Source organism: Arachis hypogaea, chromosome 9 (genome assembly GCF_003086295.3).
Source record: "Arachis hypogaea cultivar Tifrunner chromosome 9, arahy.Tifrunner.gnm2.J5K5, whole genome shotgun sequence".
NCBI classification, from domain to species: Eukaryota; Viridiplantae; Streptophyta; class Magnoliopsida; order Fabales; family Fabaceae; genus Arachis; species Arachis hypogaea.
In genome coordinates this window covers 40,491,154-40,635,332 of record NC_092044.1, presented here as the reverse complement: position 1 = coordinate 40,635,332, position 144,179 = coordinate 40,491,154, and the positions used below count along the sequence as shown (strand labels likewise).

The window sequence follows — 144,179 nt, the reverse complement described above, 5'->3', positions numbered from 1 at the left end:
TTCAACCACCTCTTAGCTTGATCTTTTACAGCAAATGGAAACAGTAATAGTCTGTAGACATCCTAATCCACCTCTTTATCACGTACTGTGTCAGCAATTTGTAAGAACTGTGCCAGAAACTCAGTAGGCTCTTCCTGAGGAAGACCGGAATACTGGCAATTTTGCTGCACTATGATAATGAGTTGAGGGTTTAGCTCAAAGCTGCTTGCTTTGATGGGAGGTGTACAGATACTACTCCCATATGCAGCTGTAATGGGGTTAGCATATGACCCCAGAGTCCTTCTGGACTGATCAATCCCACTTAGGTCCATAATGGATAAAGGGAAATGATATGGATTGCAAATAGATAAAAATATATATATATTTTTTTGAATTAACCGAAAAATAAAATAAAAACAAAAGGAAAATAAAATAAAAATTCGAAAATTAAAAGAAAATAAGATCAAAGCAAATTGAAAACTGAATCAATTAGTTAATTTGAGATTAGCAATTAGAAAGATATGATTGAAAAAAATTTTATGAAAAAGATTTGATTTTTGAAATGAGGAAAGAGAAAAACAACAAAATGACACCAAACTCAAAATTTTTAGAAAATCAAACACAAATTTTCGAAAATTTTAAAGGAAAAACACAAAGAGGACACCAAACTTAGAATTTTTACGGATCAAAAAGGGACTAAAGACATGCAAATTCGAAAATTAGAAGAAAAACAAAAGCATGAAATTGACACCAAACTTAAAATATAAAACTAGACTCAACTAAAAGACTCTAAACCGACGAAAACAAAACAGTCCTAATCTAAGCAACAAGATAAGCCGTCAGTTGTCCAAACTCGAACAATCCCCGGCAACGGCGCCAAAAACTTGGTGCACGAAATTGCAATCACACTTTGCAATCCCGCACAACTAACCAGCAAGTGCACTGGGTCGTCCAAGTAATACCTTACGTGAGTAAGGGTCGATCCCACGGAGATTGTCGGCTTGAAGCAAACTATGGTTATCTTGTAAATCTTAGTCAGGATATCAATAATTATCAAGGTTGATTGTGAAAAGTAAAAGAACATAAAATAAGTACTTGTTCTGCAGTAATGGGGAACAGGTTGAGGTTTTGGAGATGCTCTATCTTCTGAATCTATGCTTTCCTACTGTCTTCTTCTTCAAGCACGCAAGACTCCTTCCATGGCAAGCTGTATGCAAGGGTTTCACCGTTGTCAGTGGCTACCTCCCATCCTCTCAGTGGAAATATTCAACGCACCCTGTCACGGCACGGCTATCCATCTGTCGGTTCTCAATCAGGCCGGAATAGAATCTAGTGATTCTTTTGCGTCTGTCACTAATGCCCCGCCCTCAGGAGTTTGAAGCTCATCACAGTCATTCAATCATTGAATCCTACTCAGAATACCACAGACAAGGTTTAGACCTTCCGGATTCTCTTGAATGCCGCCATCAGTTCTAGCTTATACCACGAAGATTCTGATTAAAGAATCCAAGAGATATCTACTTAATCTAAGGTAGAACGGAGGTGGTTGTCAGGCACACGTTCATAGTTGAGAATGATGATGAGTGTCACGGATCATCACATTCATCCAGTTTAAGAACAAGTAATATCTTAGAATGGAAGCAAGCATAATTGAATGAAAAAACAGTAGTAATTGCATTAATCCATCAAGACATAGCAGAGCTCCTCACCCCCAACCATGGGGTTTAGAGACTCATGCCGTAGGAAGTACACAAAGAAACGTGTAAAGTGTCATGAGGTACAGATACAATGTCAAAAGATCCTATTAATAGTGAACTAGTAACCTAGGGTATACAGAAATGAGTAAATGACATAAAAATCCACTTCTGGGTCCACTTAGTGTGTGCTTGGGCTGAGCATTGAAGCTTTCATTTGTAGAGACTTTTTCTGGAGTTAAACGCCAGCTTTCATGCCAGTTTGGGCGTTTAACTCCAAGTTTTATGCCAGTTCCAGCGTTAAACGCTGGAAATTCTGAGGCTGATTTGCCACGCCGGTTTGGGCCATCAAATCTCGGGCAAAGTATGGACTATTATACATTGCTGGAAAGCCCAGGATGTCTACTTTCCAACACCGTTGAGAGCGCGCCAATTGGGCTTCTGTAGCTTCAAAAAAGCCACTTCGAGTGCAGGGAGGTCAGAATCCAACAGCATCTGCAGTCCTTTTCAGTCTCTGAATCAGATTTTTGCTCAAGACCCTCAATTTCAGCCAGAAAATACCTGAAATCACAGAAAAACACACAAACTCATAGTAAAGTCCAGAAAAATAAATTTTAACTAAAATCTAATAAAAATATACTAAAAACTAACTAAAATATACTAAAAACATACTAAAAACAATGCCAAAAAGCGTATAAATTATCCGCTCATCATCCGCCCTCAAGGAGGGCAGGGGAGTGAAGCCTTGAATGCTTGGTTCATTGTTGTGCTCCCTTGGAGGGCAGTGTGCTCTTGTGGAGGGCAGTGTGGCTTTCTCCCTTCCATGCGCTACACTCTTTTCTTCCTTGGGCCACGCTTTCTTAAGCCACGCTTCATTCTTTTCTTCTTTTCTTCACCTACAATTAATCAAAACAACCAATCAAAGTATCACTAAATTCACAAGGTTTATAAATCAATTAAAATTCAATTAAATTTAGCTTAAACCTCATGATTTAGCATCAATTAAATGGTGGTTGTTTGATTCAAATAAAACATGCAATTCCACTCTAAATTGCTTACTTATGGTGCAAGAAAGTGCATAAAAACTAGTGAAACAAGTGAAATTAGCTTGAGAAATGGGTATATGATGACTTGTCATCACAACACCAAACTTAAATCTTGCTTGTCCCCAAGCAAGCATCAAAATTAAGAGGAAATGAAATGAAAAAAGAAAAGCATACATATCCTTATTAGGCATATAGTAGAACTTGATTTATGGAGTTTTTATGCAGACAATGATAACTCAGTTATTGTTTGCTGTTACATAATATACACTTTTCCTCAAAGGCTTACTAAACTTGTTGTTGTAAGGTTTACTTTTTACTTGCTCCCTTGCTAACTTTTCTTTTCTTATTTTGCTTAACAAGCTTATTATTCTTTGAAGGCTTGGTGTCAAATGTTGCAGTAGCCTTTGGCTTTATTTTTTTCTCAACATTTCTTCACCACAGACACATGGCTCACTATTTCCTCCTAAGATCATTGATGCCCAGCACCTCTTTGGATAATTAAATGTTCTGTAGCTAGGTTGCTCTTTATTGTGGACTTTCAATTGGCCATCCCAAATCAGTTGATCTAAGTGGCCAGGTTTTGAAATACCCCTTAGAATTTACTTGTCCAAGCATATCCTAGTACAAGAACACCACAGGCATGTGTCCTAGGGTCCAAGCTATTGGTGCCCAGCCTTTCTTCTTTGTTTTTCTTGCCACATTGGCTTTTTCTTCTTCCTTTTCTTTCTGTTTTATTTTTGTTCTCAAGGGAATTTTTTTTACTGATAGGAACCTTTATGACAGCAAGCTAGCTCACACTTCATTGAATATGACATTATGCAACAATTATTTCATGAGTTATGCATTTAATCAAACACATATACCACCATTAACTTCCATTCCAACTTATGCAACATTGGATATTTACTTTCTAATTCAAACATTTCTCTTTTATTCAAGCATATGGGAAACAAAACAAAATTTAAAGCTAAGTGATGAATGACAAGCATTATGCGGATAAGCATTCTTAACCAAACAACTTCACTTGCAACTAGATGAACACTTTAGCAAGACATACAAGAATTCCTGAATTAAAACTTTTCACAACAAGGATCAAGTGTAAATACAACCTTTTAAGTTGCAGCTTTTCATTCTTCCTCCTATTGCCTCCCTTTTGAGTCATAATGCAAATTGTCTTCAAATGTTGGCTAGTTTTTTGCATAATTCTCAAAATTTGCTTGCATCTCAAGCCCTTAAGTGAATGGTTAGTATGCATGAGTTCAGTATGTCTTTTGGATTTATTTTGGTGTGGGAATACCAAACTTAATTCCTTACCACTGCCCCTGATGCAACAAGTTAACCATATGTGAAACCTTGTGTCCTTGCTAAAGGTTATGGAATTAAAACTAGAAAGCAGTTAAGTAGTTGAATAATTTGTCTGATTGCTTGGAGCTAGCCTTATGCAGGAAGTGAGAATGTTCTTTTAAATGAGATTTTGGTGGAACACCAAACTTAGAATCCTTCATTCTCCCTTAAATTGTTTTGGTGTGCAACACCAAACTTAGTTATTCAACATTTTTATTGAAAAAGCTATGAAAAGAAAACTACCTCAGGTTGGGTTGCCTCCCAACAAGCGCTCTTTTAATGTCACTAGCTTGACATCTTTCATTTTTACTTCAAGAAGGCTGTAGGTTCTGAACCTCTTTTTCCTTGTCCCATTGTCCTCCTAGGTACAGCTTTGCTCTGTGACCATTTGCTGTGAATTGACTCTTTGTTGCTTCGTCTAGTAATTCAATACTCCCATAAGGAAAAACCTTAGTTACCAAATATGGACCAGTCCACTTAGATTTAAGCTTGCCAGGGAACATCTTGAGTCGTGAGTTGTACAAGAGTACTTGTTGCCCAAGTTTGAATTCTTTCTTCAAGATCTTCCTGTCATGCCACTCTTGGCTTTTTCCTTGTATATCTTGGCATTTTCATAGGCTTCTAGCCTAAATTCATCCAGCTCATTTAGCTGCAACAACCTTTTCTCCCCTACTGCTTCAAAGTCAAGGTTTAGGAGTTTAGTAGCCCAAAAAGCTTTATGTTCGAGCTCTACAGGGAGGTGACAAGATTTGCCATATAATAGCTGAAAGGGGGACTTCCCAATGGGAGTTTTGAAAGCTGTCCTGTATGCCCAGAGTGCATCTTCCAACTTCCTAGCCCAATCCTTTCTTGTGCTTCCTACTGTCTTCTCTAGGATCTTCTTCAATTCTCTGTTTGCTAATTCAGCTTGCGCATTAGTCTGAGGGTGGTATGGTGTGGCTACTTTATGAATAACTCCATATTTATGAAGGAGTTTCTCCATTTGTTTGTTACAAAAATGACCACCACCATCACTAATAAGACCTTTGGGTACTCCATATCTAGTGAAAATGTGCTTCTTGAGGAATTGAAGGACAATTTGCACATCACAGGTAGTTGTGGCTATGGCTTCCACCCACTTTGAGACATACTCTATTGCTACCAAGATATATCTAAAAGAATAGGAAGGGGGAAAGGGTCCCATGAAGTCAATGCCCCATAGATCAAATAATTCTAATTCCAAAATGAAATTCTGCGGCATCTCATTCCTTCTTGTCAATCCTCCTGCTCTCTGGCATTCATTACATTGGAGAACAAACTCTCTGACATCTTTGAAGATAGTTGGCCAATAGAAGCCACTCTGCAGTATCTTTGCAGCTGTTCTTTCTGGACCAAAGTGTCCACCATAAGCTGAGCCATGGCAATGCCACAATATATCCCTTATTTCACTCTCAGGGACACACCTTCTAATCACTCCATCAGAACATCTCTTGAACAAGAAGGGTTCATCCCATAAGAATTTCCTTGCTTCATTAATTAACTTCTTCACTTGTTGCTTAGAGAAATCGTGAGGTATCTTCCTCCCCACTTTGTAGTTTGCTATGTCAGCAAGGTGCTTGCTGGATCTGCAAGAGGTGTTCATCTGGAAAGCTTTCATTCACGGGTTGGGAGGTTTTTTTAATTGTTTCTTGTGGTAGCCTCGACAAATGATCAACAACTCGGTTTTCAGTGCCCTTCCTGTCCTTTACTTCAATGTCAAACTCTTGTAGGAGCAATATCCACCTGATAAGTCTTGGTTTAGCATCCTGCTTTAACATCAAATACTTAAGGGCAGCATGGTCAGTATAAACCACAATTTTGGATCCTATCAAGTATGATCTAAACTTATCAAATGCATAAACTACAGCTAATAATTCCTTCTCTGTTGTGGTGTAATTTTTTTGAGCCTCATTCAGCACCTTACTTGCATAATATATGACATGATGCAAGTTCCCCTTCTTTTGTCCAAGCACAACACCAATTGCAATATCACTTGCATCACACATGAGTTCAAAAGGTAGTTCCCAATCCGGGGGTGTGATGATTGGTGCTGTTGTGAGTTTATTTTTTAAAGTTTCAAAGGCATGCTGGCAGTTTTCATCAAAAATAAAAGGATTATCAATCATTAACAGATTACTCAAAGGTTTGGCTATTTTAGAAAAATCCTTGATAAACCTTCTATAAAATCCTGCATGCCCCAAGAAACTTCTAACAGATTTCACATTAGTTGGTGGAGGGAGCTTCTCTATGATCTCCACCTTTGCCTTGTCAACCTCTATCCCTTTTCTTGAAACTTTGTGACCAAGAACAATCCCCTCGGGTACCATGAAATGGCACTTCTCCCAGTTCAAAACCAAATTAGTTTCTTGGCACCATTTCAAGACAAGAGTTAGATGTTTCAGGCAAGCATTGAAATTGTCACCAAAAACAGAAAAGTCGTCCATGAAAACCTCTAAAAACTTTTCGATCATATCTGAAAAAATGGAGAGCATACACCTTTGAAAGGTGGCTGGGGCATTGCATAGCCCAAACGGCATCCTTCTATAGGCAAAAACTCCAAATGGACATGTCAATGAAGTCTTTTCTTGGTCCTTTGGATCTACGACTATCTGATTATACCCAAAATAGCCGTCTAGGAAGCAATAGTAAGCATGGCCGGCCAATCTTTCAAGCATCTGGTCAATGAAGGGAAGTGGGAAATGATCTTTGCGTGTGGCATCATTCAGCCTCCTATAGTCAATACACATCCTCCATCTTGTCACAGTTCTTGTGGGAATGAGTTTATTTTTCTCAATAACAATGACTGTCATCCCACCCTTCTTTGGTACCACTTAAACTGGGCTTATCCATGAGCTATCAGAGATAGGATAAATTATCTCTGCATTCCACAACTTCATTACTTCCTTCTGGACAACTTCCTTCATTGTGGGATTTAGCCTTCTCTGAGGTTGAACCACTGGTTTGGAATTGTCCTCCAAGAGGATTTTATGCATACACACTGCAAGGCTGATGCCTTTCAGGTCATCAATGGTCCATCCTAAAGCATCCTTGTGAGCTCTGAGTACATCAAGAAGTTCTTCTTCTTCTTTTTTTGTCAGGGATGAATTGATGATTACTGGGAAACTTTCTGATGTGCCAAAGAATGCATATTTGAGATGGGTGGGTAATGGCTTCAGTTCTTGTTTTTGTACTTCTTCCTTCTTGCTTGGTTTCACCTCCTTGTTAATAGAGATTTCAGCTGCTTGTTCCTCTATTGTCTCCTGGTTATTTTCCTCTTCTTGCTCATGATGATTAGTGTCTAACATTTCTTCCACCAGGCTTTCTATCATGTCCACTCTCAGGTAATCCTCTTGCTCAGGAGGGTGTTGCATTGACTTGAAAAAATTTATGACCATTTGCTCATTGTGTACTCTGAAGATCATCTCTCCCTTTTCCACATCGATAATAGCTCTTGCAGTTGCTAGAAATGGTCTTCCCAGGATGATTGAATTATTTTCTTCCTCTTCAGTGTCCAAGATCACAAAATCCGTAGGGAAGATAAACTCCCCAACCTTTACTAACAGATTCTCCACAATTCCATTAGGTGTCTTGATTGATCTATCAGCCATGACTAGTGACATCCTAGTGGGTTTGAGTTCTTCTATCGCAAGCTTCCTCATCATGGACAGGGGCATTAAGTTGATACTAGCTCCAAGATCACAAAGAGCCTTGTCTAATGTTATTTTGCCTATGGTGCAAGCAACTACAAAACTCCCTGGATCTTTAAGCTTTGGTGGGATTCCCTTTTGAAGCACAGCGCTACATTCTTCAGTGAGCAGCACGGTCTCCTTCTCCAGCCAACTTCTTTTCTTGTTGATGAGCTCCTTTAAGAACTTGGCATACAGAGGCATTTGCTCCAATGCCTCGGCCAAGGGAATGTTGATCTCTAGCTTCTTGAAAGTCTCAAGGAATTTATGGAAATGTTGATCCTTTGTTTCTTTGTGAAATCTTTGTGGATAAGGTAGTGGAGGTGTAAGGCTCTTCTCTACTTGCTGCTGTCTTGGATTTGGTTCTTCCATGATCTGCTTTCCCTTCTTCAAATTCTGTGGTTGGTTGTTCTCTTCTATGAGCTTTTCTGAGACATTCTTGCTTGTTATGTCCTTGTTGTTAGCTCCATCTTCCTCTGTTGGTTCTCTGTCACTCTCCATGAGCTTCTTGGTTGCCCCTTTGTTGCTATCTACCAATGTCTTTCCACTCCTTAATTGCACAGCTTTGCACTCTTCTTTTATATTAGGAATGGTGTCACTTGGTAGTGAGCTTGAAGGTCTCTCAATAGAAATCTGCTTGGAGATTTGTCCAATTTGCCTTTCTAGGCTCTTCATGGAAGCTTCTTGGTTCTTTGTTGTCATTTCTTGGTTTTTCACCATCTTTTCCATGAGCATCTCCAGATTAGTAATCCTCTGAGAGTCTTGTGAAATTGGTTGATTTTGGGGTATTGATGGATGATGGTAAGTGTTTTGGTTAGTTGGTTGGGTATTGGATGGATAATGGTTGGAGTTGGGGTAATTGTTTTGGGATTTTCTGTAAAGAATTTGGTTAGTTGGCTGCTGCTTGTGATTTTGGTTGTTTCTTGGATTGTTTTGAGCTGAATTCCTTTGCCATGGTTGTTGGTTTTGATTATGATTGTCTCCCCACCTAAGGTTTGGGTGGTTCTTCCAAGATGGATTGTAGGTGTCACCATACATCTCATTTGATCCAGAATTTTGGTTGTGCATATAGTGCACTTGCTCTTGTTGCTGTTCTTCTTGGTTCTCTTCATTCTGCCCCCAAGGAGTTGATGGTTGGCTTGTAGCACTCACTGATGCAACCTGTAGGCTATCAATTCTCTTGGCTATTTGCTCAAATTGTTGCTGAATCTGCTGCTGCATCACTTTGTGTTGAGCCAAAATTGTATCCACTCCTTCCAATTCTAGCACTCCCTTCCTCTATGATGGTTGGCATTGCCTTTGGTGAGCAAAGAAATATTGGTTGTTGGCCACCATATCAATGAGGTTTTGAGATTCCTCTGTAGTTTTCATCAATTGCAATGACCCTCTAGCTGAGTGATCAAGTGCTTCTTGAGCCTTCAGAGTAAGTCCTTCATAGAAGTTCTGCAGCTTGTCCCACTCAGTGAACATCTCTGGTAGACATTTCCTCAGCAGAGCTTATATCTTTCCCACGCCTCATATAGATTTTTAGCATCCATTTGAGTGAATGTCTGCACCTCAGTCTTCAATCTTATGATCCTTTGAGGGGGGTAAAATTTAGCAAGAAACTTGCTCACCAAATCATCCCAAGTGTTAATGCTCTCCTTTGGAAATGTTTCTAGCCATTGAGTGGCTTTGTCCCTGAGAGAGAATGGAAATAACAGCAGCTTGTATATGTCAAGGTGCACTCCATTGCTTTTAACTGTGTCACAGATTCTCAAGAAAGTGGATAGATGTTGGTTCGGGTCCTCCAATGGCCCTCCTCCAAAAGAGCAGTTGTTTTGGACCAATGTGATAAGTTGTGGCTTTAGTTCAAAGTTGTTTGCATTGACATTAGGGGTAAGAATGCTACTCCCACAATGTCTAGCATTTGCAAATGTATAGGAGACTAGTACTCTCCTCTGTTGTGAGTTATTGTTGGCCCCTCCTTCTTGATGATCTCCTTCCATCTCTTGAAATTCTTCCTCTTCTTCTGACTCCTCTTCTCCAACAACAGCTTTCCCTCTAGCTTCTCTTCTCAACCTTCGAAGAGTTCTTTGGTCAATTTCAGAGAAAATAGGAGTAGCTCTCCCTGTACCTGACATACAAACACAACACAAGAAACACACAGAACCATAAAACCAGTGAAACTTCAATCTATTGCTAGAATGAAGTTTTGGTTAACTTAGGAAAATAGTCAAACAGTTGATATGTTAGTTAAGAACAAAAGAAAAAAAATGCTTAATCTAGATCTCCACTTCACTTAATCATTGTCAATCTATTTCAATCCCCGGCAACGGTGCCAAAAACTTGATGTGTGGAAAACAATCCAACACAAAACTCACCGGCAAGTATACCGGGTCGCATCAAGTAATAAAACTCACGGGAGTGAGGTCGATCCCACAGTAGGAAAATCAAAGAGATCTTAAATGGAGATTGAAACAGAAGTTCCTCAATTCTTCACACTAAAGACTCAAACAAAACCCAGTAAAGAAAATAAAATAATCAGAGGAAGAAGAAGTGAATTCTCTCCTCCAATTCTCAAGCCAATTTTGCAAAAAACAGAAAAATGGGAAGTGAGCTCTCAAGTTGACTAAGGATGAAAATTAAAATGAAAGTAAGCTCTCCCTTTCTAAACCTAACTAACACCTATTTATACACTTTCTATTTTGGATTTCAAAATTTTGAGTGGGCTTTTTGATTTGGTGAAGAAGTGAATTAAGTTGGATTTTTGAGTGAAATTCAGCCCATGTTGCTCCCAGGAGGTTGCTCTGCTCTTGTGGAAGCAGAGCAGGGAAGCCTTGCATGTGGATCCAACTAGCGTACCAAATTTGGGAGGGGCGTCAGGATGCTGCCCTGCCCTTGTGGAGAGCAGGGCAGTGTTGTCATGGTGCGTCCAAGCTGCGCGCCCAAGCTCCCTTGCTGTGCGTCAATGTGTGTGCTGGCCGTGCCAAATTATGCACCATGCACCAAGGAATGTTGCTCTGTCCTCCACAAGGGCAGGGCAGCGCAAGCTTTCCGTTTTCTTGGGTGAGGTCCCAAGATCGAAACCAGGCTGAAGGCATGCTGAGCTTTTTCTTCTTGGCACATGAGTCACGCTTAAGGCTTGGCTTCCTAGAGATCTTGTGTTCGAAACTTGGTGGTAGCCTTTTAGCCAAGTGTGGCTCATTTTCCTTTATTGTTGCGCCACTCCCTTTCCTTCATGTGCTTGGGTTCGAAACCCGTGGGTGGCACTTGGAGAAGAATTTCCTTGAATTTTTCCTTGAGGAGCCCGAAATTGCTCTTGAGGAGGGCAGGGCAGAATTTTTCCTTCCCTTGTTTCTTGGCCTAGAATTGTGCTCCGCCCTCAAGGAGGGCAGGGCAGTGAAGCCTTGAATGCTTGGTTCATTGTTGTGCTCCCTTGGAGGGCAATGTGCTCTTGTGGAAGGCAGTGTGGCTTTCTCCCTTCCATGCGCTACACTCTTTTCTTCCTTGTGCCACGCTTTCTTTAGCCACGCTTCATTCTTTTCTTCTTTTCTTCACCTACAATTAATCAAAACAACCAATCAAAGTATCACTAAATTTACAAGGTTTATAAATCAATTAAAATTCAATTAAATTTAGCTTAAACCTCATAATTTAGCATCAATTAAATGGTGGTTGTTTGATTCAAATAAAACATATAATTCCACTCTAAATTGCTTACTTATGGTGCAAGAAAGTGCATAAAAACTAGTGAAACAAGTGAAATTAGCTTGAGAAATGGGTATATGATGACTTGTCATCAAAGGGTCCTAGACCGGTTCCCTTTTCCAAAGGTTGTGTGTAGCGAGATCTAACCGAGTGGTTGGATTGGGGTGTCTCCAAGTCCAAATAAGCTGTCCGGATATGCTCTGAGCTCTTTTTCTTCTAGACCGAGTTTGTTGAAGGCTGTCTTGAATAAAATGTCGGCCGAGCTTCCTTGGTCCACCAGTGTTCGGTGTAGATTGGCATTGACCAACATGATAGTGATGACCATAGGATCGAAATGTCCTATGATGACGCCAGCTGCGTCCTCTTTAGTAAAGGTGATAGCAGGGAGGTCGGGTGCCTCTTCTCCTCCAACGTGGTACACTTCTTTGAGGTGTGTTTCGCGAGATGATTTGGAGATTTCTCCTCCCGCGAATCCCCAATGTATCATGTGAACATGCCTCTCCAGGGTACGAGGTGGTCATTCTGAGCGGCCAATCTCTTCGTCTCTTCTTCTTTTTCTGGGATCATCTGTCTTATTGGCTAGGTACCGATCTAGTCTCTCCTCCCTTACCAATTTCTCTATGACATTTTTCAAGTCGAAGCACTCATTGGTGGGATGTCAATAGATTCAATGGTATTCGCAATATTCCGTCCAGTTTTCTCCTCCCTTTTTGCTTTTGAGTGGACGGGGTGGTGGAATATTCTTCGTGTGGCATACTTCTCTGTAAACTTCCACAAGAGACACCCGGAGATGGGTGTAATTGTGGAATTTCTTAATCTTCTCTCCATGCGAATCATCTTTTTTCTCGGGATCTTTGTCTTTATCTCGGGAGGAGTTGGAGAATCCAGATTTTAGGGTTTCTCCTAGTCGAGAGTTTTTCTCCATGTTGATGTATTTTTCTACTCGTTCTTGTACTTCATTCAGACATGTGGGATGTTTCTTTGATATGAATTGAGTAAAATGTCCCTCTCGTAGGCCATTGATGAGACCCATAATGGCTGCTTCGGTTGGCAGACTCTGAATGTCCAGACATGCTTTGTTGAATCTTTCCATGTAGCTACGAAGACTTTTCCGATCTCCTTGCTTGATCCCTAGTAGATTTGGGGTGTGTTTAGTTTTGTCCTTCTAGATGGAAAATTTGGCTAGAAACTTTTTGGCTAAGTCGTCAAATCTTGAGATGGACCTGGGAGGCAGATTGTTGAACCATTTAATTGCTGCTTTTGTTAAGGTGGTCGGGAAAGCTTTGCACCGAGTGGCGTGTGAGGCGTCGGTGAGATACATTCTGCTTCAGAAATTTCTGAGATGATGGCCGGGATCTGATGTGCCATCATATAAAGTCATATCGGGAGGTTTAATTTTTTTTGGGATTTTGGCCTTCATGATCTCTTTGGTGAATGGGTCTTGGTCCTTGCGGGAATTATCCTCGTGGCTTGATCGGGTAGTTTTAGTTTTAAGACCGGCTTCGATCTTTAGGAGCTTGTCCTCTAATTCGCGGCGTCGCCTAGCTTCTCTTCGTAAGTATCTCTCATCTAGTGTAACCTCCCCATTCTTGTGTGGCGTTCGGTTTTCTAAATCAGAGTTGTGGTCGCTGTCAAGGTTGTCCGCCATGATGATGGGATGACTTCCAGGTTCCCTGGCAACGGTGCCAATGTTCTGAGGGTTACCTGAAACTGTAGGTCTATCTTGGACGAGATCTTCTGTACTGATCGGAGATGACGGGTCCGGCTTGTGCGTGGCGGCCGGAGCTGTCGTGTCTGACTTGTTGGACTGGCAATGCTGCTGATCTTTTTGTCACCGGAGGGTGGTGGTACCTGCAAGGGACTCCGATGCTTAAGTTAGCAAGGGTATTAAGCAGGTTTTTAGTAGAATCAGAGTATGAGTTATACCTGGGTGCTCCAGTGTATTTATAATGTTGTAGAGTGATCTTTTCGGAGATAAGATAGTTATCTTATCTTTATCTTTGAGTGGAGTTATCCTATCTTCAAGGGAACCACCCCTGTCCTTCTAGGCTTTGGGCTGCCTTGGGATTTGGGTCGTGTTCCTCTGTTTGGGCCCTTTTTGGGCTTTCCTGGTTATCTGGCCGAACTCTTTGAGAAGAGGTCGGGTAGTTCTGACCTGAAGAGGTCAGTCGACTTGTCGCCAAACAACCCGGGTCGGATAGCTCGACCCAGGGTATGAACAATAGCCGAAATTTAAAGGTGGCCAAAGCCTAGAAAGATAAGGTGGTTTCCCTAAAAAAATAAGATGCCTTCACTCAAAGATAAGATAAGATAACTATCTTATCCCAAGAAAGGTCATTCCATACTACTATAAATACACTAGAGCACCTAGGTATAACTTATACTCTGATTGCACTAAAAACTTGCCTAAAGCACGTGCTAACTTAAGCATCGGAGTCTCTTGTAGGTACCACCACCCTTTGGTGACGAAGGATCAGCTGCACCACCATGTCCAACAAGTCGGATACGACAGCACCGATCATCCCCACCGATCTTGTCTGAGATTGACCTACAGTTTCAGGTAACCCCCGGAACATTGGCACTGTTGCTAGGAAACCTGGAAGTCATCCAATCACCATAGCAGACAACCATGGCAACAACCACGATTCCGAACTGGAGAACAGAACGCCGAACAAAAATGCGGACAACACACCAAAAGATACATCTCAACCAAATAAAGATAAGAACTCGCCGAACACAGAAATCATGGAGGCACTACAAACTCAACAAGATTGACTAAAACAGCTCGAGAATGAGGCCGAGCATCAATAGGAAGCCAAGAAGGACCTTCGAAGAGAAACCTGGCGACGCCGAGAGCTAGAGGACAAACTTTTAAAACTCGAGGCTGATCTCAAAACTAAAACCATTCAGTCCGGCCACAACGATAGCTCCCATAGAGATCAAGATTCCTTCACCAAAGAAATAATGAAAGCTAAAGTTCTGAAGGATTTTAAAGCTTTTGACATGACCCCTACGATGGTACCTCCGATCCAAGTCATCATCTCAGCAATTTTAGAAGCAGAATGTATCTCACCGACGCCTCAGATGCTATTCGATGCAAAGCCTTCCCGACTACCCTAACAAAGAGTGCAATCAAGTGGTTCGACAGTTTGCCTCCTAGATCCATCACAAGTTTTGACGACCTGGCTAAAAAATTTCTTGCCAGATTCTCCATTCAAAAGGATAAAGCCAAACACGCCCCAAGTCTATTAGGAATCAAGCAAGGAGATCGAAAGAGTCTTCGCAACTATATGAAAAGATTTAACAAAGCATGCCTGGATATACAGAGCTTGCCAAGAGAAGCAACCATCTTGGGTCTCATCAATGGCCTACGTGAAGGACCCTTCAGCCACTCCAAATCCAAAAAGCATCCTACATCTTTAAACGAGGTACAGGAACGAGCAGAAAAATACATCAACATGGAAAAAAACTCTCGACTAGGGGAAACCTCAAAACCTGGATTCTCCTACCCAACTCAAGAAAAGGATAAAGAGTCCAAGAAAAAAGAAGACCAACACGGAGTGAAGTCTAAAAAATACCGCAATTATACCCCATCTTCAGGTATCTCTTGTGGATGTTTACCAAAAAATATGCCATATTGAGAAGATCCCGCCACCTCGGCCAATCAAAAGTAAAAAAGGAGGAGGAAATCGGACAGAATACTGCGAGTACCACCGAATCTACGGACATCCTACCAACGAGTGTTTTGACTTAAAGAACATCATAGAAAAATTGGCAAGAGAGGGATAACTAGATCGATACTTGGCCAAAGTAGATGAACCTACAAAAAGAAGAAGAGACGAAGAGGTCGGGCGGACTGAGCGACACCCTCGCACCCCGGAGAGACATGTTCATATGATAAATGAAGGATTTACAGGAGGAGGGATCTCTAAATCATCTCGCAAATGACACCTTAAAGAAATATATCATGTTGGGGAAGAGGAAAAGTCCCCCGACCTCCCCACTATCACCTTTACCCAAGAGGATGCAGCAGGCATCACCCCGGGACATGACGATCCCATGGTCATCAATATCATATTGGCCAACGCTAACCTTCACCGAACACTGGTAGATCAAGAAAGCTCCATGGATATCTCGTTTAAATCCTCCTTTGACAAACTCGGTCTACAAGATAAAGAGCTCAGAGCATATCCAAATAGCCTGTTTGGACTGGGAGACACTCTAATTCAGCCACTTGGATTTATCTCACTACACACAACCTTTGGAAAGGGGACCCGGTCAAGGACACTTAATATAGATTACATCGTAGTCGACGTGAGCTTGGCTTACAATGCCTTAATAGGTCAGACAACGCTAAACCAGCTCGCCGCAGTAGTCTCGACACCACATCTATGTATGAAGTTCCCGACTCCAGAAGGGAACGCCACGATAAAAGGAGACTAGAAAATTGCGCGACGATGTTACAACAAAAATCTGAACCTTAAAGGAAAAGGAGAAGAAATCAACACTATCGAACTTGGGGGAGTTCAGGGTCGCGAAGAGTTTTGTCCACAACCTGAAGGCAAGATCGAAGAAGTCCAGATCGGAGAAGTCCCAAATAAAACAACAAATATTGGGGCAATCTTAAAGGGAGACATAAGGGAGTCCCTGATACAGTTCCTAAGGAATAATGCTGACCTCTTTACCGCAGATATGCCAGTCATAGACCCCAAACTAATGTGCCACAAACTCAAAGTATACCCAGGATCTTGGCCAGTACAGCAGAGATGTAGGAAGCTCAGACCAGAAAGATCTCAAGCTGTAGAAGAACAGGTACAAGCATTACTAGAGGCAGGATTCATAAGGGAGGTCAAGTACCCACTATGGCTAGCCAACGTTGTCTTGGTGAAAAAATTGAATGGGAAGTGGCGGATGTGTACTAACTACACCAATCTCAACAAAGCCTGCCCAAAAGATCACTATCCACTCCCAAGCATAGACGCTCTAGTGGATGCCTCCTCCGGGTACAAATACCTCTCCTTCATGGATGCTTACTCAGGATATAATCAAATCCCGATGTATCCACCCGATCAAGAAAAGACCTCATTCTTAACCCCTAAAGCAAATTACTGTTATATCGTCATGCCATTTAGACTCAAAAACGCAGGAGCTACCTACCAAAGATTGATGAACAAAGTATTTACAGACCACATTTGGAAACTACTGGAGTTGTATGTAGACGACATGTTGGTAAAAACACAAAGTGAGGAATCATTACTGTCCGACCCCTCCAAAGTGTTCGACACCATAAGAAAGCATCGAATGTAACTTAATCCTGCAAAATGCACCTTTGTAGTAGAGGCGGGCAAATTCTTAGGCTTCATGCTCACACAAAGAGGAATTGAGGCAAATTCAGAAAAGTGTCAGGCTATACTTAACATGAGAAGCCCGACCTGCGTCAAGGAAGTCCAACAACTCAACGGAAGACTAGCCGCCCTGTCCATGTTTCTAGCTGGATTGGCCATAAGATCTCTCCCCTTCTACACCACGTTAAGGAAGGAGAAGAGGTTTGAATGGACCACAGAATGCGGACAAGCCTTTCAAGATCTCAAAAAATTCTTGGGGCAACCACCTATCCTTATCCGACCTCGGGAAGGAGAAACACTCATATTATACCTTGCAGTGGGAAGTCGGGCAATAGCTTCGGCACTAGTCAGAGAGGATGAGCAAGGGCAAAAACCCATCTACTTCATCAGCAAGGCTCTACACGAGGCCGAACTAAACTATCAAAAAATAGAAAAGTTTGCTTATGCCCTCATTTTAACTTCTCGACGCCTCCACCCATACTTCCAGGCTCACACCATCAAGATTCAGACGAACCAGCCCATTAAAGGTATTCTACAGAAAACCGACTTAGCTGGAAGAATCCTACAGTAGGCAGTCGAGTTATCCGAGTTTGATCTGCAATATGAAGCTCGGACAGCCATCAAGTCACAGTATCTGGCTAACTTCATTGCCGAGTATACTGACACCCTGAGAACTCGTACGAAATGGAATCTCTACATAGACAGCTCTTCAAACAAGACCGGGGGTGGCACAGGGGTAATAATAGAAAGTGACCAGGGAACCCAAATCGAACTCTCCTTAAAATTCAAATTCCCTGCTTTAAATAACCAGGATGAATATGAGGCATTACTAGCTAGTTTGAGGCTGGCTAAGGAGGTGGAAGTTCAAAAGCTTATCATCTTCAGTGATTCACAAATAGTCACCTCACAAATAGGAGGGAGCTACCAAGCTAAGGATCCTACCATGAAAAAGTACATGGACAAGACCAGAGAACAGCTTGGACAACTCGGGGAATACGAGGTCCACCATATATCTCAGGAACAGAATGCTCGAGCTAATGCACTTTCAAAACTAGCCAGCACCAAACCAAGGGGCAATAATAGAAGTGTCATCCAGAAAATACTGCAAAGCCCATCAACTGCGGGGGAAGAAAAGATTCTGGCCATATCAAGACAGGATCAAGGGTGGATGATCCCCATAATCAACTACCTCCAGTCAGAGACGCTCCCCACAAACAAAAAAGAGGCAAAGAGGCTAAAGCGAGAAGCGCAATACAACACCATAGTGGGCGATACCTTATATAGGAGAGAGATCTCAACTCCCCTCCTAAAATGTATACCAACTTCTAATACAAGGGAAGTCCTAGAAGAAGTATACAGTGGCATATGTGGGAACCACTTGGGGGCACGAGCTCTCTCCAAAAAAGTACTCCGAGTTGGATTATTCTGGCCAACACTACAAAAAGAAATGGCAGAATTCGTTAAGACATGCTTACCATGTCAAAAGCATGCTAACTTCCACATTGCTCCACCCGAATACCTCATTGGTATAACGTTACTCTGGCCATTTGCAGAATAGGGGCTCGACCTTCTCGGACCCTTCCCCCAAGGATCAAGACAAGTCAAATTCCTCATGTAGAAGTAGACTATTTCACAAAATAGATTGAAGCAGAGCCCCTAGCCAATGCCACTTCCAAAAGAAGTCAGAAATTTTTATACAAAAACATCATTACGAGGTTTGGGATCCCTCACTCCATCACTACAGACAATGGAACTCAATTCACCGACACAGGTTTCAGAAAGTTGGTAGCTGACTTGAAAATAAAGCACCAATTCACATCCATAGAACACCCACAAGCCAATGGACAAGCAGAAGCCGCCAACAAAGTCATATTAGCTGGGTTAAAACGGAGACTACAAGATGCAAAGGGAGCTTGGGCTGAAGAGATCCCGCAAGTCCTATGGGCATATCGGACAACTCCACATTCCACTACAGGAGAATCACCTTTCTGATTAGCTTACGGAATGGAGACAATGATCCCGGTAGAGATTAAAGAAGGATCTCCTAGAATGATCCTCTACAATGAAGAGGCTAACCCCTGATGAGCGGATAATTTATACGCTTTTTGGCATTGTTTTTACATAGTTTTTAGTATGATTTAGTTAGTTTTTAGTATATTTTTATTAGTTTTTAAGCAAAATTCACATTTCTAGACTTTACTATGAGTTTTTGTATTTTTCTATGATTTTAGGTATTTTCTGGCTGAAATTGAAGGACCTGAGCAAAAATCTGATTCAGATGCTGAAAAAGGACTGCTTATGCTGTTGGATTCTGACCTCCCTGCCCTCGAAATGGATTATTTGGAGCTATAGAAGTCCAAATAGCGCGCTCTCAATTGCGTTGGAGAGTAGACATCCAGGGCTTTCCAGAAATATATAATAGTTCATACTTTGTCTGTGTTTAGATGATGCAAACTAGCGTTCAACACCAGCTTTCTGCCCTATTCTGGCGTTAAACATCAGAAACAAGTTGCAAGCTAGAGTCAAACGCCAGAAACAAGTTACAAACTGGTATTTAACTCCAAAGAAGGTCTCTACACGTGAAAGCTTCAATGCTCAGCCCAAGCACACACCAAGTGGGCCCGGAAGTAGATTTCTGCATCATTTACTTATTTCTGTAACCTTAGTAACTAGTTTAGTATAAATAGAACTTTTTACTATGGTACTCATATCTTTGAGCTTTTGGAACATCTTTGAACCATTGTTCACATTTTGGGAGGCTGGCCATTCGGCCATGCCTACCCTATTTTCACTTATGTATTTTCAACAGTGGAGTTTCTACACACCATAGATTAAGGTGTGGAGCTCTGCTGTTCCTTGAGTATTAATGCAAAGTACTATTGTTCTTCTATTCAATTCATGCTTATTCTTATTCTAAGATATCCATTCGCACACAAGAACATGATGAATGTGATGATTATGTGACACTTATCACCATTCTCACTTATGAATGCGTGATTGACAACCATTTCCGTTCTACATGAAAACAAGCTTGGATGTATATCTCTTGGGTTTCTAATCAACGATTCACATCAACTCCCTTCTGAAAATGGGGCATCTGAATCCGAGATTAGAATCTTCTTGGTATAGGCTAGAATCCATTGGCAGCATTCTTGATATCCGGAAAGTCTAAACCTTGTTTGTGGTATTCCGAGTAGGATGTGGAATGGGATGATTGTGACGAGCTTCAAACTTGCGACTATAGGGCGTGGTGACAGACGCAAAAGGATAGTAAATCCTATTCCTACACGATCGAGAACCAACAGCTGATTAGCTATACGATATCTGTGCATGGTATTTTTCATCCGAGACGAGAAATCTGACAGTTGATTAGCCGTACAGAAATCGTAGAGGACCATTTTCACTGAGAGGACGGGAAGTAGCCATTGACAACAGTGACACCCAACATACAACTTGCCATAGAAAGGTGTATGATGGATTGGATGAAGGCAGTAGGAAAGCAGAGATTCAGAAGGAACAACGCATCTCCATACGCTTATCTGAAATTCCCACCAATGAATTACATAAGTATCTCTATCTTTATTTTATGTTTATTTATATTTTAATTATCAAAACTTCATAACCATTTGAATCCGCCTGACTGAGATTTACAAGATGACCATAGCTTGCTTCAAGCCAACAATCTCCGTGGGATCGACCCTTACTCACGTAAGGTTTATTACTTGGACGACCCAGTGCACTTGCTGGTTAGTTGTGCGAAGTTGTGAAAAAAGAGTGATATTACAATTGTGCGTACCAAATTGTTGGCACCATTGAGATAATAGTTTTGTGCACCAAGCCCCAAAATCAACGGGAAGAACTCGACCTACTTCCGGAAATTCGAGAAAGAGCTCAATTAGAGAAGAAGCCTTAAAATGATGAATGGCATCAAGATACAATCAGAAAGTAATCCAGCGAAGTTTTGCCAACAATGATCTCATCTTAATCCAAAATGACATCGGAAGAGGTCGATCAGGAGAAGGAAAGCTAGCAGTTAACTAGAAAGGGCCTTACCGAGTTATAGAGGTATTGGGAAAAGGCTACTATAAGGTGTCCGACCTCGAGGAGCGAGAGCTACCAAGGTCATGGCACGTCTGCAACCTAAGGAGGTACTATAGTTAGGAGGTACTAAAGATCTTAGGTCAAGGCACACTCTTTTTCCTGAAAAGGTTTTTTAATGAGGAACCAAGCCAGGATCTACAGAAATACCCGCATGTACATATTCTTGTTTATATTCCTATTTTTTATTTAAATAAAGTCTTTTAGATTCTCTATAAAGCTTTTTCTTTTTACCAAGACGCATTAATCTGAGCTAAAAAACTCATCGTCTGATTACAAAGATACATGTCGGCAAAGATGAGAAACAAACTCATCGCCTGATCATGACAAGGTCGGCAAGATGAAAACCAAATTCATCACCCGATCACGACAAAGTCGGCAAGATGAAAGTGACAAAATAGATTAATGTAAGAAGTTATAAAAAGTAATCCATAGAAAGAGGCCTGACGAGGTCTGAATAAAAATGGATTGCTAAAAATAACTTAGGAAGGACCGACCAGAAGAAGTAGGACCAATCCAATCAAAGCAACAAAAGTTATGAAAAGTAATCCATAGAAAGAGGCCTGATGAGGTCTAAATAAAAATGGATTGCTAGGAATAACTTAAGAAAGACCAACCAGAAGAAGTCAGACCAAACCAAATAAGGCAACAAAGTCATAAAAAGTAAATCCATAGAAAGAGGCCCAACAAGGTCTGCTTAAAAATGGATCACTAAAATGACTTGAGAAGAACTGACAAAAGAAGTTAGATCAACGGACCGACAAGCGAAGTCGGATCAACAAAAAGCGTGCGTTAGAAGGGATACAGCTTCTCCCAAAAAGCCACGACTCCACGACAAGGCTATCAACATTGTTCAAGATCAACTAAAAAGGTTCTATGAGGATACTAAAAAAGTTGTCGGACAAATTAGCCCCAAAGATCACCTCAACCAAGCAGAAAGCAGATGAAATAATGAGCGATCAAGAAAAGGTCAACACTCTCCACAGTTTAGCAGAAATTGCAAAGGAACAGTCAAACATATCAAAACACAGATATAATCTAAAAGACTCAAAAAGGCCACCCAAGTGACAGCTTAAGAGTTTAAGGATACTTTTGTTTTTCAAAATCAAGTTGCACAAAACAACTAAAATGTCAATGAAGAGCCAGCAGCATAAAAATTACAAAAAACAACCAGAGTTCAAAAGCCCACAAATTGGGCTATACAAATACATCAGAAGTCACGAAGTGTCTGTAACATCCTTAGGGACAACATCCTGAGTCAAGGAGGGAGGAACAATCTTCAAGGGGGTCGCATCAACGGTCCCGTCTTCCCGATTTAGAATTTGGACGTCCGAGTCAGAACCAGGGTGGCCGACCTCCGCTGCATGGGTTGAAGAACTGGAGGAGGACCTTCCTCTTCGTCATCATCTGGGGCAGGAACAATCTTTCCATGCTCAACAATGTTGTCTAGACTGAAGAGAGTAAGGTCGAGCTCGGGTGCAAGAACCCGGACCTGGGCCTTCAAGTTTTCATAGGCATCAGTGACACTACCCAGATGATGGCCCTGGAGCTCAGCATAGTCAGTATGAGCAGATGCTAGCCTCTCTCTGGTCTCCAGTAGCTCGCTATAAGTTCGAACATAGCTCTCTTTATGCTTCTTCACCATCTCCTCAGCAAGGTTCGTAGTGGCCTCAGCAGTAGTAGCTCGGGCCTTCTCATTTTCCACGTCCAGCTCCAATTTAGCCGCCTTTCATTCAAGCTCATTCTTTAGCCCTGAAATTCTGTCAAACTCCAACTTAGCCTCCTCCATAAAGGTCTTCGTCGCATGAATGGGAGAATCTTGGATTGTTCTAAACATCTCCGCACTCATATGGGCCATCCGAACACTATTACTGGTAATAAAATCCAGGTGGCGAAGGATGGACACATCGTCCATAGGAAGTCGGCCATAAGGGGCAATTTGGTTATCAACAAAACTCACAACATCAAAATCAGGAGCATTCAGGTCATAGGGTTCAACAGTCTTCTGCCTCTTCAGAGGAGAACCGACAGTAAGGGAAGTGGCAGCGCCAGAAGTCGGCCGGAGAGGATTGGAGGAAACCACATGAACTTGGGGAGTATGGATAGTCTTCCTCAGCCCAGTAGTGCCAGAGGTACGACTTCTTTGGAGGGACCTGAGAGGATCCTTCCCCCAAAGCCTTCGCCGAGATATTGTGGGCGACTGTTGCTTTCCTAGACTGCTTAAAGGCCTTCATGGAATCAGAGGACTTCACCATCTCTGAAAAAGAAAACATCAAGATCAAAACGGGATTGACAAACAAAGAAATAAACAACAAGAAGCTAAAAAGAAGTCGGCAACTACTCAATTCAGCTCGAAGAAGGGAGGGATTCCCCAAAAACCTCTTCATATTAAGGTGAGGAGGTTCCCGCCAATTTTCCTCCAACACATGCATAAAGGCCTGCTCGACCTCATCCAAACTTTCCCAAGAATACCTAGTCACTACCACATCCTTTGCCAGCACAAAAGAAAAATCGGGTTTGTCGTTTTCATCCAAGAAGAAAGGCCGAGCTCCCTCAATAGCTCGGACCTTGAAATAATAGTTCTTAAAATCCCTAAACAATTCATCATATATTGAAAACACTTTCTTTCCTTGGGAAGCCCGAAAAGAAATCCAAGAAGCTTTCTTCTTAGCTACCCCAGGTTTTGTCAAAACAAAGAGATAAAGGAAGATGGCTTGAGAAGGTCGAACATCTAGTTCTTGACACAATAATTGGAAAATCTTTATGAAATCCAATGAGTTCGAATGGAGTTGAGAAGGAGCTACATTACAAGCCTACAACAGCCCGGACTCAAAAGGAGTAAAGGGAATGGTGATGTTCAGTTGGCTGAAGAAGTAATCATAAGCATAGAAAAAGGGCCGTTCTCCTTTTGTCATAGAAGGAAAACTAACCCTCTCCTCGGGGTCGGGGGATACCAGCTCATAATTTTTCTCTTGATCCCTATCACTACAAATCCTATGATGCCTTCTAAGTCACACACAATATTCAGAATCAACTATAGAGACACACATCAAAACAATAGAATCTAGCCAGTCAGACATGCCATCCGGGACCTTAGTAGACATCTCAACAATGTTCTTTTGGAAGGACATGAGTCAACTACTCCTACAGAAAGAAAGAAGAAAAATGGGTTACTAACCAGGCAGCTCGGGCAAGTATGGAAACAACTCGACATGTCAACACTATCGAATACAGCAGCAAAAAGGGAAACCCCAAGACTCACAAGCAAGGTCCAGGGCACCCTTTAGAGGTAGTAACAAGACGAGAAATCAGGGAATCAACGGTTGAAAACTTAAATATCTCTCCACAAGAAGACATAAAGAAATCAATTCTTCTTCGACTAAATGACATCCAACACAAAACAACAAAGAAAGCCACTATCATCAGACAAATCACAAAGAAATCATCAAAAGATACAACTTTTTTCAGAGATGCAGTTTATCATTTCAAGGCTATAAAAAAAAGCTCAAAGGAAAAGATCCACGCATAAAATAGCCATGCAAAAGGAACAGAGACAAGCGACCAACCGAAAAACCCTAAAACAGCATCAAGACGCACATTACAGCAACCATCAGGCACAACGACGCAGAAACATTCAAACTTTCCAAAAACAAAATTCAAACAAGATCAAAACTTTTTATACACAACAAAAAGCACGCAGAAAGTGCGGTGTGGAAAGTAGAAAGAGAGGAAGAAAAACCAACCTGCAGAGGAAGAGGGGAGGATAACTGCCCAGGAGACCGAAGGGACAACTTCTTCAAGTAAAGAAAAGGGGAAGCACGAAAATGGAAAGATTTGAGAGAGAAAGAACGAAGAACCAGTAAAGAGTTAAAGAGAAAAGTGAAGAAGAATCTGAAGCAAACCTTTGAAAATTCAAAATGAGATACGAAGAGGGAAGCAAAGGAAATGGAAAAAAGGGGGTTAATGAGTTTTTAAATCTTTGCACGTTTTCAAGAAAGGCGCAGCGCACGTTGCAATTAAAAAGGAAACGCTCCACATTTAAGTACTAATAAGAGTGCGACAAACAATCGACAAAAGATGCTCAAGCCCGGCTTCCCAAAAAAGGGGTCGAAATCTGAAAAACATGACCTCAATAGAAAGACCGAGATCGAGCAGGGACACTGTTCATACCCCGGGTCAAGCTACCCGACCCGGGCTGGTTGAAGACAAGTAAACCGACCTCTTCAAGTTGGGTCGCCACCGACCTCTCCTCAAAGAGATCGGACAAATTGCTAGAGAAGCCCAAATAAGGCCCAAACAAAGGAACACGGCCTAATCTAAAGGCAGCCAAAGCTTAGAAAGATAAGGTGGTTCTGATGAGCGGATAATTTATACGTTTTTTGGCATTGTTTTTAGGTATCTTTTAATAGGTTTTAGTTACTTTTTAGAATATTATTATTAGTTTTTATGCAAAAATTATATTTCTAGGCTATACTATGAGTTTGTGTATTTTTCTGTAATTTCAGATATTTTCTGGCTAAAATTGAGGGACCTGAGCAAAAATCTGATTCAGAGGCTGAGAACAGACTGCAGATGCTGTTGGATTCTGACCCTCCTACACTCGAAGTGGATTTTCTGGAGCTACAGAAGTCCAATTGGTGCGCTCTCAAATGCGTTAGAAAGTAGACATCTTGGGCTTTCCATCAATTTATAATAGTCTATACTTTGCCCAAGATTTGATGGCCCAAACTGGCGTCCAAACGCCAGTCAGAGATTCTTTTCTGGCGTAAAACGTCAGAACTGGCACCAAAACTGGAGTTAAACGCCCAAACTGGCACCAAAGCTACCGTTTAACTCCAAGAATGGCCTATGCACGTGGAAGCTTTAATGCCCAGCCCAAGCACACACCAAGTGGGCCCCAGAAGTGGATTTCTGCACTATCTGCACTTAGTTACTTATTTTCTGTAAACCTAGGTTTCTAGTTAAGTATAAAAACTACTTTTAGAGATTCATTTTGTACCTCATGACATTTTTCATTTGAATTTGTACCTTCTACGGCATGAGTCTCTAAACCCCATGTTTGGGGGTGAGGAGCTCTTCTGTGTCTTGATAGATTAATGCAATTATTTCTGTTTTCTATTCAATCACACTTGTTTCTATTCTATGATATTCATTCGCACTTCAACATGATGAATGTGACGATTTATGACACTTATCACCATTCTCAACTTATGAACGTGTGCCTGACAATCACTTCTGTTCTACCTTAGACTGAATGTGTATCTCTTGGTTTCCTGGTTCACGAGTTTAATTGCCTCTCCTGACAACAGAGTGTTCAAATCTGTGAAACCAGAGTCTTCGTGGTATAAGCTAGAATCAATTAGCAGCACTCTTAAGATCCGTAAAGTCTAAACCTTATCTGTGGTATTCCGAGTAGGATCTGAGAAGGAGTGACTGTGACGAGCTTCAAACTCACAAATGTTGGGCGCAGTGACAGTGAGCAAAAGGATCAATGGATCCTATTCCAGCACGAGTGAGGACCATTTTCACTAAGAGGACGGATGGTAGCCATTGACAACGGTGATCTACCAACATACAGCTTGCCATGGAAGGAGCCTTGCATGCGTGAAGAAGACAACAATAGGAAAGCAGAGATTCAGAAGACAGAGCATCTCCAAAACCCCAAATCTATTCTCCATTACTGCATAACAAGTATTATTCATTTCATGTTCTTTTACTTTTTACAAACAAAACTCTTTTCATTATTAATCTCATGACTAAGGTTTATAAGATAACCATAGATTGCTTCAAGCCAACAATCTCCGTGGGATCGACCCTTACTCACATAAGGTATTACTTGGACGACCCAGTGCCCTTGCTGGTTAGTGGCACCGGAGCTGTGAAAAGTGTGAATCACAATTCTGTGCACCAAGTTTTTGGCGCCGTTGCCGGGGATTGTTCGAGTTTGGACAACTGACGGTTCATCTTGTTACTTAGATTAGGAAAAATTTGTCTTTTTGGTTTAGAGTCTTTTATTTTCTTTTCAAAAAAATATTTTTTTTCAAAAATATCATTTTTATTTATTAATCTTTAATTTTCTTTGAGTTTAGTTTCATGTTTTAAGTTTGGTGTCAATTGCATGTGGTTATTTTCTTCCAATTTTTCGAGTTGTTCTTGTTTATTTTCCTTGTTTGATCTTTGAATTTTCTTGTTTGGTGTCTTTCCTTGTTTTTCCTGTGTATTCTCAAATTATTAGTGTCTAGAGTATAAAAATTTTTAAGTTTGGTGTTTCTTGTGTTGTTATTACCTTAAAAATTTTTCAAAAAGTGTTCTTGGTGTTCTTTTTATGTTCTTGTTGTTCTTGTGAGTCTTCAAAGTGTTCTTGAGTCTTTTTTTTTGTGGTTTGATCTTAAAATTTTTAAGTTTGGTGTTCCTTGGTGTTTTTCCTTCAGATTTTCGAAAATAAGGAGCATTAAATCTAAAAATTTTAAGTCTTGTGTCTTTTTATTATTTTTCTCTTTCCTCATTAAATCCAAAAAAATTAAAAAAATATCTTTTCCTTTATTCACTCATAATTTTCAAATTCCTTGAGTTGATTTAGTCAAAATTTTTAAAATTTGGTAGTTTCTTATTAGTCAAGTCAAAATTTCAATTTTTAAAATTATCTTCTTAAACCTTTTTCAAAACAAACTCTTTTTCAATTTTCTCTTTTTTATCTTTTTTTTTTCGAAAATCCTTCATAAAATTTTTCAAAATCTTTTCTTCTTTTTACATACAATTTTTGAATCTCTTGTCTTGGTTCACTAAGTTGATTGAAAAATAAGTTTGGTGTTTTCTTGTTAAGAAAGTTTCAATCTTTAAAATTTTAAGATCATATCTTTTTCAAAACTTCCTAACCACTTTCTCTCTCTTTATTTTTCGAAAATCCTCACCTAAAATTTTTCATTTATTTTATTTTATTTTATTTTATCTTCTTTTATTTTCGGTTTTCAAAAAAAATAAATAATAAATATAATATTTCTATCTCCAATCCACATCATCTCACTTTCTCTATCATGGACCTAAGTGGAAATGAACAGTCCAGAAGGACTCTGGGGTCATATGCTAACCCCACTACTGCTTCATATGGCAGTAGTATCTGTATACCCCCCATAAGAGCTAACACTTTTGAGTTAAATCCTCAGCTCATTATCATGGTGCAGCAAAATTGCCAGTATTCCGGTCTTCTACAAGAAGAACCTACTGAGTTTCTGGCACAGTTCTTACAAATTGCTGACACAGTACGTGATAAGGAAGTGGATCAGAATGTCTACAGATTATTGCTGTTTCCATTTGATGTAAAAGACCAAGCTAAGAGGTGGTTAAATAACCAACTCAAAGCCAGCATAAGAACATGGAAACAGTTGTCAGACAAATTCTTGAATCAATATTTTCCTCTAAAAAGGATGACACAGCTAAGGTTGGACATCCAAGGCTTTAAACAAGAGGATCATGAATCTCTTTATGATGCCTGGGAGAGGTACAGAGAGATGCTAAGGAAATGCCCCTCTGAAATTTTTTCAGAGTGGGTGCAATTAGACATCTTCTACTATGGGCTTACAGAAAAAGCCTAGATATCTCTATACCACTCAGCTGGTGGATCTATACACATGAGAAAAATAATTGAAGAAGCTCAAGAGCTCATAGATACAGTTGCTAGAAATTAGCATCTGTACTTAAGTAGTGAGTCCTCCATGAAAGAAGAAGCTAAGCCAGTATCCACTGAAGTTAGTCCTCCAGAACAAGTTGCTAAACTCAATCAGCAATTACTTGCTCTTACAAAACAGTTAGCAGAATTTAAAGAAATGCTACAAGACACTCAAAATGCTAACAAGAATATGGAAGCACAATTGGATCAGACAAGACAGCAATTATCTTAACAAATAACAGAAGAGTGTCAAGCTGTTCATTTGTGGAGTGGAAAGACATTAAATACCTCAACTCAAAGTAGCAGGAAGCAAAAAAGGGACAACTGACAGAAGATGACCAAGCCACTGCCCAAAATCCCTCTGAGGACTGTAAGAGCCCAGAGAGAAATGCTTTTGGCGTTCAAATGCCAGAAAAGGGTGCAAAATTGGCATTAAACGCCCAGTAGATGCCCAATTCTGGCGTCCAAACACTAGAAAAGGGTGGAAAATTGGCGTTAAACGCCTATCCAGCCCCCAATCCTGGCGTTCAAACGCTAATGAGGGGTCAGACACCTGCAAGTGCTGATAACAACCCCCTTAAGCAGGCTTCTCTAACCACCTCTGTAGGGAATAAACCTGCAGCAACTAAGGTTGAAGAATATAAAGCCAAGATGCCTTATCCGTAAAAACTCCGCCAAGCGGAACAGGATAAACAATTTGCCCGCTTTGCAAATTATCTCAGGACTCTTGAAATAAAGATCCCATTTACAGAGGCACTTGAGCAAATACCCTCTTATGCTAAGTTCATGAAAAAGATCTTAAGTCATAAGAAGGATTGGAGAGAAACTGAAAAAGTTTTCCTCACTGAAGAATGCAGTGCAGTCATTCTAAAGAGCTTACTAGAGAAGCTTAAAGATCCCGGAAGCTTTATGATACCATGCAAATTAGAGGATGCTTGTACCAAAACAACTCTATGTGATCTTGGGGCAAGTATCAACCTGATACCTGCATCCACTATCAGAAAGCTTGGTTTGACTGAAGAAGTCAAACTAACTCGGAAATGCCTCCAACTTGCTGATGGCTCCACTAAAATTCCATCAAGCGTAATTGAGGACATGATTGTCAAGGTTGGGACGTTTGTCTTTCCCACTGACATTGTGGTGCTGGAAATGGAGGAGCACAAGAGTGCAACTCTCATTCTAGGAAGACCTTTCCTAGCAATTGGACGAACCATCATTGATGTCCAAAAAGGGGAGGTGACCTTTAGAGTCAATGAGGATGAGTTTAAGTTGAATGTTGTCAAAGCTATGCAGCACCCAGACACCCCAGACGACTGCATGAGCGTTGATATTATTGACTCTCTGGTGGAAGAAGTTAATATGATTGAGAGTCTCGAATCAGAGCTAGAGAACATTTTTAAAGATGTTCAGCCTGATCTGGAGGAACCAGAAAAAACAAAAGAACCTCTGAAAACTCCTCAGGAAGAGAAGAAGCCTCCTAAACCCGAGCTCAAACCATTACCACCATCCCTGAAATATGAATTTCTAGGAGAGGATGACACTTTTCCCGTGATCATAAGCTCTGCTTTAGAGCCACAGGAAGAGAAAGCACTAATTCAAGTGCTAAGGACACACAAGACAGCTCTTGGGTGGTCCATAAGTGATCTTAAGGGCATTAGCCCAGCCAGATGCATGCACAAGATCCTATTGGAGGATGATGCTAAGCTAGTGGTTCAACCACAGAGGCGGCTAAATCAAGCCATGAAGGAAGTGGTGCAGAAAGATGTTACTAAATTACTAGAGGCTGGGACTATTTATCCTATTTCTGATAGCCCCTGGGTGAGCCCTGTCCAAGTCATCCCAAAGAAGGGAGGCATGACAGTGGTTCATAATAAAAAGAATGAACTGATTCCTACAAGAACAGTTACAGGGTGGCGTATCTGTATTGACTACAGAAGGCTCAATACAGCCACCAGAAAGGATCATTTTTCTTTACCATTCATAGACCAGATGCTAGAGAGACTAGTTGGTGATGATTACTATTGCTTTTTGGATGGCTATTCAGGTTATAACCAAATTGCAGTAGATCCACAGGACCAAGAGATAATAGCATTCACATGTCTAATTTTCCTACAGACGGATGCCTTTTGGTCTGTGCAATGCACCTACAACCTTTCAGAGGTGCATGCTCTCCATCTTCTCTGATATGGTAGAGAAATTTCTGGAAGTCTTCATGGATGACTTCTCAGTATTTAGAGACTCATTCAGCTCTTGTCTTGACCATCTAGCACTTGTTCTGAAAAGGTGCCAAGAGACTAACTTGGTTTTAAACTGGGAGAAATGTCACTTCATGGTGAGTGAAGGAATCGTCCTTGGGCACAAAATTCGAACAAGGGAATAGAGGTGGATCGAGCTAAGGTAGAGGTAATTGAAAAATTACCACCACCTGCCAATGTTAAGGCAATTCAGAAAGCTCCATAGTTTGCAAACATTGCAAACTATAAAGCTCAGTAATGTTAAGCTATTGACAGTAAAGAAGTGCTTATTGGGAGGCAACCCAATCTTATTTATCTATGTTAATTACTTTTTCATTTTTATTTTCTAGTGTTAGTCTATGTTTTCTATAGGTTTATGATCATGTGAAGTCATAAAAATAACTAAAAATTAAAGCAGAATGAAAAACAACATCAAAAATAGCACACCTTGGATGACAGGCTTACTGGCATTTGAACGCCAGTAAGGATAGCATAATGGGCATTTGAACGCCCAGTCTGGCAGCATTCTGGGCATTAAACGCCAGAATTGGCAGCCATACTGGCGTTTAACACCAGAAAGGGGCACCAGCCTGGCGTTTAACGCCCGAAAAGGTAGCAGAATTGGCATTTAACGCCAAATTTGGCACACAGTTGGCGTTTAAACGCCAGAAAGGTGCAGGGATGAGAAATCCTTGACACTTCAGGATCTTTGGACCCCACAGGATCCCCACCTACCCCACCTCACTCTCTTTCCTCTTCCCCATAACCCATTTGCTATACACCTCCATCTCCTCATTTTCTTCTTCTTGTACTCCTTTCTTTCTTCCTTTGCTCGAGGACGAGCAAACCTTTTAAGTTTGGTGTTGGAAAAAGCTTTGCTTTTTGTTTTCATTAATGGCACCTAAGACCGGAGAAACCTCTAGAAAGAGAAAAGGGAAGGCAATTGCTTCCAACTCCGAGTCATGGGAGATGGAGAGATTCATCTCAAAAGCCCATCACTAGAAAGAGGATGGAGCAAACAAGAGAGACCACTCATGGACCTCAACAAGAGCATGAGAAAGTCCCTCATCAAAAAAATCCATGAGATGCCTCTAGGGATGCACTTCCCTCCACACAACTATTGGGAGTAACTAAGGATAGGAGCACCAAAAGCATTAAGGATGGAGCACCAAAAGCACTCCATTATCCTCCATGAAATCAGAGAGGACCAAAAGGCCATGAGAAAGGAGCAACAAAGGCAAGGAATAGACATAGAGGAGCTCAAACACTCCAAAGGATCTTCAAGAGGAAGAACTAGCCACCATCATTAAGGTGGACCCGTTCTTTAATCTTCTTGTTTATTTTATTTTCTATTTTTCGATTTTTAGGGTAATAGATTTAGGAATTTAGTAAAATTAGGATTTTATTTGGTAATTCTAGAGTTAAGGTAAGATATATACAAATAATATAATAATTATATAAAATATTTGAAATAGAATGATAATTTAGGGTTTAAATATAATATTGTAAAAATTAATTTCGGAACACATAATTTTATTAATTTATCAATGAGTTTAAATAATTATTTTTAATTTAAATCATAAAATGAATATTTTAGTCATTTTATAAAACACAGGTTAAACCTAAAATATTTATTGCCTAAATTAAATTATATGACATTTTATTATTTTTCTATTACCAAAATTTTAATTTTTTTGTATAAAATAATTAATTATAATAAAAATTGTACATAACTCTTAATTGTTTTAAACTTAAAGTATTTATAAAAGTGTGATCTCTCATTTTAAATAACTTTTTAGATATATTCTCTTTTATTTCTATCTATAAAATAAATAATGTCTAAAATAAAATTCAAAATTTAAAAAATTAAAATCTATTTTGTTAATCTTAAAAATCTGATTATTAATAAAATTATATATTAATTTTTTAAAAGAATATAAGATAATATTTACCATTTTTAAAAATTAATGAATAAAAACAATATGTAAAAAATTTTATTTTTTGAAACAATAAAATTATTTTGAAAAAAATATATACACAATTTTTTATTCTTAAAGTGTTTAACATTTTGAAAAAAAATGTTATAAAATATATTTATATTTTATAACAAACAATTAACTTGTTATAAATAATATTGAATTTTGTGATAAATTAATTTTTTGTTACAAAACAATTGGAGTTTTTGATACAAAAAGATATTTTGTTACAAAGCATTTGGAGTTTTTGAAACAAATAATATTTTGTTACAAAATATTTCAAATTTTTGCAACTTCTTTTTTTTTTGTTACAAAATATTATAATAGTTTGTAACAAAACACCATCTCGTTATAAAAACTAACGTAATTTGTAACAAAAAAATCAGGTTGTTACAAAATATTATTCTTTTGTAACAATTACCAATTATTATTACAAAAAATAATTTTTTTGTAACAATTTTAAATTTGATACAAAATTTTTGTTACAAATGTTTCATTTTCTTGTAGTGTTACATGATCATTAGTGTCTGGTATCTATGTCTTAAAACTATGAATAATTCCATGAATCCTTCACCTTTCTTAAATAAAAAATGCTTTTAATTACAAAAGAACAAGAAGAGCATAATTTCGAAATTTATCTTGAAAATTAGTTTAATTATTTTGATGTGGTGACAATACTTTTTACTTTTTGAATGAATGCTTGAACAGTGCATATTTTTTATAGTGAAGTTTATGAATGTTAAAATTGTTGGCTTGTGAAAGAATAATAAAAAAAGAGAAATGTTATTGATAATCTGAAAAATCATAAAATTGATTCTTGAAGCAAGAAAAATCAGTGAAAAATAAAGCTTGCAAAAAAAAAAGAAGAAAATGGCAAAAAAGAAAAAGCAAGCAGAAAAAGCCAATAGCCCTTTAAACTAAAAGGCAAGGGTAAAAAGGATCCAAGGCTTTGAGCATTAATGGATAGGAGGGCCCAAAGGAATAAAATCCTGGCCTAAGCGGCTAAATCAAGCTGTCCCTAACCATGTGCTTGTGTCATGAAGGTTCAAGTGAAAAGCTTGAGACTGAGCGATTAAAGTCGTGATCCAAAGCAAAAAGAGTATGCTTAAGAACTCTGGACACCTCTAACTGGGGACTTTAGCAAAGATGAGTCACAATCTGAAAAGGTTCACCCAGTTATGTGTCTGTGGCATTTATGTATCCGGTGGTAATACTGGAAAATAAGATGCTTAGGGTCACGGCCAAGACTCATAAAGTAACTGTGTTCAAGAATCAACATACTGAACTAGGAGAATCAATAACACTATCTTAATTCGGAGTTCCTATAGATGCCAATCATTCTGATCTTCAAAGGATAAAGTGAGATGCCAAAATTGTTCAGAAGCAAAAATCTACTAGTCCCGCTCATCTAATTGGAGCTAAGCTTCATTGATATTTTGGAATTTATTGTATATTCTCTTCTTTTTATTCTATTTTATTTTCAGTTGCTTGGGGACAAGAAACAATTTAAGTTTAGTATTGTGATGAGCGAATAATTTATACGCTTTTTGGCATTATTTTTAGGTAGCTTTTAATAGGTTTTAGTTACTTTTTAGTATATTATTATTAGTTTTTATGCAAAAATCACATTTCTAGATTTCACTATGAGTTTGTGTGTTTTTCTGTAATTTCAGGTATTTTCTGGCTGAAATTGAAGGACCTGAGCAAAAATCTTATTCAGAGGCTGAGAACGGACTGCAGATGCTGTTGGATTCTGACCCTCCTACATTTGAAGTGGATTTTCTGGAGCTACAGAAGCCCAATTGGCACAATCTCAATTGCGTTGGAAAGAAGACATCTTGGGCTTTCCATCAATGGTTAATAGTCCATACTTTGCCCGAGATTAATGGCCCAAACTGGCGTCCAAACGTCGGTCAGAGACCCTTTTCTGGTGTAAAACGCCAGAACTGGCACCAAAACTGGAGTTAAACGCCCAAACTGGCACCAAAGCTGGCGTTTAACTCCAAGAATGGCCTATGCACGTGGAAGCTTCAGTGCTCATCACAAGCACATGCCAATTGGGCCTCGAAAGTGGATTTATGCACTATCTGCACTTAGTTACTTATTTTCTGTAAACCTAGGTTGCTAGTTGAGTATAAAAACTACTTTTAGAGATTCATTTTGTACCTCATGACATTTTACATCTGAATTTGTATCTTCTATGGCATGAGTATCTAAACCCCATGGTTGGGGGTGAGGAGCTCTGCTGTGTCTCGATGGATTAATGCAATTATTTCTGTTTTCTATTCAATCACGCTTGTTTCTATTCTAAGATATGCATTCGCACTTCAACATGATAAATGTGATGATCCGTGATACTCATCACCATTCTCAACTTATGAACGCGTGCCTGACAATCACTTTCGTTCTACCTTAGACTGAACGTGTATCTCTTGGGTTCCTGGTTCACGAGTTTGATTGCCTCTCCTGACAACAGAGTGTTCAAATCCGTGAAACCAGAGTCTTCGTGGTATAAGCTAGAATCAATTGGCAGCACTCTTAAGATCCAAAAAGTATAAACTTTGTCTGTGGTATTCCGAGTAGGATCTGGGAAGGGGTGACTGTGACGAGCTTCAAACTCACAAATGTTGGGCGCAGTGACAGTGTGCAAAAGGATCAATGGATCCTATTCCATCACGAGTGAGAACCGACAGATGATTAGCCCTACGGAACCCGTAGTTGGACCATTTTCACTGAGAGGACGGATGGTAGCCATTGATAACGGTGATCCACCAACATATAGCTTGCCATGGAAGGAGCCTTGCGTGCATGAAGAAGACAACAGTAGGAAAGCAGAGATTCAGAAGACAGAGCATCTCCAAAACCCCAACCCATTCTCCATTACTGCATAACAAGTATTATTCATTTCATTTTCTTTTACTTTTTACAAACAAAACTCATTTCATTATTAATCTCCTGACTAAGGTTTACAAGATAACCATAAATTGCTTCAAGCCGACAATCTCCATGGGATTGACCCTTACTCACGTAAGGTATTACTTGGACGACCCAGTGCACTTGCTGGTTAGTGGCACTGAAGCTGTGAAAAGTGTGAATCACAATTCCGTGTACCAGGTTCCCCTAAAAAGATAAGATGACTTCACTCAAAGATAAGATAAGATAACTATCTTATCCTCGGAAAGGTCATTCGACACTACTATAAATACACTGGAGCACCCAGGTATAACTCATGCTCTGATTCCACTAAAAACATACCTAAAGCACGTGCTAACTTAAGCATTGGAGTCTCTTCCAGGTACCACCACCCTCTGGTGACGAAGGATCAGCTGCACCACCAAGTCCAACACGTCGAATACGACAGTATCGATCACCCCCACTGATCTCGTCCGAGATCGACCTACAGTTTCTGGTAACCCCCGGAACAGTACCCAATCATTATCGTACATTGGACATGAACGTGATGCAGGAGAAAAATCCATTTTTTAACATAGGTAAGGACGATTACAACTTAAACGGTGGTCTGGAGTTCAGGGTTGGCCACAGATTCAAAACATGGTAATTGTTAAGAGTTCATCCCACTTCCTTCCTATGCATCACAAATGGACTGAATTAGGTCAAAAATGAACTCCAAATTGCAAGTCACAGACCTTTGTTTAACGAGGCACGAAATAATTATAATGCATATCATGTATAATGCGTATGCATCTCGTGCATATACAAACATGATGTATATGTGATGAGCGGATAATTTATACGCTTTTTGGCGTTGTTTTTAGGTAGTTTTTAGTAGGATCTAGCTACTTTTAGGGATGTTTTTATTGGTTTTTATGCAAAATTCATATTTTTGGACTTTACTATGAGTTTGTGTGTTTTTCTGTGATTTCAGGTATTTTCTGGCTGAAATTGAGGGACCTGAGCAAAAATCTGATTCAGGCTGAAAAAGGACTGCTAATGTTGTGGATTCTGACCTTCCTGCACTCGAAATGGATTTCCTGGAGCTACAGAACTCCAAATGGCGCTCCCTCAACTGCGTTGGAAAGTAGACATCCAGGGCTTTCTAGCAATATATAATAGTCCCTACTTTATTCGAGTTTAGATGACGCAAACTGGCATTCAACGTCAGTTCCATGCTGCATTCTGGAGTAAAACGCCAGAAACACGTCACAAACCAGAGTTAAACGCCAAACAGATGTTACAACTTGGCGTTTAACTCCAAGAGAAGCCTCTGCACGTGTAAAACTCAAGCTCAGCCCAAGCACACACCAAAGTGGGCCCTGGAAGTGGATTTCTGTACTTAGACTTATTTCTGTAAACCCTAGTAGCTAGTTTAGTATAAATAGAACTTTTTACTATTGTACAAGGGGTCCTTTTCCCTATTTTCGAATTCATATCACATTTTGAGGGCTGGCCATTTGGCCATGCCTGGACCATCACTTATGTATTTTCAACGGTGGAGTTTTTACACACTATAGATTAAGGTGTGCAGCTCTGTTGTACCTCGAGAATTAATGCAATTACTATTATTCTTCTATTCAATTCAAGCTTATTCTTATTCTAAGATATCATTCGTACTTCAACCTGATGGATGTGATGATCCGTGACACTCATCATCATCTGTCATTATGAACGTGTGCCTGACAACCACCTCTGTTCAACCTAAGATTGAATGAATATCTCTTGGATTCCTTAATCAGAATCTTCGTGGTATAAGCTAGAACCCATTGGCGGCCATTCCTGAGAATCCGAAAAGTCTAAACCTTGTCTGTGGTATTCCGAGTAGGATTCAAGGATTAAATGACTGTGACAAGCTTCAAACTCGCGATTGTTGGGCGTGGTGACAAACGCAAAAAAATCAATGGATTCTATTATGACATGATCGATAACCGACAGATGATTAGTCGTGCTATGACAAGAGCATTTGGACCATTTTCACTGAGAGGATGGGAAGTAGCCATTGACAACGGTGATGCCCTACATACAGCTTGCCATGGAAAGGAGTAAGAAGGATTGGATGAAAGCAGTAGGAAAGTAGAGATTCAGAAGGGACACAGCATCTCCACACACTTTTCTGAAATTCCTACCAATGAATTACATAAGTATCTCTTTCATCTATTTTATGCTTTATTTATTATTATTTTCGAAAACTCCATAACCATTTATTATCCGCCTAACTGAGATTTATAAGATGACCATAGCTTGCTTCATACCAACAATCTCCGTGGGATCGACCCTTACTCACGTAAGGTTTATTACTTGGACGACCCAGTGCACTTGCTGGTTAGTTGTGCGAAGTTGTGAGGAATGTGAGTGAACCATAGTAGTGTGCACCAAGTTTTTGGAGCCATTACTAAAAAATTTTTCTAGTTATGAAAAGAGTAAATCACAATTTTGCCTATCAATATGCATCCATGTAGCATCGTCAAATCTTCACTAATATTATTATCTCAATATTACTGAGATAATATATATATATATATATATATATATATATATATATTCATTTTTCATATGTTGAAGATGCCAAGGTATCATTTAACTTTGGAGATGCTTTAGTGGGGGTTGCCTATTCGGGAGTTGTCTATTCTCAAAGGCATCGCTTTTTTATATCAAAAGCTACAATTTTGAAAATTAGAATAAGGTACGCTTTTAAAGCAATGCACTTGAGAACCAAAGGCTATATATTTCATCACTCATGCTTACTAGAATTCAAAAAAGCAGGCTACACTTATCTTTACTAATGCATCACCTTAAAAACATAACAATATGTATACCTATAGCTAGTTTGTATAATCATAGCCTTATGTTCCTCACTTTTTTTTTAATTTATGTACACACACATGTGTGTATTCTAATAATCTTCTTTTCTAAAACCTAATATTTAGTAATATGATTATAGATATAATCCTGTATTTTTTATTAAATTAGTTAAATATTATAAAATAAAAATAAATATATAATAATACTATACAATATTCTTTAAATAATAAAACTTATCCTTAAACAAAATATATTTATAATGAACCAAAATTGTTGGGATGATCATAATTTTGAATATTCATATATCGCGCACTAAAATAACATGTCCATATAAAATTATGCATGAGACCACTTTAAAATTACTTACTTATTATATATATGAAATAAGATAAGATAATATTGAAGCAAATCTATATCAGATGTAAAGATAAATTTTTTATTACATTAAATTCTCCATTTCTTATTACAGTCTTGCTACACATACAAGTCTTTTGACAAACAAGTCCAAACAAGTTAAGCCTAACCCAACAAAACACACTTACATAACGCGCGCAAGAAATCATGCTGTTCTTCTTCGTATTTCTTCTTCTTTTTTTTCGCATTCCTCCTCCACCATTTGTATCTCGCGTTCCTCCTCCTCATCCTCCTCCTCCTCCTCATTCTTTGCGTTCTTTCTCCTTTTTTTATGTTCCTTCTTCTTTTGTGTTTCATTCTCTTTGTCGTTCTTTTTATTGCTGCTGTTGTTGCTACATTTTTTTCTCCTCCTCTTTCTATTAATTTTGCAACATTATGTATTTTGTTTCTTCTTTGTTTGATTTTTTTCTCCCAAAAATAATTATGAGAAAATGAAATAAGAAGATGAAGAAGAAAAATCAGCAGAAGATGAGGGCGAGGAAGAGGAAGAGTTTTGAATTATGCAGAACTTATCCGAATAAAATACACCAAAATTTCTTAACAATAACATATAAATTTCTTAGATTTAACACCAAAATTTTGCTACAAATCCTCAAATTATTTTAATGCATTTTTTCTTCTTTTTTTTTCGTTATTTCTTTCTTTCTTTTTGTTGAATGAATGTAGGTTTATCCTCTTCCAAGTAATTTTGCAGCATTATGTGTTTCTTCTTCTTCTTTGTTTGATTTAATTATTTTTATTCTTGTTAAGAGAGTAAAACAAGAAAAAATTTGAGAAGGAAAAATAAGAAGAAAAATATGAATAAAAAAAGATGATGATGATGAAAAAGAATAAGCGGCAGCAGAAGATGAGGAGGAGGAAGGGGAGGCAGAGTTTTGAATTATACAGAACTTATCAAAATAATAATACATAAAAATTTCTAACAATAACACATAAATTTCTTAGCTTTTACACCGAAATTTTGCTACAAATGTACAAAAATATTTTCTTGAATACATTACTTTCTTTTTTTATTTCTTTCTTTCTTTTAGTTGAATGAATGTAGGCTCATCCTTTTCCAAGTAATTTTGCAGCATTATGTATCTCTTCTTCTTTGTTCAACTTTTTTTATTCTTGTTAAGAGAGTAAAATAAGAAGAAAACAAGAGATGGTGAAATAAGAAGAAGAAGATGAATAAGAAAAAAAAGAAGAAGAAGATGATGATGATGATGAAAAAGAAGAAGAAGAAGCAGGAAAAGATGAGGAGGAGGAGGAGAAAAAGTTTTGAATTATATAGAACTAATCAAAATACAAATACACTGAAATTTCTTAACAATAACATATAAATGTCTTTATTTATTTTTCAAAATTTTGTTACAACTACACAAAAATATTTTCTTTAATTCTGCATTTCTTTCTTCTTTTTTCCCCTTATTTCTTTCTTTCTTTTAGCTGAATGAATCTAGGTTCTTCCTCTTCCTAGTAAATTTGCAACATTATGTGTTTCTTCTTCTTCTATGTTTGATTTTTTCTTTTTTATTCTTATTAAGAGACAAAAATAAGAAGATGAACAAGAAAAGAAGATGATCATGATGAAGAAAGAGGAGTAAGAGGAGTTTTGTGTTATGCAGAATTTATCAGAAAATAACACCAAAATTTTTTAACCATTACACTGAAACTTCTCAATTTTGAGATAAAAAATTTTTCATTGTGACACAAGGTTTTAAGAGGGTTATCATTAAGTAATTTTGGTGCATTGAGGGTTATCATTAAGTAATTTTGGTGCATTTTACATTTAATTTCAGTACATTCTGAATCTAAATAAGGTACACTTTTGGTCTGAGCTTGTTTTCGGAATGCACTTCAATTAACTCTAAAATTAGAATAAAAATACACTAAAATGTTTTAACAATAACACATAAATTTCTTAGTTTTTACACTAATTTTTTCTACAAATACACAAATATTTTTTTTAATGCTACAATTTTTTTCTTCTCCTTTTTTTTCTTTCTTTCTTTTTTTTAGTTGAATGAATATGGGTTCATCCTCTTCCAACATTACAACGGCGATGGGAAATTGCGGCGATTTTAACCCGCTGCAAAACAAAATTCCAGCAATTCATTAAGCGTCGCCTATTAGAGGGTGGTAATATGATTTTGCGACAGTGTAAATAAACCGCTGGCACAACCGCCGCAAAACCAAGAAATAGTGGCGCAAGGTTTAGAGTCGGTTTAAAACCATCGCTATCTGACTAACATTGATTTCGACACAAATTTTCCGAGAGATTGAAACCGCTGCTAGTTAACGGACGTTGTTTTTTCAAATGTATTTGGCTGTGGCGGCGGTTAGAAACTGCCGCTATCTTCTATCCTATTTTTTCAAATTTCTTACGGCTATGTTGCAACCGCCGCTATTTTTCAGCTAAATGGCCGCAAAAATACTGTATTGTACACTGGCAATCAACGCTCTTGTTAATTTGAATGTACTAGATTTTACTTTTTGTTTTTTTTTTGTTATTTTTGGAATCTTTCTTAATATTAGTAAGTTAAATTATTTTATAGCTGAAAAAATAAATTGATGGGTAAATGCCATTAGCAAAATTATTAATAAAATTCATATAATTATTCAAATATTAATAAAGTCTACTCCTTACTAAGAGTTGCATAGTCAACACCAAAAAAGTATATATTAAAAAAAAACTCGAACAATCCTAAGATCTACTTTCTAATCTATCCCTCCAACAAAATCATCCATTTGGTGACATTTGATTGTAGCTTCCCACCTTGCCCTTGAAGTAGACATATCAAAGCACTCTCAATTGTCTGCATCCTTATCTTCTCGGCTGCTACTTCATCCTCCATTGCGTGTCTTTTTGTCTTTTCAGCTGCTACTTCATCCTCTACTGCCTGCTTTTTTGTCTTCTCAACTACTACTTCATCCTCCACTACCTGCCTTTTTGTCTTCTCGGCTGCTACTTTATCCTCCACTGCCTTCCTTTTTAATTTTTTGGCTGCCAACTTTGCTTATAGTTAAAGAAGCACCCTTTGGGTCTCCTCCCTTTGAAATCCATTGCTCGGCTGATGGGAATTCATACCAAAGACATGGCTAGAAGTCGGCCCAAAACCTATGCCATGCACTCTACCCGAGTGTTCCTTTCCGAGAGCTTGAACAAGTGAATCATTCTGAGATAATAGTCTAGAGAATTCATCACGCTACTCAATAGCCTCAATTCTTTCCTACACACATAGATAAGCAAACATAAGTATTTATTAGCTAGTTGCTAACCGCATAGACTTCTAATAAAATTTTAAAAATAAAACATACGAGAAACTACTTCGCGATTCTTAACACATTACTTACACCAATAGTCTGAGCTACATCATGAATATAGGAGCCATTAGGTCTTTTATGCGTTAAGAGATACAACTCTCCTCTACCAACTCTCCTCCCTTGTCATTTCGACTATAACAATAATGATGACAAAGTGAATATGTAGATTGAGAGATGGTTCAAAAATATTCTCAAAAATAAATTACCTCTTCTTCTCCAAGCCTTGCCAAGATTTTCGATCTGCCAATGTGGGTGTAAAGCTGCTTTGATCAATTCTCAACATTTTTCTTACAATTATCCTATCATGCCATCAAAAGCAAGAGTTACTAGACACTAGTTCTGACTAACTTAATGTAACATAAATAAACTTTTTTCTGTTATAAAATAAAAATATATTACCTTTATCTCTTCACTATTACGATAATTGAGGTACCATCTCTAATCATCCGCAGTAATTTTCGGTGGGCGGTGTTCAATATTTTCTTCAAGAGTTCGGTCTGAGGCATAATAATGATGGTATAACCTGTTCCTGGTTTCCTTCCAAGTCCTTCTTAGCATTTTTAATATTATATGCTTGATAATTGCTCCACAATCTTCATAAAAATGGAACATTTCTTGCTACAGTAAAATTAAATTGTCAGTAGGGTTCAAATTATGAGTCTAGAATAGTACAAAAATATAAGTTTTTACCTTTACACATTCATTATAGACCTTGTCCCTGGTGTGAACCTTTCTCCAGTCCTCTCGCAAATTGAGAATTTGGTGTAGTCAGATCCTAGCAGTCTCAGAATGCCGCTCAATATGCTAGCTTCATCCCCAACTGGTTGTAGTTTACTGTTGAATCTGAGTACAATCTTTCTTTCGTTAGGTGGCTTCATAGCTTCCTTCACACTCAATTTGACCTGTTTGATTGTGCCATCAGATTCTCTAAATCATAGTTATTCTGTGTGAGTTGCCATTGTGGCCAAGATGCGATGAAATCATAGGAAAATAGCTGAATGGAAAATCTTATTAAATAAATTCGTGTATACCAATTGTTTTAACATCCTAAAATTCAGTGGTCTTGTGTCTTTTGCGCTTCTGAGCTTCCGATGCAGCAAATAGGTTGTCAACATGTTGCTCAAAATAATCTACCTCATCTACCTCTGGGTATAAGTCTTTAGTGTTTGGCTCCAAGTTTTGAACATCATTTGTGCAAGCCTGTGGAGTAGGCGGTTGTTCGCTACGGGACAGACAAAAGGGGCGTAAAGATGAGGATGCGGGGGCACCACTGCCACTGGGCAAGGAATTAGGCAGTCTGCTTGTTAGGAAGTTGAAGCCGGAGCAGATCCTACTTGAGGTTGCTGACATGCTAATGACCTATCCAGGGCATCTTTCCTGACTACATTCGAATTAAAACAAAGTGATAATAATTAATATATAGTTATTAATATTTATTAATATACAAAAAAGAGACTAACAGACACCAGTTAATTATGCAGAACTTATCCGAATAAAATACACCAAAATTTCTTAACAATAACATATAAATTTCTTAGATTTAACACCAAAATTTTGCTACAAATCCTCAAATTATTTTAATGCATTTTTTCTTCTTTTTTTTTCGTTATTTCTTTCTTTCTTTTTGTTGAATGAATGTAGGTTTATCCTCTTCCAAGTAATTTTGCAGCATTATGTGTTTCTTCTTCTTCTTTGTTTGATTTAATTATTTTTATTCTTGTTAAGAGAGTAAAACAAGAAAAAATTTGAGAAGGAAAAATAAGAAGAAAAATATGAATAAAAAAAGATGATGATGATGAAAAAGAATAAGCGGCAGCAGAAGATGAGGAGGAGGAAGGGGAGGCAGAGTTTTGAATTATACAGAACTTATCAAAATAATAATACATAAAAATTTCTAACAATAACACATAAATTTCTTAGCTTTTACACCGAAATTTTGCTACAAATGTACAAAAATATTTTCTTGAATACATTACTTTCTTTTTTTATTTCTTTCTTTCTTTTAGTTGAATGAATGTAGGCTCATCCTTTTCCAAGTAATTTTGCAGCATTATGTATCTCTTCTTCTTTGTTCAACTTTTTTTATTCTTGTTAAGAGAGTAAAATAAGAAGAAAACAAGAGATGGTGAAATAAGAAGAAGAAGATGAATAAGAAAAAAAAGAAGAAGAAGATGATGATGATGATGAAAAAGAAGAAGAAGAAGCAGGAAAAGATGAGGAGGAGGAGGAGAAAAAGTTTTGAATTATATAGAACTAATCAAAATACAAATACACTGAAATTTCTTAACAATAACATATAAATGTCTTTATTTATTTTTCAAAATTTTGTTACAACTACACAAAAATATTTTCTTTAATTCTGCATTTCTTTCTTCTTTTTTCCCCTTATTTCTTTCTTTCTTTTAGCTGAATGAATCTAGGTTCTTCCTCTTCCTAGTAAATTTGCAACATTATGTGTTTCTTCTTCTTCTATGTTTGATTTTTTCTTTTTTATTCTTATTAAGAGACAAAAATAAGAAGATGAACAAGAAAAGAAGATGATCATGATGAAGAAAGAGGAGTAAGAGGAGTTTTGTGTTATGCAGAATTTATCAGAAAATAACACCAAAATTTTTTAACCATTACACTGAAACTTCTCAATTTTGAGATAAAAAATTTTTCATTGTGACACAAGGTTTTAAGAGGGTTATCATTAAGTAATTTTGGTGCATTGAGGGTTATCATTAAGTAATTTTGGTGCATTTTACATTTAATTTCAGTACATTCTGAATCTAAATAAGGTACACTTTTGGTCTGAGCTTGTTTTCGGAATGCACTTCAATTAACTCTAAAATTAGAATAAAAATACACTAAAATGTTTTAACAATAACACATAAATTTCTTAGTTTTTACACTAATTTTTTCTACAAATACACAAATATTTTTTTTAATGCTACAATTTTTTTCTTCTCCTTTTTTTTCTTTCTTTCTTTTTTTTAGTTGAATGAATATGGGTTCATCCTCTTCCAACATTACAACGGCGATGGGAAATTGCGGCGATTTTAACCCGCTGCAAAACAAAATTCCAGCAATTCATTAAGCGTCGCCTATTAGAGGGTGGTAATATGATTTTGCGACAGTGTAAATAAACCGCTGGCACAACCGCCGCAAAACCAAGAAATAGTGGCGCAAGGTTTAGAGTCGGTTTAAAACCATCGCTATCTGACTAACATTGATTTCGACACAAATTTTCCGAGAGATTGAAACCGCTGCTAGTTAACGGACGTTGTTTTTTCAAATGTATTTGGCTGTGGCGGCGGTTAGAAACTGCCGCTATCTTCTATCCTATTTTTTCAAATTTCTTACGGCTATGTTGCAACCGCCGCTATTTTTCAGCTAAATGGCCGCAAAAATACTGTATTGTACACTGGCAATCAACGCTCTTGTTAATTTGAATGTACTAGATTTTACTTTTTGTTTTTTTTTTGTTATTTTTGGAATCTTTCTTAATATTAGTAAGTTAAATTATTTTATAGCTGAAAAAATAAATTGATGGGTAAATGCCATTAGCAAAATTATTAATAAAATTCATATAATTATTCAAATATTAATAAAGTCTACTCCTTACTAAGAGTTGCATAGTCAACACCAAAAAAGTATATATTAAAAAAAAACTCGAACAATCCTAAGATCTACTTTCTAATCTATCCCTCCAACAAAATCATCCATTTGGTGACATTTGATTGTAGCTTCCCACCTTGCCCTTGAAGTAGACATATCAAAGCACTCTCAATTGTCTGCATCCTTATCTTCTCGGCTGCTACTTCATCCTCCATTGCGTGTCTTTTTGTCTTTTCAGCTGCTACTTCATCCTCTACTGCCTGCTTTTTTGTCTTCTCAACTACTACTTCATCCTCCACTACCTGCCTTTTTGTCTTCTCGGCTGCTACTTTATCCTCCACTGCCTTCCTTTTTAATTTTTTGGCTGCCAACTTTGCTTATAGTTAAAGAAGCACCCTTTGGGTCTCCTCCCTTTGAAATCCATTGCTCGGCTGATGGGAATTCATACCAAAGACATGGCTAGAAGTCGGCCCAAAACCTATGCCATGCACTCTACCCGAGTGTTCCTTTCCGAGAGCTTGAACAAGTGAATCATTCTGAGATAATAGTCTAGAGAATTCATCACGCTACTCAATAGCCTCAATTCTTTCCTACACACATAGATAAGCAAACATAAGTATTTATTAGCTAGTTGCTAACCGCATAGACTTCTAATAAAATTTTAAAAATAAAACATACGAGAAACTACTTCGCGATTCTTAACACATTACTTACACCAATAGTCTGAGCTACATCATGAATATAGGAGCCATTAGGTCTTTTATGCGTTAAGAGATACAACTCTCCTCTACCAACTCTCCTCCCTTGTCATTTCGACTATAACAATAATGATGACAAAGTGAATATGTAGATTGAGAGATGGTTCAAAAATATTCTCAAAAATAAATTACCTCTTCTTCTCCAAGCCTTGCCAAGATTTTCGATCTGCCAATGTGGGTGTAAAGCTGCTTTGATCAATTCTCAACATTTTTCTTACAATTATCCTATCATGCCATCAAAAGCAAGAGTTACTAGACACTAGTTCTGACTAACTTAATGTAACATAAATAAACTTTTTTCTGTTATAAAATAAAAATATATTACCTTTATCTCTTCACTATTACGATAATTGAGGTACCATCTCTAATCATCCGCAGTAATTTTCGGTGGGCGGTGTTCAATATTTTCTTCAAGAGTTCGGTCTGAGGCATAATAATGATGGTATAACCTGTTCCTGGTTTCCTTCCAAGTCCTTCTTAGCATTTTTAATATTATATGCTTGATAATTGCTCCACAATCTTCATAAAAATGGAACATTTCTTGCTACAGTAAAATTAAATTGTCAGTAGGGTTCAAATTATGAGTCTAGAATAGTACAAAAATATAAGTTTTTACCTTTACACATTCATTATAGACCTTGTCCCTGGTGTGAACCTTTCTCCAGTCCTCTCGCAAATTGAGAATTTGGTGTAGTCAGATCCTAGCAGTCTCAGAATGCCGCTCAATATGCTAGCTTCATCCCCAACTGGTTGTAGTTTACTGTTGAATCTGAGTACAATCTTTCTTTCGTTAGGTGGCTTCATAGCTTCCTTCACACTCAATTTGACCTGTTTGATTGTGCCATCAGATTCTCTAAATCATAGTTATTCTGTGTGAGTTGCCATTGTGGCCAAGATGCGATGAAATCATAGGAAAATAGCTGAATGGAAAATCTTATTAAATAAATTCGTGTATACCAATTGTTTTAACATCCTAAAATTCAGTGGTCTTGTGTCTTTTGCGCTTCTGAGCTTCCGATGCAGCAAATAGGTTGTCAACATGTTGCTCAAAATAATCTACCTCATCTACCTCTGGGTATAAGTCTTTAGTGTTTGGCTCCAAGTTTTGAACATCATTTGTGCAAGCCTGTGGAGTAGGCGGTTGTTCGCTACGGGACAGACAAAAGGGGCGTAAAGATGAGGATGCGGGGGCACCACTGCCACTGGGCAAGGAATTAGGCAGTCTGCTTGTTAGGAAGTTGAAGCCGGAGCAGATCCTACTTGAGGTTGCTGACATGCTAATGACCTATCCAGGGCATCTTTCCTGACTACATTCGAATTAAAACAAAGTGATAATAATTAATATATAGTTATTAATATTTATTAATATACAAAAAAGAGACTAACAGACACCAGTTAATATTTTTTAAACTCTTACATTTATGACATATTGATAATAAACAATTTATAGTATGAGACCAGAGACTATAGTTAAGAGTGATGACGAAAGAATAGAGAACACAATTGAGTAAAGACTACATATTCATTCTAATTTTATGCATGTCATCATCTGTGCTCTTTATCTTCTGACAAAAACATGTCCAAATGCCTCCTCTCCTTATGCAAGACCATCAATGATGAATATAACGAATAACAGTGTGATGAATATAATACATAACAGACAAATTAATGTCAAATTTGAGATGATTGAACCTGTTAAATTTGGATCAATTTGCTAGTGAACTTCCTAACAAGTAAAGATAATAGATAATTTAATCAGAATTATGAAATATACTAACAATTAAAGGTATTAATGAAGTGGCAAAGGTTAAAAACACAAATTCTCATAATAGATCTATATACACTGAATTAAAAAGATAAACCAATTAATATTTATTAACTTCTTACTTTTATAACATATTGATAATAATTAACATATAGTATGAGAACAAAGGCTGAAGTTAAGGGTTATGACATAAGAAAAGAGAGCACACATGTGTAAGATGCCATGTTCATTCTATATTTAATGCATGTTATCATATGTGCTCACTATCTTTTAACAACAACACGCCTAAATACCTCCTCTTCTCATTTATAATAATTGATTATGAGTATAAAGCATAACAGTAAATACATCTATTATAGTATGATGATAAATCAATTTGATGAATGTAAGTTGATGGAAGCAATTGAGTTTGGAAAAAAATTTTTACTCAATACCCTAACAAGTGAAGATAATTGTTACTCATAGTTAAGAGATATAAGGTTCTTTTCTTATAAATAGGATTGACTTAAGAGCTATTGACAAGGAAAGATGTCCTTGTACCCTTCAATTTACATGGCAAAAAATTAACGTGCAATATGATCAATATTTTTTTTTCAACTTTCTTTTGTTTGTTCTCTTTTTAAATATTTTAAAAAATAACTTAATGGGAATTATTTCTACATAAATTGAGACGTACATGTGCGTGATTCACAGGCAATCATTATCAGCAACAAAATTCAAGATTAAGCAATGCTCTTGAACAATGTATGGCAACAACATTTGCCCAGCAGACCAACCCTAGTCCCATTAAGAATATTAAAAACGCATTCAAATATACAATTAAACCCTAATTCAGAATTCCCCATCACTGAATACTACTCCCCATCAACGAATCCTACTCCCCATTAATAAATTAACTCAGCTAATAACATCATGAGAAGCTTGCATGTCAACTATGAACTCATTATTGACCTCAATTTCAATCACTAAATCAACAATTGAGCACAAGGGAACTAATGGTGCTTACTCGCAGTGGGAGGATTGGATTGACGGTGAAAGATGAACGACTGGGCCTCGGGTAGAGAGAGAAGAGGCTCCAAGACACAGGCTCACCGCGGAGACAGACGTCTTCTTCCTTTCAATGGTGACGACGATGGAAACTGGGGATGGGTACAGCGACGCCACAGCTCCGAGCACAGACGTGGAGGAGAAGACTAGGACAATGCAAGCTTTGGAGGGGCTCGACTATATGAATGGTTTAGTAATGGGGGAAGAATAAGGATTATGGTAGTGGCGGTGGCTTCTTTGATTTGAAAACTGAAGGAGCTGAGTAACAGTGAATGGATAGTTAATCGGTCCTCAAAATTTATAAACAACAACAACAACAACAACAACAACAACAACAACAACAACAACAACAACAATAATAATAATAATAATAATAAAAATAAATTTAAAAGTGGTCAATGTGGCTTTTTCTAAGAGGATGCAAATATTAATAATAAGTAAAACTGGACCAAAATCAAAGTATTATAATAAAAATATAATTAACAATATAAGCAATGTTATCTATAACACCTCGTTACCCTAAGCCTTACATCTAGCTGTAAAATAAAGGATAACAAAGTATCACGACAGTTCTAAAACCTAAAATATATAATGTATATCCAAGAATTTATATAACAAGAATCCTGATGAAGGAATAAAAACTCAAAGTCGCACAAAGTGGAATTATGAAACATGAAGCATTCACACACAATGACTAAGAACGTAGGCACGGACAGAACAAGACATAATATATACAAAACCTTGTAGATAGCTCCGGTATACACAAGGTAATAATTAAATTAAACAATATATATATATATATATATATATATATATATATATATATATATATAAGTATGATATACAAAAAAGAGGACTAGTCACAGCCTGCGGAGTTTAGGCCAGCTAGTCAACTGATATACAATAGAGTTTTAGAGTTTAAAATAGTAACAACCTATCTCTCAAAGTATTTAGAAATAAAGCCTCTAAGGCAACAAAGTTATATAAATACTGGTGCATGAATCCCCACACTTTCATACAACTGTACCAGCAAGTGCACTGGGTTGTACAAGTAATACCTGAGCGAGTCAGGGTCGATCCCACGAGGATTGTGGTTTGAAGCAAGCTATTGTTATCTTGCAAGTCTTAGTCAGGAAAAATCAAGAGTTGATAGATAAATATTTGTGAGATCTAAACTAAGTTGGCATGTAAATAAAGAAAAAGGGCAATCAGTAATAGGAACACAGTTGAAGATTGGAGTTGCTTTGTCTTTCTGAATTAACTCTGGTAGTACTATCTTCTTTGCTTGTGAGTGATCTGTTCTATGGCAGGCTGTATGTGATCAATGCCATGGGCTGTGGACATCAATCTCCTCTGCTCTAGATTAAACTCCATTGGCATCCAATCTAACGGAGCGTGAAGCTCTAGGAGTTCATTCTCTTGATGATCCTACTCAAAACATCACAGACAAGGTCGAATCTTTCGGATCAGAGAATGCTGCTTCTTTGGGCTCTAGCCTCTACCACAAAGACCCTAATCTTCCTGGATATCAGCTGAACTGGTGTCTCGAGAAGTCCCCAACGAAGTCGTGGATTAGCTGTCTGAGAGATGTATAAACATAGCTGGCGGTTTGTGCTTTCCAGTCACGTATTCACATGAACCTAAGTAGACACGGGTGTTTGTCAGGCACGATCATCTTAGTATGATGAACAGAGCTGATTGTCACTGATAATCCTATTCATCATGTTGAAGAGTGAGTATACATCTTAGAATTAAATCAAACACGGATCGAAGAAGAAATAGTAATACTTTTATTAATTCATAGGACTCAATAGGGCTCCTCCCCTCAACCTAGGAGATTTAGAAACTCATACTGAAAAGAAAATACAATAATAGGATTCAAAAATATGGTAAAAGGTGGTTGAAGCTTTGTAAAAAAGTCTAAGAAGGTAAAAAGAACCCCGAATAACATAAATCTAATCCCTTAAATACTAAACAAATGACAAGTAAGGGTAAAACAGTCTTTTAAGTACTAAAATCCACTTATGTGGCCCACTTGGTGAGTGTTTGGGCTGAGCTTTGATGAGATCCACATGCTAGGAGGCCTCTAGGGTGTTGAGTGCTGGCTAGGGGGTCCTCTCTGGGAGTTTGGAGGCTGGGCTTTGCTCTTTGAGCGCTGGACGCCTGGAAGGGGTCAGGAAGCTGGCGTTGGATGCCAGTTTTGGGCATTTTAATCTGAAACAAAGTATAAACTATTATACATTACTGGAAAGCCCTGGAAGTCAGCATTCCATAGTTGTTAAGAACGCGCCATTTGAACAGCATCTGCAGTGCTTTCTCTGTCTCTGAATCAGACTTTTGCTACAGCTCCTCAATTTCAGCTAGAAAATACCTGAAATTGTCCAAAAACACACAAACTCAAAGTAGAATCCAAAAAGGTGAATTTAACAGTAAAACCTATAAAAACTTAATAAAAATTAAACAAAACACAATGAAAACTATATGAAAAAGATGCCAAAAAGCATATAAAATATCCGCTCATCAAATACAAAGGGTGAGAGAATAACTACATCGAAATAATCAAAATAAAATAGGTGATAAAAGATCCTCCGCTCTGTTACCATCTCGCAACTCACCGAGGTGGGTTACGACCTGCATCTGAAAAACAACAATAACATATAGTTTGAGAATCGGAGGTTCTCAGTATAGTAATAGTGCCCAAAATGTAAGATGTAAGGTTCTGGGACGCCGAACGCAATCCTAGAACTTCACACCAAACAGATATTCAAGCTTAACAAAATAAATAACTTAAACCATAAAAATTAAACAAGGTTATCTAAACTTAGAAAATTTCTAACTAAAACTAGTCACCGCTGTCCCACAGCCTTCACTAACCTACCCTCTATTCGATCCCATCACCACCACCTACCTAACCTCATCAGCACCATACAATTACAGATAATGCAAGCAAGTAATAAACAGTTAATATTCATATATAGTAAGTAATTCAAGAAGTAAGTAGGCATATTATATATTTAAGAAAACTGCAACTAATCAAAGCAAACAAGTACATAAGAGATGCATATGATGAATGTCTGTCCTATTGGCTGTGATATCACATGTCGGTTATAGTTCCAAACCCGACACATAATTCGGTTGGCAACTCCCGGATTAGTCCCTCTGTTGTGCATACTCAGGAGAAATAATTCCAAGGGATGAGTGCCCTACTACCTTCTCCTTTCAGAGAGAAACATTTCGAGGGAGAGTGCCCTACCACCTTCCTCTGGATGCCGCATGATTCCGTGGGTTAGTGCCCTACCACCTTGCAACCAGAGAGAGAACACATACTCAGGAGGAATAATTCCGAGGGATGAGTGCCCTACCACCTTCTCCATGAGTGAGAAATGTGAGTGGGAAGTCCAGCTTCAACCCTCACATCCGAATGTAGGCGGGGGACTGCCACAACCCCTACAACGAAGAACAAAGCATATCACAATCACATAACCCATCTCAGAGCCCACTGCTCATAGAACACTTCCATGTATACTCATTCCATTAACCATAATCATCAATCATCAATATTACAATTCATCATCAATCTGGCTCCCCATTAGTTCACCAGACAACTCCATCCAACTGACATACCAAGCCTAAGTCACCGTCTTCTAAACCTTTTACCAAAATTTATTCTAGTTAGACTCACTTATGGTATTCTCTATGATTCAAAGCATAAAAATAAGTTAACACACCCTAGATAAGCTTTATGGAAGTTTAAAAACTTGCCAGGAAGGTAAAACAGTTAAAAATAAGGTTTTCATTGAAAAACAGGGCAGTGTGCATACGCACACCCAGAAGAGTTTTTCCAGCTTGTGCGTACACATAATGTTGTGCGTACACACAACTTGCAAATTTCACAGAATATGTGTGCAGCGGACGCTCTCAACAGTACGCATATCCCTGTGTGTGCCTGCGCACTAGAGTGTGCATATCCACGTCTTCTTAAAAATTACAGGATGAGCGTGCGCACAAGGGTGTTTGTATGCGCAAGTCAAAATATGGCCTCTATTTAAAGCACACACACAGTAGTGTGCGTGGGCACACATACCAAAAATCAGAAATTCTGCAACATTACAGAATATCAAATTTTTTACACCAACTTCCAATGATCATATCTTTTTATACAAAATTCTGATTCCCACACAAATCTATACCGTTTTAAATCTCTTTTAATTATCTTTAATTTGATACAAAATTCAATCAATTTTAAAAATTGTAGCTCAAGATATGATCTGCCAAAGTTGGCCTAAAACCCATTTTTACCAAAAACCTTAAAAACTCAATTTCACCAAAACTCTTAATTCAAAACCAAACTATTCACAACCCAATAATACCAAAATCACTCAAGAATCTATACTAAACACTCCTTAACCATATCAATCATTCAATAATTTAAACCATTTAATACTCACCTCCTCCAACTCTAAATTCAACCTAATATCACATCCAATTTCCTTAATACCATCATTCAAATTCCCAACAATCATCAATACTACATGTATCAAAACTTTCATCTAAATCGTCTTATTATCATCAATCAATCCATTCACTTCATCAAACCTCCTCACTCATTTATTTTCATCATGAACCACAATAACCAACAATCAAAATCATCATCAACATCCATCTTCAAACCTCAACACCCACCAACATAACTCATCAATAATCATCATCTACCAACATATATGTCATCACATTCAATCTCATTCAACCTCCATCCAAACCATCATCAAGCAATACATTTATATACAATTAATCGTACAATCACATCATTCAAACCTATCTTAAGGTCAACTAGTCTAAATGTCTAGAAATATTATATATTACATAAAGGAAACTAAAATCATACCTTGGCCGATTTTCACGTAACTCAAAACACCAAGCAAAGCCACCAAGCTCAAAACCACCAAGCATCACTCCAACAAACTCCAAAACTCAATCTAACATCATACAAAAATAACTAAACACAACAGTTTAGTAAGACCTTACCTTATTCAATGGCACTAGGGGGAAAAACCCAATAATATACCAATGCTAGATCACCCCTAAACAAAGAAAACTATGAAAATTTCAATCTAACAAAGCCACAACTCAAATTTGTCAAAGAATAGAAAAACGGAACTTGGGATTCAAGTTTCTTGCCACTTTGTTTAGATAGAATTAAAGATCTTGGCAAGAGTTTAGCGTGGCTGCAAATGGCTCATCAATCGGAGCTCTGTAACTCAAGTTATGATCACCGGAAGTGGAAGATGAATAGTGACCAAAACCTTTGCTTTCTTCTCTCTCAAAGTTGCGCCCACTTTCTTGTTTTTAGGGTGGAATGAGCTGATTGCTCATTAGTTAGGGTATTTATATGTTGTACTTGAGCTCGGTCCAATCCGTTAGCATTTTAGGTCCGTTTGACCCATTTTGGGCCAAAATCTTTAAGAATAGTGCCCGATTTTCAATTCTAAATTATTTTTATCCTTTCAAAACAATAAATTCAATTTTCAAAATATTATTTTCTAAAATACGCAGTACCTAACAAACTAGAGCCGGTACTGCCAACTTAAGCACCTGTACGCATTTTTACAAAAATATTTTGCAAAAAATACATTTTTCCACTAAAAAAAATCCATTAAATTCAAATTTCACCTTTTTATTTTCAAAATATCATTTCTATATTTTTTAACTTATTTTGAAAAATTAAATTATTATTTTATTAAAGCGGTTAAGTCAGTTCTTACATCATCACTACAGTAGGTTAAGAGAATGCAAATAATAAGAATAAGAAACACCAGATTAAAATAAAAATAATAAAAATAATTATAATTATAATTATAATATTATTACTATTATAATAATAATTATTATAATAGTAACGATGACACTAATATTTTTTTACAATTATAATATAATAATATTATCTGATTATAAATTAATATGATTGCATTAATTTGGTTAAAATAAATTACTAAATTATTTGGATAAATTAAACTATCTTAAAATTTTAGGTTATGAATGCAGTGCATAATTATAGATCTTAATTAATTAGTCCTGTCTATTAATTAATCTATGTCATCTTGTTAATATGATAGTCATGATTATAGAATGTAGTTTATTAAGCAGTTTTACCATCTTGTCAACACGATAAATACATATATATATATATATATATATATATATTGGCACATCGGTAATATAAAAGTCTTGAATTCCTAAGAATCATTAATCCAACAAGTCAAAATATTAATTAATTAAAGATATATATATTAATTTGAATTGAATCTCCAACAAATTCATTGCTACTTTAACAAATTCAACATCCAAGGAAAAGATCACAATCAGTCACTCTGAAATTTTAGACTAATGATAAAAATTTGAGTCAACATATATCATTCTCCTCTAGAGTTTTATTGAGGTCAAAGGTTAGCATGGAAACATTGTGTCCTTTAGAGACAACCTCATCAGAACTATTTGGCACAGCGTCTTCTTCAAGCATTGAATATTGAATTATCTCGCCTGTTTCTTCTAGAGTTTCTTGAATCCTTTCCCGAGCTGAACCTGACGGATACACCATAAGCAATTAAGTTCTTAGAATTCACAAATTTTACAAAAAAAAACATGATTAAGCTCCACATTATAAATTGCTTATTTGGCATACGTTCTCAAAGTTTTGCAAGACCTCTTTCTATAAGAGTGAATTCCTCCCGACACGCAATTTCAAGTTCAACAATCACACTATTCTCATAGCATGCTTGCACAAATTAAAAAAAGTGCAATCTGATCTGAAAAGGTGCATTAATTGAAAACTAGAAGTCATCAACACCACTAATCAGAGGCACTTTCTATTCATCAGCAACATTTCATGCAATACAAAGGAAGCATACAAAAGTGTCCATTGGGAAATAAAATCCATTCTTTAAATTTTAAATCGGTCTCAACAGTATGCAATAAAAAGAAGAAAATAATATGATAGCCTTGTCAAATCATATCTTGAAACATCAAAGGAAACAAAGCTTTGGAAATAAATAAATAAATAAAGAGTAATAATAAGGAAATACTAAATTCAAGAATCTGGTGAACAACCTTTGGAAAGATCTTATTCCATGGTCAGCTACAAGGCTGTCAGCAACTAAATACAGTCAACAACAGCCAGAATTCCACATATTCAATCACGTTCTTATGTTATAATTAAATTGCAAGTTGAAAATAATTTGACAAATTTAAATATATACTTATTTGCTGAAAACTGTTAAAATGCACTAACAATGTTTCAATTGAAACAAGAAAATTTGACACTGATATAGCATTACTATAATATATAATCTGAAAAATTCACTTCATGTTTCAGTGTCCTAATCCTAAGCATTGTAAGATTCAATGAATAAAGTTAACTTACTAAATTACTTCTACATCCTATTTTCCTTTTCAACTTTCTTCTTCCAATTCATTTCCTTAGCAAGTAACAAAAAAAAAGAAAAAAAAGACAAACAAGGTGGAAAAGGGAAAGAGATTAGAAATACTAACTTAAAATTCTATGATCTTGTTGGACTAATTAACAATTTACTATAACATGATCTCGTGCATATTCATATTTGAGAGTCAATTATTCGACATTTATTCCAGAAACATACATATAATACTAACACTATAGTACTATGCAAAATATTTAGCTACCGGCCCCATCCCCATTGCGTTAAAATATTGTACCCAACTATATGGCTAAATAAAGGAAAAAATCCATAATTTATCTTCACCTCCTCCAGTATTTGGTGTGAAAGAAATATGTCCGTGCTAGTTATGAACCCAAAGACAAATTTCTTGTGGTACTTTGTTCCGAATTGAAGCAATCCCTACAATGTTTAGAGTCTCAAATATGTAAGGCATTTGAAAAGTGTCTTTTAATTATAGGATATTAAAACCACTTGATTGACTATGGCGGGTTGAAATATAGTAAAAGACCCTTTTTGTGAGCAGGCATATGACATCGTACCATCCTAATTTCTCCATGCGCTATAGTAATAGTATCACCTATGTGCTTGTGTGCTGAGAATGTGTCTAACCATGATGAATTGGCAACTTGTTGAACCATAGGTCTCTTGTGAATGATGTTGCGTGCTCTAGCGAAGAGAACGGGGATGCCTCTTCCATCGCCTTCCAAAACAAGACGCTAGAGCTACAGAGAAAGAGGTCACTCTCTTCCTATTTCTCTGGTAAGTGCGATCATGTCAATCAATGTATAACTCCAAGTACAATATACTAACAAATTACAAATTAAATAACTTTAAGACAAAATATGTGCTTGTTTGGGTGCCATTATTTTGATAAAAAGATCTTTTTTATTTTTTAATGTGTTTAGCAAATTTCTAGTAGTAAAAGTAAAAGCACTAAAAAAATAAAAAAAGCATCTTTTTTGAGAAGCTGTAATTTACATCTTTTTTTAAAAGGTCTTTTTTCCTTAAAAAAAGATATTTTTCATGTAATAAATAAACAAAAATGTACTTTTATATTATTATACCCAAACATAATTGATAAATAAAAAGATCTTTTTGCATGAGATACCCAAACATAAAATTACTTTTACTTTTCCATAAGATCTTTTAAAAAAAAGATAACTCGAATAAAGATCTTTTTTTATAAGCTCACCCAAACAAGCTTTTTGTCATTAAAATAAGATTTTCACTAGTAATCAATTGTTACTTAATGAGTAATATACATCACGTGTATCCATGTTCTAAAGTTTATTATATGCTAGTTGATAATTAATAGAATAATACTGCACACGTCCTAAATTGGTAACTAAATACACCCCTTAATCGGTAGCCTCTTCGCAAGTATCGATGTATTCGTGGTAGGTTCTTCTAAATCGTTGTCCCTTCTAAATGACAAACCTTTGACGTCAAACTCAGACAACCCAGTCAATATCGGTTGGGGGGAAAGTTTGAAGTGATATTGTCCTATGTCTTCACCCATATCAAACATATCTCTTGGATTCACATGGACTACTACACTCCATTCTTTATCAACTTCATCATCCATATAGTATACAAGGTGAGCTTTGGATGCAAGAATGTATGGTTCATCATCTTCTCGATCACCGGTATGAATTAGATGAGAGAAGTTGACTAATGTGTACCCCAAGGAGTCTTGTTTTATGCCTCTGCCAGAGGTGGTGTTTGCCCAGATACATCTAAACAAGATGACTATGAATTGATCGCTTTAATTTAACTCAATGATGTCCACTATTTTTTCATAATACGAGACCTACCAACAGCAACATTACTGTCGCGCTTGCTTGCATAACTCCTAGTGTCATAAGTGACATAAACCTTGCTATTTTAGGTTTTCAACCTTTCCTCTCTCGACAGAGTTTTAAACTTAAATCCATTTACGTTGTAAGATGTAAGGCGGCTAGCTTGAACATTGGGCCCACATGCAAGCCACTGCAATTCATTCGGGTGCATGATGCTTTCCAATGGAACCTGATAGGGAACAATTACGTGTTTTATCAGCCTGGGAGCACAAACGACAGGACACCATTTGACTATGTAAATGGATTAATGATAACAAGATTCACCTCATGCTTGAACCACTCAGAAAATTTTTTATGCACAACACTGTCAATGTGAGACTGGAACCTAGTCCTACTTCGTAACTTTCTCTTTGTGATGGCCCTAAAATCACTGGATAGGTCACAATAATTTCATCATGATCTCCAACTATAGTAGATCATTTGAAGTCCATAATTTCAAATACACTTACTCTAAGAATTTTTCCACGGCCGAGCAATTGACCAATACGTGACGATAAGCTTGGAACTTTTCAGTTGGTGTGAGAGTGTAAAAAGAAGCAGCCCCGACAGCCTTTCCAATCTCTGGGTACATGGCTGCACTTTCATCAGGGATAAGATCATGCAGTCGATCATCAACATGCATTGGTCGATTAATCCTACTCTTGACATTATCAGGTACCTTGAACAGAATACGAGAATCTCCTCAGATAAGTATCCCTCTGCAATTGAGCCCTTTGGTTGTGATTTGTTATGCACATACTGCTTAAGACGACATAGGTACCTTTGAGGATATAACACGTGTCATTTGCCGAAATTAAAAACATAAACACAAAGTTGTTTGATGATTACCTTTCAATTGGGTACATCCACTTATAATGCACTGGGCCACCGAGACACACCTCCTCGACCAGATGCATTGTCAAGTGAACAATGACTGTGAAGAAATAAGGAAGGAAAATCATCTCCATGTGGCACAGAGTATGAACCACGTGATCTCCAAAGAGAGAAAGTTTTTGATGGTCTATAGATTTACTGCATAATCGGCGAAAAAAGGATGATAAATCCGCTAGGACAGAAGACACTGGGACGGAAAATGAATTCCTTAACGTAATTGGCAGTAGATGTTCCATTAGAATGTGACAGTCATGGCTTTTCAAGCCTGACAACTTGAGCTATCGTAAGTCAACACAGTGAAAAATGTTGCTAGAGTATCCATCTAAAAAGACCATGTTCTTGACAGTCCTTAGAAAGAGCTCCTTTTGTGTATTGGTCATAGTAAAGATGGCGAATGGGTACTTTCCATCTTCCTGTGGCCACAAATCATGCTTGATTTCTATTGATTGGAGGTCTCTTCGAGCTTTAATGTGGTCTTTAGACTTACCTTTCTCGTTCAGTATGGTGAAAACTATGTTGTCTCACATATTCTCCTCTATGTGCATGACATCAAGATTATGACACAATCCATTGTTCTCCCAATATGGCAGCTCAAAGAATATACTCCTCTTCTTCCAAGGAGACTCGTATTGCATGGTAGTTTGCTGTCCGCGTGTCCTTTTGCCAAGTTGGACATGCACACCCTCTAATTACCTTACAATGTCTCCACAAGAGAATTTGACAGTGGACCTCTATCCTTTATCTTTCCATCAAAGGAGTACCGGTCTTTTCTATATTTGTGGTCATGATTTAGAAAGAGACAATGACCTATGAAACGCCATTTCTGACTGTGTGAGAGCCGGTTAGTTTCAACATCCAAATTACACATAGGACAGGCTCTCCCACCATATGCATTCCACCCAGATAACTTGCCCAAGCCTGGAAAATCACTGATTGTCCACATCAACGTAGCATACATCTTGAAAGTTTTTTTCTCGACTGCATCGTAAGTTTTAACACCAACCTATAACTGCTTCAACTCATTGATGAAGGGATCTAGGTAAACATCTATGTCAATTCTAGGCATTTTAGAACCAGCAAAAATCATAGAGAGGATAAACAAAGTGGGTTTCATGAAAATCCAGGGGGCAGGTTATACCGGATAAGAACCACGGGCCAAATTGAGTACTTCGAGCTCATGTTTCCAAAAGGGTTAAAGCCATCGCTAGCTAAGCCTAGGCGAACACTGCGCGGATCACCAGAGAAGTCAGGATATCGTCTGTCAAATGACTTCCATGCCTCGGCATCCCTTGGATGCCTGATAAACCATTATTTTATGATTTATATTGTGTTTAATTGAGTGTTTTTATCAAGTCTTTACCCACTTATTCATATGATTAGCATGATATTACAATTCCTTCCCAAAGTTGTTCTATGGTTGTAAACTTGCTTCCTAGATATATTTTTTTGTGTATTTTAATTCTCTTTTATACCATTCGATGCCGTGATCCGTGTGTTAAGTGTTTCGGGTTTCATAGGGCAGGAATGACTTAGAGAATGGAGAGGAAGCTTGCAAAAATGGAAGGAACACAAGAAATCAAGGAGATGACCAGCGAACACTGACGCGGATGCATGGCTCACACGACCGCGCGAAATTAGAAAATCACAGTGACGCGTTCATGTGCCTGACGCGAACGCGTGGATTGAAATCTGCACGGATGATGCGAACGCGTGGATGACGCGTACGTGTGGCGAAGAAAAATGCTGAATGACGCACACGCGTGGACGATGCGTACGCATGACATGCGCGATCTGCAGAATTAACAGAACATGCTGGGAGCAATTTTGGGCCGCATTTTGACCCAGTTTTCGGCCCAAAAACACAGACTAAAGTCGGGGAACATGCAGAGACTCAAGGGAGATTCAGATGAGGATAGTTTCTAGTTTTTAGATCTGATTTTACTCCTCCTCTAGGTTTTCACACTACACATTCATAATTCTTAGAATTCTCATTTTGCTTTTGGATTTGGATATTGAGAAGAGTTGTTACCTCCACCAAGACTTCGTCATTCTAGTTTGTTTTCTTACTTTTTACTTACTCTTTCATATCCTGAATTCGTTCAGAGTTACAATTGGATTTTTTTAGAGTTTATTAATACAAGAACTATTTTTATTTTTAATTGATCTTTTGATTATTGTTTATCATGTCTTTATTTATTTTCCCTTTTAATTTTATGAAGTCTACATATATGATAATGGAGTAGTTTCCTAACTTGATTGGGAGTTGATTAAAAGGAGAACCTTGAGTTGGAATACTCATGAGTCAAATTGTAATTGGGTTTATTATTGGTTGAATTTCTAGTCACTGACTCTAATCCTTCCCAAGGGAGAGGATTAGAACTTGTAAATAGAAGTTGACTTCCAACTTACTTGACCTTCCTTTATTCAGTAAGTGATAACTAAGTGGAAACAACTACCAATTATCAATTGATCTTGAGAAATATCCAACAAGGATAGAACTTTCAATTAATCTTCTCCCATTCAAGATCTTTATTTAAATTATATAAATTCTCTTATTTATTTTCCTGTTTCTCAAACTCAGAATTTCTTGGAAAACCTCTGATCAATAAGCTGCACTCTTTTGTCAACTCGTTGGGAGATGACCTGGGATTCATACTCTCAGTATTTTTATTCTAATTTTATGACAACCCTTTTAAATTGATAAGTGGATTTTCACTAGTTAAGAACTGTACTTGCAACATATTTATTCCATTAAATTCTTAATCGGTCAATTTCTGCCTCCGTGAATTTTTTGCGCCGTTGTCGGAGAGTTGCAATAGTATGCTAATTTATTGGTTAGAATTTATTAATTTGCATTTTATTTTATTTTGTTTTATCGCCATGAGCTGTATGTTTCTTTCGTTGAATAACGCGTTCACTATATGATCCGAGCTTAGCCGCTTTTGATCCTGAAATCGAAAGAACCCTTTCACGTATTAGGCAAGCTCGATGTCGGTTAGCCTCTGAGGGTGGTGAAGTGATTGTTATCGATTCACCAATCTCATCTGAGGGCGAATCTGAACCGCCATTTGAGGAAGAAACAAGCTCATTTACTACTGATTCAGTTGATTCACGTGCAGGTAACATGGAAGAACCTAGGAGGATTACTCTCCTGGAAGCTGGAGCCCTAGATTTTACACTGCAGCCGTATCAAGTGTATCACCCAACGGTGGCTGCAGATTTTGAACTGAAAACTGCACTAATCAACTTGCTGCCCAAGTTTCATGGTTTACCTGCTTAAGAGCCTATTAAGCACCTTAGGAATTTCCAGACAGCCTATTCTACTATTAGGTGTCATGGTGCGGATGAAACTCCTATTCTGTTAACCGCCTCCCTATTTTTTCTTGAGGGAAAGGCAAGGAAATGGTACTACACCCAACCTGAAGCGACTGTTACTAACTGGTATACGCTTAGAAGAGAATTTTTGGAGAAATACTTTCCAACTGAAGTTACTGATAGATTGAGGAAAGAAATTTCTATGATCATTCAAGGCGAATCTGAGACTCTCTACGAATATTGGGAGCATTTCAACAATCTCCTGGATGCATGCCCACATCACATGATCAACAAGATGGTGTTGATCAGCTACTTCACGCAAGGCATGAATTCTCAAGATAAGACCACATTGGAAGGTGCTAGTAATGGTTCTATGAGAAAGTACAAGACCGAAGATGAAGCATGGCAATTGATCAACAACTTAGCTGAGTCCACTAGAAATCACAGGCATAGGCACAGCCACTCAAAAGCTGTTGCTGAAGTTTTTTCTAGTGAAGAGACTTTTGCTCTGACCCAGAGTATATGTGAAATGACCACCCTACTGAAATAGATGTAGTTAAATCAACAACAAGCGTAACAAGCTCAGCCTTCCCTACCACAACAAAGCCAACAGTTGGTTCCACAAAGAGTATGCGGGATCTGTGTTGATTATAGTCATTATACTGATGAATGTCCGCAACTCCAATAGGAAGATAACACTGTGGTAGCCACTCACAACTTCTATGACCGCCTAAATCAAGGATACAACCAAGGTGGCAACTATAACCATGGATGGTAGGACAATTCCAACCAAGGTTGGAGAGACAATTCTAATCATGGTTGGAGGGACAACTATAACAGAGGAGGCAGAGATAACAATGGAAACCAGAGGTGGAATAACAATAACAACAACAGACAGTAGAATCAGAACCAACCTTACAGAGCCCCTCACCAAAGACAGTCTCAAGGACCACAGCACAACCAACCACAAGTACCTCAGATCACTTATTCTAATTCTTCATCAAATGACGAGATGCTTCGTTCTCTCGCACAAAGACAACAAGACATGCACATGCAGCTGAGTTAGATTCACCATTTTACAAGCTCTTGTCTCCCGGTTAGATTCACCACCTAGTTCCACCAATCAACCTTCAAGCTCAAGTGGAATTCCTTCTCAACCCCTACCTAATCCTAAGGGTGGCATCAATGCCATCACTTTGAGGTTCGGAACTACATTGCATGAGAGGAACCAGGAGGAGCCAAGCTCAACTGTACACGTCCCAGCTGAGGATGTGGTGGAAGTGGAAGATGTTGAAGAGGAAGAGGACGTACAAAACATAGTTGAAGAAGAAGCAGCTCAACCACAGAATGAAACACCAAAGGATGCAGAAGCTACAAACAACGCCCTCCCTATTCCCTTCCCACAACTTGCAAGGAAGCCCAGAAAGCAGATGGAACTTGACCCCAAAATGGTAGAAATATTAAAAAAGGTCAAGGTAACTGTTTCCCTTTTTGATGTTATTCAGTAGGTACCTAAATATGCAAAATTTCTAAAAGATCTATGCAAACATAAAGATAAAATTAATGAATTCGAAACTATTCCTTTAGGTAGTTCTATATCTGCTTTAATGGGAAATATACCTGAAAAATGTAATGATTCAGGTCCATGTATGGTTAACTGTACCATTGGAGGTGTAAGTTTTTCTGACTGCATGTGTGATTTAGGAGCGTGCGTGAGTATTATGCCTTTGTCTATATATGATGCTTTGAGGCTCCCTCCTTTAAAAAGGTCGGCAGCCCGTTTTGTGTTAGCAGATAAGAGCATTATTACAGTGGCTGGAATTGCTGAAGATGTATTGGTGAGCATTAAGGGGCTCACATTTCCCATTGACTTCTATATCTTGGAGATGCCCCAAAATGACTCAGGAAAGCCGTCATCCATCCTACTTGGAAGATCCTTCTTGAAGACTTCAAAGTTCAAGCTGGCTGCCTTTTCAGGAACCTATTCCTTTGAGATAGACGGCCGAGCAGTGAGCTTCAATCTAAATGAAGCTATGAAGCATCCTCCAGAAGATCATTCAGTATTCCAATGCGACAGTATTGATGAGATTGTAGCTATAGTTCACCAGGAGAAAATAGAAGAGAAGCACATGGAGCAAGGTCCAAGTGTGGGGACATCCTCTGAACAAAATGAGGATGCCTTTCCTTTATCATTAGCTCCGGAAGGTCCAGAGCTTAGCCATGAGCAGAAATTGGAATTAAAACCCCTTCCTTCACACCTCAAGTATGCTTACCTTGAGGATAAGCAAAAATTTCCAGTTATCATTGCAATGGAGCTCATTTCCCAACAGGAAGAACAACTGTTTAGTGTGTTGAGAAAGCATAAGAAAGCAATTGGATGGAGCTTGGCGGATATAGTAGGCATTAGCCTTCAAGTTTGTGAACACAGAATATTCTTAGAAGAAGGAGCAAAGCCTGTCCGTCAGCCTCAAAGAAGATTGAATCCCACCATCTTAGAAGTTGTCAAGAAAGAAGTAACCAGACTACTTCATTTATCCCATTTTAGATAGCGAATGGGTCAGTCCAGTACAAGTGATGCCCAAGAAGTCTGGAGTCACAACAGTGAAGAATGAGCATGGAGAGCTTCTGACAACCAGAGTGCAAAATTCATGGAGAGTTTGCATTGACTATAGGCGTCTAAACCAAGCCACTCGCAAGGATCACTACCCCTAACCTTTATTGATCAGATGCTTGATCGCCTGTCAGGTAAATCTCATTATTGCTTTTTAGATGGTTATACAGGCTACTTTTAAATCCATATAGCTCCTGAAGATCAGGAAAAGACTACTTTTACATGTCCTTTTGGAACTTATGCTTATAAGAGAATGCCCTTTGGCCTATGCAATGCACCAGCTACTTTCCAAAGGTGTATGATGAGACTTTTCTCTAATCTCATAGAGAACTGTATGGAAGTTTTTATGGATGACTTTAGCGTATATAGTGATTCATTTAGTCTTTGCTTGGATAGTTTATCTAGAGTTTTAGATAGGTGTGTTAGTTCAAACCTTGTTTTAAATTTTGAAAAATGTCACTTTATGGTCAAACAAGGTATTGTTCTGGGACACGTTGTTTCTAGTACTGGTATCTCTATAGATCCAGCAAATGTAGATGTTATTTCTAGTTTACCTTACCCCCTCCTCCGTGAGGGAAGTCTGTTCGTTCCTTGGCCACGCAGGTTTTTACAGAAGATTTATTAAGGACTTCAGTAAGGTTGCATTGCCTTTATCCAGACTACTGCAGAAAGATATTGAGTTTGAGTTCAGTGAGGACTGCATACAAGCGTTTGATAAGCTGAAGATCGCCTTGAATCAAGCTCCAATTGTGAGAGGACCAGACTGGAGCTAGCCATTTAAAATCATGTGTGATGCCTCCAATCACGCAGTAGGAGCAGCACTGGCTCAGCACGAAGGTAAGGATCCTTTTGTAATTGCTTATGCATCTAAGACTTTAGATGCTGCTCAGTATAATTATAATACTACTGAAAAAGAGCTTCTAGCAATTGTTTTTGCTCTGGATAAATTCCGAGCCTATTTACTTGGTACTAAGGTAGTAGTGTACTCAGACCATGCAGCTCTAAAATATTTATTAGCAATTGTTTTTATGATTTATATTGTGTTTAATTGAGTGGTTTTATCAAGTCTTTACCTACTTATTCATATGATTAGCATGATATTACAATTCCTTCCCAAAGTTGTTCTATGGTTGTAAACTTGCTTCCTAGAGATATTTTTATTGTGTATTTTAATTCTCTTTTATACCATTCGATGTCGTGATCCGTGTGTTAAGTGTTTCTGGTTTCATAGGGCAGGAATGGCTTAGAGAATGGAGATGAAGCTTGCAAAAATGGAAGGAACACAAGAAATCAAGGAGATGACCAGCAAACACTGACGCGAACGCATGACTCACGCGACCGCGCGAAATGAGAAAATCGCAGTGACGCATTTGCGTTCCGAACGCATGGATTGAAATCTGCACGGATGACACGAACGCGTGGACGATGCGTACGCGTGGCAAGGAAAAATGCTGAATGACGCGCACGCGTGGACGACGCGTACACGTGACATGCGCGATCTGCAGAATTAATAGAACACGCTGGGAGCGATTTTGGGCCGCGTTTTGACCCAGGTTTCGGCCAAGAAACATAGACTAAAGTCGAGGAACATGCAAAGACTCAAGGGAGATTCAGATGAGGATAGTTTCTAGTTTTTAGATCTGATTTTACTCCTCCTCTAGGTTTTCACACTACACATTCATAATTCTTAGAATTCTCATTTTGCTTTTGGATTTGGATATTTGAGAAGAGTTGTTACCTACGCCAAGACTTCGTCATTCTAGTTTGTTTTCTTACTTTTTACTAACTCTTTCATATCCTGAATTTGTTCAGAGTTACAATTGGATTTTTTTAGAGTTTATTAATACAAGAACTATTTTTATTTTTAATTGATCTTTTGATTATTGTTTATCATGTCTTTATTTATTTTCCCTTTTAATTTTATGAAGTCTACATTTATGATAATGGAGTAGTTTCCCAACTTGATTTGGAGTTGATTAATAGGAGAACCTTGAGTTGGAATACTCAAGAGTCAAATTGTAATTGCGTTTATTATGGGTTGAATCTCTAGTCACTGATGTTAATCCTTCCCAAGGGAGAGGATTAGAACTTGTGAATAGAAGTTGACTTCCAACTTACTTGACCTTCCTTTATTCAGTAAGGGATAACTAAGTGGAAACAACTACCAATTATCAATTGATCTTGAGAAATATCCAACAAGGATAGAACTTCCAATTAATCTTCTCCCGTTCAAGATCTTTATTTAAATTATATAAATTCTCTTATTTATTTTCCTGTTTCTCAAACTCAAAATTTCTTGGAAAACCTCTGATCAATAAGCTGCACTCTTTTGTCAACTCGTTGGGAGACGACCTGGGACTCATACTCCGAGTATTTTTATTCTAATTTTGTGACAACCCTTTTAAATTGATAAGTGGATTTTCACTGGTTAAGAACTGTACTTACAACGTATTTATTCCCTTAAATTCTTAATCGGTCAATTTCTGCCTCCGTTAATGCCTATACATACCATCAGAGTTAGGACCTCTCCTATGCCACAACATATCAATGGCTGTCTTACTAGACATGTATAACAGCTGCAATCGTGGAATTAGGGAAAGTAACGAAGAATCTTTGCCACTTGCTGTTTCCTGTTCTTCTTAACAACCATCTTAATCCTCACCCTAGAGTTCTTCTTAGTCTTATGCTTCTATGTCTATGTCCCACACCGCTTGCATTTGGTCAGCTCTTGGTCGTTGCCCTGGTATAGCATGCAGTTATTTGGATGTGTATCTATCTTCTTGTACGCGAGACCAAGCTTTCTTATGACTTTCTTGGCATCGTGCACAGTGCTAGGAATCCGTGCATGCTCAAAGGCGTCTACGAGCAACTCCAATATCATTCCGAACGCCTTATTGCTCACTCCGCACATGGACTTTATATTATAAAGCCTCACCAAGAAAGATAGCTTAAAGAACTTTGAACATCCTGGGTATAACTCCTGCTCCCCATCATTGAGTAGGTCATGAAAATTGCGGGCCTCGCGACTAAATTTATTGTATAAGTAAGGCAACTCATCCGCAGCGCCGCCAGCATGTTCATTCTCTGAGTCTTCTTCGTCGCTGTGAAGTCCTGAGAAGTTGAATGCCTAGTGGACCATATTAAGTATAGGGGCATTGAAATTTCTTTCGGGTTGATCTTCTTGTCCGTCACTAGAGCTCTCTACCACACGTCTCTCATCGTGATGGATCTAAAATGTGAAACTAGATGGGAAAGAGTTTATTAGCAAATGATCGAACGCGTCTTCTCTATTTTGTAAAAGGCCGAATGCACACTTCAGACATAGACAACGTATCATCCCATCAGATGATGCATTGGCAAATACAAAATCTAAGAATCTGGTCAAACCGTTCCTATATTCTGCACCAACTTGTGAGTTTGAAATCTAACTCTTATGAATATCTAATTTAATGAAATACTAGAATAACGAAAATTCATAAAATAAAGTTAGACCACCAGAAAAAAGTTAATAATTAACACTTAAACAAATTAAGGGAGTGTATAATATGATATAGTTATACTTCTTGATATAAAATGGGAGAATTACTCTTAAAAGAAAAAATAGAAAACACATTTACAAGCATCCAGGATAATACACAACTCACATAATTATTTGAAAAAGTTGCTTACTCATTGGAAAATTCTGCACTTTCAAAAATAATATTAGAAGAAAGAAACTTTAGGTCCAATGCTAAAAATTTGAAATGGAAAAAAAAATTTCTTCCTTAAAAAAAAGAGAAAAAGAGGAATATTATATCAATTTGAAAAATAATAAAATGAGAAATTAATAAAGTATTACAATATAATGTATGAGTTGGCAAACTAAACAATATCGAAATAGAAATAGGTAAATTAAAACGGTAAAAGTGATAACGTGGAGGATAGTTTTATGCTTGAAAATACCCAAATGAAAGTATCAAAATCTATTGAAATGCTAACTCAATAATTTTCTCTGTGACGAACAGATTTTTTGCTAGTAAAGAATTTCACAAAAGTAATCACGTTGTAAGTATAGTTTCTAAACTAACAATAATCCCTCCATACAAAAACTTGTTTGTCACTAAAGCAAACCCAATAAAAATTAATAACCGAAGTATTTAAACCTCGGGTCATCTCTCAAGGAATTGCAGGGAGGTGTGTTATTATTGGTTATGAGAAAAGTATTGTTTTGGGTTTTTGAAAGATTTGAACAAGGAATGTAAATGACAATGAAGTAAACTAATTATCATGAAAACCCTTGCAAGGTATAAGAACTGGACGTCCTATCCTAGTTATCCTTATAAATTGTGATGAGAATTGGCTTTTTCAGGAACATGGTCAACCACTAACTATGAAGGTATGTTAAGTGCATAAATCAATTTGATTCCCCATGTCCTAGTCAATTCCTAAGAAAATACTAGAGTTAGGGGAATTCAAATCAATCAGCAAAGAATTCTAATTTTCAATCAACAAGGAGTTTGATAACCCAAGTGTCTCCAATTACTCAACACAAGCTAAGAATGTAAAAAGCTAAATTAAAATCATAAATGTGAAATACCTCAAATTGCATTAAATAAAGAAATCAAATCTAACATGGAGTTCATAAACAAATAAAAGAGAAACTAAATTAAAAGAACATTGAACCTGGAATTCATAAGAAGAAGAAATCCTAATCCTAAAACCTAAGAGAGATGAGAGAGCCTCTCTCTCTAAAAACTACATCTAAAACCTAAAATTGTGTGAATGAAAGTTATATATGAATCAATGGATTCTCCCACTCTGTAGCCTCTAATCTATATTTTTTGGGCCAAAAACTGGGTCAAAAGCAGCCCAGAAATCACCTCAGCGATTTCTGCAGTCGCAGTACCTCGCGCATGTCGTGCGAATGCGACAGGTGCGCGTGCGCACCGATGGACTTTTTGCCAATGTGCGCATGCGCGTCAAGTGCGCGTGCGTATGGTCTAGCTGCATGGCCACTATAACAAATTGTATATCGTTGCGAAGTTCCGAATGTTAGCTTTCCAACGCAACTAGAACCGCCTCATTTGAATCTCTGTAGCTCGAGTTATGACCGATTGAGTGCGAAGAGGTCAGGACTGATAGCATTAGCAATTCCTTCAATTTCTTGTATTCCTTCCAGTTTTGCATGCTTTCTTTCTATCCTCTAAGCCATTCCTGCCCTGTAATTCCTGAAATCACTTAACGCATATATCACGGCATTGAATGGTAATAAGAGAGGATTAAAATTAGCGAATTAAAGGTCAAAGAAGCATGTTTTCAATCATAGTACAAAATCAGGAAAGAAAATGTAAAACATGCGATTTCTATGAATAAGTGTGAGATTAGTGGATAAAATCCACTCAATTAAGCACAAGATGTACCACGAAATAGTGGTGCATCAAATCTTCCCGCACTTAAACACTAGCATGTCCTCATGCTAAGCTCAAGAGAAGCTATAAGAGTGAAGGCAAAATGGTAGAACTTATGTGATGCAACCTATCTATATGAATGCAACTACATGCAAAAATATTTTTACCTACTTGGTTAAAAGTAAACAAATCCTTTAAGAAGAAATATGAACTGGATCTCACTAATTCAAATCATAAAAATGAAGTACAAAGAGACTTATAGAAGAAAATTGCTCATGAAGGCCGGGAACAAAAAATCGAGCATCGAACCCTCACCGGAAGTGTATAGACTCTAATCACTCAAGTGTTTGAGGTTCGATTCTCTCAATTCTCTACTAACCTTGCTTTCTACGACATGCTCTTCTTCTACCAATCAACAGAAATTTAATGCACCAATACACAAATCAAGAGGTCTTTTGAGGGTTGTAATGGGGTCAAGGTTAAGGTAGGATTGTATTTAGTCAAGTGGACTGAAATCTGAATCCTTAATTAACCTAAACTTCTCACCTGACTTAGGACAATCCATATAATCATAATAAAAAATCAATAACTACCCATTAACTGTGTTTACTACATATGCATGCATTCCAATTTTGAGTACTGTACATATGCATTGCTTTCATCATTTACTTTGGGGCATTTTGACCCCTTTCTATTTTTTTTCTTTTTCAATTTTTTTCTTAATAATTTTTTCTTTTCTTTTTCAATGCATATGATTAAGGTATTGAATGCATAAACATGTTCTTAACATTCTTGTTCATATTTTCTCAAGAATACGCAACACCCAATTCTCAAACCAAATATTAGCAAACCCAATTTTTCCACACTTAATTGGAAGTTCTATCCTTGTTGGACATTCCCAAGATCAGTTAATAATTGATTTTTGTTTCTACTGATTTATCCCTTATCTAATAAAGGAAAGTTAAGTGGGGAGCTAACTTCTATTCACAAGTCCTAATCCTCTCCCTCGGGAAGGTTTAACGTTAGTAACTAGAATGCTAGCCAACAACTTCCAATTACTAATTAATTCTTGAGTATTCCAACTCAAGGGTCTCCTCTTAATCAACTTCCAAGTCAAGTTGGGAGCTAGAATATCAACATTAATACCATCTTCCTTATTATAAAAAGGGAATAGAAAAGAGACATGATAATTGGAATAAAATTGGAAGCAATTAAATAAATAATAAAATTAAATTCATAAAAGCAATCCAGGTGTAACTCTGAACAAGGATTAAGAATATGAAAGAATAAGTGACAAGTAAGGAGCAAACTAGAATGATGAAGTCCTCAGCAGAGGTAGTGACTCTGTAAATATCCAATCCAACAGCATGAAACTAGGAATCTTAAATCCTAGAGAGAGGAGAGAGCCTCTCTCTCTAAAACTACATCTAAAAGCTAAAATTATGTGAATGAAAGTTGTATGAATGAATGAATGGATTCCCCCACTCTGTAGCCTCTAATATGTGTTTTCTTGTCCAAAACTGGGTCAAAAATAGCCCAAAAATTACTGGGGGTGATTTCTGATACGTACAAGTCGCAGCTCATGCGCGCGTACGCGCATTTGTGCACCATCCATGTGTGTGCGTGCTTTGTGCGTGTGCGTTGCCTAACAGCAAGGCAACTATAGCAAACTATATAATGTTATGAAGCCCAGACGTTAGCTTTTCAACGCAACTAGAACCGCCTTATTTGGACCTCTATAGCTCAGGTTATGATCGATTGAATGCGAAGAGGTCAGGGCTGACAACATTAGCAATTCCTTCAATTTCTTGTATTCCATCCGCTTTTGCATGCTTCCTTTCTATCCTCTAAGCCATTTCTGCCCTATAAATCTTGAAATCACTTAACACACATATCAAGGCATCGAATGGTAATAAGAGAGGATTAAAATTAGCAAAATTAAGGCCAAAGAAGCATGTTTCCAATCATAGCACAAAATCAGGAAGAAAAAAATATAAAACATGCGATTTATATGAATAAGTGTGAGATTAGTGGATAAAATCCACTCAATTAAGCACAAGATGTATCATGAAATAGTGGTGCATCAAATCTCCCCACACTTAAACATTAGCATGTCCTCATGCTAAGCTCAAGAGAACTAAAAGAGTGAAGGCAAAATGGTAGAATGTATGAAATGCAACCTATCTATATGAATGCAACTAAATGTGAAATGCTTTTACCTAGTTGGTGAAAATTAAATAGATCCTTTAAGAATAAATATGAACTGGATCTCACTAATTCAAATCATAAAATAAGGTACAAGTAAACTTGCAAAGGAAAATAGCTCATGAAAGCCGGGAACAAAAAATCGAGCATCGAACCCTCACCGGAAGTGTATAGAATCTAATCACTCAAGTGTTTGAGGTTCGATTCTCTCAATTCTCTACTAACCTTGCTTTCTATGACATGCTCTTCTTCCACCAATCAACAAAGAATTAATGCACAGATACACATATCAAGAGGTCTTTTAAGGGTTGTAATGGGGTTATGGTCAAGGTAGAATTGTATTGGTCAAGTGGACTAAAATCTGAATCCTTAATTAATATGCATTGATATTATTACTTAACTTGGGGCATTTTGTCCCTTTTTATTATTTGCTCTTTTTTTTCTTTTCTTTTTCTCACTTTTTTTTTCATTTCTCTTTTCTTTTCTTATGTTTTTCTCAATGCATATGATTAAAGTATTGCATGCATAAACATGTGCTTAACATTCTTGTTCATATTATCTCAAGACTACACAACACCCAATTCTCAAACCAAATATTTCCAAACTCAATTTCCCCATACTTAATTCGTGAGCACTCTCATTAGTCTAAGCTAACCAAGAATTCAAATTAAGGACATCATTATTTTCCGCTTAGAGTTAGTGATGTGGTAAAGTAAAGAATAAATGGGATAAAATAGGCTCAAGATTGGTTTGCAAGGGATAATGAAAGGGTAAGGCCATATGGGTATGTAAGCTCAGAAAAACAAAGGCTTCAATCATATAAGTGCATGCATACATCAAACCATGGAAATATAGTATCAAGCAAGATATAGGTCACAATTTTAGAGAGAACAACACACACCGAAACAAAATATTGGTTGATAAAATGCAACCAATGAATTAGGCTCAAAATCTCACTGGTTTTGTGTGTTCGAGCTCTAAACCATGTTCCAATATAAATTTCTTCAAACAAAATTATCAAAAATTTTAATTCAAATTAGTGAAATGCTATAAAAAAATTTCTTGAAAAAGAAATTATTACTTCAACCAAGCAGTGGTAGAATATGCACAAAATCAAACAAACATGCAATCAAACATGCAAATGCAACAATGAACTAACAAAGAAAATCCCACATTGGTGTTGAGAAGGAACTAACTAACCTGCGGAAGTCAGTATCGACCTCCCCACACTTAAAGATTGCACCATCCTCGATGCATGTTGAGATGCACAAGTGGGCGGGTTGCTCCAACTGGTACCTATCTCCAAAGATTGTGCAGCAGACTTGTTTATTGCTCCAGTTAGAAACTTTTCTTTTTCCCACTTGGTGACCATCCTGAAAGAAGAGAAAAAGGAAGGGAAAGAACCCACAAGCAAAGATATGAAAAGAAATAAAACATATGTGGGCTAGTGCCAAATAATAAGGTTCTCAACTACATGGTAGCTACAACATGTAAGTGAAAAAAAATTGAAGCACAGGGCATGTCAACTAAATAGCAAACAAGTCAAGAAGCACCAAAATAATGTAAGAAGAGATGCGACAGTTGAATAAGAACATGTAACACCAATGGTGAAATAGGAAAGTAGAAAAGGAGATAAAAATATGAATAAAAATAAAATGTAATGAAGGAAAGTATGCAGATGCAACATGTAAAAGAGAAGGAAAGAGAATAAGGAGGAGAAGGTAGGAGAGAAATTTGAAAGCTGGCGGTGCAATTGACGCGCATGCATATAGCACGCGTACGCGTGCATGATGAGAAAAGAAAGCGCGTGGAGGCACACAGTGAGCGAACACGTGGGTATGGAAAAGGAGACGCACGCGTCAAAGACGCGTATGCGTCGGTAATTTTGTGCCTCGAGCACAGTACCAGCCCCAGTCCAGCATAACTCTCGGGTAAAAGAAGGTTTTACGCCGATTTCCCCAACCGCACGGACGCGTGGGTCGCCAAAACTGGAAACGGCCCGCACGGGTACAGTACGCGTGCGCGTGGGCGGGATTGTGCCCAAGGCAAGTTTCTCGCCCAGCTCTCGCACCACTCTCTGTTCAATCTAACCCCTTTCGCATCCACAAAGGACGCGGACGTGCACTAGGCGCTGGCGCGTCGATCTCCTCTCTTCTTCTTTTTTTTAAATGCATATGTAAATGCAAACTATATTCAGAAATAATGAGAAGAGTCACTAAATAAAACTAAGAAGAAAGAAAAGAATGATCATACCGTGGTGGGTTGTCTCCCACCTAGCACTTTTAGTTATTGTCCTTAAGTTGGACATTGGATGAGCTCCCTATCATAGTGGCTTGTGCTTGAACTCGTCCAGGAATCTCCACCAATGTTTGTACTTCCAGTAACCTCCGGGGTCCCAAATTAGATGCATAAAATCTTCAAGCAAGTTGAAGCAAGTGACAAGACCCCAAGAGTATTGATTGCTAGAATGAATTCCAGGGTCCCAAACATTGCTTTTGCACCCGTCTTCTTGTTGATTATCATTGTTCCAACCGGGTGGCAAGCAATTAGAACTCTCACAGAGACATCCAAACAACCTTCTAGACCCATTCAATTGAGCTCTACACCAATCCTTGCACTTCAACTTGGAGCATGCAACCATATTGAACCTTAGCAGGATAACTGTTACCACTAACCATCTTCCTCTTACTCTTAATGCCACAAAGAGCTCTAAGTTGACCATCAATTTCCAGTAAACCATATTCAAGTGGGAAAGTAGAGGTTAAGGATAAGAATTTTACCCACTTGAATGTTGTGTTGGGTGGTAACGACTTTGGGGGAGGTGTTTCTGATGATCTTGCAAGCTCCACTCCCTTGTGCTCTTCTTTGAATTATTCCATCTCTTTGCAAGCCTCTTTAACTTCAACCGCTTCCTCTTGGTAGCTTTCTTCCAATTCAATCTCCTCTCCATTGCCTACCAAGGACATGGGGGGCTGTGCATCTTCTTCTTTAATCTCCATCTCTTGATTAACCTCTTCAAAGTCTTCAACCATGATGTGCCTTGGAGGTTGTACACCCTCCTCAGCATCAATTTCAAATGCCTTGGAAGAGGCTTTATGACTTGACTTTTCCATGGAGGTTCCGCATCTCCTAAGTCTGCAACCACTTCCTCTTTAACTATTGCGGCTTCGTCCAGTTGTTTTAGCATAAAAGCGTACTCCTCCTTGATGATTTTCTTTCCATGACAACTCCCTTCAACTACTCCTTTATCTTCAATGGTCTTTCCTACCTCCACATTTTGGGTCTCCTCTTGCTCCTCTGGAAATAAGGCCGTGTGTAACCGATCTATTGCATCCCTAAGACGATCCATTTTCTCTTGTTCCATGTCAATAGCATCATTAGGATCATATTACTCTTAGATTGATGGATATGGGTGCTCTTCCATGGAGGGTGGTGATGGAATGGAGAGATCATTATGTGGTTGAAAAGGAAGTGCACTAGAGCTTGAGGGTTGAGTATTCGAGGTAGAGGATTGGTCCATGCGGGATATAAGATTTTGGAGTTTAGAGGTGAGACCAATGAGAGAGGTAAGTGTGTTCTCCATAGAGGTTTGGGGTGGGTATGAGGGTTCAGTTGTTGGGAGAAAGGGCTCATAACACGGAGGTGGTTCCTCTTGATAAGGATATGGAGATGGTGTATATTGTGGTGGTGGTTCTATGTATGGTTCATATAGTGATTGGTATAGTGGAAAAGGGTTAAGGTCATATGAAGGTGAATGGTGAAAAGGGACTTGTGAGTATGGGGGTTCAGAGTTATGTTGAGGGGATGGTTCATAAGCATATGGTAGGGCTTGTTGGTAACTACAAGGGGGTCCACCATATCCATCATCTTGGTACGCACCCTGGAATGGCTCTTGACCATAGCAATTCGATGGAAAGTTAAGTAGGGAAGGATTAGCGTTAGTAACTAGAGTGCTAGCCAACAACTTCCAATTACCAATTAATTCTTGAGTATTCCAACTCAAGGGTCTCCTCTTAATCAACTCCCAAGTCAAGCTGGGAGCTAGAATATCAACATTAATACCATCTTCCTTGTTATGAAAAGGGAATAGAAAAGAGACATGATAATTGGAATAAAATTGGAAGCAATTAAATAAATAATAAAATTAAATTCATAAAAGCAATCCAAGTGCAACTCTGAACAAGGATTAAGAATATGGAAGAATAAGTGACAAGTAAGGAGCAAACTAGAATGATGAAGTCCTCAGTGGAGGTAGTGACTCTATAAATATCCAATCCAACAGCATGAAACTAGGAATCCTAAATCCTAGAGAGAGGAAATTACTTCTAAAACCTAAAATTATGTGAATGAAATCTTGTATGAATGAATGAATGGATTCTCCCACTCTGTATCCTCTAATTTGTGTTTTCTGGGCAAAAAACTGGGTCAAAAATAGCCCAAAAATCACTGGCGGCGATTTCTGATACGTACAGGTCACGGCTCATGCGCGTGTACGCGTCATGTGCGTGTACACGCCATTTGTCTGCGCACCATCCACGCGTGCGCATTGTCTAACAGCATAACAACTATGACAAATTATATATCATTGCGAAGGCCTAGAGGTTAGCTTTCCAACGCAACTAGAACCACCTCATTTGGATTTCTGTAGCTCAGGTTATGATCGATTGAATACGAAGAGGTCAGGGCTGACAGCATTAGCAATTCCTTCAATTTTTTGTATTCCATCCACTTTTGCATGCTTCCTTTCTATCCTCTAAGCCATTCCTGCTCTATAAATCTTGAAATTACTTAACACACATATCAAGGCATCGAATGGTATTAATAGAGGATTAAAATTAGCAAAATTGAGGCCAAAGAAGCATGTTTCCAATTATAGCACAAAATCAGGAAGGAAAATGTGAAACATGCGATTTATATGAATAAGTGTGAGACTAGTGGATACAATCCACTCAATTAAGCACAAGATGTACCACGAAATAGTGGTGCATCAAATCTCATTTTGACAAACGGACTCTTGCGTGGTCTAGAATTTTACAAATAAATCCTCGTTTAAAGTATAGCTTCTAAAGCGACAAAGAATCCTTTCGTGCAAAAGTTTGGTTGTCACAAGTAACAATTCCCTAGTAAAATTGATAACTGAAGTATTTAAACCTCGGGTCGTCTCTCAAGGAATTGCAGGGAAGTGTTCTTTTTATTGGTTATGAGTTGTGTAAATTGGGGTTTTGAGGATGAGAGATAAGAAGAGAAAATTGTAGAGAAAATAAATAATAACAATAAAAAGCCTTGACTAGGAGAAGATTAATCGGAAGTTCTATCCTTATTGGACGTTCCCAAGATAAGTTAATAATTAAAAAAAAGAGAAGAGATCAACGCGCCAGCGCCCTTGTGCGCGTCCGCATCCTTTGTGGATGCGAAAGGGGTTAGATTGAACAGAGAGTGGCGCGGGAGCTGGGCGAGAAACATGCCTTGGGCACAATCTCGCCCATTGGTGCACGAAATTGCAATCACACTTTTTGCAATCCGCACAACTAATCAGCAAGTGCACTGGGTCGTCCAAGTAATACCTTACGTGAGTAAGGGTCGATCCCACAGAGATTATTGGTTTGAAGCAATCTATGTTTATTTTATTATTCTTAGTCAGGATATTATTTAAAATTATCAGTTGGAATTATTAGATTGGAAAAATAAAAGAGAATAAAATCGTTACTTGTTGTGCAGTAATGAGAAATATGTTGGAGTTTTGGAGATGCTTTGTCCTCTGAATTTCTGCAATGTAATATTCAACTCAATTGTTTGTAAAGCACGTCTACGGCAAGCTGTATGTAGGGTGTCACCATTGTCAGTGGCTACCTCCCATCCTCTCAGTGAAAACGGTCCAGATGCTCTGTCACAGCACGGCTAATCAGCTGTTGGTTCTCGATCATGTTGGAATAGGATCCATTGATCCTTTTGCGTTTGTCATCACGCCCAGCAATCACGAGTTTGAAGCTCGTCACAGCCATTCAATCCTTGAATCCTACTTGGAATACCACATACAAGGTTTAGACCTTCTGGATTCTCAAGAGTGGCCGCCATCAATTCTAGCTTATACCGCGGAGATTCTGATTAAGGAATCTAAGAGAAGCTCATTCAGTCTGATGTAGAACGGAGGTGTTTGTCAGGCACACGTTCATGGATTGAGGGAGGTGATGAGTGTCACGGATCATCACCTCCTTCATAATTAAGCGCGAATAAACATCTTAAATCGGACCATAGACACGTTTGAGTGAAATAGAAACAATTGCATTAATTCATCGAGACGCTGCAGAGCTCCTCACCCCCAACAATGGAGTTTAGAGACTCATGCCGTCAAAGAGTATGTAATTCAGATCTGAAAATGTCATGAGGTACAAGATAAATCTCTAAAAGTTGTTTAAATAGTAAACTAGTAACCTAGGTTTACAGAATATGAGTAAACTAAGATAATTGGTGCAGAAATCCACTTCTGGGGCCCACTTGGTATGTGCTGGGGCTGAGACTAAAGCTATCCACGAGTTAAGGCCTTTCTTGGAGTTGAACTCCACGTTATAACGTGTTTTGGGCGTTCAACTCCGGATCATGACGTTTTTCTGGCGTTTAACTCCAGACAGCAGCATGTACTTGGCGTTCAACGCCAAGTTACGTCGTCTATCTTCGCGCAAAGTATGGACTATTATATATTGCTGGAACGCCCTGGATGTCTACTGTCCAACGCCATTGAGAGCGCGCCAATTAGACTCCTGTAGCTCCAAAAATTCCATTCCGAGTGCAGGGAGGTCAGGATCCAACAGCATCAGCAGTCCTTTTTCAGCCCAACTCAGATTTTTGCTCAACTCCCTCAATTTCAGCCAGAAAATACCTGAAATCACAGAAAAACACACAAACTCATAGTAAAGTCCAGAAATATGATTTTTGCCTAAAAACTAATAATATTTTACTAAAAACTAATTAAAACATACTAAAATCTACATGAAATTACCCCCAAAAAGCGTATAAAATATCCGCTCATCACAACACCAAACTTAAACTGTTGCTTGTCCTCAAGCAACTAGATAAATAAAATAGGATTAAAAGAAATTAAGAAGTAATAATATTTTAGAGTTTTTAAGTGAAGCTCAGGTTCTTATTAGATGAGCGGGGCTTGTAGCTTTTTGTTTCTGAATAGTTTTGGCATCTCCCTTTATCCTTTGAAATTCAGAATGATTGGCATCCATAGGAACTCAGAATTCAGATAGTATTATTGATTCTCCTAGTGTAGTATGTTGATTCTTGAACACAGTTACTTTATGAGTCTTGGCCGTGGCCCTAAGCACTTTGTTTTCCAGTATTACCACCGGATACATAAATGCCACAGACATATGACTGGGTGAACCTTTTCAGATTGTGACTCAGCTTTGCTAAAGTCCCCAGTTAGAGATGTCCAGAGCTCTTAAGCACACTCTTTTTGCTTTGGATCACGACTTTAACCACTCAGTCTCAAGCTTTTCACTTGGACCTGCATGCCACAAGCACATGGTTAGGGTCAGCTTGATTTAGCCGCTTAGGCCTGGAATTGTTTCCTTGGGCCCTCCTATCCACTGATGCTCAAAGCCTTGGATCCTTTTCACCCTTGCCTTTTGGTTTTAAGGGCTGTTGGCTTTTATTCCTTTTCTTAATCCAATGATTTCTTGTAAATTTTTTTTTTTGACTGCTTTTTCTTACTTCAAGAATCAATTTCATGATTTTTCAGATCATCAATAATAGTTTTTGTGTTCCTCATTCTTTCAGGAGCCAATATTCATAAAATTCAAGATAAAATTATGCACTGTTCAAGCATTCATTCAGAGAACAAAAAGTGTTGCCACCACATATAGTTAATTATGATTTTTATTATTAAGAACTCAAAAATAAATTACTTCTTTATTCTAATTATCTACTATTTTATTCATGCCTGATGATGATGAGAAAAATAAATTATAACTTAATTGGAAATAAAACCAGAATAGATATACTAATTACTACTACTACTACTATATATATCCCCTAAGGTAAATTTCTATAGTAACACTATCACAGAGTTAAAGCTAACATTAGAACTCAACAACCTGTGTTTTGGGAAGTAGATGTTCCTCTGATCTGTGGGATGCTTGGTTCTTCAAGGATTAATTTCTGGCGCTTTAGCTCCCTTAGATCACGCCCTTGCTCTTCCTGTTCCTTAAGCAGTTTGCAAAGCATGCTACTTTGATTGTTCTATTCTTCCTTTATTTGGTTCATAGCTTCTTGCAATTTGGAAATAGATGCTTCAATATGTTCCCAATATTCAAATTGAGGAAGTTCTGGGAGGATTTCCTGTGCTCTCCTCTTGATTGGATCATCCTGCAGCTGTTGTCTGTCCATTGATAATCTGGTGATTGGCTTTTCAACTGAGATATACTCTGTTATTCCCATCTTCACTCCGGCATCTCTGCAGAGCATAGAAGTTAAGCTTGGATAGGCCAATCTGGCATCCTTGAAATTCCTGTTTGCTATTTTGTATAGTTCACACGAAATCAGTTGATGGACTTCTACTTCTTTTCCCAACATGATGCAGTGAATCATCACTGCTCTTTTAATGGTAACTTCAGAACGGTTGCTGGTGGGTAATATGGAACGCCCAATGAAATCCAGCCAGCCTCTGGCTACTAGTTTGAGATCTTCTCTTTTGAGTTGATTTGGGATGCCAGTCATGCTGGTGGTCCACCTGGCTTCGGGGATGCATATATCCTCTAGAATCCTGTCCAGACCTTTGTTTACCCTCATCATTCTCCTATTAAAGGAGTCTGGGTCATCTTTTAGTTGAGGGAGCTTAAAGATCTCCCTGATTTTGTCAGGATGGGTATGAACAATCTTTCCTCTGACTAAGGTCCGATGGTCATAGAGAGCAGCTCCAATTATTCTTTGCCTGTCTGTCTGCCATAGATTAGCATAAAACTCCTGAACCATGTTCCTTCCCACTTTCGTTTCAGGATTGGCTAGGATTTCCCAGTTCCTGTTTCGAATTTGCTCTTGGATCTCCGGATATTCATCTTCCTTCAGGTCAAATTTAACTTCCGGGATCACTGATCTGTGACTCATTATTTTGTAGTAGTGGTCTGAATGTTCTTTAGTTAAGAACTTTCCTTGATTCCAAAGTGGCTTTGGAATATTCTCTTTCTTGCCTCTTGGGTTGGGTTGTTTTCCCTTAGGGGCCATGATCAAAGTGAGAATGTTTTTGTGATCACGGATAAGCACACCAAACTTAGAAGTTTGCTTGTCCTCAAGCAAAAGAAAAGAGAGAAGAGGAATAGGAGGAGAGTAAGTGTGGAATGGTGGGTGAGGAGAGGAGCGCCAAAAGTGAATATAAAGGGAGGGGGTGGGTTTTCGAAAATAAAAAGAGATATAAGATAAAAGATATGATTTATAAAAGATAAATATGACAAGAAAAGGATATAATTCAAAAAGATATGAATGATATTTAAAAAAAATAATTTTGAAATTTATAATTTGAAAAAGATTTTAAAAGATAATTAAGTTTGAAAAGAGATTGGAAAAAGAGTTGGATTGGATTGAAAATCATTTGTTTTTATGGGTTAAGATGCATGTAAAATCTTTGAAGTAGGGATTTCAGAAATTAGAGATTTTAGAAATTAGGATTAAAATTTTTTTGAAATTGAAGGATGATATTTGGAAACATGTTAATGCAAGAAATCATGAATTGAAACATAAAAATTAGAAAATTTTTGAAGAAAAACGAATTTTACCTCCTCCCCACCATCCTGGCGTTAAACGCCCAAACGCTGCATGTTTTGGGCGTTTAACGCCCAAATGTTGCTTCTCATAGGCGTTCAACGCCCAGCTGCTGCTTCTTTCTGGCATTGAACGCCAGGAAGTCCTTTGTCACTGGGCGTGTTTCTGAACGCCCAGGATGCTATCAATCTGGCGTTAAACGCCCAGAAGGTGCTTCTTTCTGGCGTTCAACGCCCAGAAGATGCTCCCTTCTGGCGTTTAACGCCCAGATGGCTACCCTTACTGGCGTTGAACGCCCAGTGGGTGCTTCTTTTGGGCGTTCAATGCCCAAAACGTTTCTTACTGGCTTTTTGATGCCAGTAAGCTTTCCAAATTTCCCTGTAACTCTGTGACTTCAATCAATTGCTAATTCACCTTTTGAAGATACTCTGGCATCTACTTGTAAAACTTAATCAATTAGAAAAGACAAATAGAATTAAATTTTGTGAATGGCTGGGTTGCCTCCCAGCAAGCGCTTCTTTAATGTCATTAGCTGGACTGTTACTGAGCTTTTAATCAAGTCTCAGTTTTGAGCATTCTTGCTTAAAATTGCCTTCAAGATAATGTTTAACTCTCTGTCCATTAATAATGAACTTTTTGTTAGAGTCATTATCCTGAAGCTCTATGTATCCATATGGTGATACACTAGTAATCACATACGGACCTCTCCACCAGGATTTTAATTTTCCAGGGAATAATTTGAGCCTAGAATTGAATAGCAGAACTTTCTGCCCCGGTTCAAAGACTCTGGATGAAAGTTTCTTATCATGCCATCTTTTTGCTTTCTCTTTGTAAATTTTTGCATTTTTAAAAGCATTGAGTCTAAATTCCTCTAGCTCATTTAACTGGAGCAATCGTTTTTCTCCAGCTAACTTGGAATCAAGGTTCAGGAATCTGGTTGCCCAGTAGGCCTTGTGTTCCAGTTCCACTGGCAAGTGACATGCCTTTCCATATACAAGCTGGTATGGAGAGGTCCCTATAGGGGTCTTGAATGCTGTTCTGTATGCCCACAGAGCATCATCCAAGCTTCTTGCCCAATCCCTTCTACGGTTAATTACAGTCCGTTCCAGGATTCTTTTGAGTTCTCTATTTGAGACTTCAGCTTGTCCATTGGTCTGAGGATGGTATGGAGTGGCTACCTTGTGGCTGACTTCATAACGAACCAAGGCAGAGTAAAGTTGTTTGTTGCAGAAATGACTGCCCCCATCACTGATTAATACTCTAGGGGTACCAAATCTGCTAAAGATGTGTTTCTGGAGGAATTTTAACACTGTTTTAGTGTCATTAGTGGGTGTTGCAATAGCCTCCACCCATTTGGATACATAATCCACTGCCACCAGAATATAAGTGTTTGAGTATGATGGTGGGAAAGGTCCCATGAAGTCAATACCCCATACATCAAACAACTCAATCTCCAAGATTCCTTGTTGAGGCATGGCATAACTGTGAGGCAGATTGCCAGATCTTTGGCAACTGTCACAATTAAGTACAAATGCTCGGGAATCTCTATAGAGAGTAGGCCAGTAGAAGCCACATTGGAGGACTCTTGTGGCTGTTCGCTCACTTCCAAAATGTCCTCCATACTGTGATCCATGGCAGTGCCATAGAATCTTCTGCGCTTCTTCCTTAGGCACACATCTACGGATTACTCCGTCTGCACATCTCTTGAAGAGATATGGTTCATCCCAAAGATAGTACTTTGTATCTGTGATCAATTTCTTTGATTGCAGCCTACTGTACTCTTTGGGTATGAATCTCACTGCCTTGTAGTTTGCAATATCTGCAAACCATGGCATTTCCTGGATGGCAAAGAGTTGCTCATCCAGAAAAGTTTTAGAGATCTCAGTGAGAGGGAGGGACGCCCCTTCTACTGGTTCTATTCGGGACAGGTGATCTGCTACTTGGTTTTCTGTCCCTTTTCTGTCTCTTATTTCTATATCAAACTCTTGCAGAAGCAACACCCATCTTATAAGTCTGGGTTTTGAATCCTGCTTAGTGAGTAGATATTTAAGAGCAGCATGATCAGTGTACACAATCACTTTTGATCCTACTAAATAGGATCTGAATTTGTCAATGGCGTAAACCACTGCAAGTAACTCTTTTTCTATGGTTGTGTAGTTCTTCTGTGCGTCATTTAGAACACGGCTGGCATAGTAAATGATGTGCAGAAGCTTGTCATGCTTCTGTCCCAACACTGCACCAATGGCATGGTCACTGGCATCACATAGTAATTCAAATGGTAATGTCCAGTCTGGTGCAGAAATGATTGGTGCTGTGACCAATTTAGCTTTCAGAGTCTCAAATGCCTGCAGACACTCTTTATCAAAGATAAATGGCGTGTCAGCAGCTAGCAGGTTACTCAGAGGTTTGGCGATTTTTGAAAAATCCTTTATAAACCTCCTATAGAATCATGCATGCCCTAGAAAACTTCTGATTGCCTTAACATTGGCAGGTGGTGGTAATTTTTCAATTACCTCTACCTTAGCTTGATCCACCTCTATTCCCTTGTTCGAGATTTTGTGCCCAAGGACAATTCCTTCAGTCACCATAAAGTGACATTTTTCCCAGTTTAAAACCAGGTTAGTCTCTTGGCATCTTTTCAGAACAAGTGCTAAATGGTTAAGGCAGGAGCTGAATGAGTCTTCAAATACTGAAAAGTCATCCATGAAGACTTCCAGGAATTTTTCCACCATATTAGAGAAAATTGAGAGCATGCACCTCTAAAAGGTTGCAGGTGCATTGCACAGGCCAAATGGCATTCTTCTGTATGCAAATACTCCAGATGGACATGTGAATGCTGTTTTCTCTTGATCTTTTGGATCTACTGCAATTTGATTATAACCTGAATATCCATCCAGAAAGCAGTAGTATTCATGACCTGCCAGTCTTTCTAGCATCTGATCTATGAATGGTAAAGGAAAATGATCCTTTCTAGTTGCTGTATTGAGCCTTCTATAGTCAATACACATACGCCACCCAGTAACTGTTCTTGTAGGAACCAGTTCATTTTTTTCATTGTGAACCACTGTCATGCCTCCCTTCTTAGGGACGACTTGGACAGGGCTTACCCAGGGGCTGTCAGAAATAGGATGAATAATCCCAGCCTCTAGTAATTTAGTGACCTCCTTCTGCACCACTTCCTTCATGGCTGGATTCAGCCGCCTTTGTGATTAAACCACTGGCTTGGCGTCACCCTCCAATAGGATCTTGTGCATGCATCTAGCTGGGCTAATGCCCTTGAGATCACTGATGGACCACCCAAGAGCTGTCTTGTGTGTCCTTAGCACTTGAATTAGTGCTTCCTCTTCCTGTGGCTCTAAGGTAGAGCTTATGATTACAGGGAAGGTATCACCTTCTCCCAGAAATGCATATTTCAGGGATAGTGGCAATGGTTTGAGTTCGGGCTTTGGAGGTTTCTCCTCTTCTTGAGGGATTTTCAGAGGTTCTATTATTTTCTCTGATTCCTCCAAATCAGGCTGAACATCTTTAAAGTTGTCCTCTAACTCTGATTCGAGACTCTCAGCCATATTAACCTCTCTTACCAGGGAGTCAATAATATCAACACTCATGCAGTCATTTGGAGTGTCTGGATGTTGCATGGCTTTGACAACATTCAACTTAAACTCCTCCTCATTGACTCTCAAGGTTACTTCCCCTTTTTGGACATCAATGAGGGTTCGGCCAGTTGCTAGGAAAGGTCTTCCTAGAATGAGAGTTGCACTCTTGTGCTCCTCCATTTCCAGCACCACAAAGTCAGTAGGAAAGGCAAATGGCCCAACCTTGACAATCATGTCTTCAATCACGCCTTATGGGTATTTAATGGAGCCATCAGCAAGTTGAAGACATATCCTGGTTGGTTTGATTTCTTCAGTCAAACCAAGCTTTCTGATAGTGGATGCATGTATTAGGTTGATACTCGCCCCAAGATCACATAAAGCTTGCTTGGTACAAGTACCCTCTAATGTGCATGGTATCATAAAGCTCCCGGGATCTTTAAGCTTCTCAGGTAAGCTTTTCAGGATGACTGCACTGCATTCTTCAGTGAGGTAAACTTTTTCAGTCTCCCTCCAATCCTTCTTATGACTTAAGATCTCTTTCATGAACTTAGCATAAGAGGGCATTTGCTCAAGTGCTTCTGCAAACGGAATCTTTATTTCAAGAGTCCTGAGATAGTCTGCAAAGCGGGCAAATTGCTTATCCTGTTTCGCTTGGCAGAGTTTTTGAGGATAAGGCATTTTGGCTTTGTATTCCTCAACTTTAGTTGCTGTAGGTTTATTGCCTGTAGAAGTGGGTTGGGAAGCCTTTTTAGAAGGGTAGCTATCAGCACTTGTATGTGACTGATTTTCCACTAGCGTTTGAATGCCAGGGGTGGAAGCTGGAGTGGCGTTAAACGCCAACTCCTTATTTGTTACTGGCATCTGAACGCCAGAACTGAGCTCCCCTTGGGCGTTCAACGCCGGATTCATACTTGTTTCTGGCGTTGAACGCCAGAAATGAGCATGGTCTGGGCGTTCAACGCCAGCCTTATTCCTCTCTGGGCTCTGATTGTCCTCAGAGGGATTTTGAGTAGTCATTTGTTCATTTCCTGGCTTCCTGCTGCTTTGAAGTGAGGTATTTAATGTTTTCCCACTTCTTAATTGAACTGTTTGGCATTCTTCTGCTATTTGTTTTGACAGTTGCCTTTCTGTTTGCTTTAACTGTACTTCCATATTCTTGTTAGCCATTCTTGTTTCCTGTAGCATTTCCTTGAATTCGGCTAGCTGCTGGGTTAAAAAGTCTAATTGCTGATTGAATTCATTAGCTTGATCCACAGGACTGAGTTCAGCAATTACTGTTTTAGCTTCTTCTTTCATGGAAGATTCACTGCTTAGGTACATATGCTGATTTCTGGCAACTGTATCAATAAGCTCTTGAGCTTCTTCAATTGTTTTTCTCATATGTATAGATCCACCAGCTGAGTGGTCTAGAGAAATCTGAGCTTTTTCTGTAAGCCCATAGTAGAAGATGTCTAGTTGCACCCACTCTGAAAACATTTCAGAGGGGAATTTTCTTAGCATCTCTCTGTATCTCTCCCAGGCATCATAAAGGGATTCATTATCTCCTTGTTTGAAGCCTTGGATGCTTAGCCTTAGCTGTGTCATCCGTTTTGGAGGGAAATAGTGATTCAGGAATTTTTCTGACAGCTGTTTCCATGTTTTTATGATGTTCTTAGGCTGGTTATTTAACCACCTCTTAGCTTGATCTTTTACAGCAAATGGAAACAGTAATAATCTGTAGACATCTTGATCTACTTCCTTATCATGTACTGTGTCAGTAATTTGTAAAAATTGTGCCAGAAACTCTGTAGGTTCTTCATGTGGAAGACCAGAATACTGGCAGTTTTGCTGCACCATGATAATGAGCTGAGGATTCAACTCAAAGCTACTAACTCCAATGGAAGGTATACAGATACTACTCCCATATGAAGCAGTAGTGGGGTTAGCATATGACCCCAGAGTCCTCCTGGACTGTTCATTCCCACTTAATTCTATGATGGAATAAAAGAGATGATATGTATGTTGATATTAATTATTTTATAAAAATTTATTTTATGAAATAAAATAAAAACGAAACAAATAAAAGAGATTGAAAATATTTTGAAATTGAAATCTGAATTTTTATATAAAAATTTCGAAAAATGTAGTTTAAAATTAGTTAAGAAAGATATATATTTTTTTTTGAATTTTGAATTTTATGATGGAAGAGAAAAACACACAAAAGACACAAGACTTAAAATTTTTAGATCTAATGCATCGTATTTTCGAAAATTTTGGAGGGAAAATACCAAGGAACACCAAACTTAAAAATTTTAAGATCAAAACACAATAAAGACTCAAGAACACCAAGAACAAAAGAAAGAACACCAAACTTAGAACAGGACACTAAACTTACGAAAAAAAATTAAAAATTGATAAAGAAAAATAATATTTTTTTTGAAAATTTTTGAAAAGAAATTATCCTATCAGAATTTAATGACTTTATAACAACAGAAATAAATTTTTCCTAATCTAAGAAATAAAATATGCCTTCAATTGTTCAAACTCAACAGTCCCCGGCAACGGCGCCGAAAACTTGGTGCACGAAATTGCAATCACACTTTTTGCAATCCGCACAACTAACCAGCAAGTGCACTGGGTCGTCCAAGTAATACCTTATGTGAGTAAGGGTCGATCCCACAGAGATTATTGGTTTGAAGCAATCTATGTTTATTTTATTATTCTTAGTCAGGATATTAATTAAAATTATCAGTTGGAATTATTAGATTGGAAAAATAAAAGAGAATAAAATCGTTTCTTGTTGTGCAGTAATGAGAAATATGTTGGAGTTTTGGAGATGCTTTGTCCTCTGAATTTCTGCAATGTAATATTCAACTCAATTGTTTGTAAAGCACGTCTACGGCAAGCTGTATGTAGGGTGTCACCATTGTCAGTGGCTACCTCCCATCCTCTCAGTGAAAACGGTCCAGATGCTCTGTCACAGCACGGCTAATCAGCTGTTGGTTCTCGATCATGTTGGAATAGGATCCATTGATCCTTTTGCGTTTGTCATCACGCCCAGCAATCGCGAGTTTGAAGCTCGTCACAGCCATTCAATCCTTGAATCCTACTTGGAATACCACAATTCGAGCTGCATGGCTGACAAACCCCATTTGTAGGGTTTATCTTGTACTGATTTTAGGGGATTTTATAACCTTTTACCCACATTTATGCAATGAAATAGCATGGTTTTGTATATTCTCCTTTAATTGTGCTTAAGAGTGAAAACATGCTTTTTAGGTCTTAAAATAGCTAAATCTAATTCTCCTTGATTCCACTAGATGCCTTGATATGTTTGTTAAGTGATTTAAGGTTTAGGAGGCAAAGATTGGATCAAGGGAATGAAGAAAGAAGCATGAAAAGTTGGAGAACTCATGAAGAAATGAAAGAACCGGAAAGCTGTCAAGCCGACCTCTTCGCACTTAAACGACCATAACTTGAGCTACAGAAATCCAAATGATGCGGTTCCAGTTGGGTTAGAAAGCTAACATCTGGGGCTTCGAAATGATATAAGATTTGCCATAGTTGCTACAAGTATGGTGGCGCGCACGCGCATAGTACGCGCACGCGCCGTTGCTGCCACCTAGTCCACTTGAAGCAAAACGTGGCCAGCGATTTTAGAAGCCTTGTGGGCCCAATCCAACTCATTTCTGATGCTATTTAACCCAAGGAGTGAAGAGGGAAACACATGTTAGTTACCATTAGTTTAGTTTAGTAGTTAGAATTAGTTTCTAGAGAGAGAAGCTCTCACTTCTCTCTAGAATTAGGATTAGGATTAGGTTTAGTTCTTAGATCTAGGTTTAGATTCATCTTCTTCTACTTCTACCTTTCAATTCCTTGTTGTTACATTCTTCTTCCTCTATTCTTTTGTTGTAATTTCCTTTATGTTGTTCTTGTGTTTTGGTGTAGATCTACTTTTGTTCCTTCCTTTCTCTTTCAATTCAATTCAAGGTAAATCATAATAATTGTGTTCCTTTTAATTTGTTGTTATTAATTCCTTACAATAATTGTTGTTAGGTTTTGTTCTTGTTGTTGATTTACTATGTTTTCCTTTTATGCCTTCCAAGTGTTTGATGAAATGCTTGGTTGGATTTTAGAGTAGAATTTTATACTCTTGGCTTGAAAAGGTAACTTAGGACCTCTTGAGTTACTAATGTCCAAGTGATTGATGATTGGGAGCCATTGACTCTAGTTCTCACTAATTGAATTAGTGGAGAGTTAGGACTTATGGACTAGGATTGATATAGCTCATTTGACTTTCCTTTACTATTAGTTAGAGGATGATTTAGTGAGATTAATCCTTGCCAATTCTCATATTGTGGTTAGTGATTAGGATAGAGATCCTTGACCACCAACCCTTGCCAAGATCTTTTTAGCCATTAGTTTACTTTTTGCCATTTATCTTTCATGTTTCATATCAAAACCCCAAAATAACTCACAACCAATAACAAGACACTTTATTGTAATTCCTAGGGAGAACGACCCGAGGTTTAAATACTTCGGTTTATAAATTTTAGGGGTTTGTTTTAGTGACAAACAACTTTTTGTATGAAAGGATTATTGTTTGGTTTAGAAACTATACTTTACAACGAGATTTCATTAGTGAAATTCTAAACCGTCAAAAATCCAATCGTCAAAATGGCGCCGTTGCCGGGGAGTTGCAATGGTGTTATGTTATTGGTTATTGTATATATGTGAATATTGTGAATATGTTTGCTTTTTGCTTCTTTGTAGTTTTTAGTTTGTTCTCTTTATTTGTTCTCTTTATTTGTTCCTATTTTTTGTTTTTTTTTCCCTCTCTTACTATCATGAATTCTCATTTTGGCTATGAGTGTGATTACAACTATGTTGTAGGTAATGAGAACTATAATGAGAATGTGTATCAAGGATGGGACAACCAAAGGTGGGAGGAGGCATATGCATATGATCAATCCTCTTGGCAACAACCCCCACCAATGCACTATGAAGAAGAGCCATTCTATGATGCATGCCAATCCAATGGCTATGGTGAATCTACTTGTGACTTTCAAGAACCACCATCATATGCCTATGATCCATACCCTCAACATAATTCTCCACCATACTCACAAGCCCCTTCTTACCAAACACCTTCATATGACCCTAATCCATATCCATCCTACCAACAACCATATGAGCAATATGAACCACACATAGAGCTACCACCATTCCAACATCAACATTTTCAAGAACCACCCCCTCCATATTATTACCAAGATGAACCACCTCCAATAAATGAAAATTTTCAACCACAAGATGAATACTACTTTCCACCACAACCCCCCATGGAAGAATACTCATATCCATTGAACCAAGAGCCACATGATCCTAATCATGATATCCAAGCGGAACAAGAGTCAAGGGATCATCTCAAGGAAGCATTGGATCAATTTCAAGCAACCATGGAGTGTGTTGTGCAACAAGTGGAAAGAGTGGAGAACATTGAACCACCACAACTCTACCAAGAAGAACTACCTTCCTACTATGAACCCTTCCCCCAAAATGAGGAACCCTTCCACCCACCCTAACCTCTAATGGATGAAACCCTTGGTGTTCTTGTTCAAGGGCAAGAAGAGATGAAAAGGGATGTGCGAAATTTCATGGCCGCCTTGGAGGTGGTAACAAATCAATTAGCCTCCCAATGCTTGAACACTCAAGGAACTCCCATGGCTCAAGAAGAGCATAGCATGAAGGAGAGATTGGAAACTCCGGTGGGAAATGAAGGAAGTTGCTTTGTATTGGAACAATTGGAGGAAGCTTTAATTGTTGAAGACAAGGAAGAAGTGGTAGAAGACTTAGGAGATGCGGAGCCTCCATGGGAACATAGAGTTGAAGAAAACCCCTCCAAGATGATTGAAATTGATGCTAGGGAGGAAAGTGCACACCTTCCAAGGCATACTCCATATGAAGACTTGGATGGGATAGAGAAAGAATTGAGTTCCCTTGGTGATGAAGAGCAAGCATCAAGTCCTAGTGGTGGAGAATCCTTTGAACTTGAAGAACCTTCTCCCGGTGCATTTGAAAATGTTATGGAGGTAAACTTCTTTCACCCTCCCAATTATAGTTTGATTAAGGGAAAAGGCTTAGATAGTATTAATGAACAAAGGATTGAATTAGAGAAATCTTGTGAAGAGGTGGAAGTCCTTAGAAATAGAAGGATGGGAGTGGAATATGCTTTGTCAAGATCTTTGGAAGCATCTTTGCCTAGGTTGCCATCTACACCTTCATTTGAGTGGGTGAAATTCATTTCTATTAGCTTTATTATCCCACTTGAATATGGTTTGCTTGAAACGGATGGCCAACTTAGGGATGTTTATGGGATGAAGCGTAAGCGGAAAAGGTTTTGTGGTGGGCGTTGCAAATCAAGACTCATTATGGTTGATGCATCAAACATGAGATATAAAGGTTGGAGTAGTGCTCAAATAGATGGGTCTAGGAGGATTGTTGGGCATTTCATAGAGAATTCACCTTATTCACCACCCGGATGGACTAATAAGGATGATCAACTTCAAGACGGGTGTGAAAATAAAGTGTGGGACCACGGATCACAAGAAGAGGATCAACTTTGGGAGCCCCAAGCTTGTGAAGAACTCCATCAACACTTGGCTCAATCCACAAGAAATCTTGGGGCACAATGGAGAACCAAGCATTGGTGGGAGTTCCAAGATGAGTACAAGCACAAGCCACCTTGATGAGGAGCTCCCCATAAGTCCAACTTAAGGACAATAAACAAAAGTGCTAGGTGGGAGGCACCCCACCATGGTAAAATCTTTTCATTTTCTCTTTTGTACATATTGGTAGAACTAGTTTAATTTCATGTTTAGATTAGTTGGATGAGTTTAATTAGTATTTTAACATGTCAAATAAAGTTTTAGGGTGTTTTGGTAGTAGCTTGGAGGTTTGGAATGCTTGGATTGGTGCAAAAAACATAGCAAAAATTTTTGAAAAACAGAACACCATCCACGCGTTTGCGCACATGACGCGTACGCGCACCTGAGCATTTTTCGACCACCCACGCGGACGCGCACTGTACGCGTATGCGTGGATGCAAAAAAATTCGACCCCAGCCAAAAACCCGAGAGTCAGGCCTGCACTGTGCGAACATTGGGCCTAAGGCACAAGCCTATGCACGCGTGCGCGCACCTGGCGCGTACGCGCACATGATCTTAAATTCGCAATGCACGCGCACGCACACTGTGCGCGCGCGCGTCGATTGCACAATCTGCACCCCCGGTACTTTTACCTGAGAGTTGTGCCAGACTTGGGCCGACATTATGCCTCCGGCCTAACTCGATGCACGCGTGCGCGCACCTGGCGCGTACGCGCCCTTCAACCAATATGCACATCGACGCGTAAGCACACATGACGCGCACGCGTCGGTAAAAAAAAAAAAATTCTCCCCTTCCATTTTCTTTTGCTTATCACATTCGCATACTTCTACTCTTCCCATTTTCATTTAGTTTTTGTAGCATGTTTTCGTTTTTTTTTCTAAGTCATTTTAATAAGGGTGTTGCATCTTCCTACTCAATTGTTGGGGATTTCTTGCATTATTTTGGTGCTTCTTGACTTGTTTGATATTGTTGGGTGATGAAACTTTTAAATCAATGCTTCATCTTGTATGACTCTTGTGTCCTTGTGCATTGATATGACCTCATATTGTCTTTCATGGCCCACTTCTTCTCATTTGAACTTGATGCTCAATATACTCTTCATGCTTTCACTTTACTCTTGCATCAAGTATAAGTTGATATGCCTTGCTTATATTGATTTCTCACTCACATGTTGTAGCTACCATGTGGTAGAGAATCATACTCTTATTTGGCATTAGCCTCCGCCTATGTTCTATTTACTTTGATATCTTTGTTGTAGGCTTAATGTTCTTTCTTTTTCTCTCCTTTTAGGTTGGCCACCAAGGAGGAAAAAGGAAAAGCTTTTAAATGGGGGCAACAAACAAGTCATCCGCACAACCTTTCGAAGAAGCTCATCAATTGTAGCAACCCATCCACCTTGCTCTTCTTTGCATGCACCGAGGACGGTGCAATCTTCAAGTGTGGGGAGGTCGTTCGACCGATCTCCATGGGTAAAAAATTTCCTTTTCAACACCACCAAATTTTTTATTTTCTTTGTTAGATTAGCTATTGCATTGCATGATAGGTTGCATGTTAGTTAGAATTTGTACATATTTTTACCACTTCTTTCTTATTAGGACTACTTGGTTAGGATGATGATTTTCTTTCCAAGAAACTATTTTAGGGCACCCTACCAATTTGAAAAAAAAAATACTTTGTGGAACTTGCTTGAAAGAATGTATTTTGGAACATGGTTTTTGAGCTAAGAACACAAGCTTGTGAGATTTGAGCCTAATGGTGTGGTTACATCTTATAACCACTTATTTTTCCTTCTTGTGTGCATTATTCTCTTTCTATGATTGTAATCTTTGATTTGTTTGAATCTATATGTCCCATTATTCCTTGTATTCATGCATCTATATGATTGAGGCCATCATTTCATTAGCTCACTTATCCAAATAGCCTAACCTTTTATATTCCTTTGTTAGCCAATTTGAGCCTACGCTTAACCCACTTGTTCTTATTTTAGCACATTACAAGCCTAAAGCGAAAAACAATAAATGTCCCCATTTGGATCTTTGATTAGCTTAGGCTAGTGTGTGTGAGTATCATTCAAGTGTGGGAACCTTGGGACATTGGGTGAATAAAAGGGTAGTTTTATATTTTTATTGAAATTATTGGGAATTGGGTACATACTCATGTATTGATCAAATGTAAAACCTTATGCATTGAGGTTTTTGTATATAGAAAGAAGAAAATGAGAAAAACAAAAGAAAAAGAAAAGAAAAATAATATGGAAAAGGAAAAGAAAAAAAATATAGAAAAAGAAAGAAATAAAAAGGGGACAAAATGCCCCAAAACAAAGTGAAGCTCAATAAAGATCAATGCATAAGTGTTGTGAAATGAAAAGAAATTGCATGAGTATGTGAAAAAGTGAGAAATGGGTAGTTAGGTTAGCTTTGAAATTGTATAGGATGTCATAGGTTAGGTGGGAAGTTTAAGCTTATCAAAGATTCAAATTTCAAGCTCACTTGACCAAATATGCATCCTACCTTAACCCTAGCCCCATTACAACCTAAAGAAAAGACCTCATGATAATTGTATGCATGCATGAAATAATTGTTGATTGTTAGATGAAAAACAAATTTGGAAAGCATGATTAGGAGAGAATGAGAGAATCAACCCCAAACACCGAGCGGCTAGAGTGCAAACACTCCGGTGAGGGTTCGATGCTCAATTCCTTGATTCCCGGCTTTCATGAGCGTTCTTCTTGCAAGTCTACTTGAACTCCATTTTGATATTCGAATTGGTAGGACTCATGAATCGTTATATGATCTTGGCCCTACTTGTGCATATATGTCTTGGAGATTGATTTATTTTTAACCAAGTAAGTAAAACCATTTCGCATTTAGCTGCATATAGTTTAGGATGCATATAGTTTATTTACATTGAATAAATGTTGATGCCCTTTGCTTTCTCTTGGCTTAAGCATGAGGACATGCTTGGTTTAAGTGTGGGGAGGTTGACAAACCCCATTTGTAGGGTTTATCTTGTACTGATTTTAGGGGATTTTATAACCTTTTACCCACATTTATGCAATGAAATGCATGGTTTTGTATATTCTCCTTTAATTGTGCTTAAGAGTGAAAACATGCTTTTTAGGTCTTAAAATAGCTAAATCTAATTCTCCTTGATTCCACTAGATGCTTTGATATGTTTGTTAAGTGATTTAAGGTTTAGGAGGCAAAGATTGGATCAAGGGAATGAAGAAAGAAGCATGAAAAGTTGGAGAACTCATGAAGAAATGAAAGAACCGGAAAGCTGTCAAGCCGACCTCTTCGCACTTAAACGACCATAACTTGAGCTACAGAGGTCCAAATGATGCGGTTCCAGTTGGGTTAGAAAGCTAACATCCGGGGCTTTGAAACGATATAAGATTTGCCATAGTTGCTACAAGTATGGTGGCGGGCACACGCATAGTACGCGCACGCGCCGTTGCTGCCACCTAGTCCACTTGAAGCAAAACGTGGCCAGCGATTTTAGAAGCCTTGTGGGCCCAATCCAACTCATTTCTGATGCTATTTAACCCAAGGAGTGAAGAGGGAAACACATGTTAGTTACCATTAGTTTAGTTTAGTAGTTAGAATTAGTTTCTAGAGAGAGAAGCTCTCACTTCTCTCTAGAATTAGGATTAGGATTAGGTTTAGTTCTTAGATCTAGGTTTAGATTCATCTTCTTCTACTTCTACCTTTCAATTCCTTGTTGTTACATTCTTCTTCCTCTATTCTTTTGTTGTAATTTCCTTTATGTTGTTCTTGTGTTTTGGTGTAGATCTACTTTTGTTCCTTCCTTTCTCTTTCAATTCAATTCAAGGTAAATCATAATAATTGTGTTCTTTTTAATTTGTTGTTATTAATTCCTTGCAATAATTGTTGTTAGGTTTTGTTCTTGTTGTTGATTTACTATGTTTTCCTTTTATGCCTTCCAAGTGTTTGATGAAATGCTTGGTTGGATTTTAGAGTAGAATTTTATACTCTTGGCTTGAAAAGGTAACTTAGGACCTCTTGAGTTACTAATGTCCAAGTGATTGATGATTGGGAGCCATTGACTCTAGTTCTCACTAATTGAATTAGTGGAGAGTTAGGACTTATGGACTAGGATTGATATAGCTCATTTGACTTTCCTTTACTATTAGTTAGAGGATGATTTAGTGAGATTAATCCTTGCCAATTCTCATATTGTGGTTAGTGATTAGGATAGAGATCCTTGACCACCAACCCTTGCCAAGATCTTTTTAGCCATTAGTTTACTTTTTGCCATTTATCTTTCATGTTTCATATCAAAACCCCAAAATAACTCACAACCAATAACAAGACACTTTATTGTAATTCCTAGGGAGAACGACCCGAGGTTTAAATACTTCGGTTTATAAATTTTAGGGGTTTGTTTTAGTGACAAACAACTTTTTGTATGAAAGGATTATTGTTTGGTTTAGAAACTATACTTTACAACGAGATTTCATTAGTGAAATTCTAAACCGTCAAAAATCCAATCGTCAATGGCCACATATCAAATTATATATCGTTGCAAAGCCTCAGATGTTAGCTTTCCAACGCAACTAAAACTGCCTCATTTGGATCTCTGTAGCTCGAGGTATGACCGATTGAGTGCGAAGAGGTCAGGGCTGACAGCATTAGCAATTCCTTCAATTTCTTGTATTCCTTCCAGTTTTGCATGCTTCCTTTCCATCCCCTAAGCCATTCCTGCTCTGTAATCCCTGAAATCACTTAACGCACATATCACGGCATCAAATGGTAATAAGAGGATTAAAATTAGCGAATTAAAGGCCAAAGAAGCATGTTTTCAATCATAGCACAAAATCAGGAAGGAAAATGTAAAACATGCGATTTCTATGAATAAGTGTGAGATTAGTGGATAAAATCCACTCAATTAAGAACAAGATGTACCACGAAATAGTGCTGCAAGACTCTATCCTTGTTATTCTATAGTAGAAATATGACATTTATAAAGGAGAAGTTGAATAACACAACCTGTATTTATCTATAGTTATATGATTATATACAATAGGGTGGGTTCTTCTTACTCTTCTTCTTTCACATCAATATTTTGATGATACATAGTTTAATTAGTGATTATCATCTAGTTCCTAAACCAAATGTATGTGATTTCATATTTGAGGAAACATAGTTGTGTCAAAGTATGTAAATAACTTGATAACTAATTGGGACATGATGATTAAGTTTAGCTAGATTCCAATACTAAGATATAATGTAAAAGGAAACAGAAGCAAGAAGTTCTAGCAGGAGTTCAAGTTCAATTGACCTTTCTATGTTTAATATTTCAGTATTGAAGAATCAGTGTGATGTTCTTATATATTAAAATTGTGGAACTGAAATTATATAAAATCTAACTGACCTATTAATTAGATCACATAAGAACACAAGAGATATATTAAAATAAATGATGAAGACTTTAATTGAGTATGAAATACATAGAATTGACTCATTATTTTGTACATCTTGTGAGGTTGTAATTATCTTCACCTAACTTCTAAGCTATTAATTGTATATTATTCAAGAAATTAATAACCAATAATTGCTTTCTTTCTTTTATTTTTTCAACCATTTGCTGGTATAGTTCTTCAAACATTCAATTTAAAAGTAATTAGCAAAACAGAACTGAAAGCCATCTTTATTTTCAAGACAAGATTAATTATTTGAATTTAATGCACCTCTAGAATCAGATAGCAAAATAGCTCTCCTTTATAGAGAAAGGTTCTTGGTGTGCTTGGAAAAATCAATATGCTTCAAACGAACATGTGTAACACTTGTCAACAACACTTGAGTTTTTCGCTGCCATTGTCAACATAATATGAAAACATGAGTGTTATTTATTTATCATAACTTATCCATGAATAAAAAAATAGTTATCAATATAAAATTGTTGCTCAGTTAGACAAAACAGTAGATGATTGAACCATATTTGAGGAAACATAGCTATTTCAAAGTATGTTTATAACTTGATAACTAATTAGAATATTGTTTGAGTTTAACTATATTCCAAGTATTTAAGTATAAATTAAAAAAAAAAAGAAGCAAGAAGCTCTAATTCAACTTCAGGTTCAATTGACCTTTTCATTTTTAATATTTCAGTCTTGAAAATGACATACCATATTCTTCCCATCCAATTTCAATCACTAAAATTACAATAATAATAATAATAATAATGCAAAATTTATTTTTATGCACCAGTAGTAAAAAAGAGTTACTTTTTTTTATCCTATAGACAAGATTTATATATACACCTGCTCCTACCCAAAAATAAAAAGCTGAGTGCCAAATTTTTATCAAAAGAAAAGAAAAAGGTGAGACAAATCTTGAAATTCAAAAGCGTGCTAATTGAAGTTCAAATAAGTAATTTGATTTGTACATAACAATCCTAAATTTTACTTATTCAAGTTGGTAGAACAACTTGAGTAATAGAACAAATAGATCTGCAAAGTGGTTTGTCATTATTTTACACATCTTTAGATTAAAAATAAATACTAAGTAAATTCTCAAAAAGATTTTGTGCAAGACTTATTGGTTCTTGACAAATGAAATACTTGTCACAGTTGAAGGTACATAAACACACCCCAAATAATTTATTTCAAATCTTCGAGATATTCGGTCGTTAGAGAACCTGCTTCAAAGCAAACAAAAAGAATACATAGATATATTTAAATTAAGACAATTTCAGAATGTTACTCCGAGAGATGTCTAGAGCCAAATTAAAACCATTAAGTAGTTCTGTAATGAACTGAGGACCAAATAGAAACAAGAATGTGCCTAGGGTAAATTATCAAATTGAGATCACAAGTGGGAGGGTGGGAACGAGTATTTCATGGCATGGGGGACAATTTGATCATAAATAATATTTTAGGATTGCAAGCCATTCACAGCAACAGCAGTTAATACATGGAGTACCACTTATAAAGTGAAAATAAATAAGATCGTGAACAACTATATAGACTTTTTTAATCCAAGCAAATTGACCATATGAATCAGGTTCCTCATCCAAGTAAACTATACTTACAGTAATCATATTAGAATGAGTATATATATATATGTATAAAATTAGCTTCAATGCACTTCTCCAATAATCCTATAACAATAGTTTGTATTCTTTCTCTTCTAATTCCAATTCTAACAGTCTCTATCTACCTTTAGTTTTGACTAACTTCTATAATCTCCTCCTCTTTCCAAGACTTCTCAACTCACGTTCAAACGCTTAATACAAGATTTTACCATCTTTATTCATCGCAGACAGTGCCCAACTTTCTATTTCTTGCATTTATTTCTAATCTCTATCTTGTCAAGTGTATTCACCCATTCACTAGGGACATACTTACCCCTTCAATCTAACACGTTAAAAAATTATCAGGTAGAAGGAAAGGGCCAAGATGGCAAAAAAGCAAGGATAGCAATACCATGAAGCAAAGTTCACCACCTTGATTGTTGGTACTTCACTATCTGTTTTGGTAAGGTACACTTAGTAAGTGGTGAAAAATGAAGAGGGTGAAAAATAAGAGTACAAAGGTCTTCATATTAAGTTATTAGAGTATGGTACGAAATGGAGATGGAGGAAACTCTTTCCTTTTAACTTATTATCCCTTTTCCCAATTTCATCAACATTCGGTCTAATATATCGGAAGGAGCCAAGGACGCAGAATAACTTGGGGGCACTGCACCGTGTCCATCTTATTTATATTGTTGAGTGCATTCATCACGTACAAGAGAAGGTGACGGAATCACCGTTTGATAACTGTCTATATCTCAACCCTCTCAACCTTCCTTTCCAATTTTACCTTAACCTTCCAACCATCACTCACATATTTATCATTCACCATTTTGCTTCAGATATTTATATGAGTCTAAAAGCACGTGTAAACTTTACCTGGTAGCCTTGGTCGCTCAACGCTACTTACTACTCAAATCACTTTATTTCCATTGAAATTACAACCTTCCCAGAAAAAAATAATAAACTAAGGTAGTTAATGTCAATTAACAGTTAAAAAAATTAACACTACTTATAAGATAAGAATAAATGTAATAATGCAAGGGGTAAGTTACTAGCATGAAATTTTCACACATTAGCATTCAACAGCTACAAGACCATGTATGTAACGAATTCTATGTGTAACAATAAACCATATGCAATTTAACTTTGGCATTATAGCACTCTACAGTTACAGAAGCAGGTAATGAAATCTAAGGTTGATCTAGACAGAGTAAAGTGAGTGACTAGAGAATAAGACATAAAGGCCAGATCATTACCTTTTTCAGCGCCAAGCGGTTTTTCCAGCGGAGTGTTTTCCAGAAAACAAGTGCTTTGGCTTAAGAGTTGGTATGACTCTATCAGCTTCTCCACAGCGATCTTGCTTGTTTCTCTTCTTGATAGATTTATTTGCAAGTTTAATCGCCTTGGTCTTTTGTGCAGAGTCCTTTTAATCAGTGATGAGGCGAAGCGATAAACACAAACATATCAAGACTCAATGATTCAGAAATTGGAAAAAACTTAAATCTGAATGTTAAATTGGGGAAGAAAAAATTGGACAAAATTAATGGATCAATGTTCTTCAAACCAAAATTCAAAAGGCACAGATATTAAATTGATACAAAACTAATTTATAAACAGTCGTTGAAATTAAATAGGGGCAAGGGAGAGGAACATACGAGAGAGAGGGGAGAGTGTGCGATCGGCAACTGGTATGTGAAATTGCAATCACACTTTTGCAACTCGGCACAACTAACCATCAAGTGCACTGGGTTGTCCAAGTAATACCTTACGTGAGTAAGGGTCGATCCCACGGAGATTGCCGGCCTGAAGCAAGCTATGGTTATCCTCTAACTCTTTGTCAGGAGTTTAATAATAAAAAGAGTTTTGTTTGCAAAAAGTAAAAGAACATGTAATGAATGATACCTGTTATTCAGTAATGGAGGACAGGTTGGGGTTTCAGAGATGCTCTGCCCTCTGAATTTCTGCTTTCCTACTGTCTTCTTCTCCAAACACGTATGGCTCCTTCTATGGCAAGCTATGTATTGGTGGATCACCGTTGTCAATGGCTACTATCCGTCCTCTCAGTGAAAATGGTCCAGCTACGGTTTCCGTAGGGCTAATCATCTGTCGGTTCTCACTTGTGTCGGAATAGGATACATTCGCGAGTTTGAAGCTCGTCATAGTCATCCCTTCCCAGATCCTACTCGAAATACCACACACAAAGTTTAGACTTTTTGGATCTTAAGAATGCTGCCAATTGTTTCCAGCCTTTACCACGAAGGTCATGATCTCACGGATTTGAATGCTCTATTGTCAGGAGAAGCAGTCAAACTCGTGTACCAGGAGCCCAAGAGATACGCACTCAAGCTGTCGCCCAATTATTATGTTGAGCTCAGATAGAACAGAAGTGGTTGTCAAGCACGCGTTCATGGATTTGAGAATGATGATGAGTGTCACGAATCATCACATTCATCACATTGAAGTACGAGTGAATATCTTAGAATAGAAACAAGCGTAATTGGATGGAAAACAGTAGTAATTGCATTAATCCATTGAAACACAGCAGAGCTCCTCAATCAATCTCTAAAAGTAGTTTTTATACTAAACTAGTAACCTAGGTTTATAGAAAATGAGTAATTAAGTGCAGATAGTGCAGAAATCCACATCCGGGGTCTACTTAGCGAGTGTTTGGGATGAGCTTTGAAGCTTTCACATGCATAGGCCATTCTTGGAGTTAAACACCAGCTTTGGTGCCAGTTTGGGCGTTTAACTCTAGTTTTGGTGCCAGTTCTGGCATTTTACGCCAGAAAAGGGTTTCTGGCTGGCATTAAACGCTAGTTTGAGCCATCAAATCTCGGAAAAAGTATAGACTATTATCCATTGCTGGAAAGCCCAAGATGTCTACTTTCCAACGCAATTGAGAGCGCGCCAATTGGGCTTCTTTAGCTCCAGAAAATTCATTTCGAGTGCAGGAGGGTCAAAATTCAACAGCATCTACAGTCCTTTCTTAGCCTCTGGATAAGATTTTTGCTCAGGTTTCTCAATTTTAGTCAAAAAATACCTGAAATTATAGAAAAATACACAAACCCATAGTGAAGTCCAAAAATGTGATTTTTGAATAAAAATTAATAAAAACACAACAAAAAGTGAATAAAACATGCTAAAAACTATATGAAAACACTACCAAAAAGCGTATAAAATATCTGCTCATCAGCAACACACAACAGGGCCAGGGCAAAGAGGAAGGCTGCCAACGACGACACCAGGACGGATGGTTAGGGTGGCTGCCGCTGACGTCACGGAGGAAGGAGAAGACTTGGATGACCCTTTTCACCTTACCTTCGCGCGTGGGAGCTACACAGCGGAGCGAGGAGACCAGTCACGCGGAAGAACGATGACACAAAGGTGGTGGCTGGAACTGACAAAGTGATGAGTCTCGACGACAGGAAAAGGAGACCAGCAATTGGCGTCTTTGCTCTGCTAGGGTTCGCGCTCAAAGGGGAAAGGTTAATGGCGCCGAAACATATTGGTTGGGGTATTTTAATGAAACAACCCCTCCCCCCACCAGGTTATTAGATGCGGTTGGGGTCCAAAACAGCCACTAATTCGGATCGATTGGAACGGAGCCTGATTACGCTACGAGAACTGATAAACCCCGATTTCGTGGTTTATCTTGTGCTTATTTTGGGGGATTTTATCAATATTTCTCACACTTATTCGCAAGAAATGCATGGTTTTGTGTTCACTTCCCAATATTGCTCCATGATGAAAAACATGCTTATTTTGCCTTAAAATTGCCATATTTTAATCATCTTCTATTGTCATTCGATGCCGTGATGTATTTGTTGAGTAATTTCAGGAATTATAGGGTAGGAATGACTTAGAAGAGAGGGAGAAAGCATGTAAAAAAAGGGAGAAACATGAAGAATTGGAGTCTTGGGAGTAGCAGCATCGGCGCATCTGCGCACTCCACGCGCACGCGTGGATGGGATTGGCTGGAAGCGGCGCATAAGGATGGACGCATCCGCACAGATTAGAAGATTCCTGTCGACGCGCACACGCAACTGGCGCGCACGCGTGGATCACAATTGCAAGCGGCACGCGCGCACGCTTGGCACGCACGCGTGGGAGGCTGCACGTGACCTCATTAAAGGAAATCGTGCCTGGTGATTTCTGAGGGAATCAGGCCCAATTTCAAGTTGTCTCTGCATGGAAAAGACTCAAGGATGCTAGGGGGAAAGAGGGAGATCACTCATTTGACACTAGGACACAATTTTAGCTAGTTTTTTGGTTCTTTGGTTATTCTAGGGAGAGAAACCCTTGTTCCTCTCTAGATCTAGTTTCCATTTGATCTTCCCTTGTTGATTTGTGAATTGGATTTTGTTAATTATCAGTTTTATTGTTCAATTTGAATTTCTTGTTATAATCTTCCTTGCATCTAATGATAGTTTTATGATTCTTGTCACTTGTCATTTCATACCCATTTCATGAATGTTGTGAATCTTGACTTGTTGATATTACATTGATGAATTCCATGTTTAGCCTTGTTAATTGCTTGATTGCATGTTGATAATTATTAGTGGGTACTTGTAGATTTCAATTTAATTGCTAATTTGAACATGTCTTTTGTTAATGCTTACCAAGTGTTCGATGAATTGTTTACTTTGAGTATGGAGTAGTCTTTTCCACTCTTGGCTTAGGTCAAGGGAATTGGGTGAACTTGAGTCATTGGGTCTCATGGATTTGATGATTTGGGAGCCCTTGGTGGTCAATTTGATACTCATTGACGCCAACCCACTACTAATCTAATTAGTAGGTAGGTTGGGACTTATGGGTTGATGTGACCAAAGCCATTTGACGTACTTCAAGTCTAGGGGTAGATATCACGTACTTAAGACTTTGAGGGTAGACTTAATGAGCTTGGTTCCTCATAATTGTCAAGATATAGTTGTTGGACAAGGATTGTGATCCCAATTCCCATGCCTAGCCAAGAGTTGCTTTTATTATTCATATTTGAAAACCAATTTTCCAATTCAATTGCCTTAGTTATAGTTACTTGCTTGGTTTAAAGTAAAATTTAGTAGAATATTGCTTGTTCATTAAAGTTGCTCAAGTTTGCTTAGATAGTTGAATTAGTTTATCGCAATTTAAGATTATTTGCTTGTTAAGATTTTCATTTATTTTTATGCTCATAACTCACAACCCCGGATTTCTAACCAATGTCGAAGCACATGTTTGCCCATTCCTTGTGAGAAGACCCGAGGTTTGAATACTTCGGTTATTTCTATTGGGGTTGAACTTGTGACAACCAAATCCCTCTTCTAAATTTGACCTCCCGAAGATTGTTGTTGGTAGAGCTATACTTACAACGCGGTTTTACTAAAGAGACTATTTACCAATACATCCTTGGGAGTCGTGTCAAGAACCGCAGCAGCTCAGCCGATTTGCGGTATTGTTGGAAAATGCTGGTAATTTTGCGCAACTAAGAGATGTTTCTCTTGTAGTGCAAGTAATTTTGTAGCATTCTGTATTTCTTCTTTTTCTTTGTTTGATTTTTTTGTTTTTATTCTTGTTAGGAGAGTAAAACAAGCAGAAATTTGAGAAGAAAAAACAAGAAGAAAAAGATAAATAAGAAAAAAAAGATGATGATGATGAAAAAGAAAAAGCAGCAAAAGATGAGGAGGAGAAAGAGGAAGAATTTTGAATTTTGCAGAATTTATCAGAATAAAAATACATCAAAATTTTTTAAGAATAACACATAAATTTCTTAGTTTTTACACTGAAATTTTGCTACAAACCTCAATTAACTCAGAAATGCACCAAAATTACTTAATAATTTTGATACATAAACTCAGTTTGAAAATAACAGACAAAATTATTGAATTATCAACAAAAACACATCTAAATCAATTTTGGATCAGGCAGTGTCATCATTATTGCAAAAATTCTACAATAACAATAACAATAACGACGATAACGATGATGACGATACGTATAAAAAGAAAACGACGATGACTATAACAATGATGATGATGATAATGAAGATGATGGAGGAGAAAGAGGAAAAGGAAGGAGAAAAAAATTCCAATGAGAAAAGAAGGAAGAAGAGGAAGAGAAAGAAGAGGTGGTGGTGTTGGTGATGATGATAATAACGAAAGAAAAAAGTAACGAAAAAAAAAAAGAGAAAAAGAAGAAAATGAAGTATCAGGAGTAACAAAAAAGAAGAAGAAAAAAATATATGCGAATGAATGTAATCGACTTAGTTAGATTTGTTTGATTAGAAAATTTGTATTAAATATTAATTTTTTTTAATATATAAGTACAACAACTGTTACAACTTACGATAAATTCTTCTTAAATGTCTCTATATATTATATTCATTTTTTCTTACTCTTCAAACAAGAATATTTTATTCCTACAAGCAAAAGTCTCTCAAATATCTACGAAATAAAGTTCATATATTAATATAATTTACCAGAATTTATCAAATAAAAATAAAGTCTCATCTAAATAAGAACCGAGAGGATTTTATCATTATAGCCAAATCATGATGCTCTTATTAAATCCTCATTTGACTTATAAAACAAATTAAAAACCTACAACTTAATTAATTACTACTCATTTTGTTGTCTCCTGTGGGAAAAGAAAATGCATAATATATACATGCACGTCAAATCATAGCCCTTAGAAATAATAATGGATCAGAAAAACAATCAATGTATTCTTTAAATAATTAAAAGAAAATTTATTCAAACACGGTATGAAACTAGTCGCTAAACCGCTATTAATTAAGGATCCTGCCAATAAATAAATTTTTAAAGCAAAATAGTACCGAATTTGCAACTTGGAATGCAAGTCACTTGTGCCATTTTGATAATGATATGATGAATACAAGTACACATAACACGTGTTTACGTTTTCGGTTTGAAATTATTATGTAGTTTATTTTTTGAAAGGCTAAACGATGAGGATCACATATACTATTTCGAATTTAAATAAGAGATGCTGAAAATTTAATGACTAAATTGTAGCGTCAAATGTACGGAAGGATGAGGACGAGATTCAAATAAATATACAATTTTCAATTTAAATAAGATGCAATAGGTTTAATCCTCAAATTTTAGCCTCACATGTAATTTAATATCAAAGAGAGCAGTTATATAATTATGTTAATTAATTTATACAAGAAATGTATATACATATTTTTTTAATTTAATTTTAATATAAGAAAAGTAATTTGATTATGACTATATTTTAGTCTGATGAAGGTATCTAAGTCACTAATTGTCTTTTCCTTAAAAAATCCTCTTTTAGTGTACAAATAGTGGTCATGAGATAGAAAAATTAAATATTTTTCATATTCCATACGAGAATTACACTCTTTAGATTTTGCCAACGATATAATTTATGCAAAGAAAAAAACTTTTATTAAAATAGATAAGAGTAGTTAATGCCTTTTTCCCTTAGCTAAACAACTAAATTTTATTGCTCTTACAAGTAGAAGTATAGAAGATAGTATATTTGAAAGGATTCGGAACTTGAGAAAGAAAATGAGAAAATAAATTAAAACTGAATTGAAAACTATGGAATTATGATTGGGATGCTCTTGCAATGAATGCAAGTCTCTACTATATACATCAATAAAATGCAGCAGTTATAATAAATTCTGTCATATAAGCATAACAAATTCTTTTTCTTTTACAGAAAAGTTCAATACAACAGCTAGAATAAGAGGACCAAGACAAACAAAAATATAAACCTAACTAATAAATTTATCTCATTATTATTTTTCGCATTATCATCAATAACAAACAATATTTACGTGACTCCCTTTCTTATAACTTAAAAATGACTTATTAATACTTACTGTCACTACTCTTAAATTTTTTTTCTAGAATAATATCTATTTATTTCCAACCAGCCATTTTAAATAACTAAAAAAAAATCCATCAACCACTTTTTGTACTCTTCTTTCATATTAAAAATTCTTGTCTAGCTCTAAAAATATTGTTTTAATGTGCGTGGAACAAACCATACACTACTACACACTACTAGATTACTGATGAAAGCTTCGATTACCATTTTAGAGGCGGATGTTACCAATACGCAAAGATTTTACTGCATATTGGAATCGTGCGTATGCCTTTATAAGAAGGGTTTATTTACTCGCAACTGTCAATTATCACAAGAATGTTAGCCAAAAGATATAAAAATAACCAGTCACTGAATTCTTTTAAACAAATGGCGACGTTAGTTAGAGAAGTCGTTAATTATCCTAGTCATATTCTCACAAACTAATATGAAGCCAAGATAATTGCTTCTCAATTAGGGTTAAGGGAAGTTAAGATAGATTGTTTCGTAAATAGTTGAATGATCGATTACAAGGAAGACAAGGGATCAATGGAATGCAAATTTCGTAACTCACCTAGATTTGACCCAAACAAACATATCAAGAAGGTCCCTTATAAAATAATGCATTATCACCACTTATACCAAAGCTCCAAAGATTGTACACTTCAATGCACTTTGACAACAGTAGAACTAATAATACTATGAAACACCCTTGTTATAGGGAAGCATTGGGTCATTTTGATAAAAAACACCCAGGCTCCGTAGCTGAACCTAAGAATATCACTTGGTATATATTCTGACGGTTTTGTATCCAACATCCACTTTAATATCCCTTGTTCTTGTTAGCCTGTTGTTATTACTCTTTAAAATCTTCCACTTGAGATGTGTATGAAAGATCTATACCTTTTCCTAACTTGTGTCATTCCAACCTAGACAACTCGAAGGTCAAAATATATGTATACCTCTAGACTCTTATCGATGAATTAATCCAGTTGTGGTCTCTCGGTATTTTAATATATGATGTATCCAAAAAGGTTAATTTCACACTTAAAGTTGCCTTAATGTGAACAATTAATGGTTTTTTTGTCCATGAAATATTGTCTGGGTGGGTGACTCAGGAAAAGTTATCTTATCATATTTGTATAGAGGATACAAAGGCTTTTCAGTTGAAATACGGTAAAAAAATATTTGTTTAATTATCACAGGAGGTTCCTCTCTAAGAATCATTCTTATAGATGTAATCAAATTACATTTGGAAAGAATATTAAGGAATACGAGGAGGCTCCCATCATATTGATAAGGGAGGAGATGTGGTCTAAGGTAAAATATTATCCTAGAATAGTTGGCACAAATTATGGAATGAGAATTTTCTAGGATTTATACTATGAGAATAATTTTCTAGTTCATCAATGTCTTGATATAATGTGATGCAAATCGGAAAAAAATGTATTCGATAATATCATCTATACGGTAGACGGGTGGAAAAAATATTGGTAAAGATTTTCACAAAAATAAGCGCCTTGCAAGTACAATCTTAACCGACAATTCAACCTCGATCAAATTTAATATGTTTGTCACTTAAGCAAACCAAATAAAATTAGTCGAGGTATTAAACATCAGGTCGTCTCTCAAGGAATTGCAGGGAAGTATGGTTATTTTTGGTTATGGAAAAGTATATTTTTGGGTTTTGTAGTGAGAAACAAGAAAGTAAAAATGGCAAGAAAATAAACTAATAAATAATAAAGCTCTTAACAAGGATTGAGAATTAGAAGTCCAATCCTCATTATCATCATCAATTATGACGGTAATTACCTTTTCCTTTCACTTAGTTAACCTCTAACAATGAAGGTAAGTCAAGTGAGTAAAGTCAACTTAAGTTCACAAGTCCTAATCAGAGACTAGATTTAGTGAAGTTTAAACCGACTAGCAAGTCTCAATTACCAATCAACAAAAGACTTTTGATAACTCAAGAGTCTCTAATTGATCAATTCAAGTTAAGAACATAAAAATCTAGTTTAAAATCCTTCCAAGTATTTTATCAAACACTTGAAAGGCACAAAATAAAAGCACAGGAAAATAATGAGAGAATGTAAAATCTAAGACTAACAATTGCAAGGAATCAATAACAACAAATAAAGAAAGAAGCAACAAACATGAAATACCTCAATTTGCATTAAAAGGAAATTGAATCTAACCTGAAGAATTCATAAACTAGAGTAGTAAAATAAGGAAATCACAAAGAGAAAGAGATAACTAAAGTGCTAGAATAATAGAATGTAGAAGAGAAACTAAATTAAAGCAACATGAAAATCTGAATTGGAGAAAAAATTGAAAAGAGAAACCCTAAAACCTAGAGAGAGGAGAGAACATCTCTCTCTAAAAAACTACATCTAAACCTAACTAAATGTGAATGAATGATGAATGAGAAATGTATGTGTGAAGTGATCCCTAATTTTCCCACTCTGCAGCCTCTAATCTGTGTTTTCAGGCTTGGAACTAGGCCAAAACCAGCCCAGAAATCACCCCACCATTTTCTGATATCTGCAGCATGTGACGCTTTGTCACACGTACGCGTCGCCCACGCGTATGTGTCGCTCGTCTACTGCACTGGTCACTGATAAACCCCATTTTTAGGGTTTATCTTGTGTTGAATTTAGAGAATTTTGTTAACCTTTTCTCACCTTTATTCAATAAAACAGCATAGTTTCATGATTGTCTCCTAATTTGTGCTTAAGTGTAAAAACATGCTTTTGGACCCTTGATTTAATAATTTTAATCTTCCTTTGATTCCACTAGATACCTTCATGTGTTTGCTAGTGATTTCAGATTGAAAAGGGGTTAGGAATGGATCAAAGAAGTGAAGAGAAAACATGCAAAGTGGAGAAATCATGAAAAGCCAAAGATTTGGGATACGTCCATGGACGCGTACGCGCACTAGACGCATACGCGTGCTGTACGCGTACGCGTCGGTGCTGGCACATGATTTTTAAGAGAAATCATGCCCAGCGAATTCACAAAGGTTGTGGGGCCCAGTTTGGAACTAACTTTGGCGCCAAAATGCTTAAAAGGATCAAGGATTGAAGGGGAAGGCACCATTTTGAACCATTCCATCATTACACATATAACACACTTTAGATCTAGTTTTAAAGTTAGTTTCTAGAGAGAGAAGCTCTCTCTTCTCTCTAGAATTAGGATTAGGTTTAGGTTAGAATTTCTTAGATTTAGGCTTTAATCTTTGCTTTCATCTACTTCTACCTTTCAATTCTATGTTGCTATATCTTGTTCTTCTATTCTCTTGTTGCAATTTCTCTATTTTGTTTCCATACTTTGTAGTTGATCTACTCTTATTCTTCTTATTTTCTTTTAAGGCAATTTGAGGTAATTCATGTTAATTGTGTTTTCCTTGATTGTTGTTGTTAATTTCTTTGCAATTAATTGTTGTTATAATTCATTCTTGTTGTCAATTTACTATGCTTTCCTTTTATGCATTCCAAGTGTTTGATAAAATACTTAGAAGGATGTTAGAGTAGAATTTTATATTCTTAGCTTGAGATGGTAGCTTAGGAATTCTTGAGTCACTAAAGCCCAAGTGATTGATGATTAGTAGCCATTGACTCTAGCTCTCATTAATTTAATTAGTGAATAGTTAGGACCTATGGACTTGGATTGATATAGCTCATATGACTCTCCTTTATTAGTTAGAGGATGACTTAATGTGATTGATCCTTGTAATCATCATGATGTGATTAGTGATAAGGATAGAGATCCTTGACCATCAAACCTTGCCAATACCGCTTTATCATTAGATTTCCATTGCAATTTACTTTTCTTAATTCTCATCCAAAACCCCAAAATATACAACTCATAACCAATAACAAAGAACACTACCCTGCAATTCCTTTGACAAGACGACCCGAGGTTTGAATACTTCGGTTATTAACTTTTGGGATTTGTTACTTGTGATAAACAAATGTTTGTATCAAAAGGATTATTGTTGGTTTAGAAACTATACTTGCAACGAGATTTTATTGTGAAATTCTAGACCACACAAAAGTTCGATCATCAGCCACGCGTATGCGTCACCCACGCGTACGTGATGACTTGCATCATCTACCCTTCTTTCTTGCATAAAAAAGACCATAAAAGAGCATAAATCTCATTTGATCAGTACAATTCATGCATTATTTGATGAATATTATGGTACATTACTTTGAGATGAGTTGTGCTGAATTTTAGGTGAAAAGGGGTATCAAAAATGGGAAGAAGACAAACATGAAGCTGGGCGTGTGAAACTAGCGTGCCACTTGGAGCAAACGCCACAAAAATGCACTGGCATGGCACGCCAGGAGCTAGGCGTGGCACGCCAGTACTAAAGTCCAGAGAAGAAGTCCAAGCATGCATATGGGCGTGGCACGCCAAGGGCTAGGCGTGGCACGCTAGTACAAAATTTCAGAGAGCAAAATGGAGGACACGAAAGGGGCGTGGCATGCCAGGTTGGGCGTGGCATGCCTGAGCCATCAACTACTATGGACGTGCCACTTGAGCAAAGGGGCGTGGCACGCCAACTCACCATCTCAAGAAGAACCTCCACTATGGCGTGCCACTTGGTGTCGAAGGCGTGGCATGCCAGCTCCAAGAAGTCACTTAGGCGTGTCACTTGAGAACCCAGGTGTGGCACGCTGATAGCGCGAAATTGTGATCAATACTTTTCACAAATCAAATAATCCCCGGTAATGAATCCAAAAACTTGGTGTTCAATACCATGGCATAAACACAACTTCGCACAACTAACCAGCAAGTGTACTGGGTCGTCCAAGTAATAAACCTTACGCGAGTAAGGGTCGATCCCACAGAGATTGTTGGTATGAAGCAAGCTATGGTCACCTTGTAAATCTTAGTCAGGCAAACTCAAATGGGTATGGTGATAAACGAATAAAACATAAAGATAAAGATAGAGATACTTATGTAATTCATTGGTAGGAATTTCAGATAAGCGTATGAAGATGCTTGTCCCTTCCGTCTCTCTGCTTTCCTACTGTCTTCATCCAATCCTTCTTACTCCTTTCCATGGCAAGCTTATGCAAGGGTTTCACCGTTGTCAGTGGCTACCTCCCATCCTCTCAGTGGAAATGTTCAACGCACCCTGTCACGGCACGGCTATCCATCTGTCGGTTCTCGATCAGGCCGGAATAGAATCCAGTGATTCTTTTGCGTCTGTCACTAACGCCCCGCCCTCAGGAGTTTGAAGCACGTCACAGTCATTCAGTCATTGAATCCTACTCAGAATACCACAGACAAGGTTAGACCTTCCGGATTCTCTTGAATGCCGCCATCAGTTCTAGCCTATACCACAAAGACTCTGATCTCACGGAATGGCTGGCTCGGTTGTCAGGTGAGCACTCGGTTGTCAGGCGATCAACCATGCATCGTGTATCAGGAATCCAAGAGATATTCACCCAATCGAAGGTAGAACGGAGGTGGTTGTCAGTCACACGTTCATAGGTGAGAATGATGATAAGTGTCACGGATCATCACATTCATCAAGTTAAAGAACAAGTGATATCTTAGAACAAGAACAAGCGGAATTGAATAGAAGAACAATAGTAATTGCATTAATACTCGAGGTACAGCAGAGCTCCACACCTTAATCTATGGTGTGTAGAAACTCCACCGTTGAAAATACATAAGAACAAGGTCTAGGCATGGCCGAATGGCCAGCCTCCCAATGATCTAAGATAGCATCAGAACAAAGATAACTACCCCGATATCTCAATACAATAGTAAAAGGTCCTACTTATAGAGAACTAGTAGCCTAAGGTTTACAGAGATGAGTAAATGACATAAAAATCCACTTCCGGGCCCACTTGGTGTGTGCATGGGCTGAGCAATGAAGCATTTTCGTGTAGAGACTCCTCTTGGAGTTAAACGCCAGCTTTGGTGCCAGTTTGGGCGTTTAACTCCCATTCTTGTGCCAGTTCCGGCGTTTAACGCTGGGAATTCTGAGGGTGACTTTGAACGCCGGTTTGGGCCATCAAATCTTGGGAAAAGTATGGACTATCATATATTGCTGGAAAGCCCAGGATGTCTACTTTCCAACGCCGTTGAGAGCGCGCCAATTGGGCTTCTTTATCTCCAGAAAATCCACTTCGAGTGCAGGGAGGTCAGAATCCAACAGCATCTGCAGTCCTTTTTAGTCTCTAAATCAGATTTTTGCTCAGGTCCCTCAATTTCAGCCAGAAAATACCTGAAATCACAGAAAAACACACAAACTCATAGTAAAGTCTAGAAAAGTGAATTTTAACTAAAAACTAATAAAAATATACTAAAAACTAACTAGATCATACTAAAAAATACTAAAAATAATGCCAAAAAGCGTACAAATTATCCGCTCATCACAACACCAAACTTAAATTGTTGCTTGTCCCCAAGCAACTGAAAATCAAATAAGATAAAAAGAAGAGAGTATGCAATGAATTCCAAAAACATCTATGAAGATCAGTATTAATTAGATGAGCGGGGCTTTTAGCTCTTTGCCTCTGAACAGTTTTGGCATCTCACTCTATCCTTTGAAATTCAGAATGATTGGCTTCTTTAGGAACTCAGAATCCAGATAGTGTTATTGATTCTCCTAGTTAAGTATGATGATTCTTGAACATAGCTACTTATTGAGTCTTGGCCGTGGCCCAAAGCACTCTGTCTTCCAGTATTACCACCGGATACATACATGCCACAGACACATAACTGGGTGAACCTTTTCAGATTGTCACTCAGCTTTGCTAGAGTCCCCAATTAGAGGTGTCCAGGGTTCTTAAGCACACTCTTTTTGCCTTGGATCACAACTTTATTTCTTTCTTTTTCTTTTTTTTTTCTTTCGAAAATTTTTTTTGTATTCACTGCTTTTTCTTGCTTCAAGAACCATTTTAATGATTTTTCAGATCCTCAGTAACATGTCTCCTTTTTCATCATTCTTTCAAGAGCCAACATTCATGAACCACAAATTCAAAAGACATATGCACTGTTTAAGCATACATTCAGAAAACAAAAGTATTGCCACCACATTAAAATAATCAAACTGTTATAAAATTCAAAATTCATGCAATTCTTTTCTTTTTCAATTAAGAACATTTTTCATTCAAGAAAGGTGATGGATTCATAGGACATTCATAACTTTCAGGCATAGACACTAAGACACTAATGATCACAAGACACAAACATAGACAAACATAAGCACTAAAATTCGAAAAACAGGAAAATAAAGAACAAGGAAATTAAAGAACAGGTCCACCTTAGTGATGGCGGCTCTTTCTTCCTCTTGAAGATCCTATGGAGTGCTTGAGCTCCTCAATGTCTCTTCCTTGTCTTTGTTGCTCCTCTCTCATGATTCTTTGATCTTCTCTAATTTCATGGAGGATGATGGAGTGTTCTTGATGCTCCACCCTTAGTTGTCCCATGTTGGAACTCAATTCTCCTAGGGAGGTGTTTAGTTGCTCCCAATAGTTTTGTGGAGGAAAGTGCATCCCTTGAGGTATCTCAGGGATCTCATGATGAGTGGGGTCTCTTGTGTGCTCCATCCTCTTCTTAGTGATGGGCTTGTCCTCATCAATAGGGATGTCTCCCTCTATGTCAACTCCAACCGAATAACAGAGGTGACAAATGAGATGAGGGAAGGCTAACCTTGCCAAGGTAGAAGACTTGTCCGCCACCTTATAAAGTTCTTGAGATATAACCTCATGAACTTCTATTTCTTCTCCAATCATGATGCTATGAATCATGATAGCCCGGTCTATGGTAACTTCAGACCGGTTGCTAGTGGGAATGATTGAGCGTTGGATAAACTCCAACCATCCTCTAGCCACGGGTTTGAGGTCATGCCTTCTCAATTGAACCGGCTTCCCTCTTGAATCTCTCTTTCATTGGGCGCCCTCTTCACATATGACTGTGAGGACTTGGTCCAACCTTTGATCAAAGTTGACCCTTCTAGTGTAAGGATGTTCATCTCCTTGCATCATGGGCAAGTTGAATGCCAACCTTACATTTTCCGGACTAAAATCCAAGTATTTCCCCCGAACCATAGTAAGATAATTCTTTGGATCCGGGTTCACACTTTGATCATGGTTCTTGGTGATCCATGCATTGGCATAGAACTCTTGAACCATTAAGATTCCGACTTGTTGAATGGGGTTGGTAAGAACTTCCCAACCTCTTCTTCGGATCTCATGTCGGATCTCCGGATATTCACTCTTTTTGAGTGAGAAAGGGACCTCGGGGATCACCTTCTTCAAGGCCACAACTTCATAGAAGTGGTCTTGATGCACCCTTGAGATGAATCTCTCCATCTCCCATGACTCGGAGTTAGAAGCTTTTGCCTTCCTTTTCCTCTTTCTAGAGATTTCTCCGGCCTTGGATGCCATAAATGGTTATGGAAAAACAAAAAGCAATGCTTTTACCACACCAAACTTAAAGGGTTTGCTCGTCCTCGAGCAAAATAAGAAAGAAGCGAGTAGAAGAAGAAGAAATGAGGAAGAAGGGAATGGCTTTGTGTTCGGCCAAAAAGGGGTTGAAGTAGTGTTTAGGTTGTGTGAAAATGAAGGAGTGAAGATGGGTTTATATAGGAGAGGGGGAGGGTTGATGTTCGGCTATGTATGGGTGGGTTGGGTGGGAAAGTGGTTTGAATTTGAATGGTGAGGTAGGTGAGGTTTTATGAAGGATGGATGTGAGTGGTGAAGAGAAAGATGGGATTTGATAGGTGAAGGATTTTTGGGGAAGAGGTGTTGAGGTGATTGGTGAATGGGTGAAGAAGAGAGAGAGTGGTGGGGTAGGTGGGGATCCTGTGGGGTCCACAGATCCTGAGGTGTCAAGGAAAGGTCATCCCTGCACCAAATGGCATGCAAAAATGCGTTTTTAGCCATTTCTGGCGTTAAACGCCGGGCTGGTGCCCATTTCTGGCGTTTAACGCCAGCTTCTTGCCCTTTTCTGGCATTTAACGCCAATCTGATGCCCCTTTCTGGCGTTAAACGCCTAGAATGGTGCCAGACTGGGCGTTAAACGCCCAACAGCTAGCCTTACTGGCGTTTAAACGCCAGCACGCTCTCCTCCAGGGTGTGCTGTGTTTCTTTCTGCTTTTCATTCTGTTTTTGCTTTTTTTATTGATTTTGTGACTTCTCATGATCATCAACCTACAAAAAATATAAAATAACAAAGAAAAATAGATAAAAACATAACATTGGGTTGCCTCCCAACAAGCGCTTCTTTAATGTCAGTAGCTTGACAGAGGACTCTCATGGAGCCTCACAGATACTCAGAGCAATTTTGGAACCTCCCAACACCAAACTTAGAGTTTGAATGTGGGAGTTCAACACCAAACTTAGAAGTTGGTTGTGGCCTTCCAACACCAAACTTAGAGTTTGACTGTGAGGGCTCTGTTTGGCTCTGTTTTGAGAGAAGCTCTTCATGCTTCCTCTCCATGGTGACAGAGGGATATCCTTGAGCCTTAAACACCAAGGATTCTTCATTCACTTGAATGATCAACTCTCCTCTATCAACATCAATCACAGCCTTTGCTGTGGCTAGGAAGGGTCTGCCAAGGATGATGGATTCATCCATGCACTTCCCAGTCTCTAGGACTATGAAATCAGTAGGGATGTAATGGTCTTCACCTTTTACCAGAACATCCTCTACAAGTCCATAAGCTTGTTTTCTTGAGTTGTCTGCCATCTCTAGTGAGATTTTTGCAGCTTGCACCTCAAAGATCCCTAGCTTCTCCATTACAGAGAGAGGCATGAGGTTTACACTTGACCCTAAGTCACACAAGGCCTTTTTGAAGGTCATGGTGCCTATGGTACAAGGTATTGAAAACTTCCCAGGATCCTGTCTCTTTTGAGGTAGTTTCTGCCTAGACAAGTCATCCAGTTCTTTGGTGAGCAAAGGGGGTTCATCCTCCCAAGTCTCATTTCCAAATAACTTGTCATTTAGCTTCATGATTGCTCCAAGGTATTTAGCAACTTGCTCTTCAGTGGCATACTCATCCTTTTCAGAGGAAGAATACTCATCAGAGCTCATGAATGGCAGAAGTAAGTCCACTGGAATCTCTATGGTCTCATTTTGAGCCTCAGATTCCCATGGTTCCTTATTGGGGAACTCATTGGAGGCTAGTGGACGTCCATTGAGGTCTTCCTCAGTGGCATTCACTGCCTCTTCTTCCTCTCCAAATTCGGCCATGTTGATGGCCTTGCACTCTCCTTTTGGATTTTCTTCTGTATTGCTTGGAAGAGTACTAGGAGGGAGTTCAGTAATTTTCTTGCTCAGCTGTCCCACTTGTGCCTCCAAGTTTCTAATGGAGGACCTTGTTTCAGTCATGAAACTTTGAGTGGTTTTGATTAGATCAGAGACCATGGTTGCTAAGTCAGAGGTATTCTGCTTAGAACTCTCTGTCTGTTGCTGAGAAGATGATGGGAAAGGCTTGCTATTGCTAAACCTGTTTCTTCCACCATTATTATTGTTGAAACCTTGTTGAGGTCTCTGTTGATCCTTCCATGAGAAATTTGGATGATTTCTCCATGAAGAATTATAGGTGTTCCCATAGGGTTCTCCCATGTAATTCACCTCTTCCATTGAAGGGTTCTCAGGATCATAAGCTTCTTCCTCAGATGAAGCTTCTTTAGTACTGCTTGGTGCATTTTGCATTCCAGACAGACTTTGAGAAATCATATTGACTTGTTGAGTCAATATTTTATTCTGAGCCAATATGGCATTCAGAGTGTCAATCTCAAGAACTCCTTTCTTCTGATTGGTCCCATTGTTCACAGGATTCCTTTCAGAAGTGTACATGAATTGGTTATTTGCAACCATTTCAATCAGCTCTTGAGCTTCTGTAGGCGTCTTCTTCAGATGAAGAGATCCTCCAGCAGAGCTATCCAAAGATATCTTGGACAGTTCAGAGAGACCATCATAGAAAATACCTATGATGCTCCATTCAGAAAGCATGTCAGAGGGACACTTTCTGATTAATTGTTTGTATCTTTCCCAAGCTTCATAGAGGGATTCTCCTTCCTTCTGTCTGAAGGTTTGGACTTCCACTCTAAGCTTACTCAATTTTTGAGGTGGAAAGAACTTTGCCAAGAAGGCATTGACTAGCTTTTCCCAAGAGTCCAGGCTTTCTTTGGGTTGAGAGTCCAACCATGTCCTAGCTCTGTCTCTTATAGCAAAAGGGGAATAGCATAAGTCTGTAGACCTCAGGGTCAACCCCATTAGTCTTGACAGTGTCACAGATTTGCAAGAATTCAGCTAAGAACTGATGAGGATCTTCCAATGGAAGTCCATAGAACTTGCAATTCTGTTGCATTAGAGAAACAAATTGAGGCTTAAGCTCAAAGTTGTTTGCTCCAATGGCAGGGATAGAGATGCTTCTCCCATAGAAGTCGGGAGTAGGTGCAGTAAAGTCACCCAGCACCTTCCTTGCATTGTTGGCATTGTTGTTGTTTTCGGCTGCCATGTGTTCTTCTTCTTTGAAGAATTCGGTTAGGTCCTCTACAGAGAGTTGTGCCTTAGCTTCTCTTAGCTTTCGCTTCAAGGTCCTTTCAGGTTTAGGATCAGCCTCAACAAGAATGTTTTTGTCCTTGCTCCTGCTCATAAGAAAGAGAAGAGAACAAGAAAATATGGAATCCTCTATGTCACAGTATAGAGATTCCTTGAGGTGTCAGAGGAAAAGAAAAATAGAAGGTAGAAGTAGAGAATTCGAACTTATCAAAGAAGATGGAGTTCGAATTTTGCATTAAGGAATAGTGTTAGTCCATAAATAGAAGGATGTGAGAAGAGGGGAAGTAATTTTCGAAAATTTAAGTAAAAGATTTTGAAAACATTTTGAAAAACACTAATTGATTTTCGAAAACCATGATTGAGAAAGAAGTAAAGTGAATTTTGAAAAAGATTTTGAAATTAGAAATCAAAAAGATTTGATTGAAAACTATTTTGAAAAAGATGTGGTTAAGAAGATATGATTGGTTTTTTTTTTTTTAAAAAAAATTGTGATTGAGAAGATATGATTTGAAAAATATTTTAAAAAGATTTGATTTTAAAAATTAATGACTTGGCTATCAAGAAAAGATATGATTCAAACATTAAACCTTTCTCAACAGAAAAGGCAACATACTTGAAATGTTGAATCAAATCATTAATTGATAGCAAGTATTTTTGAAAATGGAAAGAAATTGATTTTGAAAAAGATTTGATTGAAAAGATTGATTTGAAAAAGATTTGATTTTGAAAAGATTTTGAAAACTTGAAAAAAATTTGCATTGAAAACAAAATCTTCCCTCTTGTGCCATCCTGGCGTTAAACGCCCAGAATGGTGCACATTCTGGCGTTTAACGCCCAAAATGCTACCCTTTTGGGCGTTAAACGCCCAACCAAGTACCCTGGCTGGCGTTTAAACGCTAGTCTGTCCTTCTTCACTGGGCGTTTTGAACGCCCAGCTTTTTCTGTGCAATTCCTCTGCTGTATGTTCTGAATCTTCAATTCTCTATATTATTGACTTGAAAAGACACAAATTAAAAATATTTTTGAATTTTTAATAATGAGGAATAATCAAAATGCAACTAAATTCAAATAATAATGCATGCAAGACACCAAACTTAGCAGTTTGTATACTACTGACACTAATGAGAATGCATATGAGACACATAAACACTCAAGTCAAGAGAATTCAAAGATCAGAGTAAGAAATCATCAAGAACAACTTGAAGATTACTAAGACACATGCATGAATGCAAGAAGAACAGAAACATGCAATTGACACCAAACTTAATATGAGACACTAGACTCAAACAAGAAATTTTTGGATTTTATGATTTTGTATTTTTTTGTGCTTTTTTCGAAAATTAAGTGGAAAAAGAAAATAAAGATATCAAAATTCTTAATGAGAAGTCCAGGAATCATGCAATGTTTAGTCTAAGACTCCGGTCCAGGAATTAGACATGGCTTCACAGCCAGCCAAGCTTTCAAAGAAAGCTTCGGTCCAAAACACTAGACATGGCCAAAGGCCAGCCAAGCCTTAGCAGATCACTGCTCCAACAGCAAGATTGATAGAAATCAACAAGCTCTTGTGATGATAAGTTGAAACCTCGGTCCAATGAAATCAGACATGGCTTCACAGCCAGCCAGATTTCAACAGATCATCATGAAACTCTAAAATTCATTCTTAAGAACTCTGAAGAAAAAATACCTAATCTAAGCAACAAGATGAACCGTTAGTTGTCCATACTCGAACAATCCCCGGCAACGGCGTCAAAAACTTGGTGCTGTTGCCGGATCAGAAATTTGGCACTGATGTTACCGGACCAAAAGCTTGCCGAAAACTCGAACAATCCCCGGCAACGGCGCCAAAAACTTGATAGCGCAAAATTGTGATCAATACTTTTCACAAATCAAATAATCCCCGGTAATGAATCCAAAAACTTGGTGTTCAATACCATGGCATAAACACAACTTCGCACAACTAACCAGCAAGTGTACTGGGTCGTCCAAGTAATAAACCTTACGCGAGTAAGGGTCGATCCCACAGAGATTGTTGGTATGAAGCAAGCTATGGTCACCTTGTAAATCTTAGTCAGGCAAACTCAAATGGGTATGGTGATAAACGAATAAAACATAAAGATAAAGATAGAGATACTTATGTAATTCATTGGTAGGAATTTCAGATAAGCGTATGAAGATGCTTGTCCCTTCCGTCTCTCTGCTTTCCTACTGTCTTCATCCAATCCTTCTTACTCCTTTCCATGGCAAGCTTATGCAAGGGTTTCACCGTTGTCAGTGGCTACCTCCCATCCTCTCAGTGGAAATGTTCAACGCACCCTGTCACGGCACGGCTATCCATCTGTCGGTTCTCAATCAGGCCGGAATAGAATCCAATGATTCTTTTGCGTCTGTCACTAACGCCCCGCCCTCAGGAGTTTGAAGCACGTCACAGTCATTCAGTCATTGAATCCTACTCAGAATACCACAGACAAGGTTAGACCTTCCGGATTCTCTTGAATGCCGCCATCAGTTCTAGCCTATACCACGAAGACTCTGATCTCACGGAATGGCTGGCTCGGTTGTCAGGCAAGCACTCGGTTGTCAGGCGATCAACCATGCATCGTGTATCAGGAATCCAAGAGATATTCACCCAATCGAAGGTAGAACGGAGGTGGTTGTCAGTCACACGTTCATAGGTGAGAATGATGATGAGTGTCACGGATCATCACATTCATCAAGTTAAAGAACAAGTGATATCTTAGAACAAGAACAAGCGGAATTGAATAGAAGAACAATAGTAATTGCATTAATACTCGAGGTACAGCAGAGCTCCACACCTTAATCTATGGTGTGTAGAAACTCCACCGTTGAAAATACATAAGAACAAGGTCTAGGCATGGCCGAATGGCCAGCCTCCCAATGATCTAAGATAGCATCAGAACAAAGATAACTACCCCGATATCTCAATACAATAGTAAAAGGTCCTACTTATAGAGAACTAGTAGCCTAAGGTTTACAGAGATGAGTAAATGACATAAAAATCCACTTCCAGGCCCACTTGGTGTGTGCTTGGGCTGAGCAATGAAGCATTTTCGTGTAGAGACTCCTCTTGGAGTTAAACGCCAGCTTTGGTGCCAGTTTGGGCGTTTAACTCCCATTCTTGTGCCAGTTCCGGCGTTTAACGCTGGGAATTCTGAGGGTGACTTTGAACGCCGGTTTGGGCCATCAAATCTTGGGCAAAGTATGGACTATCATATATTTCTGGAAAGCTCAGGATGTCTACTTTCCAACGCCGTTGAGAGCGCGCCAATTGGGCTTCTGTAGCTCCAGAAAATCCACTTCGAGTGCAGTGAGGTCAGAATCCAACAGCATCTGCAGTGCTTTTTAGTCTCTAAATCAGATTTTTGCTCAGGTCCCTCAATTTCAGCCAGAAAATATCTGAAATCACAGAAAAACACACAAACTCATAGTAAAGTCCAGAAAAGTGAATTTTAACTAAAAACTAATAAAAATATACTAAAAACTAACTAGATCATACTAAAAACATACTAAAAACAATGCCAAAAAGCGTACAAATTATCCGCTCATCACACGCCAAGCTTGAAGAGTGCACAAATGCATGGGCATGCCACTTGAGCAGCATGGCATGGCACGCTGGTACAATAATCCAGAGAAGGAGCTGAAGGCAACTAAGGACTGGGCGTGCCACTTGAAGTCGAAGGCGTCGCACGCCAACCTCTCAATCTCACTTAGGCGTGCTACTTGGTATCGAAGGCGTGGCACGCCAACCACTGGAATCAAGGCAAGATTATGGGCGTGGCACGCCAGTCTTCAGGCGTGGCACGCTGGTACAAGTTTTCAAAGAGGACTAAGGAGGCCAATTACATGGGGCGTGCCACTTGGTATCGAAGGCGTGGTATGCCATTCACCATTCTTCCCTTAGGCGTGCTACTTGAGCAACCAGGCGTGGCACGCTAGTGTCATTCAGAGGGCAAAGAAGCATTGGGGCGTGCCACTTGAGTTCGTGGCGTGGCACGCCAAACAGAGGAACCACTCACTCACAAAGGGGCGTGGCACGCCAGACCCTGGGCATGACACGCTAGTGCAACTTTCCAGAGGAGCTTAGCCAAGCACACAGCAAGGGCGTGGCACACCAAACCCTGGGCGTGCCACGCTAGTTCAAGTTTCCAGAGGCAAAGAAAAGTGGAAAAAGGCAAAGGGCGTGCCACTTGAGTTTGAAGGCGTGGCACGCCAACACAAGAACTCCACTATGGTGTGCCACTTGAGTTCGAAGGCGTGGCACGCCAAGGTTGACAAAGGGACGAGCGTGTCACTTGAAGGATTGGGCGTGGCACGCCAAGCTAGAAATGAAGGGCACGTGACACGCCAGTAAAGCGCCAGCCACACGCCAGCTGGGAAGTCACACTTATTGAGTGTTTTCTTTTCCCTCCAAAATGTAATTTTCCCTTTTCACTTTTGTAATTCTTTTATTTTACTAGGAGTAGTATAAATACCCCCAAAGAATACTGAAGAAGGGGTTAAGCATTCAGTTTTAGATCCACTTTTACACTTCACTTTTGAGTACTTTTTGAGCTATGAGTAGCTAACTTCCCTCTCATTGAGAGAGGGAGCTCTGTTGTACTTGATGGATTGATAATAGTGAAATTCTTTTTCTCTTCATCTTCTCTTTGATTTGCTAGAAGAAATTTTGTTCTTAATGCTTAGTGTTCAATTATCTTGGGAAAGAGATTGAATGCAATTGGGTTTTATGGGAACCTTGGGAAAGAAAACATGAAACCATGCTTGAAATCCCTTCTCACACTTGAGTAGAATCTGGGTTTTGGTGTTTGGATACGTGACATATAATCCTCCCTCTACTTGGATCTATAAGGGTGTGTGGTATAATCAGGGACCAAGCATATCTCTCTTCATGAGCAATTAGACCAAGGAATTGGCTATTGATCAAGATCTGAGAGATTGAGTCACCAAGGGATTGGGGTTCAATCAATCATGATTGCCAAGAGGTCAATGAGTTGCATGATTGAAGAGGATATAAGCTAGATTTGATCCAAAGTGACAACATCTCCCAATCTCAATGAACTCCCCCATTCTTATCTATACATTTCTTTACTGCTTAATTTTACATTAAACAATTCCCCACTCCCATTTACATTCAAGTCATTTATGATTCAGCATTTTACATTCTGCAATTTCCGTTTCTGCACTTTATTGCTTTTCTTTATATTTTAGCCATTTACCTTTATGTCATTTACAATTCTGCACTTCACAATCTTATTGATCCGCTTGACTAATTCAGCAATCAATTAAAACTGCTTGAATTTGCCAATCTCTGTGGATACGATCCCACTCCACTATGGGTTATTACTTGGCGATAATTTTGGTGCGCTTGCCAAAAGAACTAATTCACTAAATTTTGAAGTGGGTAGTGAATTCTAGTCATCAGTACGCGACGCTGCCAGCTTCTTAAAACATTATTTTCTTGCGTTCCTTCCACTTTTGCATGCTTCTTATCCATTCTCTAAGCCATTCTTACCCTATAAACCCTGAAAACACTTAACATACATATCAGGCATCGAATGGTAATAAGAGAGGATTAAAATTAGCAAATTTAAGGCCAAAGAAGCATGTTTTCAATCATAGCACAAAATTAGGAAGGAAAATGTAAAACATGTGAATTATATGCATAAGTGTGAGAATAATGGATAAAATCTACTAAATTAAGCACAAGATAAACCCTAAAAATGGGGTTTATCAATCTCCCCACACTTAAACATTAGCATATCCTCATGCTAAGCTCAAGAGAATCAAAAGAGTGAAGAGGAATGGTAGGACTTATTTAAATGCAACTTATCTATATGAATGCAATTGCATGCAAAAATGCTTCTACTTACTATCTATTATATATATATAAGCATATATGTGGTCAAAGCGAGTCAATTTTCCAAAAAATCATATATGCACAATCAAGGGCTAAATAAATCACATCAAGCACATTCACAGTTGAATTGAGTTACTTAAAAAAATTCACAAACTTGCAAGACAAGCAATGATCAAGTATGGACATATGGAAATGAGCAATTGAACCCTCACTGGATGTGTATATGCACTCTAATCACTCAAGTGTTTGGGGTTAAACCACTCAAATCTCCTCTAATCATACGTTCAAAAACTTTTTTCTTCATCTAACCAATCAATAATTATAGTGTACAAATGCAAATATCATGAGGGCTTTTTAAGATTGTAATGGGGCTAAGGTAAGGGTGAGGATATACATATGGACAAGTGAGCTATCATATGAATCTTTGACTAACTTGAGTTCTCATCTAACATACGCACACACTCTATACAATTCTAAAATCAAGCCTAGCCACCCAAAATCTCACTTTTGCATATTTTCACACACTCATGTATTAATTCTAGTTCCATCACATATGCTTTGATTTTCTTATTTGAGCTTAACAATTTTCTCTTTTTTTCTTTTTTTGTTTTTTCTTTATTTTTTTATATACGAAAGCATAATACATCAATGAATATGGTTTCTATAATTTCACACAAGTATGCACCCAAATTCTCAATATTTGTCAATAAAAATAAAACACATTCTCATCAACCAAAGTTCTCACATTTTTCCATACTTATTTGACACACAATCACTATCTTAAGCTAACCAAAGATTCAAATAGGACAATTAATTGTTTTTCCGCTTAAGGCTAGTGATGTGGTAATATGAATAACAAAAAATGGGGTTAAAAAGGCTCAATGTGAAAAACAAAGGTAAATAAAATGGTGGGCTATTTGGGATAAGTGAGTTATAATCAAATAATGACCTCAATCATATAATTGCATTAATATACACTAAATAATGGATATATAGAATGGAACAAACTAAAGATTGCAATCATAAAGAAGAAAACACACAAGAATAAAAATCATGGTTAAATAATGTAACCATACAATTAAGCTCAAAAACTCACAGGTTGTGTGTTCTTAGCTTAAAAACCATATTCCAAACTATATATACATCATGCAAGTTTCAAAAAGTTTTAACTCAAATAAATTGGAATTTTAATGCCCTTTTTCAGAAAAATGAATTTCTTGAAATTTTCAACAAATTGACCAACATTTATTATTATATATACTAAATGAAATGTTGTGATTATGAAAAGCCAAAAAATTATTTTTAGTTCACTCCCTATTTTCAATCAGACCAAATTCTCATATACAAGAACGTAAACTAAGCTCAATAAACCACAATTTTCCAAATCACAACTAATAAACTAAAACTGCAATTCAAACTAAAAATCTAAAATATATACAAGCCAAAGTACAAAATGCAACAAAGTAAAAATAAACAAAAGTACAATAAAATAAAAATGTGCAAGTACTGAAAATAAAACAAAATAAAGCAAAATAAAATAAAAGTCTGAAATGGTTCACCCAAAATATAGTCCACTAGAGACGGTGACCTCCCCACACTTAAATCACAACATCGTCCTCGATGCTCCTCAAATCAAGTCAGGTGAGCAGGGTCAATGTCTGCCTCTCTATCGTTGCCTGTCACTGGATGTGCCTCTGGCTCTGTCGGCTGTGGCTGTGCAGGTGCCTGTGGCTCCGTAGGGATCCTATGATGAGTCTCCTCCTGCTGGGTCTCCTCCTGTTCATTCTCTTCTTCCTCAAAGTGCTTCGAGGGTGTATCAGGCTCAGAGGGGATGTCAGTCCGCCCCGAAGTCACAATCAGCCTCAAGTGTGCATAACGTCGCTTGTTACGATGCTTAGACTGCTCATAACATCGCATCAAGCGCCGCTCCATTCGATCCATGCGCTCAAAGAGGTGCTGCACAAGGTGGTAGACTGGATGTGATGCAGATGAAGGTGCTGATCGAGTTGGTGCAGATGGTCCTGCTGCAGCTGAAGAAGTAGGCGATTCAGTAGCTGCTGCTATGGCCACTCGGTCTTTGCGTTGGGCTACTGGACGGTCACCAAACCAGTCACCCCAAGGGACAACCTTCTCCTTACCGTGAGCGGCTGGTTCCTCATCGCCCTGCTCCCAGGGTACCTCAGCCCAGTGAGCTAGCTGTGTGACCAAACAATGGAATGGCAGGTTGCCTCTGATATTGGCCCGGTACATGTATTTCCTGATGAGTCATGGATGGTACAGCTCCTTCCCCTCTAAGACACACCAAATCAAAACTACCATATCGGCCGGGACCTTAGTAGCATGGGTACTAGGCATAACATAGGTGCATAGGATCTGCTGCCAGAGCTTGGTCTCCTTTGTCATATAATCGAAATTAATGCCTATCGAAGTCTCATTCTTAGATCCTTGCTCTTAAGGGGCATCAGGAAGGGCAACCGTACGATGCACTGCGCCCCAATCAAAGCTCATGCATTTGATATCCTCCTTAGCCTGATGGAAAGCATCCTTATCACTGATCTTAGGCTAAAAGTGGAGGATGTCCTCAATGGCCTCCTCTGTAATCAGAATCTATCTATCTTTGAGATGAACGACATCATGGGTCGCTCGGTAGAAATTGCAATAGAACTCCCAAACACAAGACTCGTTCACTCGCACTAGCTCTCTGTCCAGAAATACCCAACCATGATCCCTAATCTGAGGCTCAATAAACTGCCTCAGATCGGAGGGTACAGCTAGTTTTCTTTCCACAATGAGGTTCCGCTTATCAAAGTGTGGAAATCTGAGCTCACAGTATAGGTTGGCAAACTTATATGAGTTGTTAGAAGGCGTAGCTTGGTCAGCCTTGTCCTTCTCATTAAGCTTCCACTCAGATAAGCCTAGGGTCGCCGGCTCAGTGGATGGCTGTGACCTTTTCCTCTTACTGGAGGTGGCCTTGGCTTTGCCTTTCCCTCTGGCAGACATCCTGAAAAATAGCATTCCCATGATACAAATTATTAAACAAAGAAGAGGAAAGAAAAGCAAGTAATATGTAAGAAAAACAAACAGAAGATAGGCAATAGAGGAGTTAAAGCTAAAGCATGAAGTGAGTCACGCAAGCTACAATTAACTTTGAAGGGAGTATAAACAGTATTCAAAATCAGTCAGAATTCACATTCCAATTAATTGTGTAGAAAGGAAATCACTTCCTTGGTCCTTAATAAGTGACATTGCTATGCATCAAAAGAATAGTTAAAAAGTCAGTTTAAAAAGAAAAATTAAAAGAAGGTTAAAAACTATTTAGTTAAAAGTTAAAAAAGTTAAAAGAAATGAAGTTGAATGTTAATGGCATAGCCAATATTATTCTTAACCAAGATAGCATCCAAAATTATAAATGACAAGTAACTCACATTCATATAAGGCAATGCAAGTCATCATCAATGTGTTCGGTTGCTTAGGTGCAAAAATTGGTGTTGACAAATTAAAATGCATTTATGTAATAATAGACAACACCAATAATTACAACTTAAAAGAACCTCGGTCAAAAGGACAAGATTAGGCCACTTGAAGGTCTAGGAAAACAAGTTCAATGGTCGATGAGAAATACATTTGAAAATGACCATGAAGGATAGAAATTGGACCTAACTTGAGCGGTTGAAAACGTAAAAGAGGTTCAAGATCACTTGGTCAATCAAGGTTCTAATTGACACAGAACTCCGTCAAGTAGTTCTTTGATTCTACCAATGACGAATGCACATGAAAGGGAATCAAAATAGAGACGGAGATGCTGATCGAATGAATTATGAATTGAACTTGGCCAAAATACAGTGTACCAAGGTAAAAACAGCACCAAATTCAATTCACAATTTGCAACTTAATAGCCCAAAAATTGTTTTGAAAATTTTGGCAGCATCCCGACAGTAAATTGGATGTTCCCAGATTAGTACAAGCAGCAAAAACTTAGTTCATATGGATTCAAAGCAGTTCAGACAAGAGCAGCAACCAATATATCAAATGAACCAAGGTGCATTTTCAAATAGGGGCAGCAATTGCAATCAAACAAATTAACTTTCTTATGAATGCATAAACACTTAAATTCACAAAAACCATATACATAGCTTCATAGGAAATCAAAAATTAATCCATAAAATTCAGCAAGAGCATAAATACAGCACCACGATAGTAGAAAAGGATAAAAATAATGGACTCAATCAGTATTTTCTTCATTGAATTCAACTTGCAATGATCATTTCTAAACAAGAACTATTATACTTGCAGCAGCATGAATTCAATGAATTACTCATAACTGACTCCAACCATGAAGTGCAAATGGAAATAAAACTTCAGCGGCAATCACAGTTTTAACTCACACAATGAGCATATATCACATTCAGAAGTTGATGTAACTGTTACAAGAATGCAGCAGCAGTGATAGCACAAACTAAAAAATTCATCAAAGTTATCATGATCCAGGGTAACCTTCAGAGAGAAAAATGCAATCCATTCCAAACACTTAGCAGAAATTAAAACAGACCTAATCCACTAACCAGAATCCTAAATCTACCTAACCACATGCAATTCTATTAACTAACTAAAATGCGATTAAACTAAGCTAACTATACTAACTAAACAGAAGCTAAAATGAACGCAGAAGGGATAAACGGGGGAAATCTGGAAGGGTTTCGGAGGCAGAAACGGAAACTGAAAAGGAAAGAAAAGCAGCGCCGACCTAGAGACGGTGGCTACTGATGGAGGTGATAACGGCGGAACGGAGGCGCTGAATAAAGGTGCAGAACTCAGGGAATGGGACTCACTATTCCTATCACAAAAATAGCAGAGCAAGATGAAACGGAGAAGAAGAGAAGAAGGAAGGTAGGTGGTTGTGGTTAGAGGGTGGTGGTCACCGTCGGCAATGGCCGGCTGCGGTGGTTGCGGAGGAAAGAGACGGAGGAAGGAAGAAGAACGGAAAGACAGAGGGGGAGAGAGAGAGAGGAAGAAGGAAGAGAAGAGAAAAGGGAAGAGAGGGGGTTTGTCGGCAACGGCTCGGGGTTGCCGGAACTGAGCTGTGGTGTAAGGGTGATGGTGGTGAGTAGTGAATGATTCAATGGAGGGAAGAGGGGGGATAGAAGAAGACGTTGGGGGTGAAAGGGATAGGGTTATGCAAATGAGAAGTGTTCTCCGCGTGAGGGGTAATGAAATTTGAATCCATGCGTATGCGTCACTGACGCATGCGCGTGGGTGGAGAGAAATGAAGGTGACGCGTACGCATAGAGTACGTGTACGCGTCGGGTGAAATTGTGCTAAACGCACAATTCTACCGTCATTTTTGTGCAACTCTCTATAACTTTGATTGGGGTATCATTTTTGTACGGCACGTATGCGTCGGTCACGCACACGTGTGGAAGGCCAGAAATGAATATGACGCGTGCGCGTCACCGACGCGCACGCGTGGGTGGGATGTGCGCCTGGCACCACTCCTGTGCGGTTTCAGCTCAACTCTCTGTAACTTTCTACTAGAGAGCGAAATTCGCATCGACACGTACGCGTGGTCACACCCCTTTTTTTAACATGAAATAACAGGCTACCAAAGCAATGCCAAACATGATTAAGCAAGTAAAACCATAATTTAAACTAAATAAACATAACTAAAATAAAACTGTAATTTATTACCAATGTAAATGATAGCGCGAAGTTGTGATCAATACTTTTCACAAATCAAATAATCCCCGGTAATGAATCCAAAAACTTGGTGTTCAATACCATGGCAAAAACACAACTCCGCACAACTAACCAGCAAGTGTACTGGGTCGTCCAAGTAATAAACCTTACGCGAGTAAGGGTCGATCCCACAGAGATTGTTGGTATGAAGCAAGCTATGGTCACCTTGTAAATCTTAGTCAGGCAAACTCAAATGGATATGGTGATAAACGAATAAAACATAAAGATAAAGATAGAGATACTTATGTAATTCATTGGTAGGAATTTCAGATAAGCGTATGAAGATGCTTGTCCCTTCCGTCTCTCTGCTTTCCTACTGTCTTCATCCAATCCTTCTTACTCCTTTCCATGGCAAGCTTATGCAAGGGTTTCACCGTTGTCAGTGGCTACCTCCCATCCTCTCAGTGGAAATGTTCAACGCACCCTGTCACGGCACGGCTATCCATCTGTCGGTTCTCGATCAGGCCGGAATAGAATCCAGTGATTCTTTTGCGTCTGTCACTAACGCCCCGCCCTCAGGAGTTTGAAGCACGTCACAGTCATTCAGTCATTGAATCCTACTCAGAATACCACAGACAAGGTTAGACCTTCCGGATTCTCTTGAATGCCGCCATCAGTTCTAGCCTATACCACGAAGACTCTGATCTCACGGAATGGCTGGCTCGGTTGTCAGGCGAGCACTCGGTTGTCAGGCGATCAACCATGCATCGTGTATCAGGAATCCAAGAGATATTCACCCAATCGAAGGTAGAACGGAGGTGGTTGTCAGTCACACGTTCATAGGTGAGAATGATGATGAGTGTCACGGATCATCACATTCATCAAGTTAAAGAACAAGTGATATCTTAGAACAAGAACAAGCGGAATTGAATAGAAGAACAATAGTAATTGCATTAATACTCGAGGTACAGCAGAGCTCCACACCTTAATCTATGGTGTGTAGAAACTCCACCGTTGAAAATACATAAGAACAAGGTCTAGGCATGGCCGAATGGCCAGCCTCCCAATGATCTAAGATAGCATCAGAACAAAGATAACTACCCAGATATCTCAATACAATAGTAAAAGGTCCTACTTATAGAGAACTAGTAGCCTAAGGTTTACAGAGATGAGTAAATGACATAAAAATCCACTTCCGGGCCCACTTGGTGTGTGCTTGGACTGAGCAATGAAGCATTTTCGTGTAGAGACTCCTCTTGGAGTTAAACGCCAGCTTTGGTGCCAGTTTGGGCGTTTAACTCCCATTCTTGTGCTAGTTCCGGCGTTTAACGCTGGGAATTCTGAGGGTGACGTTGAACGCCGGTTTGGGCCATCAAGGCAAAGTATGGACTATCATATATTGCTGGAAAGCCCAGGATGTCTACTTTCCAACGCCGTTGAGAGCGCACCAATTGGGCTTCGGTAGCTCCAGAAAATCCACTTCGAGTGCAAGGAGATCAGAATCCAACAGCATCTGCAGTCCTTTTTAGTCTCTAAATCAGATTTTTGCTCAGGTCCCGCAATTTCAGCCAGAAAATACCTGAAATCACAGAAAAACACACAAACTCATAGTAAAGTCCAGAAAAGTGAATTTTAACTAAAAACTAATAAAAATATACTAAAAACTAACTAGATCATACTAAAAACATACTAAAAACAATGCCAAAAAGCGTACAAATTATCCGCTCATCACAACACCAAACTTAAATTGTTGCTTGTCCCCAAGCAACTGAAAATCAAATAAGATAAAAAGAAGAGAGTATGCAATGAATTCCAAAAACATCTATGAAGATCAGTATTAATTAGATGAGCGGGGCTTTTAGCTCTTTGCCTCTGAACAGTTTTGGCATCTCACTCTATCCTTTGAAATTCAGAATGATTGGCTTCTTTAGGAACTCAGAATCCAGATAGTGTTATTGATTCTCCTAGTTAAGTATGATGATTCTTGAACATAGCTACTTATTGAGTCTTGGCCGTGGCCCAAAGCACTCTGTCTTCTAGTATTACCACCGGATACATACATGCCACAAACACATAACTGGGTGAACCTTTTCAGATTGTGACTCAGCTTTGCTAGAGTCCCCAATTAGAGGTGTCCAGGGTTCTTAAGCACACTCTTTTTGCCTTGGATCACAACTTTATTTCTTTCTTTTTCTTCTTTTTTTTTTCTTTCTTTTTCTTTCTTTTTTTTTTCGAAATTTTTTTTTGTATTCACTGCTTTTTCTTGCTTCAAGAACCATTTTAATGATTTTTCAGATCCTCAGTAACATGTCTCCTTTTTCATCATTCTTTCAAGAGCCAACATTCATGAACCACAAATTCAAAAGACATATGCACTGTTTAAGCATACATTCAGAAAAAAAGTATTGCCACCACATCAAAATAATCAAACTGTTATAAAATTCAAAATTCATGCAATTCTTTTCTTTTTCAATTAAGAACATTTTTCATTCAAGAAAGGTGATGGATTCATAGGACATTCATAACTTTAAGGCATAGACACTAAGACACTAATGATCACAAGACACAAACATAGACAAACATAAGCACTAAAATTCGAAAAACAGGAAAATAAAGAACAAGGAAATTAAAGAACGGGTCCACCTTAGTGATGGCGGCTCTTTCTTCCTCTTGAAGATCCTATGGAGTGCTTGAGCTCCTCAATGTCTCTTCCTTGTCTTTGTTGCTCCTCTCTCATGATTCTTTGATCTTCTCTAATTTCATGGAGGATGATGGAGTGTTCTTGATGCTCCACCCTTAGTTGTCCCATGTTGGAACTCAATTCTCCTAGGGAGGTGTTTAGTTGCTCCCAATAGTTTTGTGGAGGAAATTGCATCCCTTGAGGTATCTCAGGGATCTCATGATGAGTGGGGTCTCTTGTGTGCTCCATCCTCTTCTTAGTGATGGGCTTGTCCTCATTAATAGGGATGTCTCCCTCTATGTCAACTCCAACCGAATAACAGAGGTGACAAATGAGATAAGGGAAGGCTAACCTTGCCAAGGTAGAAGACTTGTCCGCCACCTTATAAAGTTCTTGAGATATAACCTCATGAACTTCTATTTCTTCTCCAATCATGATGCTATGAATCATGATAGCCCGGTCTATGTTAACTTCAGACCGGTTGCTAGTGGGAATGATTGAGCGTTGGATAAACTCCAACCATCCTCTAGCCACGGGTTTGAGGTCATGCCTTCTCAATTGAACTGGCTTCCCTCTTGAATCTCTCTTCCATTGGGCGCCCTCTTCACATATGACTGTGAGGACTTGGTCCAACCTTTGATCAAAGTTGACCCTTCTAGTGTAAGGATGTTCATCTCCTTGCATCATGGGCAAGTTGAATGCCAACCTTACATTTTCCGGACTAAAATCCAAGTATTTCCCCCGAACCATAGTAAGATAATTCTTTGGATCCGGGTTCACACTTTGATCATGGTTCTTGGTGATCCATGCATTGGCATAGAACTCTTGAACCATTAAGATTCCGACTTGTTGAATGGGGTTGGTAAGAACTTCCTAACCTCTTCTTCGGATCTCATGTCGGATCTCCGGATATTCACTCTTTTTGAGTGAGAAAGGGACCTCGGGGATCACCTTCTTCAAGGCCACAACTTCATAGAAGTGGTCTTGATGCACCCTTGAGATGAATCTCTCCATCTCCCATGACTCGGAGATAGAAGCTTTTCCCTTCCCTTTCCTCTTTCTAGAGGTTTCTCCGGCCTTGGATGCCATAAATGGTTATGGAAAAACAAAAAGCAATGCTTTTATCACACCAAACTTAAAGGGTTTGCTCGTCCTCGAGCAAAATAAGAAAGAAGAGAGTAGAAGAAGAAGAAATGATGAAGAAGGGAATGGCTTTGTGTTCAGCCAAAAAGGGGGAGAAGTAGTGTTTAGGTTGTGTGAAAATGAAGGAGTGAAGATGGGTTAATATAGGAGAGGGGGAGGGTTGATGTTCGGCCATGTATGGGTGGGTTGGGTGGGAAAGTGGTTTGAATTTGAATGGTGAGGTAGGTGGGGTTTTATGAAGGATGGATGTGAGTGGTGAAGAGAAAGATGGGATTTGATAGGTGAAGGATTTTTGGGGAAGAGGTGTTGAGGTGATTGGTGAATGGGTGAAGAAGAGAGAGAGTGGTGGGGTAGGTGGGGATCTTGTGGGGTCCACAGATCCTGAGGTGTCAAGGAAAGCTCATCCCTGCACCAAATGGCATGCAAAAATGCGTTTTTAGCCATTTTTGGCGTTAAACGCCGGGCTGGTGCCCATTTCTGGCGTTTAACGCCAGCTTCTTGCCCTTTTCTGGCGTTTAACGCCAGTCTGGTGCCCCTTTCTGGCGTTAAACGCCCAGAATGGTGCCAGACTAGGCGTTAAACGCCCAACAGCTAGCCTTACTGGCATTTAAACGCCAGCACGCTCTCCTCCAGGGTGTGCTGTTTTTTTTTCTGCTTTTCATTCTGTTTTTGCTTTTTTTATTGATTTTGTGACTTCTCATGATCATCAACCTACAAAAAAAATATAAAATAACAAAGAAAAATAGATAAAAACATAACATTGGGTTGCCTCCCAACAAGTGCTTCTTTAATGTCAGTAGCTTGACAGAGGACTCTCATGGAGCCTCACAGATACTCAGAGCAATGTTGGAACCTCCCAACACCAAACTTAGAGTTTGAATGTGGGGGTTGACGAACGGATTTTTGATGGTATAGAATTTCACAAATGAATTCTCGTTGCAAGTATAGTTTCTAAACCAATCAATAATCCTTTCATACAAAAAGTTGTTTGTCACTAGTACAGACCCCTAAAATTTATAAACCGAAGTATTCAAACCTCGGGTCGTTCTCCCTAGGAATTACAATAAAGTGTCTTGTTATTGGTTTGAGTTGTTTTGGGGTTTTGGATAAGAAGCATGAAAAGTAAATGGCAATGAAAATAAAATAACAACTATAAAAGGCTCTTGGCAAGATATGAGAACTAGAAGTCCTATCCTAGTTATCCTTCTCAATTGTGATGAGAATTGTTCATTGCTACCACTTAGTTAACCCTTGCTAATAAAGGAAAGTCAAGTGGATGAATTGACTTGAGCCACAAGTCCTAGCCAACTCCCAAGGAAAGACTAGCTTTAGTGCACTCCAAACCAATTAGCAATCTCTCCAATTATCAATCAACAAAGGAATTAGATAACTCAAGTGTCACTAATTACTCTACCTAGGCCAAGAGGAACAAAATCTACACTAAAACTAAAAGAGACATTTCAACAAACACATAAAGTGCAATGGAAGTAAACATTATTAAATGCAAGAATTAAAGAGAGATCTAACTACAAAAGCAAGAGATCAACAATAGAAAAGCAAAGAAGAACAATTATTATGAATTACCTCTTATTGAATTGAAAGAAAATGGAAGGAACAATAGTAGATCTACAACAAAGTATAAGAACAACATAAAGGAACTTACAATAAAAGAATGGAAGAAGAATAAATCTAACAACAAGGACTTGAGATGTAGAAGTAGAAGAAGGGAAAGATTAAAACCTAGATCTAATAACTAATCCTAATCCTAATCCTAATTCTAGAGAGAAGTGAGAGCTTCTCTCTCTAGAAACTACTTCTAACTAAACTATGACTAATGGTAACTAACATGTGTTTCCCTCTTCACTCCTTGGGTTAAATAGCATCAGAAATGAGTTGGATTGGGCCCACACGGCTTCTAAAATCGCTGGCCACGTTTTGCTTCAAGTGGACTAGGTGGCAGCAACGGCGCGTGTGCGTACTATGCGCGTGCGCGCCACCATACTTGTAGCAACTATGGCAAATATTATATCGTTTCGAAGCCCCGGATGTTAGCTTTCCAACCCAACTGGAACCGCATCATTTGGACCTCCGTAGCTCAAGTTATGGTCGTTTAAGTGCGAAGAGGTCGGCTTGACAGCTTCCCGGTTCTTTCATTTCTTCATGAGTTCTCCAACTTTACATGCTTTTTCTTCATTCCCTTGATCCAATATTTGCCTCCTAAACCTTAAATCACTTAACAAACATATCAAGGCATCTAATGGAATCAAGGTAAATTACATTCATCTATTTTAAGACCTAAAAAGCATGTTTTCACTCTTAAGCACAATTAAAGGAGAATATACAAAACCATGCTATTTTATTGAATAAATGTGGGTGAAAGGTGTAAAATCCCCTACAATCAATACAAGATAAACCCTAAAAATGGGGTTTGTCAACCTCCCCACACTTAAACCAAGCATGTCCTCATGCTTAAGCCAAGAGAAAGCAAAGGGCATCAACATTTATTCAATGTAAATAAACTATATGCAACCTAAACTATATGCAGCTAAATGCGAAATGGTTTTACTTACTTGGTTAAAAATAAATCAATCTCCAAGACATATATGCACAAGTAGGGCCAAGATCATATAACGATTCATGAGTCCTACCAATTCGAATATCAAAATGGAGTTCAAGTAGACTTGCAAGAAGAACGCTCATGAAAGCCGGGAATCAAGGAATTGAGCATCGAACCCTCACCGGAAGTGTTTGCACTCTAGTCGCTCGGTGTTTGGGGTTGATTCTCTCAATTCTCCCCTAATCATGCTTTCCAAGATTTTTTTATCTTCTAACAATCAACAATTATTCAATGCATGCATATATGTATCATGAGGTCTTTTCTTTAGGTTGTAACGGGGCTAGGGTCAAGGTAGGATCATATATGGCTAGTGGACTTAGGATTTGAATCTTTGATTAACTTAAACTTTCCCACCTAACCTATATAATGACCTATACAATTAAGTACTAATCTAACTACCCATTCCTCACTTTTCCACATACTCATGCATTTTCTTTTCATTTCACAACACTTATGCATTGATTCTTATTGAGCTTCACTTTGGGGCATTTTGTCCCCTTTTTATTTCTTTCTTTTTCTTCTTTTTCTTTCTTTTTCTATTTTTTTTCTTTTTTTTTCATATTATTTTTTTTCTTTTTCTTTTTCTTTTGTTTTTCTCATTTTTTTTTCTTTCTATATACAAAAACATCAATGCATAAGGTTTTACATTTGATCAATATATGAGTATGTACCCAATTCCCAATATTTTTCAATAACAATACAAAATTACCCTTTTTATTCACCCAATGTCCCAAGATTCCCACACTTGAATGATACTCACACACTCTAGCCTAAGCTAATCAAAGATCCAAATAAGGACATTTATTGTTTTTCGCTTTAGGCTTGTAATGTGCTAAATTAAAGAACCAAGTGGGTTAATCGTAGGCTCAAATTGGCTAACAAAGGAATATAAAAGGTAAGGCTATTTGGGTAAGTGAGCTAAATGAAATGATGGCCTCAATCATATAAATGCATGAATACACAAAATAATGGACATAAAGAATCAAACAATTCAAAGATTACAATCATAGAAAGAGACTAATGCACACAAGAAGGAAAATAAGTGGTTATAAGATGTAACCACACAATTAGGCTCAAAACTCACATGCTTGTGTTCTTAGCTCAAAAACCATGTTCCAAAATAAATTCTTTCAAGCAAGTTCCACAAAAAATTTTCAAATTGGTAGGTTGCCCTAAAACGGTTTCTTGGGAAAGAAATCATCACCCTAACCAAGTAGTCCTAATAAGAATGAAGTGGTAAAAATATGTATAAATTCTAACTAACATGCAACCTATCATGCCATGCAATAACTAACTAACATTGGTGTTGAAAAAGAAAATTGTTACCCATGGAGATCGGTCGACGACCTCCCCACACTTGAAGATTACACCGTCCTCGGTGCATGCAAAGAAGGGCAGGGTGGACGGGTTGTTACAATTGATGAGCTCCTCAAATGGTTGTGCGGATGACTGGTTTGTTGCCCCATTTAAAAGCCTCTCCGTTTCCTCCTTTCTTGGTGGCCAGCCTAAAAAGAGAGAAAAAGAAAGAAAATTAAGCCTACAACAAAGATGTCAAAGTAAATAGAACATAGGTGGGGGCTAATGCCAAATAAGAGTATGATTCTCTACTACATGGTAGCTACAACATGTGAGTGAGAAATCAATATAAGCAAAAGGCATATCAACTAATACTTGATGCAAGAGTAAAGTTAAAGCATGAAGAGTGTATTGAGCATCAAGTTCAAATGAGAAGAAGTGGGTCATGAAAGACAATATGAGGTCATATCAATGCACAAAGACACAAGAGTCGTACAAGATGAGGCATTGATTTAAAAGTTTCATCACCCAACAATATCAAACAAGTCAAGAGGCACCAAAATAATGCAAGAATTTCTCAACAATTGAGTGTAAGAATCCAACACCATTATTGAAATGACTTAAAAAAACGAAAACATGCTACAGAAACTAAATGAAAATGGGAAGAGTAGAAGTATGCGAGTGTGATAAGCAAAAGAAAATGGAAGGGGAGAAAAAAACTTTTTTTTTCTTTTTTTTCTTTTTTTTTTACCGACGCGTGCGCGTCATGCGTGCTTACGCGTCGATGTGCATATTGGTTGAAGGACGCGTACGCGCCAGGTGCGCGCACGCGTGCATCGAGTTAGGCCGGAGGCATAATGCCGGCCCAAGTCTGGCACAACTCTCGGGTAAAAGTACCAGGGGTGCAGATTGTGCAATCGACGCGCGCGCGCACAGTGTGCGTGCGCGCGCATTGCAAATTTAAGATCATTTGCGCGTACGCGCCAGGTGCGCGCACGCGTGCATAGACTTGTGCCTTAGGCCCAATGTTCGCACAGTGCAGGCCTAACTCTCGGGTTTTTGGCTAGAGGTGAAATTTTGCATCCACGCGTAGGCGTACAGTGCGCGTCTGCGTGGATGGTCAAAAAATGCTCAGGTGCGCGTACGCGTTAGGTGCGCGCACACGTGGATGGTGTTCTGTTTTTCAAAATTTTTCTAAGTTCTTGCACCAATCCAAGCCTTTCAATCCTCCAAACAACTACCAAAACACCCTAAAACCTTATTAATCAGATTATACTTCTAACTAAACTTAACAAACCAATAAAAACATGAAATTAAACTAATTCTACCAATATGTACAAAGAAAGAAAATGAAAAGATGTTACCATGGTGGGGTGTCTCCCACCTAGCACTTTTGTTTATTGTCCTTAAGTTGGACTTATGGGGAGCTCCTCATCAAGGTGGCTTGTGCTTGTACTCATCTTGGAACTCCCACCAATGCTTGGTTCTCCATTGTGCCCCAAGATTTCTTATGGATAGAGCCAAGTGTTGATGGGGTTCTTCACAAGCTTTGGGCTCCCAAAGTTGATCCTCTTCTTGTGATCCGGGGTCCCACACTTTGTTTTCACACCCGTCTTGAGGTTGATCATCATTATTAGTCCAACCGGGTGGTGAGTAAGGTGAATTCTCTATGAAGTGGCCAACAATCCTCCTAGACCCATCTATTTGAGCACTACTCCAACCTTTATATCTCATGTTTGATGCGTCAACCATAATGAGCCTTGATTTGCAACGCCAACCACGAAACATCTTTCGCTTACGCTTCATCCCACAAAGCATCCTAAGTTGGCCATCCGTTTCAAGCAAACCATATTCAAGTGGGATAATAAAGCTAATAGAAATGAATTTCACCCACTCAAGTGAAGGGGTAGATGACAACCTAGGTAAAGGTGTTTCCAAAGATCTTGACAAAGCATAACCAACCCCCGTTCTTCTATTTCTAGGGATTTCCACCTCTTCACAAGATCTCTTGATCTCAATCCTTTGTTCAACAATTTTATCTAAACCTTTTCCTTTACTCAAATCATAATAGGGAGGGTGAGAAAAATTTACCTCCTCAATGCTTTCAAATCCAATCGGAGAAGGTTCTTCATGTTCAAAGGATTCTTCACCACTAAGACTTGATGCTTGATCTTCATCACCAAGGAAACTCAATTCTTTCTCTATCCCGTCCAAGTCTTCATATGGAGTATGCCTTGGAAGGTGTGCACTTTCCTCAATCATCTTGGAGGGGTTTTCTTCAACTCTATGTTCCCATGGAGGCTCCGCATCTCCTAAGTCTTCTACCACTTCTTCCTTGTCTTCAATAATTAAAGCTTCCTCCAATTGTTCCAATACAAAGCAACTTCCTTCATTTTCCACCGGAGTTTCCAATCTCTCCTTCATGCTATGCTCTTCTTAAGCCATGGGAGTTCCTTGAGTGTTCAAGCATTGGGAGGCTAATTGATTTGTTACCACATCCAAGGTGGCCATGAAATTTTGCACATCCCTTTTCATCTCTTCTTGCCCTTGAACAAGAACACCAAGGGTTTCATCCATTAGAGGTTGGGGTGGTTGGAAGGATTCATCATTTTGAGGGAAGGGTTCATAGTAGGAAGGTGGTTCTTCTTGGTAGAGTTGTGGTGGTTCAATGTTCTCCACTCTTTCCACTTGTTGCACAACACACTCCATGGTTGCTTGAAATTGATCCAATACCTCCTTGAGATGATCCCTTGACTCTTGTTCTTCTTGGATATCATGATAGGGATCATATAGGTCTTGGATCGATGGACATGAATATTCTTCCATGTGAGGCTGTGGTGGAAGGTAGAATTCATCTTGTGGTTGAAAATTTTCATATATTGGAGGTGGTTCATCTTGGTAATAATATGGAGGGGGTGGCTCTTGAAAATGTTGATGTTGGAGTGGTGGTGGCTCTATGTGTGGTTCATATGGCTCATATGGTTGTTGGTAGGATGGATATAGATTAGGGTCATATGAAGGTGGTTGGTGAAAAGAGGCTTGTGAGTATGGTTGAGAGTTTTGTTGAGGATATGGTTCATAGGCATATGGTGGTGGTTCTTGAAAGTCACAAGGAGATTCACCATAGCCATTGGATTGATATGCATCATAGAATGGCTCTTCTTCATAGTGTATTGGTGGGGGTTGTTGCCATGAGAATTGATCATAAGCATATGGCTCTTCTCACCCTTGATTATCCCATTCTTGATACACATTCTCATTGAAGTTCTCATCACCTACAACATAGTTGTAATCACACTCATAGCCAAAATGAGAATTCATGGTGAAAAGAGAAAATAAAAACAAAAACTACTAAGAAATAATGAAACAAAGTCCTAACTAGCAAGCAATCCAAAAAAAAATCAAGCTATTCACAATATTCACATATATACAATAACCAATAACATAACACCATTGCAATTCCCCGGCAACGGCGCCATTTTGACGAACGGATTTTTGATGGTATAGAATTTCACAAATGAATTCTCGTTGCAAGTATAGTTTCTAAACCAATCAATAATCCTTTCATACAAAAAGTTGTTTGTCACTAGTACAAACCCCTAAAATTTATAAACCGAAGTATTCAAACCTCGGGTCGTTCTCCCTAGGAATTACAATAAAGTGTCTTGTTATTGGTTTGAGTTGTTTTGGGGTTTTGGATAAGAAGCATGAAAAGTAAATGGCAATGAAAATAAAATAACAACTATAAAAGGCTCTTGGCAAGATATGAGAACTAGAAGTCCTATCCTAGTTATCCTTCTCAATTGTGATGAGAATTGTTCATTGCTACCACTTAGTTAACCCTTGCTAATAAAGGAAAGTCAAGTGGATGAATTGACTTGAGCCACAAGTCCTAGCCAACTCCCAAGGAAAGACTAGCTTTAGTGCACTCCAAACCAATTAGCAATCTCTCCAATTATCAATCAACAAAGGAATTAGATAACTCAAGTGTCACTAATTACTCTACCTAGGCCAAGAGGAACAAAATCTACACTAAAACTAAAAGAGACATTTCAACAAACACATAAAGTGCAATGGAAGTAAACATTATTAAATGCAAGAATTAAAGAGAGATATAACTACAAAAGCAAGAGATCAACAATAGAAAAGCAAAGAAGAACAATTATTATGAATTACCTCTTATTGAATTGAAAGAAAATGGAAGGAACAATAGTAGATCTACAACAAAGTATAAGAACAACATAAAGGAACTTACAATAAAAGAATGGAAGAAGAATGAATCTAACAACAAGGACTTGAGATGTAGAAGTAGAAGAAGGGAAAGATTAAAACCTAGATCTAAGAACTAATCCTAATCCTAATCCTAATTCTAGAGAGAAGTGAGAGCTTCTCTCTCTAGAAACTACTTCTAACTAAACTATGACTAATGGTAACTAACATGTGTTTCCCTCTTCACTCCTTGGGTTAAATAGCATCAGAAATGAGTTGGATTGGGCCCACAAGGCTTCTAAAATCGCTGGCCACGTTTTGCTTCAAGTGGACTAGGTGGCAGCAACGGCGCGTGCGCGTACTATGCGCGTGCGCGCCACCATACTTGTAGCAACTATGGCAAATCTTATATCGTTTCGAAGCCCCAAATGTTAGCTTTCCAACCCAACTGGAACCGCATCATTTGGACCTCTGTAGCTCAAGTTATGGTCGTTTAAGTGCGAAGAGGTCGGCTTGACAGCTTCCTGGTTCTTTCATTTCTTCATGAGTTCTCCAACTTTACATGCTTTTTCTTCATTCCCTTGATCCAATATTTGCCTCCTAAACCTTAAATCACTTAACAAACATATCAAGGCATCTAATGGAATCAAGGTAAATTACATTCATCTATTTTAAGACCTAAAAAGCATGTTTTCACTCTTAAGCACAATTAAAGGAGAATATACAAAACCATGCTATTTTATTGAATAAATGTGGGTGAAAGGTGATAAAATCCCCTAAAATCAATACAAGATAAACCCTAAAAATGGGGTTTGTCAGGGGTTCAACACCAAACTTAGAATTTGGTTGTGGCCTCCCAACACCAAACTTAGAGTTTGACTGTGGGGGCTCTGTTTGGGTCTATTTTGAGAGAAGCTCTTCATGCTTCCTCTCCATGGTGACAGAGGAATATCCTTGAGCCTTAAACACCAAGGATTCTTCATTTACTTGAATGATCAACTCTCCTCTATCAACATCAATCACAGCCTTTGCTGTGGCTAGGAAGGGTCTGCCAAGGATGATGGATTCATCCATGCACTTCCCAGTCTCTAGGACTATGAAATCAGTAGGGATGTAATGGTCTTCAACTT

The 144,179-nt window shown here is 38.2% G+C and overlaps 1 long non-coding RNA gene across 1 annotated transcript; it reads right to left on the bottom strand.

The window, feature by feature from the left end:
• Positions 1 to 97,489: 97,489 nt before the first annotated feature.
• LOC140175316 (uncharacterized) lies at positions 97,490 to 101,789 on the bottom strand. The gene is made up of 3 exons (XR_011865683.1): positions 101,448 to 101,789; positions 98,864 to 98,984; positions 97,490 to 97,888 (listed from the first exon to the last, which is right to left on the bottom strand). It is a non-coding gene; the product is annotated as an uncharacterized lncRNA (long non-coding RNA).
• Between the last annotated feature and the right edge of the window lie 42,390 nt (positions 101,790 to 144,179).